This window comes from Aulonocara sp. 'chitande type north' Nkhata Bay, linkage group LG8, assembly GCF_057382095.1.
Source record: "Aulonocara sp. 'chitande type north' Nkhata Bay isolate Kocher_YH1m ecotype deep benthic linkage group LG8, A_spYH_male_GT1.1, whole genome shotgun sequence".
Taxonomy (NCBI): Eukaryota; Metazoa; Chordata; class Actinopteri; order Cichliformes; family Cichlidae; genus Aulonocara; species Aulonocara sp. 'chitande type north' Nkhata Bay.
In genome coordinates, this window is record NC_141351.1 from 6,544,416 (window position 1) to 6,688,228 (window position 143,813).

At 42.2% G+C, this 143,813-nt stretch overlaps 5 protein-coding genes, 1 long non-coding RNA gene and 1 other non-coding gene across 9 annotated transcripts; 5 read left to right on the plus strand and 2 right to left on the minus strand.

Moving 5' to 3' along the window:
- The first annotated feature begins 13,026 nt into the window (after window positions 1-13,026).
- On the plus strand, window positions 13,027-27,030 carry ercc4 (excision repair cross-complementation group 4). Its single transcript, XM_086303001.1, has 10 exons — window positions 13,027-13,323; window positions 14,886-15,066; window positions 21,718-21,913; window positions 22,025-22,232; window positions 22,798-22,978; window positions 23,090-23,221; window positions 23,337-23,441; window positions 24,701-25,367; window positions 25,459-25,571; window positions 25,686-27,030. The coding sequence occupies exons 1-10, from the start codon at window positions 13,147-13,149 to the stop codon at window positions 26,423-26,425; spliced, it is 2,700 nt and encodes an 899-aa protein (XP_086159127.1). The 5' UTR covers window positions 13,027-13,146; the 3' UTR covers window positions 26,426-27,030.
- Window positions 27,031-27,340: 310 nt separating this feature from the next.
- On the plus strand, window positions 27,341-55,963 carry mrtfba (myocardin related transcription factor Ba). Of its 2 annotated transcripts, none has more exons than XM_086303002.1 (17): window positions 27,341-27,530; window positions 37,749-37,830; window positions 39,294-39,531; window positions 44,946-45,011; window positions 45,137-45,192; window positions 45,292-45,367; window positions 45,576-45,737; window positions 45,847-46,010; window positions 46,100-46,228; window positions 46,787-47,034; window positions 47,620-47,791; window positions 48,881-49,888; window positions 50,071-50,178; window positions 50,281-50,430; window positions 50,523-50,657; window positions 50,832-50,892; window positions 52,040-55,963. In XM_086303002.1, exons 3-17 carry the CDS (start codon window positions 39,369-39,371, stop codon window positions 52,531-52,533), a joined length of 3,192 nt encoding a protein of 1,063 aa, XP_086159128.1. In that variant the 5' UTR covers window positions 27,341-27,530; window positions 37,749-37,830; window positions 39,294-39,368; the 3' UTR covers window positions 52,534-55,963. The 2 variants fall into 2 exon arrangements, with proteins under 2 accessions (XP_086159128.1, XP_086159129.1); XM_086303003.1 differs by lacking the exon at window positions 27,341-27,530 and adding an exon at window positions 27,648-27,676.
- A 1,475-nt stretch (window positions 55,964-57,438) lies between these two features.
- On the plus strand, window positions 57,439-58,563 carry LOC147322961 (uncharacterized). The gene is made up of 3 exons (XR_015130828.1): window positions 57,439-57,541; window positions 57,740-57,827; window positions 58,529-58,563. It is a non-coding gene; the product is annotated as an uncharacterized LOC147322961 (long non-coding RNA).
- A 1,466-nt stretch (window positions 58,564-60,029) lies between these two features.
- LOC147322962 (uncharacterized) lies at window positions 60,030-65,689 on the minus strand. Its single transcript, XM_086304733.1, has 6 exons — window positions 65,634-65,689; window positions 65,061-65,525; window positions 64,642-64,770; window positions 62,478-62,678; window positions 62,094-62,220; window positions 60,030-61,944 (listed from the first exon to the last, which is right to left on the minus strand). The coding sequence occupies exons 2-6, from the start codon at window positions 65,350-65,352 to the stop codon at window positions 61,836-61,838; spliced, it is 858 nt and encodes a 285-aa protein (XP_086160859.1). The 5' UTR covers window positions 65,353-65,525; window positions 65,634-65,689; the 3' UTR covers window positions 60,030-61,835.
- trnai-uau (transfer RNA isoleucine (anticodon UAU)) lies at window positions 64,221-64,314 on the plus strand. Its single transcript has 2 exons — window positions 64,221-64,258; window positions 64,279-64,314. It is a non-coding gene; the product is annotated as a tRNA-Ile (tRNA).
- An 18,345-nt stretch (window positions 65,690-84,034) lies between the features above and the next one.
- ubald1a (UBA-like domain containing 1a) lies at window positions 84,035-105,578 on the minus strand. Its single transcript, XM_086303004.1, has 3 exons — window positions 105,128-105,578; window positions 104,432-104,491; window positions 84,035-86,406 (listed from the first exon to the last, which is right to left on the minus strand). Exons 1-3 carry the CDS (start codon window positions 105,233-105,235, stop codon window positions 86,083-86,085), a joined length of 492 nt encoding a protein of 163 aa, XP_086159130.1. The 5' UTR covers window positions 105,236-105,578; the 3' UTR covers window positions 84,035-86,082.
- A 3,977-nt stretch (window positions 105,579-109,555) lies between these two features.
- foxj1b (forkhead box J1b) lies at window positions 109,556-113,343 on the plus strand. 2 transcript variants are annotated; one of them, XM_086304736.1, is made up of 3 exons: window positions 109,556-109,832; window positions 110,026-110,668; window positions 111,331-113,343. In XM_086304736.1, exons 1-3 carry the CDS (start codon window positions 109,693-109,695, stop codon window positions 112,237-112,239), a joined length of 1,692 nt encoding a protein of 563 aa, XP_086160862.1. In that variant the 5' UTR covers window positions 109,556-109,692; the 3' UTR covers window positions 112,240-113,343. The 2 variants fall into 2 exon arrangements, with proteins under 2 accessions (XP_086160862.1, XP_086160861.1); XM_086304735.1 differs by having other exon boundaries at window positions 109,715-109,832; window positions 110,006-110,668.
- The last annotated feature ends 30,470 nt before the right edge of the window (window positions 113,344-143,813 follow it).

The window sequence follows — 143,813 nt, forward strand, 5'->3', positions numbered from 1 at the left end:
CTCTTATATTTGCTATTTTGTTGGCAATTTATATTAAATCACCAAGGACAAATGTCTGAAAGACAAATGTGTCTGAAAGACTTCAAAGTAGCTAGTCCATCAATCAAAGTGACCACATTAATGCTATTTGGATAATCTGTTTAAAACACTATATCAGTCATTACTTGTTATTATGTTTTTATGATGATAATTCATCACTTGTAACTTTGCTTGAAATCAACAAGCTTATGAATTTGACATGAATCCACTGTGAGCTGTGTAAAAGTAATTGCTTAAGGACTCTTTATAACACCTTGATGGCCAAAGCAAATGTCCATATGTTTGTATTCAATTCAGTTTAATTCAGTTCTATTTATATAGTGCCAATTCATAACAGCAGTCACATCAAAGCACTTTATGTTGTAAGCCAAAGAGACCACAGTATTATAAAGAAGCCCAACAATCACATGACTCCCTATAAGTGGTCTATCTGATATCCCCATGTAGCTGTTGGTCCTGCATCATCATCATGTTTATCCAGGATCAACATTGCAATTTATCAGTCACATTGTTCTGATGTCATACAGTCCCAATTAAAAGTTTAAGACCAATGAAAACTCAAATAATCCTATTTTGCATTGTTGGCTCAGCTGTAAAACAACCTGTTACAGTTTAAGCGTTGTTTTCAATAAATTGCATGTTTTGTCTCACTCCCAATTCTTCTTGTTGCACGTTGAAGCTCTACTTGGAACCTTGTTAAGATCCAACCATGCAAAACAGGATTTTTTGCCATTTTTCAAGTGGTCTTAAACTTTTGATCGGGACTGTATCTTTGAAATGTGGAGGAACAAGAAAAAAAGGATTAAAATGTTTCTATAAAATGCTCTTCTAGAACAAATTGAAAGCATTTCAGGTTTGTTCTTTATTAATTTATACAATATCATAACTATATTACCAAGTTAAGTTTCCTGTTTGTCAGATTTACATTACTGAGGTTTGATAGTGATAGCTTTTAATAGCATCAGCTAACTTTTTGGCTAATGCTAACTGAATGCTCGGACAACATGATTGGTCAGTTGGAATATTGATCCTGGAACATTGTTATGATGGAACAACACAGGAGAGAAATTTTTACCCTATGAGCAAGGACTTGGTGAAAGTGGGAAGGAAGAGCTCTCTGTTAACAGGAAGAAACCTCTGATTGAACCATGCTGAAAGAGGAGTGGCCACCTGCCAAGACCAGCTGGAGTTAGGGTAAAAGAAGAGAGGAAAGAGAAATACAGAGAGTGAAAAAGATGAGTGAAGGAGAAATGCTCAGTGCATCAGTAGAGCATCCTATTACAATGAAATCTTTGTTGGGAAACTTTGATCCTGAAGTTCATCTGGGTTTTACTTTGATATGTGCCATCCACAACAACAAGCAGTTTCAGTGTTGTAGTTGATCTGTGCACACGTGCATGCAAGCGTGTGTTGTTTTCCATTTTAAACGATGCCTCTAGATCCCTCTGTGTTTACGGTGCTCATGGCGGTGATTGCATGCCTTTAACATGTTGCCATTTAAATTTAATCCATCCTTGTAATTACCGCTACCATAAGCAAAAATAGAGGCAGAGTGATTAAAACAAGAAAATCCAATCAAACATGCTTCTTATGACTGAACGTTCACTGATGAGGTGGCGGCTCCACACATAGGGATATAATACGGTAACAATTATCCTGTCAAATACACAAACACAGGTCTACGCGTATACACTGTTACACAGACACACCCCATACAAACAGCTGAACAATCAAACACACACAGATACATAAGCACTACAATACCAATTAATCCAGATATCTTTTCCCACACAGGATCTCCTTGGCTTTCATCCTCTTCTCAATTAGACTGAACTTCCTACTGTTATGTTAGTGTTTGGATTAAGAGGGATTATGGAGGAATGTTTGAAATCCTCCTTTGCCTTTGACTTACTGCATTGGACACTTGACAGCTATCTAGTTTTAATAAGTGTGTATTTCTGTGTGTTTTTTAAATAATTCACATATACATCTTTCCTAAATCTTCCCTGCATGGTAGCACCTCGACTGACACATTAAATACACTTCATCCACACCTTGCACCATACTGCAGCCCTTCTTTTTAGCTGAGATATATCCAAATGAGAATATATGTTTGGTTTTTTTTTTTAGATGTTTCTCATGTGAACTTTGTCCATAGTTTACCTCCTTTGAGACTCTAGAAATAGGTTTCAGTCTTGAAAATCCATATATATCTAAAGACATTTTCCCCATTATTTAGTTAGGCTTGGTGGCCTGAATTCAAATTAGACATACACTGCAGCTCTTTACATTACTGATAATGAGCAAGCCTGGTGGACTTCCAAAGTGATTTTGTGGATATGAATAAAAGATAAAGGTACCAATAAAATTAATAACTTCACTGGATGTTTGCCAGGGCATGCAGTTGACTCCCAATAGCTGTTAGTTTGCTATTCAAAAGGAAAGGAAAGCCACAAAGAAAAGCACAGGTGTTACAATTTACGAATGGCTTAAGTGCTAATAAACCTTGTGAGGCAGCTTGCACAATACTAGAGAAATAGTGTGTGCAAGTTAGATAAATGTATACCTATGCAGAACTTTTAAAGCCTTGAATTGGTATTTTGACTGTTTTGACCCTGTTGGATTCTTTTTTTAGACTAGGTATGACTGATCAAGCTAGAGAGTTATGATCTGAGGTTAGAAGTGACTAGCTAAGTAGTTCTCCAAAAGTTGATTCTGTTCATCTGGACGTAGCGTTTTGTGGGAGAAACGTTTCGTCACTCATCCAAATGACTTCTTCAGTCTCAGCTGACTGCAGTGTTCCCCAATCTTATAAATTTTGCATAATTTGCATAATTAAGATTAAGGAACTGCCCTCCCAGTCCATTGTTCCTTCAGTGGGCTGGTTTCAGTCATTATGCAAATATACTGTTTATAAGATTTGGGGAAACCTGCAGTCAGCTGAGACTGAAGAAGTCACTTGGATGAGTAACGAAACGTTTCTCCCACAAAACGCTACGTCCAGATGAACAGAATCAACTTTTGGAGATTTACTTTCCTGGATGATTGAGAATGCATCAAGACTAGCTAAGTAGGTTAGCAAGATGTATGCATAATTTATTCTGATTATAAATAGGATGATAATATTGTCTAGCAAAAACAAAGACCTATCAGTTGAACCTGTGAAGGAATGTTAATTGTTCTAGGATGCACAGTACTTGACCACCCAGTAACAGTTGTGATATGTGCCAGGTCCAGGCCACTTTACCAAGCCAAGTGGTAAGAAAATGCCTTTTGTCAGCCCTAGAGGATGCTGCATACTCCACCCCTAACTCTCATGCCTCTTCACTGGGGCAATCAAGGCAAGCAGTGCTTGCCCTCTGAAATCAAAAATGTGAAATCTAAAACATGAAGTAAAACCTACCACAGTCAAAGTTAGTTCATCTAGTCATCTCCTATTGTCTGCTTGCTTCCATTCAGTAATTTACTGCCATCTTGTGGCTGCAGTTACCCATTGTCTCTGGAAGCAGGCTTGACTTTACGTGACTTTGAGACACTGCAATCTATTGTTCACATTGATTTCTTTGGTGTGTCTATATATCTGTTAGCCTGCTTCACAATGGCTTCTAATGTGGAAACATTCCTCTTTGCGATCATAGGACTGCTTACAGAGATTTCACACAGTAGGAATAAATAGTCAGTATGTCTTCATTTGAAAGACTTTTTGACCATAGATCATAAAACACACTGTAAAACAAATTAATTTTGTTAATTTTGATTATACTTTGGTTTAACAAGGTCTAGTGTTGTATCTATACTGGCTCTAATTTATTAATTTACTGTACCTGTGTTGCTTTTTCTTCTTCTTGTAAATAGAAGTAGTGTGAGAGAGATCAGGTCCAATCTGAGGGTATATACACAGTTCTAATGAGAGGTATAATTAGGCAAAATGAAAACATACTTGAAATGAGTTTTCAGATGTGATCTTTTAATGATGATTTATGATCACTATCACTTGTCCACAGATAAAAAGAGAGACTAATTGGTTTCTGCTTTATATCAAGAAGACACAAAACATTCACAATTAAAACTTGCTCAAAATACCTCAAAAAGTTTGATAACCTCTGACTTGTGTATTCATCTCTCAACCACTATAAATGTTGTAAGGTGAAACCGAGTTCAGAATAATTTTCTTTGAGATGGATGCAGTTCACCTGTGTATAATGGGCATCAAAACACCTACAACTTTTTGTAAAGTCCAGCACATCAGCAGCATACTGATGAACATTTTCATCTAAGAAGGTGGCAGTTGTATTCAATTCATTTTGTGGAAGATGTGTATGTGAATGTGATGAGACGCTACAGACGATAAAGCACAGCATCTGTATGCAGGCAAATTGGCAGATACAATACATGACAATTTTACTGAAGTTGCTACAAAATTACTAAAGCCATTAAACCCAGATAGTGCATGTAGGCAATGATTTGATGTAAGCCGCAAATGGCCCACGTGTAAAATAGCAAATATGGTCTGAAACTCCCAAATATAATGGGGAGTGTTTTTAGCATGCAGTGCACTCTGCAATATATAATCTGGATGTCACCCTGAAGTGGCTCATGTGGTTATCAGTGATTTTTGCCCAATAATAACAAAACAAACATGGGCACCATTTGTCAGAGATGTGGCATAGTTGTTATATTTGAGTCACTTTTAGTTGACATGGGCGGCTAACCTTGACCAACCCATTGCCATTATTCCACATGGCGGGCGGACCGGATGAAAGTGTCTACTGTAAGTCAGCTATGAGTCAGCTATCTAGAAAAGTTATGAGACTATAAAATGCTTTTAGATGTATTTTGTTAACATAAGCAGTTATGCTTGGGTTTTTCATTCCACGCAAGCATCCTCCTAACTTCTACCTACTCCTCGCCATCACAGAATTTAGCTGTTCGCCTCTCCAGGAAATCACCGGTAGAGATCAAATTAGCCTTTGAGCTACCTTGATCTCTGCTTCTCTCCTTTGGTGCTTTTTGTTCTTCCTCACATCTCTATATCTCGCCCAGGAAGTGTAGCATTGGGTCCACTGGTCGATAACAGTCCCCGGATTTGTTGGGATTTAAGACTTTATTGGTTTATGGATGAGAGAAAACGTGAGTCCACATCAACATCAAACAGAATGGTAGGGGTGGGGATGGTTTGCACACAGAGTTAGCTTCCCAATCCGTAGTGAGTGAGATATGCTAATAAATCTTGAAAACTCTGTGTGTGAGTCCCTCTGCAAGTGTGGGTATTTCTGTGTTTGTGCATGCTCCTCAATCTCACAAGCACACAACCCCTTCTTCACTATATGTGTCTCATGTTCTCACCAAACAAGTCTCATGTGTTTCCTCCTTTGTCTCTCCCTCACACACACACACACAGAAGCTATTCCCTTCAATGCGTCATTGACATCCACTCCAGCCTGTAACGTGGCTCCCCTGTCACCTCCTGACACCATCCTCCAAACATCCAGTCTACCAGCCGCCTTGAATTATTAATCTAATATGCCTATTTGACAAATTCAGCAGTTTCACTTAGTTCAGCAAACATTAGAAGCAGGAAATTTTTGTTTATGTTTTCTGGCTTTTTAACTTCCTGTCCCTCATCCCTCAGCTCTCACGCTACATTCCATTCCTCTTTATCAGCCGCCGTCACAGTGATTTGCTAAAGTGGATGTGAAAGGCAGCAAGTCTTGTTCACGCTTCTTTCTTATACAAGCCATACATTTGCTTCAGTAATGTTGAACTTTCTTCTGCTTTTGTACTCTTGGACCAAGAGAGGAATGTGTTGGGGTTTTTCTGCTTCTCTGCTCTTATGTCTATTCCTATGTTGTTGTTGTTTTCAGTGATAATATATGCAAATTGCAACCCTGGAAAAAAAAACGTAGGTCACTCTGCTTCTGATAATCAGCTCCCAGCATTACATAAACAAAGAAATTGCTTTTGTGCATGTCATTACATTTGAGCATCACAGGAGCTGCTTGACTGGTGCTGCTTGACCCAACTCTGAGTGCCAAAATGCTCCTCCACCTCATCTATATTTCAGCGCACCGAGGGTGTTCTGTAATAATCCCAATTTGCAAGTATGCAGTGGCGCTACTCTGCTACTTCCAAGCACCATAATCTTTAGTCACATTCTGCTAAGGGGCTGGAGGGAACAAGGGTCATGACAGCTTGAAAGCCTATACTGTACATGCACAGTCTGCAGCAGCTATTGCCTGTGCTGCTGGAGTACTTTTATTTCCTCTAAAAGCTCAGCTTAGCCTTCACAATTTCTGAAGCCGTGACTGCTCTTATTGCTGAAAGACTTTCAGTGAGTCATGTTACCAATATTATACAAAATTTTACAAAAACCTTATTAATGGCCCCCAAAAATACGGACATTATTTTATGATTTTAATTTTTTTTAATTTTTTGTATTTTGCATTAACTGCAGGTGACTTAAACAGAATTCTTCTTACCATGTGTTCCCATGTATGTGGCTAAAGACTGGCCATAGGAACTTGTAGGTGTTTATGTGCTGTGAAAGCAAATTTTAATTTGTGTCTGCAGTTTCAGATTCAAGATACGATGATCATACCCATGCGTTATCCTCTACGAAGGAGTCCTCTTCACCAAAGAAGTGGTACTTCAAGTATCATCATGAAGTCAGGTTTCTAACAAATTAAAACTTACATAAACATGCTCATTTATTACCATTTTTATTAATATCAATGTATTTTCAGTTACTTATTACAGACATATTAGCTAAGCTAGCCAGGCTCTGTAAAAAGTAAATTACACTTACCATTGCTATTAACCCTGAGGCACACAGGCCTAGTGACTGGTCGGCAACCACCTGACTTTAGGAAAAATGTGTTTCCCCTTACTGGTTAGTGAGTGGTTGCCGGAAGTTGCTGGCTGTTGCCAAGTGAAATAAGTTGCAGAGAGGGTAAGATTAAGAGAGCCTTATCACTGAAGCATGTTTCAAAAGGCACCATTTTTACTTTAAAGTTGAACCGTCTCTATTCGCGGTTTGCGTGTGCTCTTCACAAGGTGACTACTGCTAAGTGTGAGTACAAGAAAAATAATTATTAGAATACAATGTGTTAAATTTGCTTAGATAAGAGGGTCCAGCAGTAGATAGGAGGAATAGGGAAGGATTTGTCTGTCTGTTTCAGTTGGTTTAGCTATAGGCCTAAGAACGTGTGTAATTGTTTAGAGGGAAAGGAATTTATGGACACTGTCATTAAAGGAGACAGGAAGCTACAGTTGGGGATTGCTGATGCTGATGCTTGAACCTTTAATAAAAACTCATAATTGTTATAAACTTACAAGTAGGTTTGCAGGAGACTCTCCACCTTATCTGTAAATGTAAGATGCATGCTTAACTGAAGATGAATGAAGATGAATAAAGGTTTTTGTGAAAATGACTACTGAGTCCGGTGCCGTCTCTGGATGCCCGAGGAATAAAAAGAACCGGGGCGAAACTGGTTTCATAACATAAGTGAGTGTTTGTAGACAAGTCACTGTCTTCAGTGCAAACTACAGGTGACTATGGCAATATGCTAGTGACCAAAGCAATTACATGGACATTTTCAGTACAACACCATATCCCCCTCCCAGACCAATCTCAACAAGCAACCTCCATCAACCACCTACAAACAAGTCAGGGAAAATCTATTTTTTTACCTAGCAACCAGTGGTTACAAGATGGTCAAAGACTGGTCTTTAGGCCAGCGTGACTGGGGCTTTAGCAATCAATTCCAGAGTGGAAACTGTCATCAACTTTCAGCAACCACTCATAGAGGGTTGGCCAATTTTCCCCAGCAACCGACAGCTTTTTAGACCTAAAGGGCTGGAGCCAAAGTAGGATGTTATACACTGGTTCAAGAAAAAAATCTGGTTATACAGAAATGTACAAAGCTGACCCTTTGACCTAAGGATTTCATGGTTTCAATCGCTAGTTCCCAGTCTTGCAGAATAAACCATATATACTATAAAAGCACAACATTTTCACAAGCATTGAGCTTTAGAGAAAGTGTCTGTGCTTTTGCCATTTTCCCAGCATTTCTGATATTTATGCTAAACTAAGCAGCTGCTGACTCTACCAGCATATTTATTGTAGAAATAATACAGCAATGAATTGCATTTCTTCAGAAACTGAGTGTGTGTCTGTTAACATCCGGAGGCTTTGAGTTTGGACCTTAGAGCCCTGTTGACTCTCAGCCCCCCCCCCCCCAATTTACCTAACCCTGCTGTTTCTGTCTGTCTTTCCCTAATGAGAGCTGCAAGAATGCATCAGGCCTTTAGCCGTTTTCTCTTCTCTTTCTGTTTTCTCTCTCTCTGTTTTGCCTCCTACACTGCAGGCAGGCAGGCAGGCAGGCAGTGTTAAATATCTCATCTTATTTTATCCTCTGGGCTGCCATCAATTTCAAGCTGTTCTCTTCTCATTTACATCGGTGCTACACCAAGTACGATATCAGGATTTGCATCAGCTATGAAACGTACCCTTTCATTCATATGGCTTAGTGCAAAGAGAGGCAGATGAACAGTTTTCAGCACAATCGTTCACATGTGCCAGCTGACCTGACATTCCATGCGTGGAAACATGCTCATTCCTCCAAACACATTTATGGATCACTGGATTTAATTCCATGTGGCATGAAACAGAAGTGACAGCTGAATCAATTATGTTGCATTTTTTTGTCTTTCTCTTTCTCAACCACACTGCCACAGCTGCCTGCTTCATGTGTTCATACTGACATTGAGCTGTGGATCGTCTCCCTAAAAGAGGCTGGACAAACATGAACGTTCTCACTCACTGATCAGAGGAGATAGACACGTCTTGGAAGATGTATTGCAAAAAAGATGTAGCGCAAAAGAAAGCGCTCCACTGCTCTCTATGGGCATTTTTGTGAAAGTGCAGTACTTCAATCTTCAGAGTATGGACAAACCAGTATCAATAATTTTGTGTTGTTTGGCTGCAATAGTGTAGTAGTACAGTTACCCTTGAACTGAAAGATTTCATTGTTTTAAGTTACCAGGGACTACTTTTGACAAGAGATGTAGCAGATCCTCTTTTTAATGTCTTATTTCCCCTTCAAGTTAAAGAAACTTGATCTAAAAATAACAATTTTTTTTTTTAAAGTTTTTTCAGCTGGGTTTTTTTTTTTAAGTTTCTTTGGTTGATTTTATCCCCCTTTCTTTTAGGCATTTTATATGATTAAAAATTCAAATAATGTCCCCTTACATTAACATTTCTAGGCAATGACCTCATTTAATTGGAGTCTGCATACTTTTCTTCTAATGCAGGATTCACTCTTCTTCACAAACATATTATGTTGTGCAAAAAACGTTGACTTGAATGTCGGGCAGTTTGTGTAATTGGAATAACTAGCTCATTAGCATGTGAAATAAAGATTCTACTGCAGTCAAAAGATCTCATTTATTTGAAAGACTGGTGATCAAAAAATGTAACACTATGCAATGTGGTGAATTAGCAAAAATACCTGCAAACCTATAAAACCAACATCAAAATTAAGTAAATGGTTAATAACACATTATGATGTAAATATGCAGCTAGCCTAGCTTCATTATTAGGTTTTTAAAACATTGAATTTATATACTTGATGCTGAATATAGCAGGCTACTGTTGGTATATTGTTGCCTACATTTATAAATACTATCAACATTCTTTTAAGTTCACATAATGTGCTGGCTAGAATTGATTAAGATTTTAATAAAAATACGTAAATTAACGAATACGCTACCAGTTAGCTTAGCAGCAAGCTAACAGGCAGTTGTTTGTAAGGCCCTGAGGCTATTATAGTTAGCTAAATACACTACTACTAGCTAACATTAACTATGCCGTTCAATTCAAGACACCATTGTAGTTAAACAATGAGAATGTTGCACTTTCAGTTTACCCATTGTGTCATACATTGATAATTTGTTATTCAATTTCACAGCTAGGTTGAAGGTCTACAGACTAAACTGCAATGTGAATGGAATTCAAATCCAAAATAATCCTAAGTAAAAATGTACACTCACTGGTCACTTTGATAGACATGGTTAAGATGACCTGCTAAAGTTCAAACTGAGCTTCAGAATGGAAAAGAAAGGTGATTTAAGTGGCTTTGAATGTGGCACGGTTGGTGGTGCAGGTGGGTTGATCTGCGCATTTCAGAAATCAATCTAGTGGGATTTTTACCACAAAAAAATTTCTGTGGTTCACAGAGAATTATCTGAAAAAGAGAAAATACCCACTGAGATCTGGGCTGAAATGTCTTGTTGATGTCAGAGGTCAGAGGTTCAAGCTGTGCCCTATTTAGCAGAGCATAGCAGCTCCGTCACTTTCAAATTTAAATGATGAAAAAACATGCAGAGTGTACTAGCTGGTGGAGGAGGCCGCCTACTGGCAATATGTCTAGGAGTGAAAACAACTGATGCGGGCCATTTAATAGGCTTCTAACATTCAAAACAGGTGCAAGAGCTCAGTTTCTGTTCAAAGCACAAACCTTCCCGGCAGCATTACTCTGTCCATGCAGCACAGGCTGAATGCTGTGTCCCCTTCTAGCACCAAAGATACCTGTGATGTTGGCTGGACTGCTGCAGCTCCCGATTTAATATTTTTCTCTCTCTACACAACATCTTCTTAGCCTTCAGTTTGAGAGAAATGTCAGCATTAGATTATATGTACAGACTACTAATAGACCTTGAGGTACAGACAGACTGTCATATACTTGCAGAGTGTGGTTTATGAATGGAATAGAAATTGTTACATTCACATCCAGTCTTGAGGAAAGGTTTTTAATAAGATTTTGGAAGTGTAATGATTCAATTCTATTAAACACAACAGCTTTGGTGGGGTTAGCAATAATGTAAGAGGTACTCTATACATGTAGCTATGGGTAAACTATGAAAAACATTAAATAATTATTTTCAAAAACCTGTAATTACACTTTTTCTGCATCTGTGATTAACTCTTTATTCTGCACGAACTCCAGACTTTTAGATAGTTGGCAGCAATGTCAATTTTTAAAGTAAACACTTTATTTTCTGCATTCTGGTGAAATTTGATGTGCAAATCTGTGTTTTTGTTTCACAGCTTGTGGCAGAAATATCCTTTTGTAAATACAAAATTCAGGCACAAGGTTAGAATTTCAAATGTAATCGCACATAATGCAGTAAGTTTTTCAGGCATACTGTTCTGCTTTCCAATATGCATTACTCTGAATTTATCGATTTAGCTGCTGAACCGACAAACACAGGACTGATGTACTGAGGCGCTCTTTTGTGTCTTTTGTTAGAGCAAGAAAACAGTTTCTATGCTGCGTATTTATTTAGAAGTCCTAATCATACTAGACAGCGGGTCTGTTTTCTAGTATGATTTTGAAGAATCACATACATATATGACTGTAGTAAATGGTAAATGGTAAATGGCCTGTATTTATATAGCGCTTTACTAGTCCCTAAGGACCCCAAAGCGCTTTACATATCCAGTCATCCACCCATTCACGCACACATTCACACACTGGTGATGGCAAGCTACATTGTAGCCACAGCCACCCTGGGGCGCACTGACAGAGGCGAGGCTGCCGGACACTGGCGCCACCGGGCCCTTTGACCACCACCAGTAGGCAACGGGTGAAGTGTCTTGCCCAAGGACACAACCTCCCAACTCTTGAGCCACGATCGCCCCACAGTGTACTGACTGATAACATATCGTACCTAAAGATGTGTCTACAAATTATTGAACAATTTCGGAATAACGGTGCACAACATAAAATAAAAAGACCTTGAATATCTCATCATTGACTGTACATAATATGTACAAAAGAGGACAAGAGAGAAGGCGAAACATTATTGTATGCCTGTGATCTTCAGGCTTATCAGTGTGCATCTCTGATAGTGCAGTGGTGCATTGGTGCCTGCGGAAGTGTCAAGACAATGCTATTATTATGATTTGAACCTATGTTTAAGTAGAATCAGTTTATATTCAGTAAAAAGTTGTTATTGGTGAAAATTTTGAGAAGCACTGACTAAGATCATATCACTCATCCTTTACTTACCAACACCATTAATACCATCCTTTAGTGAACGTGGGTTTTAATTAGTGCTTAGTTAATGTTTGCAACAGCTCTTTATCGTTCATTTATTCAAAATCTGAATATTGGAAGATATTCTGTTTCCTGATGGAAAAGACAGAGAGTTAACAAACATGTAAGTTTTCTGCTTAAGCTTATAAATAACTTAACCTTATCATTAATCAAATACAACAGAACAGAGGAGAAAGAAAGAAAAGACCTGCAGAGATAATTCACAACAACTCCCTCGGAGTAGGTACATCGCAGCGTGAAAATCAAGGTGGCTAAATTAAAGCCTGAAGTCTCACAGGTATAAATGAGTATGTCTCCCTGAGTATAGCGGTGGTTGGCTTAGTATTATCATGTGGGCAAAGATCCTTTTTGGTCCCCTCTGCCTTCTCCTTAACAGAGACATGAGAGCTGGCACAACAGAGCTTTTTAAAGCCCATCCACCAGGTTTTGTTATGTAAGCACATTGCAGCTCTGTGTATGTTAGTCGATTACAGGAATAATCAACCGCCAAATGCATTACAACTGCCACTAAAACAGCAATTGGTGATGACCAACACAAAAAAGCCAGACATTTTTTGCTTTATGTAGACTAATAAATAAGTTTAAATCTATGTGCTACATGTGCCAAACATCATGATATGTTTACCGAGAGCGAGAGAGAGTTATCCCTATAAAAACTTGCATTTAGACATGTAAATACTTTTGTGCAAATTGGTACTTAACTCTAAATCACACTGAGAGTCTCTCTGAACGGTCATCACTGCCTTTTTTATTGCATCACATTATCCTGATGATACCTGCTATAAACCTCCCTTTCACTAGATGGCGCTCTTGCCCGTAAACGTCACGCTTGCACTGACGTTTGTTTCCGCCTCACCGGAAATGCTGCTTCAAAACACTTCAATGGCTGTCTTGCAGTGACTTCGACCGCTTTGGGCAAATAGTTAGCTCTGAAAGTCGGGGATAATTTACTTACCTCCGCGCTTTGGGGACATTTTTAAGCTCAGACATGGCGGGGCCGCTGCTGGAGTTTGAGACCGAGATGTTCCTGAGTCTCTTCGGCAGTGACGGGCTGCTAGTAACGGCTGAAGGCTTGGGGATAGACCGAATCCTACTGCAGTTCTTGCGGGTTTACTCGGAACCGGGCAGCCTGGTTCTTCTGCTCAACACAACCACACCAGAACAGGTTAGGAGAGGCTGGATTAGCTAGAGGCACAGCTCATATGATTATCTCACACTTTACCCGGTGCGAGGTGATGTGCCCCAGCAAACTGACTTAACAGTGCCTTAACATAAACCATACATTTAAAAAAAAATAAAAAGAAAGAAAGTGTTAGAAGTTAGAATTTGGAAGGGGCCACTTTTTTTGTCCATAGACATGGTGGCTAAAATAGATGAAGATAAAAGAGATGTGCACCTGCTAACAATTTTGGCGCCATCTCGGTTTCATACATTATTTCAGATGAAATTGTTGATACATTTTTTGATATATAAAGAATTTATTATAGTTTATTATTTTCATCTGAAAGTTGTTATAGAATCCCCTCTGTGATGGAGCTCGTCTAAGAAAGATAATTTTAATAACAGTAACGTTAACTGCATGAGGAAGTCAGTAGTATCGTGCATGAGGACAGCGAGAAAGCAGTGAGATGTGAAAACCCCGTCTTTTTTATTGCAATGGTGATGGACAGATTGACAGATGAAGTCAGGCTGGAGTGTCTTTGGACATACGACATTACGATCTGTAGTGGGAGCAGGTGGAAGAAAGTCTGGAGAGGAGATGAAGTAAAGACAGAATATATGTGTGTGAATGAGAGGGAGACGGGTGTAGCAATGACGCTGCAAGGATTAGAGGTAGTGAATGTGGATGACTTTGAATACCTGGGGTTGACCATTTAAAGCAACTGATGGTGAAGCAGAGAGTGTCAGGGTGATTTGTGACAGAAGGATAACCGCAGGAGTGTCAGGGAGGGTATGCAAGGTGGTAGTCAGACCTGCTATGATTTGTGGTTTGGAGATGGGGCACTGACAAGAACACAGGAGGCCGAGCTAGAGGTGGCAGAGATGAAGATGCTCTGATTTTTATTGGGAGTGATGAAGATGGACAGGTTTCGAAATGAGTACTTCAGCAGTTTGGGTTAGAAATTTAGAAGGGAAAGGTTGAAAGAGTTTGGACATGTGCAGAGGAGTGGTTATACTGGACAAAAGATGTTGAATATAGAGCTGGAGGCAGGAGGAAAAGACGAAGACGTCAGAGGAGGTTCATGGGTGTAGTGAAGGAGGACATGGAGAGGGCTTGCGTGACAGAGGAGAATGTTGGGGATAGGGTGAGATGGAGGCACATGATCCTCCCGAAAAGGAACAGCTGAAACAGGAAGTATTGCATTTTAAAACACACAATTACAAAGTGGTTCAGTTGGTATAAAACCACACATTAAAGATAGAAGTGTAAATGTCCTTACATCAGTTACTACATAAACACTTGCATACACACATTAGAAGAACAGGAGCCAAAAATAATGGGTGAAAGACTAAGGAATAATTATTCTGTAAAAAACTTATTCAGCCAACCTGACAGGCTGAGGACTACAACCTCAGAAGCGTGATCGCCTCATTATTAAAATAAGAGTTAGAAGACCCTTTTCAGATAATCAGAGAGGCTGACCGCTGAGCTTTACCTCATGTTTGTGTGGAACATAGCGTACAGCTTTAACCAAAAGCTTGCTTCTTTTCATCCTGTCTTCTCAGGAATATTTCACAGAGCAGCTGCGAGTGGAGGGTGTGACCCACCTGCCCAGGACGGTGACCACTGATGTCCAGAGCACTGAGCGTTACAATGTTTACACCGAGGGAGGGGTGCTGTTTGTCACCAGCAGAATCCTGGTGGTGGACTTCCTCACGGACCGCATCCCTGCTCATCTAATAACAGGTCAGACTTGTACATAGCTAAATTCATATGAGAACATTTTATTCAGAATCAGAATCAGAATACTTTATTGATCCCTGGGGGAAATTATTTTTTGTTACAGTGCTCCATTTTAAACCAACATTAAGACAAGACAGACAATACGCTAACTAAGAATAGTACAATATATACATATATATACATACATACATACATAAGTCACTTATAAATAAATAGTTGGAAAAGAAACATGTGTAGCTGTAGCAGCAAACAGTGTGTTAAGTGGATGCGTTGTACAGGGAGATGGCCACAGGCAGGAATGATTTCCTGTGTCGTTCAGTGGTGCTTTTCGGTAATCTCAGTCTCTCACTGAACGAGCTCCTGTGACTGACCAGCATGTCATGGAGTGGGTGGGAGGTGTTATCCAACATTGTCTTTATCTTGGACAGCATCCGCCTCTCCGACACCACCTTGAGGGAGTCCAGCTCCATCCCCACAACATTGCTGGCCTTACGGATCAGTTTATTAAGTCTGTTGGCATCTGCGACCCTCAGCCTGCTCCCCCAGCATGCAACAGCATAGAGGATCGCACTGGCCACAACAGACTCATAGAAAATCCTCAGCATTTTCTGGCAGATGTTGAAGGACCTCAGTCGCCTCAAAAAATAGAGACGACTCTGGCCCTTCCTGTAAAGTGCTGTGGTGTTTTTAGCCCAGTCCAGTTTATTGTCAATGTGTACTCCAAGGTATTTATAGTCCTCCACAATGTCAACACTGACCCCCTGGATTGAAACAGGGGTCAAGTGTTTCCTGGTCTTCCTGAAGTCCACGATCAGTTCCTTGGTCTTTGCCACGTTGAGCTGCAGATGATTCTGCTCACACCACGTGACAAAGGAGTCGACCACAGCCCGGTACTCTGTCTCATCATCCCTGCTGATGCATCCAACCACCGCAGAGTCATCAGAAAACTTCTGAAGATGGCAGGTCTCTGTGCAGTGGCTGAAGTCTGTGGTGTAGAGGGTGAAGAGGAAGGGGGAGAGGACAGTCCCCTGTGGTGCCCCTGTGTTGCTAATCACCTTGTCAGACACACACTGTGGGAGACGTACATATTGTGGTCTTCCTGTCAGGTAATCAACAATCCAGGACACCAGAGAAGCATCCACCTGCATCGCTGCTAACTTATCACCCAGGAGGGTCGGCCTGATGGTGTTGAAAGCACTGGAAAAGTCAAAAAACATGACCCTCACAGTGCTCGCCGGCTGGTCCAGATGGGTGTAGACACGATTGAGCAGGTAGATGATGGCGTCCTCTGTTCCGAGACGAGGCTGATAAGCGAACTGAAGGGGATCCAGATGTGGTCTTACTATGGGTCGCAGCTGGTCCAGGATGAGCCTTTCCAGGGTCTTCATGATGTGGGAGGTCAGTGCCACGGGCCTGTAATCCTGGGGGCCACTGGGACGTGGCGTCTTTGGTACAGGGACGAGGCATGATGTCTTCCACATCACCGGGACCCTCTGCAGACTCAGACTCAGCATAAACAGTTTATGAAAGACTCCACACAGCTGGGGGGCACAGGTCTTGAGGACAAGGGGACTCACTCCGTCTGGTCCAGCAGACTTGCCTGAGTGAAGTCTCCTCATTTGTATCTCAACCTGGTATTGAGTGAAGGTGATGGGTGGGGGAGGGGTGTCAGGAATCTCACAGGAGGCAACATGTGAAGAGAGAGGCTGGCACAGTGGTGTGGCTCTGGATTCCAGGCTGACTACAGGTGAGGTTGTGGGGGTGGGAGCAGACACTGTGGTGTCGAATCTATTGAAAAACAGATTCAACTCGTCGGCTCTATTCTCACCTCCCTCAGCTCCCCTGCTGTTGGTTGGCCTGAATCCAGTGATGGTCTTCATGCCCCTCCACACCTCTCTCATGCTGTTCTGCTGGAGTTTCCACTCCAGCTTCCTCCTGTAATTGTCCTTAGCCTCTCTGATCTTGTCCTTTAGTAACACCTGGATCTTCCTCACCTCCTCTTTGTTGCCCCCTCTGAAAGCCCTCTTCTTGTTGTTGAGGAGGGCTTTGATGTCCTTAGTCACCCACGGCTTGTTATTTGGGTAACAATGAACAGTCTGAGCTGGAACAATGGAGTCGGTGCAGAAAGTTATGTAGCCTGTGATACACTCAGTAAGCCCATTGATGTCCTCGGCGTGAGGCTCACAGAGTGTTTCCCAGTCGGTCACCTCGAAACAGCCCTGTAGTTCCGCTATTGCCTCCTCTGACCACCTCCTAACAGTCCTGGTGGTCACAGGTTCCCTCCTCACAATTGGCACATAGCGGGGGGTGAGGTGAATCAGGTTATGATCTGACCTACCAAGTGGGGGGAGGGAGGAGGAGCTGTATGCATCCTTGACGTTAGCATACAGTAAGTCTAAAGTTTTCTCTCCCCTGGTGGGACAGTCCACATATTGTTTGAATGTTGGTAGTGTATTGTCCAGTGATACATGGTTGAAGTCACCCGAGATCACAATAAAGGCACTCGGGTGCTGAGTCTGTAGCCGAGCTATGGCAGAGTGGATAGTGTCACATGCAGCTGTGGGGTTAGCAGAGGGGGGAACATAGACAGCCACCAAGATGACGTGAGAGAATTCCCTGGGTAAATAATACGGCCTGAGTCCAACAGCACACAGTTCAGTGTCCGAGCAACAAATCCTTTCTTTGATTGTTATGTTGGCAGGGTTACACCACCGGTTGTTAACTAAAACAGCAATTCACAGCCGTATTTATCACTAGCAGTCCAAATTGGATTGCAATACTTGTTTGAGTACTTGTAGTTGCAACATATGGTTATGCATTTGAGTTATCAGTAAAATTCAGTGGCAGCATGTTGACTGAATGACATATAGTTAAACTAAACTCCTTCATGCAAAGGTTAGTCACTCCTAACAGCTAACTTTGGCCTTTCCCATGTAATGTTTTCTTGCATGCTGCTTTGTTACTTCGCAGCTGTTGCAGTCTTATGAGTTTCATGATGTCATTCAGCTCATTTGAGTTTCTTGCACTATTGTGGACTGCATTTGGCAACTGTAGTCTTGGTTCTGCTCCGCAGAGTCACTCTGAGCGGGTAGAGAATAGGCTGCAGTCTAAGGCTGGGAAGTTGGAGTCCATTCACAGGATGTGGAAGTTGGTGGACAGACAGCTGATGTCGTTATTGTGACGCAGTGTATTATTGTTATACTGTCAAGTATTTATAGTATTATTTCTTAACTGCTGAAAAAGTTTGAAAACATGCTCTGGCATACACATCCACCTCTTACTACTGCCACAGTTACAATCAATTTCTGTGGGAAAATAATAATAAGAGAAATATTTTATTTATCTCTATGTGGGTAAGTTATTGTGTTACAGTGCCGCAAATATGACAAAAACAACTTATCTCCAAAAAATAAATATGGCTCTTAAAGGGAAAAAAAATTACACTTAAAAATGAGTGCAGTTAAAGCGAACAGCTTAATCAGAAATCGAAATGTGATACAGTAAGGAGATTAAACAGGTGTTGTGGTTTAAGTAGATAAAGATTTTCTGTATCTGTCTTTATGGCAGATGTTAGAGAACACCTTCATCTACATCTGCATTTCACTATATCTACAGTCACTAGGATGACCTCTGTGTGAGCTAAAGGAGGAATCCAAACAGTGTTTTGATCTAAACTGGATTCAGACAACAACAACGATGTTGTTTGAATGATATGGATGCACTCCAGCAATGGATGACATCACTTTTCTATCACAACTTGTGCAGTCCCTTCACGTTTCTTCTTACCTGTCAGAGTCTCTACCTAAACCAGTGGTTCCCAAACTTTTTTTGCTGGGCCCCCCTTTGTTTTACAAGAAAAATGTTCAATGAGATGAATTGCAGAATGGCAGATAGAGACAAAATACTGTTACTGTTAATCTGACTATCTTCAGGTTTTACACGCTTACATAGACACAAGCCCGGAGGAGCGAACAAAATCTACCGCCTTGCCAGCAGCCGCCATCGAGCAACACAGGATATTGGCCAGGTCAAACACATCAAGGATGCCAACCATCAAACCCTCTGCGACCCGCCCGCCATCCTCAATCGCTGGAGCGAGTATTTCTCCGATATCTGCAACGTGGAGTTCCCTCACCAGCCAATCCACAGTGCCCCGCCCGTCCCAGGACCTGTCCCGCCAATCACCATCAAGGCAGTGGAAACAGCCGTTAAAAATATGAAGAATGGCAAAGCGACCGGACCAGACGACATACCAGCCGAAGTCTGGAAGCTGCTCGGGCGCCAAGGCGCCTTAGTCCTCGCCAGCCTGTTCAATAGCATCATCAGAGACGGGACCGTCCCAGCAGCCTGGTCAACCAGCATAACGGTGCCCATCTGGAAAGGGAAAGGCGATGTGGCTGAATGCTCTAACTACCGCCCGATCCGACTCCTAAGCCATACCATGAAGGTTTTCGAACGGATCATCGACGCCAGGATGCGAGAAATCGTCAACTTAACGCCCAACCAATGTGGCTTCATCAGGGGGCGTGGCACGACGGACGCCATCCATGCTGCCCGCCTGCTTTTGGAGAAGCACCGAGAGAAGTCCAAGACCATCCACATGGCCTTCCTCGACTTGGAAAAGGCATTTGACCGTGTCCCACACTCATCTGGCACTCCCTGCGATCACATGGAGTTCCTGAAGCCTACGTCAACTGGACAAAGCTCCTCTACCGACAAGTCACCAGCGTGGTCAGAAGCCCAGTGGGAACATCGCCGCCCTTTAACATCAATGTGGGCGTCCATCAAGGCTCGGCACTCTCCCCGCTGCTCTTCATCCTTTGCATGGACACTGCGACGGCGGATCTCCAGTCACCCCATCCCTGGACACTTCTCTACGCCGACGATGTCTTCCTGGCCGATGAATCGCGAATAGAACTGCAATACCAAACGCAGCAGTGGAAGACTCGCCTAGCTGACTTCGGCCTGAGGCTCAACACCAACAAGACCGAATACTTAGAGGCTGGCCCCCAGACCGACGGCACGATCAGCGTCGATGGAGAAGATCTGGCGAAAGTACCTCATTTCAAATACCTCGGATCGATGATCAGCAATGACGGCGATATCCTACTAGATGTACGAGCCAGGATCAACGCAGCGTGGATGAAATGGCGCCAAGTCACCGGCGTCCTGTGTGACCGAAGAATGCCCAATCGCCTCAAGTCAAAGATCTACAAGAGTGTAGTGCGCCCCGTCGCCCTCTATGGATCCGAGTGCTGGCCAGCCACCGCAAAGCACGAACAAGCCCTTCACACGATGGAAATGCGGATGCTGTGATGGTGCCTAGGCCTGACACGATGGGACCACGTCATGAACACCGACGTTAGAAAGAGGATGGGAATCGCGCCAATCACAGATAAGATGCAAGAAGCGAGGCTGCGGTGGTACGGACATGTGGTACGGCGCGATGAGAACTCAGTGGTGAGAACAGCACTGCGGCTCAGCCCCCAAGGACGTCGACCTAGAGGCAGACCAAAGCGGAGATGGATGGACCGAATCAAGGACGACGTGAAGAAGATCGAAGCCGATCTGACCGACGCCCTTGACCGACCCAAGTGGAGACGACTTTGCAGAAAAGCGGACCCTGCAACCGAGCGGGAAAAACGCTAGGAGGAAGACATAGACACAAGCAGTTGCTGTCCCTCCATTTAGAAAGGCAGAGGCGTCACGGTGTAATTATTTTATGTGTTGTTGTTTTTTTCCCTGTGTAATAATATTCAACATTGCTGTCAATACATTTTTCAAAAAATGCCTCTCTGTGCAAAATGGGTTTAAAAACATAAACAACTGTGGGGAAACAAATCGTGGCAGGATCAGCCTGATATTATTTGTATCCCGCTGTAACTTTACTGTATAAAGAGCTAACATCTCCAAAATGTCTGGAGTAGTTAGTCATTACAAGAAGTGTTTGTGAACTAAAAATCAAGAATGTGGGATACTGTTTGTCGGTGATTTGGAGAGCCCAGCGCTTGCTCCTGATGCAAGGGAAGCTAATTCTGTCGCAGAGATCTACCTCGGCACTTGTGCAGGTGAAGCCAAAGGGAAGATATGCTTCACCATGTTTTCTAGTATTTGGCTTGGAATGAAGTTGGTTTGGAAACATATTTGGCGATGCTTCATCTCCTGCTTTGCGTTTGTGTGGGAACCCCGTCAAAAACCTGTCAATGATGTTAGCATTCTTTTTTTTTTTTTTTTTTTCTTTTCATACCGCGCCCCCCCTGCAATGGCCCAGCATATCCAGGAAGTGAGAGCGGTAACAGCTCAATGCAATCCTGCTTAAAGTGCATCTAACTACACAGTCATTCAGCTCCCTCCCCCTCTGGTGAACCACTCATTTGCTGGAACAGCTCCAGCACTGAAACACTGTTGTTTGCTCTGTAGCTGCTCCAGGATTACAGGCCTCACTCAGTAGAACAGTCAGCTCCATTAGTTGGTCTGTGAAGAAAACCAACTTGGAAAACTTGACTTTAGCCATTTCAGTTTTGCATAAACCACAATGAGCACGAAAAATCAAACTTATCAGGTGACAAAGTCACAAAAAATCAAACAACTAACAGCCAGCTGATATATTATTCAGGCTCTACCTTCACTGTCTATTTGTTCCGCTCCCTTTAGGCATTCTGGTTTATCGTGCCCATAAAATCATTGAGTCATGCCAGGAGGCCTTCATCCTGCGACTGTTCAGACAAAAGAATAAGACAGGCTTCATTAAGGCCTTCACTGACAAGGCCACGGCTTTCTCCTCGGGCTTCTGCCAAGTGGAGCGTGTAATGAGAAACCTCTTTGTCAAGAAGCTCTACTTGTGGCCCAGGTACTGTCAAACTACTTCACTGTAGATGTTTTGTCTTGTGTATTTTGTTGTTGTAGTAACATTTATAATACTTCTTTTACTACTTTCTTTTTTTTTAACCTTTGCACTCAGGTTTCAAGCATCAGTGAACACAGCGCTGGACAGGCACAAACCAGAAGTGGTGGAGCTTCACGTGTCCTTAACTCCAGCTATGAGGGCCATCCAGAGCTCCATCCTGGACATCATGACCGCCTGTTTAAAGGAGCTGAAACGCTACAACCCCACTCTAGAGGCTGAGGACCTCTCACTGGAGAACACGCTGGGGAATTCTTTTGAAAAGGTTTCACAGTGTGTTACTAACATATACGACACATTTAAGCTGCCTTGACAAATTTTACCTCAGTGCGTGAAAACATTTTTGATGAAACTATTAAAGGAGGATTTTTTTGTTTTTTAAGAAGGCTTATGGTAATTGGACCGAGAAAAAAGCAGGTTGAGATGAGCCTCTTTAATTTGCATGTTAAATGTTATTACAGCGTTTATGAGAACCCAGTTTCTAAAAGAAAATTCAGGACACTGCAAAATGATTTGTAATCCATCTAAACCCTCTTAAATTTAAATTGAAAATAGTACAAATACAGTATGATCCCACAACTAATTAGGTCAATTGGCAACAGGTCAGTGGCATGATTGGATATGGAAAGAGCATCCGAGCGAGGCCGTGAGAGGTGAAGATGTTCACTGTTCTGTGAGGAACTGCGAGTTCTTTTATAATGAATGGTGCCGCGTGTGATGCTGAATAAGCTGGAGCACATCTGTGTGACTTCTCCTGCTAGAAGAGTTAGAAAAATACACCTCTGATTGTAGGTGAGTTCAATTGTATGCTTTGCCGTACTCCCATTCAGATTATCCGTCACTATCTGGACCCCTTGTGGCATCAGCTGGGAGCAAAGACCAAAGCACTGGTTCAGGATCTGAAGGTGCTGAGAGTCCTCCTGCTCTACCTAACCCAGTACGACTGCGTCACCTTCCTCAATCTCCTTGAGTCGTTGCACTCCAGCCAAAAGATCTTTGGCTCTAATTCGGGTAAACTACATTTATTTGACTGCCCTTAAATGCCAGATTGGAGGCCATTAAGAGTTTAAAATGTCTAAATTAATTGTAATTCTTTGCATTCAACCTCGCTCTTACCATCAGGTTGGCTCTTCCTGGACTCCAGTACATCCATGTTTGTGAACGCCAGGAGCAGAGTCTACCGTATTCCCGAGAGCAAAAAGAAACTTAAAGTGGGAGCAGAGGCAGAGAAACAGAAGCCATCCTCTGCCTCAGGTAACTGTGTAGTTGGCCAATCTCTGATACGGTGATATCAGAGTAGATATCCACAGAACTTGTCTGTGTATTCATGTTGGCATGACTAACTGCTCTGTCTGTGTGTGGGTTTCAGAGGTGAAGCGGGAGCTGGTGCTGGAGAGGAGCCCAAAGTGGGAGGCTCTGACTGAGGTCCTGGAGGAGATTGAGAGGGAGAACAAGAGCTCTCAGCATGAGCCAGGTTAGATCTCAGTGATGTTCAACTGTTACAATGTCATCATGAATGAGTCTGAAAATGATTTTCTATAATACGATCTGATTTTTATAAGTCATTTGTAAAGATCTAAAGATTTGTAAATTTTAGCTCACAGTTAAACTCCTCATTTGAAATCTAGACTGCCAAAAAAAGCAACACTTTGGAAACACATCAAAGCTCAATGGGGCAAAAAAATCATGCTCGAAATCTATACTGATACAGATTGGCTAATATGTTAAGAATGAAAGGATGCCATCGTTTGATGGAAATGTAAATTATCAGCCTACAGAGGGCTGAATTCAAACAAACCCTGAAAATCAAATGATGTTGCAGGCTAATGCAACTCAAAATAGTACTCAATAGTTTATATTGCCTCCACTTGCCAGTGGACCTGCCAATTCTGGTATTCTATGGCAAGTGCCAGGCAGTGACACGGAGCCCACTAAAGGGTGCCCTTAAGCTACATTTCGTAGCTCTGGCAGTTCTCCTCCTGTTTCTCCTTGCACAAAGGAGCAGATAATGGTCCTGCTGATGGGTTAAGGACCTTCTACGGCCCTGTCCAGCTCTCCTCCAGTAAGACTCCTGGAATCTCTTCCATGATCTTGAAACTGATTAACAACCCCCTCTGCTAATAAACTGAGCAGATCAATATCCCAGAAGTATAACTCACTCAGTGCTATATTAAAAAGTGTTCCTCTTATTTTTATTTATTTATTTATTTTTAGCAGCAAGAAAAGCATGAGCCACAGCTGGCATTTTACAAAGTCATCCTCGGGGTGGGCTGATTTGTCCTGCTTCACTGTGTTGTTGCTTTGAAGCTGCACAGTACTTGACAGTACACCTGTACACACTGAGGAAAAGTAGTCCACCAGAATTTGGGTCAATTGCAGAATATAGAGTAGGCCTCTTTATCCCCCGTGGACCCCCTGGCTTTCGAAGCAGGAAAATCTTTGGCCCCCGTGTTAGGATTCTGTGTGAGCTCACTTTAGGTGCACCAGTTCACGGCCTAAATATGCTTGGTGGTGTGGAAAGCACCTGTCAATATCCATATCTGTCATGTTATTTGTTATTTTATTATTACTTTAAATCAAAAAAGCTTCTCTTTTCATTGTCAATTTACATTAAAGTAGTTTTTAGTCTTTCAGGAGAATATTTTTTCCAAGTCCTTACATTTTTACATTACAATCTGACAATCTCTCTGTAAAGATCTATCTTTCTCTAACTGCCTTATGTTCCTCCCTCAGGTCGAGTCCTGATTTGTGCCAGTGACGACCGGACCTGTGCTCAGCTGCAGCAGTACATCAAGCACGGCTCTGACTGGCTGCTCAACCGGCTCTACCACCGCACGATTGGGAAACGGGACTCTGCTGCACTGGGCGCCTTAGAACTGGATTTGGAAAAAAAGGGAAAGGGTCCGGTCAGAAAAGGAACAAAGGGAAAGCAACCTGCGCAGAAAAAAAATGCAAAGACGACAAAAGGCAAAAGCAGACCGTCCTTGACTCTGACCCAGATGGTGGGGAAGGAGGAGACAGGCGAAGCGGCAGTCATGGGCAGCAGCGGAGATGAGGATGAACTGACGGATGAAGACGGAGGCGAGGAAGAGCAGCTCAAGCTAGACTTGCCATCAGATGCTTATTACGGCGTCCTGAAGGAACCACTGACTGTCATTCACCCGCTGAAAGGCTGCACCGATCCCCACAGCTTGACCCGGGTTCTCCATGAGGTGGAGCCCAGCTTTGTGGTGCTTTATGATGCCGAGCTGAGTTTTGTGCGCCAGCTTGAGATCTACAAAGCTAACCGGCCTGGAAAGCAACTTAGGGTGTACTTCCTCATCTATGGTGGCTCGACCGAAGAACAGAAGTACCTGACAGCTCTGTCTAAGGAAAAGAAGGCTTTTGAACACCTCATCAGGTCAGAGCTGTTTCTCTCCCGTTAGCCACGTTAGGTGTATTTTGTTGAGGGTCATTTGCTCACCATTTCTTGTATTTGTGTTCTTGTTTAGGGAAAAAGCTACTATGGTGATCCCAGAGGAGAGAGAAGGGCGAGAAGACACCAACCTAGACCTTGCTAGGAATCTAGATCCCGCCAATGCCACCACCAACACCCGCAAAGCAGGCAAGTCTCTGTTGTTATGCATTTTTGATTTTTCTCTCCTTTGTGTGCTAAATCGTCTTCACTATGAATTGGACCAGTTTGTGTTTTTATATCCGTTTTCTGTCCAATAACCAGGTGGCCAGGAGCAGCCCACAGAGCCCTCACGAGTCATTGTGGACATGCGCGAGTTCCGGAGTGAGCTGCCATCCTTGCTCCACCGTCGCGGACTGGACATCGAGCCGGTCACCCTTGAAGTTGGCGACTACATTCTGACGCCGGACGCATGTGTCGAGCGCAAAAGCGTCAGCGACCTGATCGGCTCGCTTCAGAGCGGCCGCCTCTACACCCAGTGCCTCTCGATGACCCGCTACTACAAGAAACCTGTGCTGCTCATCGAGTTTGACCCAGCTAAGCCATTTTCCCTAACGGCCCGCTCGGATTTCCGTCACGAGATTTCATCAAATGATGTTTCTTCAAAGCTCACCTTGCTTACGTTACACTTCCCCCGGCTACGTATACTGTGGTGCCCCTCCCCGCACGCCACAGCCGAGCTCTTCCTGGAACTAAAGCGAGGCCAGCCCGAACCTGACGCCGCAGCAGCTCAGGCGGTAACGGCCGAGTCAGACACTGTGGCTGAATCGGCAGACCTCTACAATCCTGGACCTTATGACTTCCTGATGAAAATGCCTGGGGTCAACACAAAAAACTACAGGGCTCTTATAAAAAACGCAGACAGCTTGGCCGACTTAGCCAAAATCAGCCAGGACAAGTTAGGGGAAATACTCGGAAACGCTAACAATGCCAAGCTGCTGTACGAGTTCCTGCATAATGTAGTTAATGTCCCTGCGCCCATACAGAAGACCAAACAGACATGACGAGCAGACTATATGGATATAGGAAGATTTTGCCACTGTGATTAAATTATTGCAGTAAGAGTATTTGACATATTCGGATACAAAATCAACTTTTTAAAAAATGCAGATGTTACGTTTAGATACACAGTTTTTGTGTGACTTTTATCGTTTTTCTGTTTTTATATTGTCGAAGAATAAAATCTGTCTTTTTATAATTAATAAAAAAAACTTATTTAACTTAAAAAATAAATAAAATGCACTTAATTTATTTTAAGCAAACCTTTAATGTGATTTTTTTCTTCCTTTGAGAGGAATGATAGAGTGAATTGTTAGTAATAACATACTGTTACAGTGGGGGATGCTCATATTTAATACAGCAAACATTTATTTAAAATGATATCAGTATATGTACAAGTAACCCCTCTATGCTAAATGCTGTTGGCTCTGTGTCATGTGAGTGATCAGAACTCGGGGACATGACTCTTTGAGCACAGATGCCCCACCCAATAGTTTATACACTTTCTGCTTGTGAGGGGCAGGAATCAGAATAAAGCTGGTTTTCCACGACAATGGGGCCATTCTAAATCATGTACAGTAATAATTATCTTGTGCCCATGACTTGTTTATTAAAAAAATATCACAATGTGCACTTCAGATCTGATTTCAGCTCTTCACAGTGCAGGTCTACACTGTGGAAAGTTATGCAACATATTCAAAACATACCAAAGGACTAAAGTCACGTTTTATGTTTGTTTCTTTTTCTTTTTGTTCGTTTTGCTCTTGTTGACATAGGTTTCCATTACGTATCCATTATATTGCAATCGTCTGTACTTTGAAGGAGAAATTCCGGTTTTTAAGGAGTGACCGTGCTGCCCAGTGAAGAGGACCACCCTTCTCCTCCCCTGCCGACCTCTCCCGAGCTTCCTGTCCGACAACTTCATTACGTCACTCTGCATCCGAACCTAGACCAGTCGCAGCCATTTTAGTCCGCGAAATAAACTTCAATCTCAGAGCTAGACGAATAAAAAAAAAACTGAATACTTAGCATAATTCCGTTGACGCAATTTGGATACCTCGTTGCAGACCACGGCTCGGATGGATTCGCTTTTCAAGTCGTCATATTTCGGTAAGAGCACAAACCCGGGGCGGCGCTGTCTTGTTTTTAGCATGTTAGCCCATGTTAGCTGGAGCGAGCTAACTGGAGAAAATGTTAGGAGGTTGTTGTTGAGGAGCATTCGTGATGTGCAGACCTAGACAGCAGAGCGTGGCTTGGTAAGGAAAGCATGGACAAGGCTCATTTGACTGTAACTTGATGTGTATTTATTCCCTTTCCTAGAAATGACAGTCATGAAAGCGCTTCATTATATTTTATGTTCGTCGCTGTCTGTAACTCACTCCCCTGTCAGATTTAAAGTAGTTATCCAGCCTTAGCTTAACCCACACCCACTCGCCTCTGCGATAACAGCCCAGCCGTCTCACTCAATAACACTCCCTCGGGAAAATCTATTATTGCTGCTTAAACAGACTAGCCTTTTGTGAGTATGGTGTTTGTGCAAGGTGTGTGTTTATTTCAGCCATTTCCTTCTAGCTAACTGCGGATACTGTCTGAATTGCAAGGCATGGCATACAGTGTGTTAGTGAGCCGACAGGCCAATTTCTCAAGTAATACTGTCGCAGTGTACTGAGTCTCCTGGCTTACTGAAACACCGGCATGTTCTCTTCCAGCCTTCCTAGTCTAATGAAGTGAAAAAACAAATAGAAGTAAAATAAAAATGTCTAGAGGTTGTGGTGCAGCAAATCCAAACAGCCTGTGTGTGAGTCATGCAGACTGGCAGGAAGCGTTTATTCAGAGGCGGCTCTGTCGAGTCAGCGTGTCACTGTAAAGTGTGAATTATTCACGTTATCTTAAACATTGTGCATATGGTTGCATGGGAACGGAAATATACGGAGGCTGTAGGTTATTTTTTCTGCCTTTTAGTGTAGGGTTAGTTTGCAACAGTACTGCGGTTTCCAGTATTGCGGTGCTTGTCATGCAAAATAGAACAGGCCAAAGAAGCAGCCCAATGCGCTGGGAAATTAGGGGCTTTTATAAATCCTCCGAGTCGCAGTTTTAATTTTGCTTAGGTGTCACCACACTGAAACTTTTAGTGTGGTTTACCTGGTCTGTTTGTACGGGTTCTTTCTTATTTCTCTTCTTCTTTTGAAGGGGATCTTTTGAGCAAAGTCCCCTAAGGCAGCCAGGAAGGAAACGACACCACATGTGTGTCTGTGGGAAACAAGAGCAGAGCAGCGACTGTGGCTGAATGAGGCAGGGTGATGACATAATTCCTGTCTTATCTTTGGTTAAAAGCAGACATTTTTGTCCTGCAAGACCTGGTCTATTGAAGGCTCAGAAATCTGCAGACTCAAACTGCTCAAAAGCGGCTCTCATGTACGCCCTACACATTGTTCTGTTGTTTGAGCTGAAGCTGAGCTGTGTTTCATACTGAAGAATAGCATGCTGTGACTTAAAAAAAAAAAGAGTACTTGATTTTCTTTTTGTTGCTGTGCCATGCCAAACAGGCATGTCCTAAACAGGACTACATGACATGGCAGTTCATCAGAGGGGATGTTCAGTCTGTGCGTTTTTCTATGAAGACAGTGTGGACACTAGGTCTCAGAATTTCAGTTATCTCAGGCTGTTTAAGAGAATGGGTGTGTGTGGCTGCCTTATCACTGGGATTCTCTACAGGGCTATTTGTAAGGTGGCCCATGACCTTCTCTTCAGACATGTTTGCAACGGCTGTGGGTACATATCTCTGTGGCTGCAGCGATGCCTGCAAAGCTATTGTGATTGTAAACCACTTTCCATTGCTTTTAATATTGTATAAATTGTTTTATTGTTTTACCTCTAGAATCCTGCTCTCTGCTTAAGAAATGTTGTCCTTTTTTTTTTCTATATAGGCCTTTTTCTCTCAAGACAATCAAGACACTTTTCCTGGTAAAATGCCATAAATTATGTCACCTGTATGGCACGAGTGTAGCCTGTTTTTTTTATTTTATTTTTTTATAAGGCAGTGAAAGAGAAAGAAGAGCCTAAGGCAGCAGGCACACCCACATTCTGTCATCAGCCTGGACACCTTTGTTGACTTGACTGATCTTCCTTTGTCACGCTGCAGATAATCGGACACAGATAAAACCTGAAGCCAGTGTTAGTTTAGTTAATCTTAAAATCCTCTGTGGCTCGTTTGGCTTTAGCTGAGAACACCGCACTGTGCTAACATCTCCAGTCAGCATTGATAATGTAGAGAAATGCCTCCGAATCACCATCTGAAATCTGTTTGACTTTTCAGAAGTCTCACCAGGAGGACGTTTATTTTTAGCTCTAGTTTAGCAAGCGCAATGATCTAAGGATGGCATAGTCATTCATAGTAGGGCTGGGCCATATTATACCGTTCACGGTAATACCGGTATAATGTTAGGCAACGATAGGAAAATGAAATATCGCGATAGAATATGAGTAAAACGCGCATGCGCAGTGCCTTTGTTTTCATACGCACATGGCCGATTGTTGAGTGAAACAGATGAACCAGAATTGGTTTGTAAAAATGGTGCAACTTCCGTGATGTGGAACTGGTTTGGTGTTTGTCCGTCAGATACACGACAAAGCACATTTTTTTGCAGAACATGCAAGCGGCCGTCGTTATTGTCATATTTGTCGGACTAAGATGCTCTTAAATCTGGGAGTAATCTGGGTCCTAAACTCCGTATGCTTCAGGTCAAACGAACACTGCAGCATCACTGAGAGTTAAAAACTGTCTAAATTCTTTCATCTTTAATAAAACAATCAGCATTGCTGCTTTACCAGGTGTAATTATGAAGTTTAACTTCCAGGCATCCATGAAAACAGAATTTATTACATTTAACGGAGTTAGAAGTTAGCAGGAAGCTAGCGGAAGTTAGCTCGCTAGTTTCGCTAGTTACCTAAGCATGATATAGCATGTTCTGACTGAGAGATTTCTGAAAAAATTCAAACTTACAGCTCTGCTATCACTTCCAACATAAATGAAGACAGGAAACTAAACAGCAGTGACGTTTGTAGGGTTACTGAAGTTGGGCTAGTTGGTATATAATGATGTGCTACGTGATCGCTAGCGACACAGCTATATTAGCATAACATAAACAGTGAAGCTGGAGGACGAACACTAACACTTTTCCTAGAGCTGGGCGATATGAGATTTTTTCATATCACGATATGTTTTTTTCATTTCAGGCGATAACGATATCTATCACGATATAAGCCAAATAACTATATTTGTAAGATTTAAATGTGCCGTTGCTCACAAGTAAAATGTGAAATAATCAGCAGCTTGTTTTTATTTAAATATTTATTTCCCATAATAAGTTCAACAGGGTAGATGTACTTAAGGAACATGAGACTTTTTCAGATAAATAAAGGCAAATATTGCAAACTACACAAAAGGCAGCCGCTAAAGCGTTTAAGTTTCAAAATAGAACAAACGAAACAGACTAAATTGTCAATTCCACTTAGAAACAAAATATTAATTCTAAAAATAAATCTTAGTTTGTTTTACAGAAGAACAGACAAAACTGACTAACTTTTGTCAATATCAAATAAACTGAGAACTAAAAGGAAATTCTCAATCTCTCCTTATTGTATAGCTTAGCTTTTCAAACAGTTACTTTAGTCTGACAAAAGCCGAATGACGAATTGGCGCTTCCAGTCAGAGACTGAGGCTACGTCCACACGTACACGGGTATTTTTGAAAACTGAGATTTTCCGTTTTCGTTTTAAAAAATAATCCCGTCCACACATAAAGGCAGAAATGAAGGAAAACACTGCTATGAACATGCCAAAGCAGCAGGTGGCGCTAGATTCCTAACCGTGCAGAAATGTTGGCCAATCAGAAGTCTAGAAGCCTCGGTGGGAAAAAGTAAACAAAGCTGGGGCATAGAAGCAGAACTGAGTCGTATGTGTGGACGGACAGTAACTGTGTGTATATGTAAGCATTTAAACACTGCAGAGAGTAGAAGTTAGGGCTGCTCGATTATGGCAAAAATGATAATCACGATTATTTTCACTGAAATTGAGATCACGATTATTTGACGATATTTATTTAACCCTTTAAGACCTACTATAGAACCAAGTCCACCAGAGCTTATATTATTTTTTTTACATGCTGTAGTGCCATTTGTGGGAGCATTTCAAGTTGCTATACATCAATACAACTGTTATAGCCCATATTTTAATAATATGTATGCATTAAGTCCATAGTAATTACATAAATTGCAAAAAAGTGCAATAAACTACAAAAAAAATTGAAAATCGCTTTTGTTTTGTTTACATATATTTCTACTTGGAGAAATTTAAGAGGTTTATCCCTCAAAACTTTAAATACAATAAAGTTGCAAAAAATAGTTTCCCACCACAGGAAATTTATTTTGAGTGTCTTCATAGTTTTATTTTGGAGATACAGCAATTTTTATATACTGCAGGAAAAACAAAAAACAATCCTATGATGCAAATTTGCAAAGAAAACAGCATGTGCATAATTTCACTGTGGGAAGTGTTACGAACAGCTGATAGGAACGGCGAAGCGTGTTTCTGGAATATTATGTTTTTGTTCCTGCAAGCGCTTTTTATGCAATTTTTGCAAAGCTATATGTGGAACGAAACCGTGACCGAGGACAAGCTGATGGCATAAGATGTAAGTACAACTCCTCCGGTTTCATATGCAAAACAAATTATTGCGCTAGCTTACGCGGTTCAGGTTCTACAGGGATTTAAAAATAGTTACGCAAAACGGAACGTGCGGCTCTGACCGGCTTTAAAGGGTTAACAATGACTTTAAAAAAATAATATAAAATAGTGTGCAACACCACTGAAGTTTTTTTTTTTTTTAAACTCTCTTTTCAACCAACGGCAGTCACTCTCCAAATAACTTCTGCTTAGCTTTCCGAGCTTCCCTCGGGTCCTCTTAATCAGCGGTCTCCAACCTTTTTTGCGCCACGGACCGGTTTATGCCCGACAATATTTTCACGGACCGGCCTTTAAGGTGTCGCGGATAAATGAGGGAGGGGCTAATAATCGGCTCAGTCATTTTTAATGATCGTTGAAAGCCCAGATCGTAATCGTGATTAAAATTCGATTAATTGAGCAGCCCTAGTAGAAGTAACAGTAACAGTATTCATTTCACCGAAACAATAACGTGGCGCACAGTGTGACGCATGCACCAGTTTATTGTATTTCCAGACTTGCTTTCGGCACAATTTACAGTGCACGCTACTCTGTTTTTTGTCAGACTTGAAATAGCCAAAATACCTTCACACTACGGAACTTCTATGGCTCTTCCGTTCGACAATCTCTCCGGCGTTGGAACCATCATCTGTTTTCTCTTCGGTCACGCTCATTTCCTCCATTATGCGCTGGCTCCATTACCCGCTGGCTGCTTCCCAAACAAACACGTGCGGCTTGGCACTTGCGCTGTACGTAACAAGTCACGCGACGTGACGCTGCGGCTGTGATTGGTTCGGCTCTGCGCTACTGAATTTGGATCGGCTGACCCTTTTTTTTTTTTTTTTTTTCTTTTTTTTTTAAGAGGACAAGAGCGGCGAGGTCTATCGCGATAGCTTAATTTCTCTATCGAGTAAAAGTTATATCGCGATACATGTCGTTATCGTTCTATCGCCCAGCTCTAACTTTTCCACTTATAAAAGTTAACGTTAAGGTTCCTGATAGTTAGAGACAAATGCAATCGCATGGCAGGATGCTGTAAACGGACCAAACTTCAGTCAGGAGAACAACTGAGATAATCCATCCACAATACGAGGTTAGTCATTAATATACTGCAACAACATGGGAATAGAGCAGCTGCAGAGAATTCAACATTAATGAATCAATGGTACAGAAGTGGCGGAAGCAAGAAGAATGAGTTTAATAAAGTTTGATTTATCTGACTGCTTTGTTTCGCTTAATGTGCCTTATAATCCCGTGCACCTTATGGTCCGAAAAATGCGTACTGCACACTGCAGTTTAATGTTGCAAAGCACCTCTTTTTAACTTCAGTGGATATTATACATGGTTATGCTCAGGATATGTCAGCCCATTTCTACTGGAAATGCCTTTTGGTTAAACTTTCAGCAAGGAATTTGCATTTGCACTGTTACATTTTTATAAAGCTTTAATGTACATAAAAACCAGCTTCTTGTTTAAGTGAAAATAAATGGAAGGTTGTATTTTGCGCTAGTAATGTTGTGGAGTTGTATTTTGTCTCGCATCAATTATATCGTCAGTTATATCGTTATCGCAAATTTTCAAATATATATCGTGATAAATATTTTTGGCCATATCGCCCTGCTCTAATTCATAGGCTGTTATTTCCATGGTACCTCGGCTGAGCTCCAAATACTTTGAAAACCCCTTTCGCTGTCTTCATCCCTACCTATGCAAATACTTAAAGTTAACTTGACTGTGTTCGTCGTCATCGCCCTGTACAGGCATTTTTTTTTTTTTTTAATTTTGTCGTTGAAAGGGAAATTCCTCAAAATAAGACATTGTAACTAGAGCAGGGCGATATGGCCAAAAATATTTATCACGATATATATTTGAAAATTTGCGATAACGATATAACCGACGATATAATTGATGCGAGACAAAATACAACTCCACAACATTACTAGCGCAAAAAGACAACCTTCCATTTATTTTCACTTAAACAAGAAGCTGGTTTTTATGTACATTAAAGCTTTATAAAAATGTAACAGTGCAAATGCAAATTCCTTGCTGAAAGTTTAACCAAAAGGCATTTCCAGTAGAAATGGGCTGACATATCCTGAGCATAACCATGTATAATATCCACTGAAGTTAAAAAGAGGTGCTTTGCAACATTAAACTGCAGTGTGCAGTACACATTTTTCGGACCATAAGGTGCACAGGATTATAAGGCACATTAAGCGAAACAAAGCAGTCAGATAAATCAAACTTTATTAAACTCATTCTTCTTGCTTCCTCCACTTCTGTAACATTGATTCATTAATGTTGAATTCTCTGCAGCTGCTCTATTCCCATGTTGTTGCAGTATATTAATGACTAACCTTGTATTGTGGATGGATTATCTCAGTTGTTCTCCTGACTGAAGTTTGGTCCGTTTACAGCATCCAGCCATGCGATTGCATTTGTCTCTAACCATGAAGAACCTTCACATTAACTTTTATAAGTGGAAAAGTGTTAGTGTTCGTCCTCCAGCTTCACTGCTTATGTTATGCTAACATAGCTGTGTCGCTAGCGATCACGTAGCACATCATTATATACCAGCTAGCCCAACTTCAGTAACCCTACAAACGTCACTGCTGTTTAGTTTCCTGTCTTCATTTATGTTGGAAGTGATAGCAGAGCTGTACGTTTGATTTTTTTTCAGAAATCTCTCAGTCAGAACATGCTATATCATGCTTAGGTAACTAGCGAAACTAGCGAGCTAACTTCCGCTAGCTTCCTGCTAACTTCTAACTCCGTTAAATGTAATAACTTTTGCTTTCATGGATGCCTGGAAGTTAAACTTTATAGTTACACCTGGTAAAGCAGCAATGCTGATCGTTTTATTAAAGATGAAAGAATTTAGACAGTTTTTAACTCTAAGTGATGCTGCAGTGTTGTTTGACCTGAAGCATACGGAGCTTAGGACCCAGATTACTCCCAGATTTAAGAGCATCTTAGTCCGACAAATACGACAATAACAACGGCCGCTTGCATGTTCTGCAAAAAAATGTGCTTTGTTGTGTATCTGACGGACAAACACCAAACCAGTTCCACATCACTGAAGTTGCACCATTTTTACAAACCAATTCTGGTTCATCTGTTTCACTCAACGACCGGCCATGTGCGTATGAAAACAAAGGCACTGCGCATGCGCGTTTTACTCCCATTCTATCGCGATATTTCATTTTCCTATCGTTGCCTAACATTATACCGGTATTATCGTGAACGGTATAATATGGCCCAGCCCTAATTGTAACAATAATTGTATCTGAACTGGTTTGAAATGGATGTTTGCACATGTGCGCCGCAGCCCTGAACGTTCGTAAATACTGCATAATGGTGCTGCGTGTGAGAAGAGAAAAATCTGATGCAGGCAAATCAACCATTAAATGGTCTTTGTCCAAAACAAATGCAAAGTTAAAGTACACGTGAGCACGGCAGTGGTAGTTGTTCGGTGAATTCCCGCCTGCTCATGTCTTACCCGGGCAGCTCCCTCCTGTACTTGTCTTGAGGTGACCATCTCGTGTTGTGCGCTACATATGAAGACGACAGCAGTCGGTGTGCTAACCCGGTTCTTGCATCATTGTTCAGAATTCCCGTGTGAAAAGTGTTTATCTTTTCAGCCACTGCCATCTGTAAATATCAACGAGCCTAGCATTAACTCAAACTGATGTATTGTACATTCGTAGTCTGTACAGTGTTTGTGCAGGATCCAAAGAAGAGCTTTGAGTGTCCTTCAAGAAGCCTGGAGAACTGTTCCTGGAAAAAGAGAGTTCGGCCTGTGGAGTAGAACAAATATTGACTTTCAAGCTCACTGGAATTTTAAAAATAGTTTTAGCCTCCTATAATCTATTTCCATGTGTGTTTGCATACATTTCAATTTGTTACTGCACCCATTTCCCATTTTCCTATCATGATATAGAGAAGTGAGGCGTTGCTCAAGATCTTATTTTGCACATTACAGTAGAGAAAACTGGATGACAAATGTGTGCTGACAGGGAAGCGAAGGGTGTCCTTGTTTATGTGTTTGTGATTGCACCGAACAGTGGTCTGTGTCTGTAACACGCCCACGGGCAGAATCATAAACAGTAAAATATACATGCAGCTTCTGCATCTGGAAGGTGAAGCCAGTCGTGCGGCACATCTATTACCTGTGTGAATGAGTAGCGACCGCTCACTCGCTAATGTTAAGCACCCTTTTGTTTCTAGAGGTGTGTTTGTGCGCATTACCCTTTGATGAGGAATGTGCGGCTTGTTGCCTCGTGCCATTAAAAGAACAGAGGGCACAGCAACATGCTGCGCCTGCCGTCTGGATCTGCTCTTTGATTCTGCGAGGGGGACCACCGATGTTTATCCCACAAAACCTCTTCAGCTGCGACAGTTGTTGGGCCCTTCCTCTCTCTTTCACTTCCCCCTTTCTCGCACTCACTTGTTCGCTCAACATGTACTCGCACATGTCACGGAGGTCTGGCTGCTGGAATGCTGCACTGCTGTTCTCTCCTGCCGTTCACTCTTGTGATACGAAATCCATCTAGCTTCATTTTTATAGTCTGACCGATGTGAGTTTTTGAAGTGAAGTTGTTGAACAGGCTAAAATATGCTAAACTGCATTTGTTACTGCTGTTAGGGAGGAACCCGCATCAACAAGATAACTGGCAATCTTACTGTAATGCACAAACGTGATGTGGCACACAGGTGCTTAAAGGTTGTTGTATTAAGATCTTGTCATACTGCTTAGCAGCCACACAGCAATAGGCTAAAATAACCAACTTTTAGCATTTATGCACGTAGAATACCTTTTTATAAAAGCTTCATTTTCACTGCACAAACACTCCATACAGAAGCACGGGTATGTACATGGGCATGCAGTATGAGAAATGTGGCACAAGGCCATTATCTTTCCAGAGTGTCAGTGAATTGATGCATGAGTCTTATCCTAATTAAGTTATCTACTTTGCACACATCTCAGAGAGGATTAAAAGCTTCTTTGTGTGGCTGATTGATTCCTTTTCTCTGCCTCATGCTGCAGTATGATGCTGCACTACAGCTGCAGTTTCTGTTGTCTTTGTATAGACGATCATAGTGTGCATGTTTTCCGTGCAACCTTTGAACGTGATTTTTCAGACCCAGATGAAGCTTTGAGTGTCGGCCGCATCCATTGCGGCATTTTGAAGTGGTGCTTACTACTTTTATTCGCCGCACCTTTTAAAGCAGCATCACAGTGGCACCATGTTTTGCAGATCGGATTTCTCATTAGGTTCAAGTAGTTGTTTCTCAGTGTGGTTTCTCTTGCCCCTCTATTATGTTAAACTCTGGTTTGGTGGTCTGAAAACACGCTAATATTCAGCCACCGCTTTTCAGAAATAAAGGAAAATAAAGCTTACTGCTTTTTTTCTTCTTCTTTAAATGTAACAGCCATTATGACTAGACAGAAACAGAAGAGACTTTTAGTGAAACAGGCTTAGCACTGAATGTGGTGTAGGATTATACACTGACTGTCCAGTGTCACTGAGTCATCTGAAAAAAAGGAAAACATGCTGCACTTGTGAGTTTCATTCTCATGATGTTTGTTTTTCTCTCTCCTTCCAGATTCGACTCAATGGCTTAGTGTGACTCTTCACAGCAACTAGCCAAGACTTCTTTCTCCGTCCCTTGTCTGCTGCTTCCTCAGGTAGGAATGGTCCCATCAACAGCTCATATACAGTTACCACCCAAGGCGATGGTTTTCTTTGCATCGGCGTCCCAGCTGTGTGCCAGCAAGCTAACAGACAAACTGCATTTGTTTTAACATAGTGTGGGAACAAGCATCCATCCATCCATTTTTCTTGATCACTTCTCTATTTCAAGGCTGTTTTTGTTTACGTGGCAGTTTTTGCGTTTAAGTCTGGTCTTTTGGACAGACTGGAGGGATAACCGGTCCAGGAGTGTGTCGTCCATCCAGAGGATGAGACTCACTGGAAATGCACTGGAGTATGTCGCCCTGTTGCTTTTTGTTCCAAAGTACTTGGTAATTTAAATTGCAAACTTAAAAAAGTAGGCTTGTGTCTCTCTTTAGACGCATGCACCCTTCTTAGAAAATGTCTGACCTCTACAGTCACTGTGTGAAACACTGTTTCTGCAGTTTTACCACAGAAAGCCATTGAGGTTACACTGCTGAACTTCAAGGCCCGAATTGTCGCTGAACCAGGTTGTTTTAATAGCACATAATCATCATATAAGAGGCAGTGAGTGGTGATGGATTAGAAACCAAAGTTTTGGCGACTGGGGTGAATTTTGTAGTGGTTGCAGCAGTTAACATGGACCAACTGAGAATAAATGTCAAGTTAACTGGCAATGACTCCCCTGTTAGTACTTAATGCCAGATTAATGGAGCTGCAGACTCTTGATGTTGGTCTGTGAAACTGGCACAGATCTTAAAGGAAAACAGTGTAGTGGAGCGCTGCGAGAGCAGAGACTTATAAATGAAAACTGATTTCAAGTCCAAGCATTTGTTGCATGTCTTATGGTGCTGCAGACTCTGTGGTCTGTGTGATGCCTTTGACACTTGAGGGGAGAAAAGAAAGATGCAATAGGAACAGGGTGCTTCTCAGCCAAAAGCAGCACATCAGGATGGTTATTAAAGAGTGCTTAGGTCCAGGAATGGATAGATTTGGGTGCTGCTGGAGAGCGATAAATGGCTCAGACCGAGCAGACTGTTGGGACGCCATGGATACTAAACTGTTTGTGTTGCTCCCCGAAATGTTTCCGTTCCCTCCGTTTGAAACCACCACAACGACGTCATGCTCCGGATTATGAAGCCTGTCGGAACAGAGAGAACATTCATGCACAAATTGGCGTTGTTTCTCTTGAGCAGCGGTTTGAAGTGATTATTCAGTATAATAGCCAACCCAGCTGGCTTAATGAATAATTTGGGCTGCGACTGAGCTGTTCCAGATGGCTGAAATGAAATGCCACCCTTAGCATTTCACCAGTTGGGTGAAGCAGTCATACCAACAGGATGATGATGCTCGTTATTCTGAATTAGCGTTATTTTCGAGGAGCCCACAAAGTATCGTTGAGTGACGCATTCCTCCTGTTGAGGAAGGATTTTAACTGATACTCCTCTTTCTCTTCTTTCCTGTTGCTCTTACACAGGTAGCAGGGAGACATTACACACAGGGACGGTGATCCGTTGGTTGCCTCAGAGCCTCCCCAACCTCCTGAGGCAGGATGGAGCCCCAGGCTTCCCAGAGGCAGTTAGGAGCAGAGGGGGATTGCGAGATGTCAAATCTACTGGTGCCCAGTCCCCAGAGCGAGGCTGTGACCCATGAGATGGAGGAGCTGTCGCTGCAGCCCACACAGAGCCTGCCTCCGCTCAGTGAACGCAAAAATGGTGAGGATACACTGCTGCCACACAACCTCCACAGTTCATCTCTGTTGGCTTCCCACACTTCCTGTCTCTGCTGCAGCACAAACTGAGTGACATTATTTAAAAAGCAGTGAAAAACGGAGAAAAGTGATATGTGTAAATCCCTCTTTCTGTGTTATTCTCTAAGGTGTTAGAGAATAACAAGCATTATTATCAGCTACATGCATACAGATAAAACACAGACAAAATAGTTTCGTAGATAAAATCAGCAGAAACCGTGTAAACTGAAGATGCCAAATACTGTATTTGAAGATTGCATGCGTTGATAGCGCACACACTGTCCAATAATGTAAATACAAAGATGTGCAGTCACTAACTGCCACTCTATTAGCCAATCACGCTTCAGTCCTCAACTCCTGATTCCTCCACCAGCTCTGCTTCTAAATCCTCACAGTGTCAGTGTTGTTTTGGCATCCACATGGGACTGAATATGACACTGATGGATGGCTATGCAAATACCAGGCTTTGGGAGCGGGTTCGGTTCACCGCCAGCTTCTAATCGTGGCTTAGACTGGCGTATGGAGACCAGTTAAGCCATTCAGTCCAGTCACTGCGGTATTGATCATGATTCCCAAGAAAATCTTAATTCGTCAGATGCAAGTCAACAAATGCTGCAGTGGGTTTTAATCAAAGCTGCTCCAGACTGGATTTAACACGTTCTGGGTGACTGTAGGATTTCGCAGGAGAAACGGCTTGACTGCGGAAAATTTCTGTGGAATGTCAACAGTAGTAGCACCCACTTATCATCTCGGCTTTTGTCATTTCCCCTCCAGTGAGAAAACATACCTCATACTTTCCACCCTCTGAGCCCTCCACAGCACTTTGCCAACCGCAGAGTCCCTCCTCTCATATTGGCTTTTATCATGCAGGTGTTAATCTGTCTGCCATCAGACGGCTCTGAGTCTTAAGCTGTGGCGAGCTCAGAGAGTCTGGAGGGAGAGGAGGAGAATTACAGCACCACTATCAGCAGGATGGAGTTTGGAGATTAAGGGTTTTGAGGTTGTTTTGACAAAGATTAGGAGTCTGAAAAGGAAGTAGCCTAAAAATTGAAGTTGGTAAGCAGAAGTTTATATGCAAACAAATAATAAGAATAAAACGAATCTCCACCAAGCTGTTGATTTTCTTTTTATGTTTGCAAATTGTGAGTTCTACCTATAATTAGCTTTGAGTAACTGACTTCTCTGAACAGGAAGTCCATCTCACTTGAGGTGTTTATTTTTGGAATTCGCGGTTTTAAGAAATGGACCAGAACGGGTGATAGACGCGTATCGCACGTGTTCTCTAGCCAAGTGTAGCGCTGGCTGATCTCTTGCAACTCACAAACTTTTCTGTCTCTGTTTGGATGTCACATGACAGGCTGACGTGCCTAAGCATGAGTAATACAGAAATGCACGACTGTTTCATGGCTGGATGGTCTGTCACGTGGGCAGCTCACAAGCCTCTCAGAAACAGGGTAACGGTGTGTTAATCAGTGTCAGATTTCAGGCCCTCTGCTGTGGAACCAGTTTGGATACAGGAAACAGACACCAGCTCTACTTTTTTTTGATAAAGCTTATAATTAGGCCTGTTTCGGGTGACTCTGAACCCTCCCTTAGTTGTTCTGAAAAAGGCCTGGGCTGCTGGGGACTTCCCATAATGCACTGAGTGTTTCTTCTCAAGTTACCTTTTCACACTCTGTGTTTATCAGTAGTTATTATTGATCTCCGGCTCTCTTCTAAGATGTGAAGTTTGTCCTGCCACCCTGTACAGGGTTTTGGTAGAAGAGATGGTGTGGACGTGTCTGACTGATTTTAATCGAGTATTTTATGAAATTATTGTTTATCAGACTGAGAGCAAGTAAAGAAATAAATACAGGCCACGTTTCCACAAATACAAATGACTTCTCTCTTTTAGGATCACATGTCGAAGCTTATATATAGATCATGTAAAATAGTTTGAAGCCCACAGGGAGGGAAACTTGTAAATAACTCATGAAAGAATGAAGTTACGTTGAAACCAAGCACATCATTGTTTTTCTTGTGACATTGCCAATAAGTTTGATGTGTCACATGACCCTCTTCCTATTGAAAAAAACAAAAGTTGTATCCAAGATGGCCGACTTCTAAACCACCCATCTTGAGGAGTTTGCCCCTCACATATACTAATGTGCCACAAACAGGACTTTAATATCACCAACCATTCCCATGTTATTACGTGTATCCATATAAATGGCCCACCCTGTATAATCTTTATTTATGATGAGTTTCATTAGGATGTTATCATTACTCATTTAATACTGTCCAAATAAATACACAGCGGTGGTTAGGAGTGCTTTTGACAAACTGCTGAGCTCACCAGCAACACTTTCCATTTCAGCGTCATATTAAGCAGCTGTCAGGGTGTTTGCTAATGTGCGCCTCTGCCAGCGGCTGTGTAATCTCCCTACTGTTAAATTTATTAACAACTGTGAGCAATTAATTGTCTCAGGACAGCTCACACTAACTCAAAGACACTCCGAGCAGGCTGCACTGTTACACAGCCACAAAGGACCAAAGTGCTATACAGAATAATACACGAAAGACGTAAAACGAGAAGGACAATAGAACAAAAGTAAAATTAAAACATCTCACAAGGTGTCAAAGGTGGGTTTAAAAAACTATTGAGAGGAGGCCCGTCTAATGTGCAAAGGCAAATTGTTCCACATTTTAGGAGCTGCAGCTGGGAAGCAATCAGTATGCCTGATTCATACAGAATACTGGAACTTAGCAGAGACTCTGTGATAAAGACCTTATCTTTTACTCCACCCTGGTTGTCTCCACTTCCTCCGTACTCTGAAACACTTGCACTGTCCAGCATTCAAATATTTTAACAGTAACCATGCTGTTTTTTTCCTGTCTCATTTCTCCTTATCTCACAAGTTTGCTTTCAGTGTCTGATTGCTGCAGATTGTTATTAGGAAAACTTTAAAGAAGGGCTTAAAATCAAAAGGTGTCCTGAGTTGTAAACGTTTAAGTAGTTATCTTTTAATTTCTTTTAGTTTAGCAAATCTGAGCAGAGAGGCTGCACTGAAGGCGCAGGCAAAGCAAACGCTTTACAAAGGCAGTCAAACCTGCTGTGTCTCCAAAGTGTTTTTTCGTTAGTCTGCTTACACATAATCTCTAATATATATTGTGTGTGGTACTGGTACTGGTTTAACAACACTCATTTCTTTTACTTCCTTATTTCTGTGTGAGCGCATAAACGCCTCATTCATATCCACAGTTTCCCTTCACACTGCTGAGGTCACAGGTCATCGTGTGTTTGTCAGTCTGAGCGCCGTTTCCCGGAGGAATTCGGGGACGTTGTTTACTGGAAGTCTTAACTGAATCACCTTAAGCATACATGTCTCCACCGAAACCTGGCTCGCAGTGTTTACAGAGCGCAGCGAGAGTCCACGTTACTGATTTTTTTTTTTTCTTTTTTTGAATCGGCAATTATTTCTGTAAATTTTTGACCGGAGCTGCGTTGCCTTTAATACCAGTTTCGTCTGTAAAATGGGCATCAGTTATGAAAGCGATTGGCGGTAAACAGATGGGAAAGACAAAATATTGGTGAGGCAGCTGTTTCCTGTTGTGTTGTAGGAGTTTGTATTTCACAGTAATTTTGACGTGTCCCTTCCTGTGAATACAGAAGTAACTGTACTTGTGCCCGGTGCTTAATCTGTGGGCATTTGCAACTCCCACTCAGTGTATACGTCCCTGTGTGACTGTCTCTTAATGAAATCCCATTAAAGCTGTGTGCTGGTGTTTCTGAGAGAAGCGGTTTCTGCTGAGCATGCAGTTGTTGCTGCCTTTTTACGTTCAGTGTCTTGCAGCGCTGAGTCAGCAACTGCTTTGAAACTCTAAGAAACAGTGCAGTCTGGTGTAGGGTTCCAACTAAACGTTATTTTTAAGACCGGCTAATCTGCAAATTTTCTTCAATTAGTCGACGATTATCTCAATAACTCTAATCTCTGCTCCCTTTGGGCAAACCTCCTGTTCCAGGCTCCACCTGCTGAAGTCTGCCCACCTGTGAAATCACCCTGTTGTCTCGTCTCACAGCAAATTCAAATAATGACCCAGGAAACATGAATTTTAAAATAATCAGCTGTGTTTTTAACATTGCTCGATAAAAATGAAATGGCTAATATTTTTATTTAATACAAATTAAAGTCCTCATAGTATTTAAACAAAAAATAATGTGCAGATAGGAAAGTAAAAATGGCTGCTGCCCATAAGCTCAAATAAAGCTTCCAATTCAATCAAAAAGATTTTATTTTCTAGTCCAAAATAACAAGTTTCCAAAGTTTACAGATGATTAATTGGACGTGCTCTGGAGTGAGGCCTGCTCTTATCTTTGAGACGATGTTCCCAGCTGCTGATAACAATGCTCTCTGTCGTGACTTCAGCCATTTGAGAGGTGCAGATTCTTTTCGAGTGCCCCTGTTTAATGCTTTACTATCATATTTCACTCATTAGCTAACAAAACTGACTCGTGTTGGCTTAGCAAACATTCTGAGAAGCTTCCTACAGGTAAGCTAACATAAACATTACTGTACAAACAGCAGCATAAACGAGGTATCAACGCTGCGCGCTCTAAAACTGCGCCGTTCAGTGATGACATCACAGCCCCAGTATGCGGCATTTAAATGCTTGTAATGAAGCAGCATCAATGCTTTGCACTCTGCATTTAACTTTGTTTTCTGTGCTTTTACATGGGGGGGGAAACCAAACTTTTATTTTTTATTTTTAACATTTTCTTCCATCCTCCTGTTTCGCGCTCCGTTCTTCTTCATTAGTGTTGAGTGCAGTCTTAGCAGGCGATATAGGTGATACTGCTCCTGTAGTGTATTGCAGTTACAAAAACACTTTTACGTCTTATGATGTGTCGACGATACAGACGAGGCAAACAAACTCATCTCAAATTGGTTTCAGTGAAATGCCTCCCATCCCTCAGCAGCGACTGTTACAGTCACGATTTGAGTCTTACCAGGCAGATTTGAGGAGTGAAGTAACAAAACAATAACAGGGTTTTAGGTTCAATCGCCTAAAACGGCAGAATTCTAATACCTGGGAGAGACTCGCCACACTAGCGTGCACCTCTTTGTTTAACCCCGTTTGTAAAGATGTGATCAGCTGCAGAGCATTTAGCGTGAAAGTCTGCACAGTCATCCTAAACATGAAAATATACGTAACGTCAGCACGATGAGTACACTATGAGTTGCATTAGTGAGACATTTTTCTCGTCATCTTTTGGGTTTTCTGTGTTTGTCTTCCCTATTTTATTTCCTCGCTTTCGTAGTTCTCATTAAGCATCAAGCAAGGTTTCTCATCTTTTTCTCTACATAGCAGTTAAATTTGCTTTTCCATGTTTGCTTTCAGTGCTGCAGCTGAGACTCCAGCAGAGGCGAACCCGGGAGCAGCTGGTGGACCAGGGCATTATGCCACGTGAGTAACTGCAACAGCTATTGTGGCGTGGGTGGGAAATAATAACAAAGTGGTACCCTGGTTCATACTGATAACTCAGGAGACATTTAAAAAAATAAAGTAGATGAAAATGTTTTGTATTGCAGCTTTGAAGAGTCCGGCAGCTTTCCACGGGCAGATTCGCAGCTTGGAGAGAGCCCGGGTAAGTTTATGGGGAAAAAACTACATAAATGTAAACTTGAGTTGTTAGTAACAGTAAAATTTAAGTAATTAACTGATCTGTGTCTGCCTTCCTCTCCAGACTGAGAATTTTCTCAAACATAAGATCCGCAGTCGTCCAGAAAGAGCAGAGCTGGTCAGGATGCACATCCTGCAAGGTTCTAATAATTGCCTATTTCACAATGCACAAACTTCTTTTTTTTAACAATGCTTTAAGTATTGTTTCCTGTGGTGCTTTAAAGTGTTGAAATAGAAAGACTGATGTCATATTTAAGCAAGAAAGGATGTATTTTTAACTTGATGTTAGAGCATTTAGCTGATTTGATTTATGACTGATTGTATAACAATTTTTATTGTCGTCCCCAGAGACCGGAGCAGAACCTTCACTACAGGCCACTCAGATGAAACTGAAGAGAGCCCGACTAGCAGACAACCTCAACGAGAAGATCGCCCAGCGACCAGGCCCAATGGAGCTGGTGGAGAAAAACATTTTGCCGGTGGATTCCAGTGTTAAACAAGCCATCATCGGTGAGAACACATGATTTTAGTTTACGTTTAAATTCATCGGTACAAAAAGATGTCTTTGTTTGATCCTTTGAATAATGATAAAAGATTTGTAATTTTTACTATCTTTCAGTGGGCCAGGTGAATTATCCAAAGGTTCTTGAGGAAGACAGCAACGACGCTTTGTCCCCGGAGCAACCGGCCAGCCAGGAGTCCCAGAGCTCTGCACCCTCACCGGTGGAGAGCAGAGCACCAGAGACGCCCTCTCCAGTAGCACTGCCCAGCACCATCCTGCAGGTCAGCTGGAGGCCCAGACTGTTGTTATTTAACGACAGTGACATTGGAGGTTTTAAGTGTGTCCCCCTCCACCCATTATTTCTTTGCAGCCCGTCCCAAAAACAGACTTCATGAAAGTAATCGCCACCAATGAGCCGCCTGCCAGCCACCCAGCTGTCACCCTCACTCATCCAGTCGCTACAGTTGTACCTCCAAAACCAGCCCCAACACTGGTGAAAGTAAGCACAACGCATCTGTTTCCATTTTCTGCTTTTCTAAGATAAGATAAGAGATAAGATAGAACTTTATTAATCCCTCGGGTGGGTTCCTCTGGGAAATTCGATTTCCAAAAAAAGCACAGCAACGACCGAAGTTACAGTTACAGAATTGTTATATATATATATATACACACACACACACACACACACACACACACACACACACACACACACACACACACACACACACACACACACACACACACATATATATATAAATACAGAAACAAATATAAATAAAATATACAAAGGGGATAAATAGAATAAATAGGAATAAAAAATAAAAATACAAGTGAATTGCACATTTCAAGTATTGAGTCTATTGCACTGTTGACTATTTACAAAAAGTATTGCACAAGGTATTGCACAGTGAGGTGAAGAGGCACTACAGCTTAGTTGTTCCCCCCTCCTTTGTCCTCCTGTTTCCCCTCCCTCTCCCCTCCAGAGAGGAGGGGAGAGACTGTTGTTGAGTTTAACACATGTTAATACTTTTTCCCTCCACGTTTGCTTCCACCAAAGCAAAGTCAGCAGAAAGCTCCCTCAGAGAAGAGTCGCAGTAAGAAGGGCAAGGAGCCGAAGCCGAGGGTGAAAAAGCTTAAGTACCACCAGTATGTTCCCCCAGACCAGAAGCAGGAGGCCAGCGAAGCACCCATGGACTCCTCATACGCCCGGTTACTGCAGCAACAGCAGCTGTTTCTCCAGCTGCAGATCCTCAGCCAGCAGCAGCAGCATTACAACTACCAAACTATATTACCAGCACCGCTCAAGTACGTGTGCAAAGCAAATTACAAATACTAGCCCCGCCCCCCCCCCCGTGTTAACATTGAAACCAGTGTTATTCTGCAGTTTTATTTCTACCTGTACTTCAGACGGGTTTCTTTCTATTTTTGTGTTTCTAAACTAGTTTGGCTTGCTTGACATTTGATTTTTAATTATGAAACAAAGCCAAATATTGTTGTTTTCAACAACACAGAGGGGCAGAGCGCCAATAACAGGCTTGTGCCTAATCATATTGATAACTAACAGGATGTTGATGAACCAGCTGCTGTTTTCGTGAAAGTCCTGGCAGCAGCGGTGTAGCAAAGCTGTCTTTGAAATCGCTGTTGGCCTGTGATTTGGTTGACTGGTGTTGTTAGTGAGGCAAGAGGAACAGGATGGATGGACTGTTTGAACCCATTTCCTCTCCTTGTTTTCTTCTTTCTGCCTTTCTTCTCTCTATAACAACACCGTCCCTCTCTCCCACCTCCACTTCCTCTTTTTTTGTTTCATATTCCTGTAATTCAGAAAGGATTTCCTTAAAAAAACAATCACCTCATCTTTGTTTGTCTTTTCCCCTCCCCCCTCTGCTGCAGACCTGTGGCAGAGGGTCAGAATAACGGTGGGAGTACACTGCCAACTTCTATTGTGGTGTCTTTGCCCACTGCACCTCCCCCTGCTGCTCTGCCTTCAGCAATGGCCCGGCCAAACAACTCGCTGTCCAACCGCAAACCCGGTGTCCTGCCTGCCAACCTGGAAGAGATGAAGGTATTTGTTCAAAATCACATTCCCAGGCACTTTGGAAATTTCTGTTTAACTGACCCAGAGAAAAATAACATAGACAAAAGTACTGGATGACTACTCCTTAATCTTTGAATTCTTTTTTTTTTTTCAGTCCCATTGCTGCAGGTGTCACCTAGCTATGCATTTAGCCTTTATAGATGTTTGTGAAAAAACTGGGCCTTCTAAAGAACTGACTGAATTGAAGTGTTTTGCTATAATAAGATGCAACCCTGCAACAAGCCACAAAGTGTCAGACCATGTAAAGTTACAGAGCAGATGTAAAAGTCTGGCTTGTTTGGCAGAGGAAGTCCTAGCCTCCTCTGGCATTAACATCAGCACAAAAACGGTGCACCGTGAGCTTCCTGACACAGGTTTGCTTGGCAGCTCCTGTGGGTGCGATCTTTGTTGAATCGTTAAAAACTTAACATCATGTAAAGTTGCAGAGTGCCGATGCACAAAGTGTGTAAAGTTGTGCTCTGCTGACTCAGTAACTACAGCGTTCCAAACATTAACATCAGCACAAAAACTGTACACTGCAGTTTCACAGCTCCTGTAGATGTCCGTGCCACAGTACTTACGTCTGTAGGAAAGACTCTGTGCTGAAGTGTGGTATTTGCTTTATTACAGTGTTATTAGAGAAGATTAATGGCACTATGTTGCCTGCGCACTAAATCAGAAACTCCAACCTGAAGCAGCGTGTCTTCGCACAAAGCCTGAAAACTGCAGCACGTATGAAGTCAGGCGTTTGTGGCTGGTATTTGTTGGTTTTATGATGGCTCATCATGAGTCATACAAGATATGATGTGCTTTAGACGTGCTGTTTGGTGGATTGTTGTCCCTTTAAGCACAGCCAACATGTTTCCACATTTTTCCGCGTCTTAATGCAAAGCCAACCATCTGCTGTCTCCAGCTACAAATTTAACAAACACACATAAATTATGTTAATCTTTTTTTCTCTTCTAATTCTTGGCAATAAAATGAGCACATTTCCAAAGAGAGTGAACTGCTCCTGTAAAAATAGACTACTAAAGTCTAAAATCTGATGCTGACGTGATCCTCCTTTTGTCTTCCCAGGTGGCCGAGCTGAAACTAGAGCTGAAGCTTCGTGGCCTCCCAGTGTCGGGAACAAAGACGGATCTGATAGAAAGACTGAAGCCTTTCCAGGACAATCCCAGCACCACTGCTGCTGCCAGCATCCCCACTCCTGCCACTACTACCCTATCTGCCATCCCCATGGAGGTTACCACAACTACCACACCTGCTGTAGTCCCAGTCCAGCAGGTGGCTCCAGAGAGCATGAGCTCTACGCCGCCTGTCTCACCTGTTCCTTTTGATCTCTCCGCCCTCCAGCAGGATGTAGGGATGTCTGAAATTCAAATGCTGACCTCGTTAGGGCCACAGTCCTCACAGTCTTTCAAAGTCCCAGAGGAAAAGGACAGAAGGCTCCACGAGAAGGAGCGGCAGATAGAAGAGCTGATGAGGAAGCTGGAGCAGGAGCAGAAGCTGGTGGAGGTGCTGAAGATGCAACTGGAAGTGGAGAAGAGAGGTCAGGGTGACTCTGCCTCTATGTCCCCCAAGATCGCTCCAGGAGCTGCTGTGAACTCTGTTCCTCCTGTCCTCAACTCTAACCTGGTGAAAGTCGAAGGTGCAGTCCTGTCAAATTGTTCATCGACTGCTGCTATCCCAAGCTCAATCCTGGGTTCACAGGCACTCTCAGCACCCGTGGCAGGATTGGTGAAGTTGGAGGATGTGACCGTTTCTTCTGGCAAGCCGCTGCAGACCCAAACCAAGCTCATCACACAAATCCAGGCCCCAGGTCAGCCTCAAGTAACCAGCAGCCCACAGCTCCTCTCGCAGTCCCAGAAAAGTCCCAAACTCCGAGCCCAGCCACAGTCCCAGCCCACACCCCCCAGCCTGCAGCAGTTCTTCATCAGCCACTCGGGTGGTGTTTCCCAGGTGTTGGGTCAGCCTCGGACTTTGTTGACAGCAACTGGCCAAGCTGGAACACAGATCCTCCTTCCAGTGTCACTGCCCAACAACGCTGCTGCAATCCAGCTGCCAAGCACCACCGTCAGCCTGCAGGTGAGTGAGCCAGTGGCGTAGCATGGCAGAGGGTGTCACAGAGTAAGTGCGTGTTGATCTACTATAAACTCATCTTGGCATTATTAATGATAATCTTAATATAAAACCTAGAAAGAACCATCTCGACTCATCCTCTGTAAAGTTGAGGTCTTAAGGTCTCGCATGTCTTTCCTCTGCACTAGCCTGTTCTCCAGGCCACAGTCTCAAACCCAGGCCTGGTCCATTCCTCAGTCCCTCAGCTGCAGACCACCAAGGTGGAGATGGCACCCAGCCAGCAGCCGCTGCTACAAGTGAGTCACGTCTCATTAGTAGTTCCAGTTAGCTCTACACAAAAGCCTCAAAGACCTGTGATGCACAGAGGTCTGATGTCAGACTCTCTCATGTCTTGGCAGACTCTGACTATGTGCAATAACACTGCTGGCTTGGAGAACCAGAGTAGACCTGAGATGAATCCCCAGTGCTTTTTGAGAAGCTCCCCAGAGAATAAGCTCTCTCCACGAGCATCACCCAACCATCAAATCTCCAACGGGCCCCTCAATAAGGTGTCTGTCAGGAATTCAGCATTTTTCTGAACTTAACTCTTCAGATCTTCACATATTTCTCTGATTTGATCTTTTCTCTGTCATCTTTGCAGCCTTCCTCTCCTCAGCCCACCTTCATCTTCCAGCCCACCTCCCTGGTTCCCCAGCCTCCTAAGACCAGAGAGCCTCCCCGCTATGAGGAGGCCATCAAACAGAGCCGCAGTCTTCACATCAACAACGTTTCACAGGTTAGATGAAAACAAGCCACAGCTGACACACACACTACTGAAACTGATGTGTGCAGAGTACAGAGAAGCATAAAAAACGTAGGCGTATACTTCCAGTTTTTCCAGCCTTGAGCAGCTTTTTCGTTTTTGGTTACAAAGCGTCGAGTCTCTTAACGTCCTTAAATGTCTTTTCAGGTTCCCACAGCAACCAGCCAGCAAATGGACGACCTGTTTGACATCCTTATAGAGAGCGGAGGTAAGTTGGTGCACACTGACGGTGCAAAGAAAAACGTTCTGTTCAGTGTGAAGAAGTTTAAAAAGCCCCAAGTGTCAGAGAAACGGTGAATAAGCTGCTGTGTGGGCAGATTCGAGCTGATTGTGGCTGATCTGATATCAGCCTTTTGGATATTATGTATAACAGAGACCACGTACCGTGTAAACTGCAGACTGCCAAAAGGGGTTACTTTTACTCAAGTAATTTGGAAATGTGAATTTGACTTTTTCTGCATTGATGAGTCATAAAATGCTCCGATCGTCCTCACACTGCCGACTAATAAAAAGCGAGAGACTCTGAATTCACCATGACAGGGACTTCTATAAAAGCTTCTAGGAGTTGTTTTTAAGGTTAATGAGACGAGATTAGAAGGGACCTTCGTGGAGGCTTTCCTCCTTTAAAAATAAACCTCCTCAATAAATTAGAGATGCACATCCCTAAAAACCCACTTCACAAAGCACCACTGCTATTCTGCTTGTGAGTGACACACAATCTTGAAAGAAGTGAAGAAGAACCTAAAGAGAGCACTAACGCAGCCACACCCACCTCCATAACTTCTCTGAAATCTTTGTTGGCGTGTCCAACTAAAAACTCTGTACAAGTGTTCAAAGCTGACAACTCCAGAACAAAGTTGTGTGACATGTGAGAGTCACATGTTACTCTTTTAACTGTGAAGCGCTCGTTTTCAGAGGGGCAAAGGCTCGGTGCTGCTTTGCTACATGAGTGTGTGGATGCCTTGTGAGCATTAAAGGAACAAATCATTTAAAACTGTAATTTGAGGGAGAGGATCAGGGAAAGAGTCTGTATCCTGAAGCTTAGGAGAGATTGACTGATGCAATAAGACGATAACTTAAAGCACACGAGCTGATCAATGATCAAAGAAGGAAACTCATCCTTTGAAATGGCTGTTTTTTTTTTCAGCAAGTTATTGACCCATAAGTAAGCCTCATAACTGGCTTAAAGGATGTGATTTATTTCTACAGCCTGAACTCTTTTTAAAAACCGATACGATCTAAGATCACTTTATAAATGAGTTCTTTTTTTAGATCCACTGTGGACAAACTAACATGTTTAAATATGTCAGTTTTTAATCTCCATCCTTATTTGATCTTTGTTTTCCCGCCTGCAGAAATCACTCCATTTATCCATCAGAACTCACCGGTGTCTCACCCCAAGACTCTCCCTGTCACAGCCAGCATCACCACCCTTCCAGTCAACACCGTCCTGTCCAGACCGCCCCCGCAGGTCCAGGTAGCCCCTCCTTCCATGCTTGTGAACCCGTGCTTGCCCGGTCTATCGTCCCTGGCCACAGACAATCAGCTGGAAGCCTTTCTAGAGGGGACGCTGGCCGAGACGCCGTCTGCGTCAGACCCTCGCACGCAGGGCCTGATGGAGGAGCTGCAGGCCCAGCTCATGGACCAGCAGCCCTTCTCACCCATGGACACGTCAGAGCTGTCTTTCTGCGATTCCTCCTCGTCCTCACTCAACATGGGCCTGTCAGACCCGGCCCTGGACAACATGGAGTGGCTGGACCTCACCATGCCGCCGGGTCCTGGCGGGATGCTGACACCACTGGGGATCCCAACGGACTTCCTGGATACACATGACCTGCACTGGGACTGATGGAGGCTTTGATGATGAAGATGGAGAAGTGTGAAAGATGGATGGATGGATGAAGGGAAAGCTTCAGAGATTTTAAATAAAAAAAGAATAGTAATAATAATACATAAAAGGAGAAAACATGGCCTTTAAGTGCCATACCACTCTTACCAGTACATCCATACCATCTGTAATATTCCCACTACTCTAGAGGAAGAGAGGCTGATCCGAGCAGAACTACAAGCAGGAGTTTGCACAGCTTTAGGAGAGAGTCCCGTAACGGCTCGGCGGCCTGGAAAGCGTCCGCCGAAAGGTGACTGCGGTCACGCTGCGCTGCAATAAAGGGATTTTTAATCAGAATAGACTTTTTAGTGTCTGATGTCATGATTTTAGCAATCATAAACAGAGCCAAATGCTAAATGGAAGAACAGACTGTTTGTAAATAGTTTAAACCACACTAAGAAAACTGAGCTGAGGGGATCATTTCTAGTAGAGGAAAACGGCATCTGTTTTACTCATCGTGATAGATCAACGTGTCAGACAGTTCCTGAAGGTCTGATATGAATTACACTCGTGAGTGCTGTCACATGCTAGGTTAGAAAAGCTGGTGATTACAACATGACTGGAGGCTCAGACTAAAGTAAAAGGAGACTCGAGTCTCTATAACGACGCACCCGATGCTAAGCCCGGGGTTATACACTCAGCTAGCTGCCAGACTGAGGTGTGAAGGAATGTCTGAATGAAGTCGAGCCTCTGTTCGCACTGGTCCGTGATTTGTTTGTAACAGATGTGACTGTTTTCTCCTGACCTATCGTTGACTCCCATCAGTCAAGCTGATCAACCAATGACTCTAAAGAACAACACGACGATGAGAGGAGGCGGCGGCGGCTCCTCCCGTCGACGTGAGAGCTATGCACTAAAGAGGCGCACAAATCTGACGACGCACCTCGCTGACCTCAGAACAAGGAAATGTGAACACTGCATATCCAAGGCGATCGTCACGACTGTGACATAAGATCACGTTGCCACTGGCTGCGCAGATACTGCAGTTGTCCAAGTCGCGAATTGTGAATGTACTTTTAAAAAGTGGGACTTAACTCTAAAAAAAAGTTGGCAGCTTTTTTTTTTCCTTCTTCTTCTGATTAGCGAAACAGGAAAGGGAACAAGTATCAATTTGCAGACACACATCTGTAATAGGTGTGCTGCCAGTTATCGGAAGATGTCTTTGAGCTTTAAATCTGGGTGTCCCGCAGTATGCCTGCACTTTGTGTGTGTGAGACAGGAGAGGAAATTGCTCTAGTTTTTAAAAAAGAGATGGGTTGCTTTGGTTCACAAGCCTTTTCAATACGGGATCGACTGCTCATTGGAGGAATCGGAATACTCTAAAATCATACTCCGCTGGTTTAAGGGCGATACATCAGCTGCTGTGGCTTGTAGACAAAGTCAGTTTCCGGGCAGTGTGTGAGAGAAGCATGCCCCTCTGTGTGTGTGTGTGTGTGTGTGTGTGTGTGTGTGTGTGTGTGTGTGTGTGTGTGTGTGACTGTGTTTGTTTGTCTTTGTCTTTCCGTCTCTTGCATGTACAGCCGTGTCTCCGTGTGCATGATCGTACTCGTGTTTAGTCTATGGCTGCTTCAAACTCTGCTGCCGCCCTGAAGTTGTCTAAAGGAATTTGCAAAACATCTCCCAACTCCAATCATTTGCAACCTGCTTTGAATATTCCAAATTTGTCTCTTTGTAAGGCTCCCGATGACTGTTTTACTGTTTTTTTTTTTTTCTTGTATCTGTGTCGTTCATTCGGAGTAAAGTTTTTAAAAAAAGAGAAACGTAGACACCTTTACAGTGTGATGCACAGCAGGAAGTAGTCAGTGAAGGCTGCCTTTTAATTGAAGGCATCAAAGTTCACTCACCTGAATATTAATTCTTTGTATTTGTTTATGTTTTTGGGACAGATGCAGTGTAACTGTGTGGGACTTTTTTATATTTTAAGACTTTTTTTAATGTTCTTTTTATATCAGTCAGTGAAATCACGTTTACATTTTAACCACTTTATCCTGTTATTATGGTCGCAGGCAGTAGAGGGCGATGTTTCACTTCTCTTGTGGCTTCACGGCACATCTTCAACAGCAGCTGTTGATACTTCAGGGTAACAGAAACAGGGGAAAAAACTAGCAAATTAGGCAAAAATGTTTAGATTTCTTCTTTTTTTTGCCTGTAAAAGCAGTGATGTGGAGGCCCGAGCGGACTCTCTTCCTGCTGCGGTCCCACATTGTATCACCTGATCAGGCCAGGACTCGCAGATGTGCTCGGATCCCAAACGAAAAGCGAAACGCCAAATGCTGCACACACTTCCTTCTCAGCTTCTGCTGCGTCGTCTTTCAGCTTGTTTTAACAAACTCTCGTCAATCCCACGCTCCTTCAGAGACGAGCTCGTATTCTCGTTTACCTCTGCTTCGTGGAGCGCACTGCGACGAGTAAAACGTACGGTGAAAGTCACTGGCTGATTCATGTTCAACGCGTTTTTCCTCCTTCTGATTGTCAGCGTTAAAGGCTGTCACGTTCGATACGTTGTTGCCAAAAAGGCAGTGAAACATTATATTTCTCACTCTCATTTTTTTATCTTTTGTATCTCTTTTCTCTTTGTAGAATTAAAGTAAAAGATTCAACATTTAATCTTGTTTTATGTGTATATTTTTGTTTTTCTAAGACAAAATCTTTCATATCAGATAAACATAAATCTCTTTGCTGGAGTAAATCCACACGTTTGTGATGCGACGCAACTCCCAGCTCGCTATTGTGGCTGCTGACTGGCCCAGGCAAGGACAGCTAAAAGCAATAATAGCTGCTCTCCCTCGACATATGCTGTACTGTGTGTCAGATCCTGCCTTGATTTTATTCGTGTAAGAGCCTTTACTACAGAGTAATACAGTTCAGACGCACTTCATTACCCGCGAGGGGGAGGGAGGGGTGTGTGTCAGGATTGAAATAACTCATTTTTCTCGTGGAAGAATTCCTGCAGGTTTTCTGAACATTGCTGTTTGCTTGTTAGACTTCAGCTGCCTGCTCCTGCTCTCTTTATTCACCTGCACTGTTTATCATCCTGTGAACACTGTATATTTGTTGGTGGAACAAAGCTCTGTGGAGGATATTTAATTTACAAATGAGGCACTGAGAGGCTCCATCCTCAATCGCAGATTGACGCTGAAAGGTTAAAAACTAAGGCTTCGCATTGTTAGTAGTTCCAGTCCCCTCTCTTTATCGCCGCCTCCCATGCCATGCCTCTTGTTGTTTGTAACGCCATATGTTTTGCACATTGTGTACATATTTATATAGATGTAATGCATATTTTTATACATGTGTAACATCCATGGGCTCTCTATTTTGTAAATACTCAAAAAGATGTATATAAGTACTGTATGCTTTTATGTGTCAATAAAGATTTGGTGTACTGTGAAAACCTTTTGGTCCATATTGAGATTTGGTCCATATTGAGATTTGTCGACATTATCTGAACTATTTGACTCTACATCACATCCCAAAGATGGTCTGTTGGACTGAGATCTGCTGACTGTGAAGGCCGTTTGAGGACAGTAACCTCTGTCATGTTTACAGAGCCTGTTTGAGCTTTGTGACATTTAAATGACGTCATTGCATTTTACCCAGAGAAATGACGCTCAATGGATATTTTCTCTGTATTGAAAAATATTTTGTCTGTGAACACTAATGATGGTTGTGTGGGGAAAATCCCAGCTCGTCAGCAGTTTGTCAGATACTCAGATCAGCCTGTCTGGCACCAACAACTACGTCACACTCATTTACCTTACTAACTCATTCTGGTGCTCAGGTTAAACTTCAGCAGTTTTTTTCCCCCCCAAATGTCTGTTTGGCTAAATCAGGGGTCGGCGACCTTTCTGATGATGAGTGCCATCTAAACTTTCCTCAGAAGTCAATGTGCCATATGATTGCATTAGCAATAACGCTCTATATTAACAGTTACACACTATATAGAACTTTATAGAATTATATTTGTTTGCAGATGTTGGCAGTTATCAGCGAATAGTTATCAGCTATTTTGAAACAAACAAAAAAAAGACACTTTTTATCCATAACAGCAAATGAACTGTACAACAGAAAATGCAAATGCTATTTATGGTCTCCTCACAACAATGATAAGAAAAATAAACTGAGCCAATATGGCATGTTTGTTAATACACTCTGATCTCTGGTCTCCCACTCAGAGACACAAGTCTCCGAGTGTCCAGCATTCAGACGGCTACCTGAGGACACTCATGTGAGAGAAAATCTGCTCACACAGATATGTAGAGCCAACTACTGTCAATAAGGCCTCTGCAGTGTTCTGAAGACAGTTAAACTTGTCAGGTAGTGATGTCCATCAGGTGAAAATACAAGCTCCATGAACACGCACAGCTATGCACCAGCTGCGTCTGTAGTTCTGCAAACTTTGACCCCCACAGACTCGAGCTTTTCAGTTCAATCAGCTGCATTTCGATGTCCTCTGTGTCCAGCCAGTTAATGCGAGACAAACCCAGCTGCTCATTAAAGCTTTCTGGTTTGATCAGAAAATAAAACATTGGTCCATACATCTGAAAGTCCCGAAAATGCATTCTGTCTCGAGTCTACAGATGTATCCGTGTATTTCCGTGGTGCTGATGCTGCGCTGAGCGGACAGCTCCTGAAACTTTTGAAGTGTCGGAATCAGGGGCGGAGCGTGGGGGTGGCTTACTGGGCTTAAGCCCGGGTAGTTTTGTCAGAAGCCCGGGGTCTTTTGGAGTGTAATTTTTTCATAGTTAGATGCCTGGCTGACAACTGTATAAAAGAAAAAGTACACACAATATTCGAAGCACATAGTGCACACTGTGGGAATTTACGACTGTGCGTGAATCCCCCCTGATATTGGTATGATCCGAGCTCAGGCACTAAGCGACTGAGCGAGGGGGCGGGGCAGCTGCTGCCTGTGAGTGCGCTGTTGGAGAAACGGAGCCAGCCATACTAAGGAGAGCTTAAGTTTGACCAGGTACCAAAGCAAATCATTCGTACCGTACAAATAATGTAAATATGACGGTGCATCACGAAAGATTGATATCAAACTGATCGCTTGACCAATATTACGTTACTTGCTCTTCAAGTGAATCAACAAATGGCGAAATGAAAAGCTGAACAAATGCTATTTTTTTAGAGTCTTAGCTTACCTGTGTTTATTTCATATTTTCAGTTCTTACCCTCCCCGACTAAATCGGTTTCAGTTATGTACTGAAATATAAGAATGGACATTAGAGGGTTCTTTCAAAGAAAAAACTCAGGTAAATGTTATTTTATATATTATGTTTTGTATGTTGTTCAGTATTTTTCTATGCAAAACAAGAGGGATTTCAGTACACAGCAGTATATTCACAGTTGAAACCAGATATTTACACTTTAGGGAGAAAACACAAAACATTTTTACTGTACAACATCAATTTAGAGTAAACTTTTAGATAAATATTGAAAATATCTTTTGAATTCGTTAAATGTCAGAATAAAGAGAGACAGAGCTGTCTATTTTTATCACTTTGATCAAATTTAGGAGTACATGTACACTAAGTTTGTTAATTAATAAGAAACTCCAGACGTTTCTGTTCTGAGCTGAAGAAGCTTCTGATAGGTTTGTAGAGTCCATGTGACTAAGTTGGTGGCACACCTGTGGATGCATATAAGGTAAAACACAGAGCCTGTTTCTGTGACATGGGAAAATCAAGAGATGTCAACCAAAACACCAGGAAGACAACTGTGGAGCTCCATAAGTGTGGCTCAATGTTGAATACAATTTGGTGCCATTTGCAATTAAGAAATACAGATAGTTTCTCTCTTTACTCTTAAAGTTAACAAATATGTTTTTTATATTTATCAATCTAAAAAAATAAACATTTAGTCTGATTTGATGTTACAATTAAAAAAGTGTTTGTGTTTTGATCTGAAGAGTTTGTAAATATCTGGTTTCAACTGTATATTTGATGATTGTCAGCACAAAGAGGGAGAGAGAGGAACAGAGAGGGAGAGAGAGGAACAGAGAGGGAGGAACAGAGAGGGAGAGAGAGGAGCAGAGAGGGAGATGGAGAATGAGGACAGAACAGAGATGAACAAGAGCAGGTGAGACACACATGTTAGTCAAATGGTTGTTTACCAAAAGTATCATCGTATCATAGGTCCTCATGTATCTCGTACCTAGTGTTTCTTTTTAGGTTTGCTATTTTTCAAATTCTACATTTATTAAGTTATACAGGCTTGTTTGCACAACAAGGCTAAATAATTATATAAACTTTTCTCAATCTAAATAGTGTACTTTGGTAGAATTAAAAAAATAAGTGTAGTGCAGGTCTATGATGATTTTTAGTGCTACTATCATCTAGTTCTGATTGTGGTTCTGTCTTGGTTAAGTCCTAAGTAGTCCTGATTTTGAACTGTTGTAGTCCTGTTTTAATTTTATTTTTAGCCAATTACAAGTTGAATCTGGTAGTTGGGGTTATTAGCTAAGATAGCGTCATCAAGAAGTGGCACAACTAATGTGTCTATGCGAGGTGATTTGTGATGTGCATCGCTGGCCCGGAGATGTTCAGTAAGAACATCTCCTGGTTTCATCCTCATGTTTCCCTCTCACCACATATCCAAACCAATATCATGACCAGCAGCTTTACAGCTGTAGAAGAGGCAGCTGTGCAGCAAAGACACAGAGTAACTCCAGCTTTGTGTCTTTTTCATTGTAGCTGAAGTCCGGGACAAACTGTGTTTCTTTTCACCTAAATACGAAACGCGTAATATTTTCTCTGAATACGAGACGATTCCGTTTTTTAAGGGGTGGTTGGCAACTCTACTAACCTTATGAATAAAATAAAGTTCACTATCAGTAACATCAAAGCACCCACCCAGCTGTATATAAACTCCATCATGCTAGCTAGCACGCAGTACAAGTTATACACCTAAACTTGGTTTATATCTGACCCAGATAGACTGCAGGTCATAACTTCTTACCTGAAGTTCAGTTCACCTGATACTCCTCCTCCTGCCTCCCCTTTCCCTCATCCACCTGCTGGCCTCTGTGGAAGCTCCGCCATAGCCACCACCAAACAACTGAGTCATTTTTACACATCTGCCAGCACCTGGTCAATCCTCCACCTTTCATTGTTTATACTGTTACAGAAATTAAAAAAAATAAAAAATCATCGGGCACATATGGTCGTGCCATCAGTTAACCCTTTGCGTGCCCAGAGTTGCCGACCCCTGGGCTAAATGAATTGGGTTTCTGCAATGTGATTGGCCGATTAAATCTCCTATATCTTAACAAGCAGTTGAACAGGTGTATCAAAGTGGATGATTTCAAAGTGCATTTGTTTGCATCAAGAGTAACAATTATGAACACACACACGGATGGTCAGCTTCATCAATATACAGTATTGTATATAGTGTCGTCAATAAAAAGTATTTTTACTTCCTGATATTATTATTTTTTGTATATTTCTCACAATTCATGCTCCAGATCATAAAAACAGATTTTAATATTCAAGGAAGATAACCCAACTATATAGAAAGTTCAGTTTTTAGAAGATTATTTAATTTATTAAGGTATAAAAAGTTATCCAAACCTTCCTGGCCCTGTGTGAAAAAGTATTACCTCTAAACCTAATGACTGGTTGTGCCACCCTTGGCACCAAGAACTGCAGTAAAGCATTTGTAATCACTAGTAATGAATCTTTCACATCGCTGTGGAGGAATTTTGGCCCACTCTTCTTTGAACAGTTGTTGTTATTCAGCCATATTTGAACATTTTTGAACATTAATGTCCTCTTTATGATCTGTACAAAGTCTGTCAGTTGGATTTGAGTCCTTACTAGTAATTGGAGCCATTCAGAGGTGGACTTACTGGTTTATTTACGATTGTCCTGCTGCATAAACCAAGTCTGCTTAGGCTTCAGGGCACAAACTAATGGAGGGATATTCTCCTGGGAGCAGAATTCATGGTTCCGTCACTTACAGCAAGTCATCCAGGTCCCAAAGCAGCAAAGCAGCCCCGGACCATCACACAACACCTCCATGTTTGACTGTTGGTTTGGTGTTTTATGAAATGCCGTGATGGTTTTGCGTCAGATGTAATGGGACTCCAATCCTGTCTCATCAAGCCAGAGAATTTTTCATCAAAAGTCGTGGGGATCATCAAAACATTTGATGAAGCCTTTTGCCCCCCGTTTTGCTCAGCAGTGGATTCCATTTTTCAATCATGAACCTCCTTGGAAGGTTCACCACTTTTCCAGTGGTGATCCAGTGTAGCGATCCATCCATCCATTCGCTTTTGCTTATCCTTTTCAGGGTCGCTGGGGGTGCTGGAGCCTATCCCAGCTGTCATAGGGCAGCCACCGTGCTGCCCTCCAGTGTAGCTAGACAAACTGAAATCAGCTAAAAATGTAGTTAATTTATGATTTAAAAACTGGGGGGCAATCAGTTTTTCACATTGTGCCAGCCTGGTTGGGTTAGCCCTTTTCCCTTTTTGAATGAAATCATAAAAAAATTGCATTTTGTAATTATTCTGGTTATTTTTGACTACTATTAAAATTTACTTGTGTGACAAATATGTGTAAAAAGAAAAGAAATCAGAGAAAATACTTTTTCACAATAAAAGAGGGTTCTTCCTCCCTACTATCACCAAGTGCCTGGTGTAATAGGAGATCATTCAGTCACTGAGTTGGAGTGATTATCTCATAGCAAACAGCATTTTGTGAAGCTGTTGTGGCACTGCGTGAATCATTTGCATCTGTACAGAACTGTATGTACAACAAATACACTTCATCAAGGAAACCGGTCAGATAATTGATCAAAAAATAGCAGCATGAAGATCTTGATCCTAGATTTGAGTTTGCTCAAAGTTATTTCTGGCTAAGAGGAACAAACATGTAGCCGTCAAACTGTTGAAGGGAGTAATATTTGAATACCACTATTTGCATCTGCTTACTGGAAGATAGAATAAGCAGATAACATACATCCTTTAGCTATATCTCACTGAATTATGAGCAGATTTTCAGAGGGAGAGGAACTATTTACAGCAGCTCTGCTATCCTGAGCCTTTGGACAGTACAGATGTAGCATCAATGCCAAAAAAAAGTTCTAAAGTTCTCCAGGTGTTGTGCACAGTCCCATATTATTCCAGCTCGCAGGTCAAAGTTTGACAGCAATACTGCAGGGCAGCAAAGGCTGTTTGGACCCAAGCAGCTCCAAGACGCAGGAAAAGTCTCTCAAGTGCAGGAAGTGAGGATTGTATTGTTGTTACTCCAGTAATCTTGTTGTCAGAATGGCTTGAAGGTGTGTATTGTGGACTGACAGTGTGGACACTGGTGAAGAACGTCCTTGAAGTTTTTCATGCAGAAAGGGATTATACAGCAGCCGCCAACACAGCTGTTAGAAAGAGAAGGAAAGGTCACAGATCATTCTGAGGCGACTGTTTTTGGTGCTATTAGTTAGTGCTACAGTGTGCCTTGTATCATGTGCATGCGTTCTTAATGAATGAATTTTTTGACATCATCCTGGTCAGGTAGAAGACGTACCCTAACATGGAGCACAAGCAGCACGCTAACCAAGTTGTCTCGCCCACTTTCCTTTGGGTTTGTGTGATGATGAGCTCTTTGCAGGTCGGACACTGGGTGAGCCCGGCGTCTCTGCACAGAGTTTCAACTTTGAAAGAGACAAAAAGAGAGAAAAACTGGAATGAGCTTAATTAAAAACCAAAAACAGCCCCCTGGTTTTATTCAAATGCAGGTGTCGGCGTGTTCATACAGTACAGCTAGTAAACAGATGCATTCAGTATACAAGGAAATATTTCATTGCAGCAATATCTGTCCAAAAAGTTACACAATATTCAAAGAAAGAGGGAACCATGTGTCGACATATATAAACACTAGTTTGTGTCGTAGAGGAAAAGTGTAACACACCTGGAGCGATGTCATCTTCTGGTGTTTCTATTGGTATTTCAGGTTCAGTTTCTACAGGTTCTACAGGTTCTACAGGTTCTACAGGTTCTTCAGGGTCTTCGGGTTCTATGCTCTCCTCCTGGGTCACCTCTGCAGGCGGCAGCGTGTAGATCCCTCCCCAGGGTGTTTCATTTTTATAAAAACTGGGGTCTGCTTGATGAACTTGGTGATTAAAAAAGAATAAAACAAAAGCAGTTCAAACTTTAGCTTTAAATGGGCCATGTTTAAAAGAAAATCTCATTCTGTCTATTTCACTTCAGCCATGAACGCATTACTCTATGAAGCCCCTCCCCTAAAATGCCATTATCTCCGTTTCAGATTACCTTTACATCACTTTCACTGATTATTTTAATATGTTTAACATGAAAATCTGACAGTGTATCATTATATATTAAACACAGACGGACACAAAAAGGGAAAAGAATATTATTTTCTTCATAAACTGGTAACAGTATGAAAGTTTTCATACTTTCAAATCCATTCAATTTAGTTTTGTTTATATGCCTCAAGTCGCTTTACATTGTAAGGTAAAGATCCTAAAATAACACAAAGAAAATAATCATATGACCCTCTATGAGCAGGAACTTTGATGAAAGTGGGAAGAAAAAACTCCCTTTTAAGAGGAAGAAACGTCCAGCAGAACCAGGCTTGGGGAGGGGCAGTCGTTTCTAAAGGGACAGTTTAATCCAACATTTTTCATCTGTGGTTTTCAGTACTAATTATACATCCGTGTGCCTCTCGCTTCCTGTGAGTTACCCAATTTTGAAGATATAAATATGTAAGGAATTCTGAATATACTGTGCAAAAGTCTTGAGCCACCGCTAATTTCTTTATATTTTGCAAAATGGGAAATTAAAGCAATGATTTACTGAAACATGCAAATAACCATGTATATGAGGCAAAAACAGAGTATGGCGAGCTCATTTTAATGAGCTTGAAAGTCAGTCTTTGGCATGAGTGCCTTTATTCTTCAGCACAACCTTCTTCTAAGCAGCTTTCATTTCATTTTTTTAAGTAGTCTTCAGGAATAGTCCTCCAGGTTTCTTGAAGGAAATTCAAAGCTCTTCTTTGTTCTGTTTTCTGTCAAGATGATCCTAAGCTGCTTCAATAATATTTATGATGACTTCAAAGATTCATCACTCCAAAACACCCAATAGCTTTCATTTCCAGTCCAGTCCTTGTGTAATTTGCCATATCTCAGCCTTTTCTCCCTGTTTCTCTTCTTTTTCTGATCAAGTGAAGGGTCAAATCTATCTCTCAGGCTCAAATTCTTTTCTGTTTCTTCCAGTTACCGTTCATTTCCTGTGGATAGTTTTTACCCATGCCACATCTTCTTTTGTCGAAGACATCTCCAGTTGTTTCAAATCTTTTAAATGCGCACTGCACACCAAAAGAGATAGCCCAAGCTTTTTGTTATTTTCTGCAGATTCAAGTAAAGTAATAGGAATGACTTATGTACTAGTAACAAAGTCCCTAAAGATCCTGTTTTGAATTGGTTCTGTACTAAGTTGTCTGTTATAGTTAGGTGTCTTTTTATACTTGAATGTTTGATGTGTTAGTATTAAGTGACTTCTTTCTTATAGAAATGGTCAAATAAAAAGAACTGGGCTAAAAATGAATGAAAAAGCAGCCAATGTCCAAAGAAAAGCGTTGAAAGACCTTCAGAAAGCCATCAAGTCTATACCTCAAGAAAAGCTTACAGGGGCTCCAGTGGCGCAATCGGTCAGCGTGCGGTACTTATAAGACAGTAACCTGCAGAGTGATGCCGAGGTTGTGAGTTCGAGCCTCACCTGGAGCACAAACTTATGACAGGCAAAGGTTGTTGTGATTTTGTGCAAATAACATTGGATTTAAAAAAAATTGCTGAAGGCCGCCTCCCAAAAAAGTTGATTCTGTTCATCTGGAACGAATGTTTTCACTGGGAGGGACGTTTTGTCAGTCATCCAAGTGAGAAAACGTTTCCCAGCCTTATAAACAGTACATTTGCATAATGACTGAAAGTGGCAAGCAACAGGCTTTGGTGTCAGTTTCTTGATCATTAATATTCAAATTTGATTTCAGGGTGCTTTAAATAAAAAACAAAAACAAAAAAGGTGAGATGAGAAAGTGTGGAAATTAAGCGTACCTCCGTTTTCTGTGGGTGTGGCAGTCTCTTCCTCTTTCGACAGCTCCTCTTTTTTAAGCAGCAGCACATTCAGCTCTTTCTGAATGGTCTCCAGCTCGTCTTCGCTGTCATCGTCATCCTCGATGTTTGCTGATGACATCACACAAAGTACCCCAAAGGTTAAACTGACGCACAGTAAGCTGCTTGGTCCATTAACTCAGTGATTACTGCATTAGATTGCTTGTTTTATGAGCTAACACAAGTCACAGAATCGGCTGTAAGTTACAGCCACACTAGTTTTAGATTCTTAGCTTTTTGTGTATGAAGTAAAGTTGCTGTTTAAGTCAACTGCTGATGAATATATGTCAACATGCACCCTAACAATGGTTTCCTTTTATAGGAACAACCACCAACTGTCGGGTTTTTTTAATCTGACTCACTTTGCTTTGGAGCCCTGTCCATCTTTTGCTCTGACTTTTTGGTAAATTCCCTCATCTTCTGCAGGAGGAAACGGCGGTTCTGAAGCTGCTGAATGCGGAACTCAATGACAGCCAGCGGTGGAGGGCCGCTTCTCGTCTGCATTGTCTCCTGACTAGATTCAGGTTGGGGATCAGGGTCAGCTTCGTCCTGCTGCTCCTCCTCTGGCTTTTGCATCTCGCCTGCGTCTGGCTCCATGTTTGGAAGCTCCTCTAAATTCTGATCAGACACCATGTCCAGGATTTGATTCTCCATCCTGGGACAGAGATCTGAATATATAGTCCTCAAACCGATGGAGGTGTAAAAACAAAAGAAAATCCACAGAGAACGCAGCTCAAACCCACGATCCTAATCCAAATTCAAGCCAGCCTGTGGCAAGGTTAGGTTCCAGACTTCCCCTTCTGGTTTTTCTCAGAGATCGGGGAGAGCTGCTTGAAGACAAACATTTCTTCTGTAAAAAGAATTAGTCCACCTTCTGAATGTTTCAAAAAAAGACTCATCAGATGGAAATATTTTCATCATCTGTCCATTCTCACCTCAGAGGGCTCATAGCAGCTTTGCACAAACGTCAGCATGGCTGATAGCTCCGCTGAAATGAAGTAAACAGTGTGCACAAACAAATGAGGATCCAAACGTCCGTAATCCATGCAAATGCCACTAGCTTGGAGCATGTGCAGGTCATATGCTGAAAGGAAAAGTGTGATCATAAGAGATGTTAGAAGATGGAAACAGAGGCTAAAAGCAATGGCTTGCTGGAACTATTCCAGCTAAGCACTGTTCCTCCACATTACTGGAAAACTAAGCGTTTAAATGCAATGCACTGAAGTTGGAAGGTATATTTACCTGCCCCAAAAGTCAGGGTTCCATTTGCTGCATCCCCAGAGTGCTTTAATATGTGTTTATTTTAAACTTTAGGCTTTCTTTGAATAAATGTAAATAAAGTTTACTTATCATAATTTTACTGAAGTAAATATGAAAATAATCTCATTAAAAGATTTGCTTTTGTTATCACATACAAAACGCATTATAACAGACCTGTGTGTGGCAATTTAAGAGTTCTTTCAATTCAATTCTGGTTTTTACAGCGCTAAAACACCCAAGGAAGTTTAAATATTGTAAGGTAAAGACTCTACAATAATACAGAGAAAACTCCAACAATCAAAAGCTCTCCTATGAGCAAGCATTTGGCGACAGTGGGAAGGAAAAACTGCCTTTTAACAGGAAGGAACCTGTACATCATCTCAACATAGCAGCAGATCAGCTATAATCTGGTGGACAGTTCAGTTATCAAGCCTGTGGCAAAGGCTCAGTTGTTTTGTAGTAAAGCAGATAAGACGAGAAACATGCACAACATTTTTCAGTTTCATTTTTCTGTAAGCCACGAAAATAGCACAATTCAGTACTGACATAAAAAACAATAAACAAGCAAACACAAAAACACTCACACTCCATATACGTGCACAGAAAGCAAACTGGTAATGGAGTTGCTTTTGCATTAAAATTTGAAATTCATATAACCTCTCCCTTAGTGTATAGAATCAGCACAGGATATCACAATATCAGATCTTTGACTGCATGTCTGTTCTTATCGGTTTCTTTTTGAGCTTTTGCTACTTTTGCTATCTTCATCCTGCTCTCTCTCCTTCTCACCCTCTCTATCCTCCTCTCTCGGGCTTCATGCTGTTACCAAAATGTAAATGTGACAGTGAAACAGAATTTACAACCCAATAAAAGGGCTGAATTACATCATTTTATGATACTATTCTAAGTAAATATAGGCTTCCACTGGCCATTGATCGTTAACATCCTTCTGACTAGCTCTGGAGTCCTGTTGTGCTGTAAACAAATGATGAAGCCCAGTTCGAGCAGGAACTCATTATGAGGTGTACTTTATTACATTAGGTATGTAATAAAGTTGGCTAGTCATTCATATGTAAATTAGGTTGTTACCTGGGAATTCTGGAGGGAGGGGAGTGGGGGTGTGTGGATGAGGGGGGTGGGCGAGCTGCTAAAAGCTGTGAACTTCCTTTTGTGTTTCATCTTGATGCATTCTCAATCATCCAGGGAAATAAATCTCCAAAAGTCACCAACTTGGAGTGTTTCAGTTTGCCATCTTAGGGAGAAATCAACACACATGGGTGTATGTCCTTTGTTGCTGAGATTTATTGATAAAAACAGTACAAAAAACCAACCATTTGTACACATATTTACAAATGGCCTGCTGAGTGGTGCACGGAGCATGTTCATTGGTTCATGGACCTCCCTGAACTAATGGCATTTATTGCAATTGTCATCTTGCGGGGGGTTAACAGGGTTCCATCTCTAAATGACTGCTGGTCAGCAAACCTGGGAAACCCACAGATAATTGGAACTATGGCACGAAACCGCTTCCAAGACATCATGCAACACCTACGCTTTGATGACAAGTCCACCCACAGTGATCGAGCAAAGACTGATAAGTTCGCTGTTCATCAACGGTGATATGTAGACCAGGGTTGTAGCACGTGATGCAGTTGGTGACAAATGATCCCCACACACTGGAAATTGCAGCGAACTCCACCCACCGAATCACTCCATGTAAGCACTCTAGTAAGGTTAAAAGGTTAAAGCCATAAAGGGTTTTCTCATAAACCTTCTCCATGATCTCATTTTCACTTCCCGCTTTGCGGTGGGATAAGGCGTCATCATTTACTTGTTTTTCTTAGTTGACACTCGGGAAGCTATTTGGGTCACCAGGCTTTGCCTGAATAAACAGCAACACACAACAATACATTATATTACTTACCAAATGATGGAGCTCATCCTCTGAATGTTGTTCTATGATTTGACCACTAGATGTCAGGATAGAACAAGGAGCTGGACAGGCTCACAGAGGATTAAGTCTTTAGTTTACAGCTTGACGTCACTGGTTCGGCACTTGCCTCCACCTCCTCTTTCATTTCACAGGACCTTTATGCACAGTGTTTCCTTTTTCTTCTTTCATTTGGTCAGACTTACCTTTTATCCACTTTACACACACGCACTTACCTACCTTCTCAATTGACTTTTTGCTCTGTGTGTGCATGTGTGTGTAAGGGAGATACACACAGATCAAGTAACAGTAAAGCGTGTGTGAGCACCACCTGTCAGGGTATTAGTCATCCAGAGAAGGATACACAGACTCATTGATGGTTAATGAGCTTCATTATACAACAACCAAAACTCCTCATGTGTCACTTGACAGTCGTGTTGCAGTCAAAGCGCAAATGTTAAATAATTGGACCCTAAATGCTTCAAAGTAGGTCTTTCAGGTATTATCTGGAGATGAAAGCATCTCCTGCCAGGTCTTAAACATGAGCAGCTAGCTATTGGTCACAGCGGACCATTTAGGTGCTAAAAAGCGAAATAATTTTCTCAAAACTGGAGACCAAAAATAGACCTAAAAATGAGTGACTTTCATGCCAAACTAATTTCCAGATTCTCATCTTTGCTACTCCAACTTTCTGTTTCAACAAATGTTCATGGCTTGCCTGGTATCAGTCAGAATGGCCTGCTTTTTGCACTCTCTTTCCATTTTAACTCTCACACTGTCTCCACTCTAATGCATTACTATGGAGCAGAGGCTAGTCACGATTTGTCAATAGCTAATCAGTAGAAACCCAGGGGCAACCTTTGGAGCTTAACGATGAAGCCAACACGAGTTCCTCTAGGAACTGCAGTTCCTCAAGGTCCCACAGGAAGCTGGCTCCAAAAGGAAATCAGTCTGCCATGTTAAATCAGGTTACAGCAATACAAAGGATATTTTTTGTTTAAAAAAAAACAAGAAAAAAACCCATTTTGTCCACTACAGGCACTTTCCCTTCTTCTATATATATTGTAAGAAATCATCCTTGAGATAAGAGCCACCACCATATTGACTGACAGGTTTTCCAATGCAGGCAGCTGATCAGTGCTAGTAATGCATTAGCTTTGTGCACTGATCAGCTTGTTATCCTGCCCCCAAGTGTCCAAATAAAAATGGATTACTGCAAATCTAAAAAACAAAACAAACAAACAAAGATTCAGTTTGACAAAAGGACAATCACGACAGCTACGGAGTAAGCGGCAGGTATTTATTTCCAAAGTAGCATGGCTTAAATGTTTCAAAGCAGCAAGAGTATAGTAAAGAACACTATAATTAGTAAAAGGCTCAACACAGACATTAGCAAGAAAAACCAGAGTAACTCTTTCCATAGTGCTAGAACAGTCCTCTGTAATTACCGGCCCTGGCAGAGGACTGTTGCATAACAGACAGACAGAGGTGGCACATAAATCAACTTAAACTATCACTGTAATAACACTGTGGTAGTTCAAAGCAGTTAAACAGGACAGTATATATATATATATATATATATATGTGTGTGTGTGTGTGTGTGTCAGCTGTGCCATCATTGTATTGTAATGGAGATTATTGTAGCAAACACTTTATCCTTTAGTATTCAGTGTGATGGACTGGCCTGCTCCCTCCCAGAGGACGTCACTGAGGATGACGTAGAGTTGCTTAGAGGGTTGCGTCATGCCTGGATTAGTGTGTGTGTGTGTGTATTTCTGTACTTATGAAGACCAAAACAAAGCTTCCTAGAAAAAAAAAGACCCAGAAACTATTTGCCATCATTTCCTATTATAGCAGGAGTGAGTCAATGTGCGGATGTTCCTCTTCTCTTTGTCTGAATGAAAAACCATGCTAAGAACCGTTTCCTGTGCAGCAGCTCGCAGCTGGACTCTCACACTGACTAATGGGAAGAGAATTTGAATACACACGCTCTCACGGTCACAGCAGTTGGTTCTCATCACGGTCTTGAGCATGCTGACTGAAGGCGAGTGGCAGCAATGATGTCACAAAAATGGGCCATCAGTCACCCACCAGCCCCCACCTTTTCTTTTTGGGAGGTTGGTGGCAGACAGGCGAGATCTCTGCAACACTCAGATGAAGGAGGTGCGGTGTGTTTGTGTAAAGTAAGTGAGGGAGGAGAGAAATATAAAGGGATGTGAGAGGAGGGTGAAAATGAGGGAGGAAAGACAGAGAGAGAGAGACAGAGAGAAAGGAGGGCATGAGAGAGGGTGTCAGGCACGCTGCCAGCCATGCAGGTCTGATGTGAAAAACGATGTCTGCGGCTGCAGCGACAGGCGAGCGAGGATGGATCCTGTTCTGCATCGAAGACACTATATCACAGACACGCAACTTATGCTCACACTCATAGCGCCGCTGTAAATCGTCTGGTGGAACGAGAGGGTTGCGTAACAAGGCATCTCTCCAAATCTATGTGCGGCATCCCTCAGCAGTGACGTTCAGAGATTAAAACCATGCAGCACCTCATTGTTATAGCTCGAACATATAACAGCGGCGATAAATCTCTGTAACAAATCACAAGCTTTGGTTACCACGCTGTCCCGCCCTCAGACGTCACCCCCCACCCCGAGGTGGATTGACTTGTCTACACATCTGCAGTCAGTTGTGTGCAAATGGCCCGCAGACGCTGTTAAACAAGACAAATATCTCATTTTAACATGAAAGCATGGCTGACATGTTGGATTTGAGATGTGCAATGAACATGGACATTCAACAGTTCTAAGTAGATGCTTCCACTTGGTTGCAGTAGGAAAGATAAAAAAGAGTAAGAAGTATTTTGTGGGATCTGTTCATCTGGTGTATCTGAAAGGATAAGGCTGGATTATATGATATGAGGAGTGACAGTGTCGGTCTATTGGTTGGTTAGCCTTAGTGTCCGGCGGCCTCGCCTCTGTCAGTGCGCCCCAGTGTGGCTGTGGCTACAATGTAGCTTGCCATCACCAGTGTGTGAATGTGTGTGTGAATGGGTGGATGATAGGTTGTGTAAAGCGCTTTGGGGTCCTTAGGGACTAGTAAAGCGCTATACAAATACAGGCCATACAGCCCATTTAGCTTTTCTCTAGATCCATGATGAGTTCCACATTTACCATGAACTTAAACTTCAAATTTAATGTGTTCTCCTGAAGATAAACCTTGAATAATTTGGTGATCTTGCTATTTAGCACAGTCACCAAATCAACAGTTTAATTGATCTAGTGCAGCGGTCTCCAACCTTTTTTGCGCCACGGACCGGTTTATGCCCGACAGTATTTTCACGGACCGGCCTTTAAGGTGTCGCGGATAAATACAACAAAATAAAACTAGTACCGGTACCGAAAAAAATAAGATTTATTCATAACACACGTGAAAAGACCCAGGAAAACCGAGTTAACGATAAAAACGATAACAAATTAACGCTGAAAACCGATAAAAACCCTGAAAACCATACATTTCACACCTGAGCCTCAACTCTCGCAGCCCGGTACCAAACGACTCACGGACCGGTACCGGTCTGAGGCCCGGGGGTTGGGGACCGCTGATCTAGTGTTTTGGTAACAGGGGCAGGGCTAAAGGGGGGAGCTAGGGAGGCACTGGCCCACTCTGACATTTGATTATGGGCCATAATTTACCACGACTTTGGCATCACATCTTATACTTCATTGTACCCTCTATGCCTGCTGTGGCCTTTTAAAAACATTCTGGAAACAATAGCTGGACCCTCTCTTAAAAATTGCACATTAGCAATTTTCAGGGTACTATTTGCTAGCCAAGGCCCTGGTCACACAGGCTGGGAACCACCAGTCGTTAGGGGAAAAGCTGGTTGGCAAGTGGTTACAAGAAGTTGCTAGCTTGGTGAAATTGGTCACAAAGCTGTACCAAAAACCTCCTTGTGACTACTTTGGTTGCTAGCTTGTTGCCATGTTCACCCATAGCTGGAATCTAAGACTGCAACCTCTCGCTACCACTCGTAATTGAAATTGCAATGCAGACTTGAAACAGAAAGCATTTGCTTAAAAATTAAAGTGAAGTAAAAGTTGCACATTTTGAAACATGCTGCTTTTATCTAGACTAGGCTAGCATCGTTATGGTGGCTACAAAATACGCAATGTCAATGAAACTCACAACAATGACAAATAAAATAACAGTTAAGCTAAACCAAATTAAGCTAGCATTAACTTTGAAGCAAATAATTAAGGCAACTACCTGAAAAAGAGGCGGGGCCACAGGTAACGCATTTTAAATGTGGACAGCCCTTAAGCCGCACGCAGCTATTATTAGCTGATTAGCAAAGGTTTTGAGATAAACTAGCCAATCAGCTCAGGTTTTCTCAGCTCTTTAGCGGAAATAATAATGATGCATCGTGAGTGAATAACTCTGATGTAAATATGTTTCATCATTTCTGAACTTCTGACAGCTTTAAATGAGGCAGAGGAGCACTGCCGTAAGACCAGCTTGGGTCTGGTCTTACGGCAAGTTTTCAAAAATGTTTTAGGAATTAACTTTGTAGAAATTTAAAAAAAGGACTCTTAATAATGCATTTATTCTCATTTTACTGCTGTTATGTGACAAGTCTTGCTACATATATATAAACATGTAATTGCTGGTGATATTACTCCAGTCTGTATGTATATATACCTGATTTGCTGTCTGTCTGTTTGCACCCTCTTTAACTTTGATGTATGCTGTCTGTGTTGGCTTGTTGCAATGGCCTGATTCACCAGAGAAATCATTAAAGTTTCATCTGATCTAATCGAACCCCTGCTGTCACCACAGAGCTCCCTCACAGTCAAGATAAAATAAAAGCACTGCAGAGTCATTGAGCAAGGACTGTAACAGAAAATCGTATTGGAAAAGCTCAAATTCAGTTGTATGTTTCACACAACCGCGAAACAGATGTGTGGCACTGCAGGTTACAAGTGACATTCACTCTTTTACGTGTGAAAACCTTCTGGCTGCGATATCCTGCAGCGTAACAACTGGCTAATTCACCTTTTAAATGAGGTTTATGACTTGTTTCCATCCTCTTGTGTCTTCAAAATGTCTCCCTCCACATTTATTGGTCTCTGCCCGTCTGTGAAGGAGTCAAAGAAGAATGAGTGTCCACCACATGCAAGGAATGACAGTGGAGGTGATTTCTAGGGAAGTGAAAAAGAAAGAAAGAAACTGAAAGGAACACTTTAATACACAGCCCTGTTGTAAAGCTGGCACGTTGAGGTGTGGCGTCCGCTTGCATGGACAGATTGTACATCATGTTACTTCATGTTTTTTCTCCAACTACAACCGCACAACACCGGAACTGAAACAGCACATGTCCATGTCTGTCTCTTCCCCTGGCGGTCAGGGCTCTGGTGTTATTCCCACACATGCTCACGTGTGAGCACAAAGAACTTCCCCTGCTTCCATTCTAAGTGTAATGTATTGTTTTAGTGCTCATGTGTGTGCGCGCGTGTGTGTGTGTGTGTGTGTGTGTGTGTGTGTGTGTGTGTGTGTGTGTGTGTGTGGCTGCTAATTCTGGTGCTTATGCATCCAGCCAGGCAGCACTGATACAACACTGAGAGCAGGGATAAAGCCGGCTTTGTGTCCAACTCAGGATCTCGGGCACAGAGTGGCTGAAATGGCACGGAGCCATTGTCACAGGTTCATTGCGGTCATATACACAGAGACAGAGAGAGAGCTGGCGACACTAGTGCTGGTTGAAACCATAGATATTAAAGGTGCAATTGCAACACTGTTTGAGACAATTACTATAAATAAATACAACCATCATTTGACTTAATGGCTTTTTTAAAAAACATGTTACTGCAACTGTTTGCAGAGGAAATATGAAAGATTGTGTGATAAAGCACAAAGAGTGCTGTTCTTCAAGTGAGACTGTTGCCTACTGACGCACAAGGACAAAACAGATCCGATTTTATACTGTACGCCAAATATGGAATATGGAGTTGATATTTAATTGTTGCTAAAGTAGCTCCTCAGTGTTCTCCAGCTAGCTGCTAACTTTGCCATTTGGTGATGGGGTGTGTGTTTATTGGAGGTTTTTGGCAGAAAACGGCTGCGTGCTGCATCTGGAAACAGGGCCGATGAGAGATTTTTGGCAGCAGGAAAACGGTAACACTGCAGGCTACATAACCAGAACTATGAGCTGACACAAAGTTACTAAAACTGTTAATGCTTATTGCAGCTTTTTACTTTGGTATCGAGTGCACTTTGGTAGGAGGACCCATGATAGTGTATAAAAAAACCCTCTTTCAATAAGTTTTCCATCTTAAAGAAAGATTTCTACAAACAATTGCAAGCAAGAGTGCACTAAAATGCAAAAGTGTCCTCAAGGCAGACTTGAAAAGGAGACAGTGAGAACAACAACACATAAGAGACCTTTGAGAAGTCTTTGTGCATGTCTCTGGTAATTAAATGTAGAGGTGGGTAGATAGTAGGGGTGCAACGATACACAAAATTCACGGTTCGGTTCGGTTCGATACTTTGGTGTCACGGTTCGATATTTTTTCGATACAAAAAAATGTTCAAGCATTTTTAATTTGTCATTTATTAAAATTATAAATATATATTTTAACTCAAAAGTACAGTTTTTAAATTTAACCCTAACCCTTGTGCGTGTTTTTTATTTTGACAGCGAATGCGCACCTGCGGACCACTTATGTGCAGCCCTGGTTATTTAGCTCGTCATATTGCAGCCACAGAAATTCTTTTGTCCATGAAACCATAAAGCTGCACTTTCTTTTTGCCTTATAGTCTGATTTGTCATAACTTCTCCGTTTTGTGGTAAGCTTTTCTTTGGCTGTCACTTCTTCACCCTGACCTGTCTTATTTGGCTCAGCAGAACTGAAATGCTTTTACACGCACTCACATAAGCTCAGCGATTCTCTGCGCGATCAACCTCTCACATGTTTAAGCTGCGGGAGATTTCACTTGTCATGTTTGCATAGTAAGCTAACGATTGATAAGACGATGTCAGAGGAATTGGTGCACAAATTATCATCACTCACAGATCAGTGCTGTCGCTCTCTATACACAGTTCGCACGATTGCAAAGTGAAAGCAAAAAAACAAGCGCAAATTCAAACGCGACTTCAATATGTCACATATTGACAGTGGCTCACCGATGCCAATGACATAATTACCCAGCTACATTTCTGAAAGAATGCAAAAGCATTGACATATATTTTTCCTTCCTACAATAGCCCGACGGGCAGGGAAGAGATAGATTTTGGTAGCCCGACTGAAAAAATCGCTAGCCCCAGGACGTCGGGCTAGCGATATTGCAAGCCCTGTATCTGATTGAGGAATCACTCATCTTTGGAAAAGAGAGTTTATTACAGAGAAATGGCTCTTTCCAAAATAAAAGCTATACTATCCGCTTCTTCTGGGCTATATTCTCAGCAGCATAAGGAGAATCATGTGCTAACAGCTGTCTAAATGACTCGGCTAAAGTTAGTAGCATGCTTGCTTTTTTTTGTCTGCTTCCACTTGTCTTTGCACTAGGATGATGTCGGCGTAAACGTGCAGTCATATTCATCGTGTTCCCACTAGTGCTTTCAGGTTAATCTCGTTGAAATGACCTTAACGCCACAACACGGCAAATCTCCGTTAACGAGCTACCGCCGATCGCTCCGTGCATGGGGCTAGACGGCCAACACGTTAACGAGCTAACTGCGCTAACACACTAGTTCACACCAATGTAACTGAGCATTGCATGGCACATCCAACATACTGTTTTACTTTAGTCCATGACTCGCTTACCTTCAGGGTCATACGTCACATGAAAACCAAAATAATTCCAAACGCCAGATCTGAATGAGAGTGGGGGAGGTCCATGTTAAAAGGAGAGCTTAACTTCTGTCTCGCTAGCTTGCCCTGCGCTCTTCCTTCTGATGCTGTCTGTGTTGAGCGCTCAGTGGATCTGCGCTGGACAGTGCAGCCTAGGCGGAGTAGTCGAACACAGATTCACTGAGCGCTCAACACAGACAGCATCTTCAGAAGGAAAATTGATAAAATAAATTACAAATGTTGTATTGTTCGATACATATGCGTACCGAACCGAAAGCACTGTATCGAACGGTTCAATATCGATACGAATATCGTTGCACCCCTAGTAGATAGATCCAAGTATCAACTGTATCAATACCAAGACTGGTATAAAGCATTCAAGAGCTACATTTAAAGAAGTATGGAATACAATTTCAAATTAAATTAATTCATTTTCAAAATATAAGATTACATTTCAATTTAGTGACTATCATTTTCAAACCAATCCGTTCTTTAAGTCTGACGTCATTAGCCATGTCTGGGCCCAAACTCTGCTGCAGGTCCCAAAGTCAAACGATCACTGCAGCATTACTGAGAGTTGAAAAACTGTCTAAAATTCTTTCATCTGTAATAAAATGATCAGTGTGGCTGCTCTACAAGGTGTAACAATTAAGTAAAACATCCATGCATCCATGAAAACAGAAATTATGGAATTTATGGGGTTAGAAGTTAGCAGGGAGCTAGCTCGCTAGTTTCCATCATAACTTTTAAAAAAGTTAACGTGACGTAACGTTAACGGGTTCCCGATGGTTAAGGACAAATGCAATCGCATGGCAGGATTCTTTAAACGGACCAAACTTCAGTGAGGAGAACAACTGCAAAATAAGGTTAGTCATTAATATACTGCTGCACGGGCTGGGCTGTAGTTACATCGTAAGGTTTTAAAAACTGAGCTTTAAGATGAATAGCGGTAATAGAAACCGAGACAAGCCGACAGTGATCACTGACTGTTTTTAGGGGCGTGTGGAGATTAAGTAGAACAAGATACAAAGTATTAAAACATGTTAAAAACACAGCAGCCTTATTAAATGCAGAGTCATTCTTCACGTCATGACTTAAAGACTGGATACATTGGATTTCAAATTACGCTAATTCAAATTCAGTTTTAGAAGCTTTTATTCAAGTTGATATTTATGGATTGTCACTATTGATTTTATAAGCATAAGCAAACTAGTTTAAATATCTAAATTTGTTCATGGAGGAAGGCCTTTGAGGCCACGAGGACAGCCCAGATGAAGCCCATATCTGCAGTTTTCTCCACACCAGTAGCCAGCCACTGACTTTGGCTACTTTAACTCAACCATACAGCCACCTAGATGTTGCCAGATGTCACGTTGTGACATTTGTGCCATTTCTGGCCAGCAGCCCAGTCCTTGGGGTCACTCATGTCCAGCCCAGCCTGTGACTTGTAGACCACATGTGCAGCTTCACAGAACACTGGCCAGAGCCATAACTGCTGAAAGCGGGCCAGACACCGTGTGGGCAGGGTAGCCACAGTTACCATATTTGCTATAGCTGTGTAACTTTGTAGCAGTATCTCAATGTGTTAGTAAGTTTTAGTAGGAGGCTTCAAGGTGACTTCTAAATACTGTAATACCGGAGCGAATGCTATTTTTCTTAGAGAACAAAGACGACAGGCTGAGTGATCACTGTGGCAACATCAAGACACAGATGCTCATTTTTTCCAAGTCATTTCTATCGGTGCTGAACTGTGACTGCTGCCAACCAGACAGCATGATGCATTGCTCCTGCAGTGGATCTATGAGCCTTCTTGTTTGTTTTTATCTCTCAAGCTATCACCCTATACCCCTTCGATTTACTTTTTTCAGTATTCCTTTGTTTTTAGTTCCCTTTTTGGAGAGAACACCACCAGTAGGTATGAAATATTTTTCTCATTCTGAACTTTCTTCACCCAGTTTTTGTTAGACACTGTGTATTCACTCTGTATGTATCCTGTGTGTGTGTCACCTTTCCCCCACTTCCTGCTGCAGTTCGTCCAGTGTTGAGCTGGAGCCTCCACCTGTAGGGAGAACAGGGGATGGTGAGGTGCCAGGTTACAAATGCACCCAATGTCACTCTGTTCATTCTTCTCCCCTGCCCTCCTCCACAGACTGCACAGTGTCCTCTGCCTTCCCCATGTCTGCATACCTCACAGGCATCCTGCCCATTTCTATATCTCTAATCTTTTAACAGTATACCTAATACATGATATATGACACAATATGAGCTTAAAATACATGATTACTTTGTAAAAGTCGTGATTCACCGCTCACATTATGCTTCTAAGGAGCCAGACTTTCTCATCATTTTTTAAAGTGGTCTTAAAGCAATAGCTCTCCAGGCTTTTTACAGAGTGGCTCCTTTTTCAGGTGAGTCCTTGAACATGACCTTTTTAAGCCACCTACTTGCAACACGTCACTAAAACACAACACCAAAGATAACACAGTTTGACGGGCATAAAAGAATAGTTTTGCAACAACAAGGTGACTTTGATTCAGACCATTATGAATGCGTACAGCAGAGGTCAGGATGGAGGTACAACAGTGAGTGTCTCCAGCTATCTCTAAAACAAGGTGGAGGCTCTGTCATGGTGTAGACAGCATTTCAGCCAGTTGTGTTCAGGATCTTATCAAAACAGATGGAATAATAAATAGAGGAAAGTACCATTAGACTTTGATCCACCACGCAATACCATCTGGAAAACATCTGACTGGCAGCCACTTCGTTTTGTCAGCATGACAATGATCACACATTGCCAAACAGTAAAAGCATATGTGGATAGAAAAACACAATGGAACATGGTCAGTCATGGATTGGCCTCCCCAGAGCCAGTATTTCAACATCATAGAAGCAGTGTGGTATCAGAACCAAAAGTCATCCAAGAAGAGCTTTGAATGTCCTTCAAGAAGTCTGAAGAACTATTTCTGAGGACTACTTAAAAATGGTTAGAAAGCTGCCTAAGAGAGATCAGGCTGTGCTGAAGAATAAAGGGAGTCAGCGTTCAGCAATAATCATTATTTAACTTTTACTTTATTATCGATTATCTTAATCAAGCAGCCTTTAACATTCTAATTAGCTGAATCTGCCATTGGCACCCTTCATATCAATTACAACGTAACTACTTCTGACTCAGCAGTGATAAATGGTATTTGTCCACATGACTCAAATTAGCCGGCAAAGACTTAAACAATTCCAAAAGCCGCTTCTCTGTTCCTTTTCGCAATGGCAAACACAAGGGCGCTGTCAGAGAACGCCGGATCGCTAAACGGTACGAGGTCATCTTCAAAAACCTCGGTATTTGAATTATTAAGAAGTTTGTAACTAACTTGCAACTGCCGAGAACCCCACCTAGAGACGGAGGAAGAGGAAAATAGAATAGAGAATACTTCAAAGGTTGGTTTGAACAGTGGAAAACCACTACCTAAGACACCCAGGGAGCTGAGGTCTGACCTGGAAGAGTCTGGTGTGCTGATTGCAACACTTACAATATGAAGCATGCTGAACCAAGAAGGGTTTTATAAGAAACAAAAGACACAAAATAAGGAACAATCAATCTTCGATTACTCAGACAAACCACAGTTCTTCTGGGCAAATGTTCCGTGGATGCCACAAACCAAAAGAAAGCTTAAAGCAATTTATCTACTGTGAAATGAAGCTTAGAAGGAGAGGAACACCTTAGACTGTTAACACATTTTAGCATGTCTAAACAAGGCTGATTTGCTGTCTCTTGAGCTCCACCACTGAGGTCTTGAAATTGGAGGATTAGCAGGAGGTTTTAGACCAAGATTTATTACCCAGTGTACACATCTGACACACAAAAACACCTGTGGAAACAGAAACAAAACCCGTTTCTGTTTAGGCTCACTGCTTCTCACATACAAAATTCCTTATAAAACATTCACAAAGCTGATCTTAAACACCTTGTTGCATTTACTGCAATGACCAGGAGAAGCTACTCAAGTCTAGCCTCAATTAATTTACAGAAAATAGACAAACCAATAAATTTACCAACAGCAAAATCTTAATTTCCTTCCAGCAGCGTGGTAATATGGTGATGTTTGCACATGAGACAAGACAGGTGCTGGTGGTGTGCCATCTGTGTTACTGTGTTTAGTCCACAACATTCAGTGACCCAGAAAACAGCAGCCTGCTGTGTGTATGAAAGACAGATAAAACGAACTGTGCTGTATTACTCTGTTATGCTAACAAGAGGTAATGTGCATATACTCAAGGGCATAGGTTTCCTTTGAGCAAGTTGAGGGGGGATTTGTGGCTCCTCCTTCCAGGCTGGGTCGCCTCCAGAATCTTTTTCATAGGGGTGGCCACATGTGGGCCACTAAACGCATTGGGCGGCACACCACAAAAACAGAATGTCCACCTTTATTATGCTGTTGTCAAATATAGGTTACGTGAGAAATATGGCAAAAAAGAGAAATGAAAGAATTTTATGCCTAGTTAATGTCCTACAATTAAAGTTGATATCTCTGAAAACAGATACATATGAAAAAGTTCCAGGAAGTCACAACCACTGCTTAAATGATTCTCAGCAGAGCTGAGCAGACGCAGGATTCATTCTCACAGAATGAAGTTAATTTTAAGAGCAAACTTGTTCAGGAAAGACAAATAAGTATGAGATCATGTAAGAATGGGAACTGTTGCCTGTCTCTATGTCGGCCCTGAGAAGCACCAATAATCTGTTCAGGGATTGGCACTAGCTCTACTGCAACCTTATTACATTATTACCAACAAAGGGCAGTCTTCCCAGAGGGGGCCACTGTGGCGAGTGCCCCCACAGGCCCCCCCTTGGAGGCTCCCCTGTTCCCAGGAAATTTATTTATGTATCTGTGTTTAATATTTGCAGACATGATTTACATCTTTTGTGTATGTTCGTGTTTACTGGTGTCCAGGCCTAACTGTCAGACACTGAAGTGTAGACAATGCTTGCAACTTTTGCTTTTTAAATGTGCAAGTAAGTTATCAACCAATGGATTTAAAGAGCTGTGCATGAAATGTGTAAGTGGGCTTTGCAAAAAGTCAATCAGCATTTCACACTTTTTAAGATACACCTTTACCATTTCCAGCCAGGCGCTGCTAATCAAATACGCTTGATTAACTGACCATCAGTTTGCTGGCCTGGAGCATCCGTGTGTGTTTGTTAACACAGTGTCACAGGGGTGGGTATCCAAGCAAGACCCATTGTGCAATGCTCAGAGCAGTTGCACAAAGCCTAAGGGCTATATCTAAGAATCTACAGGTCTCAGTTAGCATGTTAAATGTTAAAGTACAATTAGAAAAAGACTGAACAAGTATGGTTTGTTTAAAAAGGTTGCCAGGAAAAAGTTTTTTCTCTCTGAAAAGAACATGGCAGCATGGTTTAGCTTTGCACAGTTGCATCTTACACAACTGCAAGACTTCTGGAACAATGTCCTGTGGACAGAATCGACCAAAATAGAGATGTTTGGCCATAATACACAGCTCCATATTTGGAGGAAAAAACAAACAAATGCAGGATATCAGCACAAACACTTACTGCCAAGCACAGCGGTGCAGGGGTGATAATTTGGGCTTGTTTTGCAGCCACAGGGACTGGGCACCTCGCAGCCACGGAGTCAAACGTCAACTCCTCTGTATGCAAGAGTATCGTAGAGGAAGGCACAGACGCTTTACCGGAAAAACAGAAAATATCTACATCGGCGCTTGCTTCGGTTGCTTCCTACATCATAGATAAATTGGTGTGGTTTTGTTTCAGTTTTAAAACCACACCAACCAGACGATATTTTCCATGATACTGATGTTTAAAGTTGGTTATACAAAGAAAACAAACGATTTGTGACACTTGGTGGTTGTGAAATTGATATTGTTTAAGTCATTTTAAAATGTTATGTTTTTTAGGAGGCAAATAAAGAACATAAAATATCAACCCGCCCTCATTTTATCACGATTGTCACGTACAATTGCCACATTAAATATACTAGCAATTAAATATACTAAAGTTTCTGTACATTAAAAAAAGGAGCTGATTCTAAGGTTGTCAGGTTGGAAATAGAATAAATAATAATATAAAAAAATAAAAAGATAGAACTCTATTGCTATGACATATCTTTAAAAAGATAAATATAGCTCCTGCTGTGGTGGCAAGAATAAAATGCATTGTATTGTGCAGTTTGTTTGGGGGTAAACAGAAGAAGAACCGGGTACTTGGCATGAGCAGCTAAACAGTAACCACAATTGTTTTGTGGAAAAACACTGGCTAAAGATCCCACTGAACTACAAAGGTACATGTAAACCGAGCAAAGCCCCGTCTGAACAGATAGCCGTTCATTTATGACATGATGGTTATAGTGGCCTCACACCCTCATGTTTTGTGTTACACAGGGCGATTCTGTGCTGCTGTTGGACAGAGTGTGTTTATTGCCATGTTTATTACTGTTCCCAGCCCGATACCAAGTTGCTGACACTCATGCAAGCTCATGTGACCCTCTCAGAAAGCCTGGCACAGACAGTCAGCATGGAGGAATCTTTCAAATCCAGCAGAGGAGGCAAATCAGGAGGTGAAGTAAGGACACGGAGGCCTCCCTGACCCCTCGTTTACCACCACCAACACCACTATACCACTGGCATGCGTGGGTGTGTGGTGTTTACGTATGGCCGATTGCGTGTGTGTGGACAGCTGGTATTTGTTTGTGTTTACATCCACAGAGCTGTGGATTGAAGGAGGTGAAGACAGCGAAGGGGCGGCTTTCAAAAGCTTTCCTTTCCCCTTCTCTCCGTTTTAGCTTTCATCTCCTGCCCGTTCATGTTTCGCTGCAGTGTCAGGCAGATTGTTTAGCTGTCACATAGAGAGAAAGACAGACAGAGGAGCAGAAAATGAGGTTTGTAGAACATGATTGTGTAGTCTGGCTGGGCGACTGTATTAAATCCAGCTGACTGAGAAGTAGCCAAGTGTGAGATTATGATGCATCCATCTTCTTACTGTCATTATTTAACACACAATCACACACACACAAACAGGGACTGACAAGTTATACAAGAGGCCTGAATTACAAAGATGGATTTCATCTTGTCCAAGTTTTCTGTACTACAACGATGGCTCACTTTTTCCCCACTGTATAGATCGCCATAGTAACAAGATTCCAGATTAGAGGTCAACAGATACAAATTAATTGCCTGCTGACCAATCAGTTCTTTAGAAAGTAACGTCAGTATTGCCGAGGGTTCCTCTGACCTATGTTTGAGAATAGCAGGAGGGTCTAAAGCAGGAGTGTCAAACATGAAGCCTTGGGGTCCTGAATCGGCCCAGTGAAGACTGGACAGCTTTGAAAATGTTAAGGAGTGCAGTTTGTTAGTGTATTTTCCTAAATCTTTCCTAAACCCCCCCCCACAGCCATTCATACCACATCATTACTAATTACTAAGTAATTAACTAACAGATTAACACTTAAATGAAAGAAAGTTTTCTGTTTATATTCTTCCTGGTTTCACTGGTCACTTAAGATATGCGGCCCATGATGTAAAATGACTCATCTCTGATCTAAAATGTTTAAGTAGCATTTATAATGTCAGCGATGGAGTCTTAGACAACTTGTTTTTCCCATGATGGGCTACAAATGGTCAGTGCTCTACAAACAAGGATAGAAAATCCAGAGTGCTTAAATTGCACACTTATAACACAGAGAGCTTTTCCTCTCTCACACACACTCCTGCTGCTGCTTTGTCTGTTACTACAAGTCTGTATTATGCACGTAACCCTTGTCATATTTTAAATGATTCTCATAGTTTTACCCCCTAATGGAAGACGAGCTGCTCTGCTGACAATTTTATTTGTATAGCACCAAATTACAATATCAGTAGCTTAAAGGCGCTTTGTATTTTAAGGTACAGACCCTACAATAATACAGAGAAAACACCAGCAATCAGAGGACCATCCCCCATGAGCAAGCACTAGGCGAGTGGGAAGGAAAAACTCCCTTTTAACAGGAAAGCACCAGCAGAAACAGGCCTGAGGAGGCGCGGCCATCTTTCATGACAGTAGATTTATCTGTGGTTGTGATTGGTCAAATGCTTCTAGTGCCTTCTAGTGCATAGCAACACACACTGGAAACCCTGGGTTAACTTACTGAGTTGACGTCCAGCTTCCTCCGACCGCTTATCCTGATCACTGATGTTAGGCTAAGTAAATCCAGATATCCTGGTTATGCTGAATACTTAACAGGCCTCAGGTCCATTTCTCTCAGCTTTCATGCACACATAAGTAAACCATCCCAAATAGGTTGACATACAATATTTATTTAGGTTCACAAAAATGATAAGTTAATTATCAGGTAGTCCACAAATATTGTGGGAATGGTCTCATACAGTCATACAAGGGGCAGGGGGGAACATACATGAGAAACCATTTAGGAACAGGCCCACCCAGAAACGCTCTGATATTACCAAATAAAGTATGAAGCATGGAGAAAGGATGAACTTAAAAATTGGTTTAGTCTACGAAAAAAAAATGGAAGTTGGTTACTTTTTTTCATTATTATAGCCATTATTTTCCAAATGAGTTTTTTTAAGCCTTTAAAAACACAAGTCCCTCAGCTATTCAAAATATTTCTTCTTACTTATCTTTAATGAATGTAAAAAATAATCCGAAAAAAAAAGAAAAAGGGGCAGACCCTGCATTTAAAATATTGCCGTATATCAGGGTCATCCCTGAAGTGTCCCCCTCAGCAGTATCAATGGACCGAAACTGGTCAAAACTAGAAACCTAAATATTGTAAAAACCCCTCCACAGTACAGTATCTGAGGGTATGTATATATATTTATATATACTGTATATCTCAAAGTAGTCTGTAGTGTCCCCATATTGCCCGTGGTGGGCTTCCTGACGCTGTCTCACACCCATTTCGTTTTCCTCCTCGCATCTAAGACCTTTGTCCAATTCTGCCTTTACAGCAAGACATCTATTGCATTTCAGTTACCTTTGGGAATCCCACCGTCACCTTTCCGTCCACCCCTCTCCCCGAAACATGTCTCGACCTCATGTATGTTTGCTACAAAAGATGTTACACATTATGAACACATCATGCAAAGTGGCAATTCGGTTTACAAAGATGGAGTAGTCATGTGTGTGTGTTTGTTTTAAATCTGTAGCCATTTTAGCTGCATTTGATTCAACCACCCTCCCCCAAAAAAGAAAAATCTACCTGAAATCCCACCCATTTCTGAAGCCACCTCTCCCTTTACCCATTAACAAAACATAACAATCAGCATTAGAAACGATATTAAACCATGATTTTTTTTTTCCTTTTGTACTAACCAGAATCTCCAGGAAAAAAAGGGAAAAACCCCAAAACAAAACAAATGTATACAGTGGACAGTTGGGCGTCTGAGTCCAGGTCTTAAATCTGTGTCTGGAAAAGCCATTGTAGCGAGGATCAGTGAGCATAAACCAGAGCGGCTGCTGCCTTTAAGAAGAAAACCTTTTAAAAACATGTCCTGCGGCAGCGGTGGCAACAGTTGGTTTAAGAAGAATCCCTGATTGGCTGAAAGAAGTCAGGTGACCACCAGGTGAGGTAAGAGAAGTCCCACCTTCACGATGGGGATGATAGTATGGAGGTGTTTCCTCTAAAAGCCTAAAGTGTGTGTGTGTGTACATTTCTGATTACAAACTGAACATCTGCTCACATGCGTCCACGCTCACACTCAAGTGCGTGATGGTTTCTGAGTCAATCTAAAAAAAACTAAAAAAAACAACTGCATCGCACGTCCCGTCTCCTCATGCAGCAAAGACTGTTGCGGAAACACAAACACCAGTGGCTGAAAAACACCGGCAGAAAAGATAAAAAAAAAGAAGAAGAAACTAAATGAAAAACTGATGTTTGCTGCCTCGAATGTCCTTGAACTGCACATAGATTCCTTGGGCGTGACGATTTTTTTTTTTTTCCATTTCTCATTTTTTAGTTCAATAATATTTCTTTTATCTATGCATTTACTTAGGAAAAACTAACAAAGATCTCAGTTGCTCTCTTATTACTATGTGTGCGTATCTTTTTTTTATTCTTTTTTTTCTGTATTGACGTTTGCATTGGTTTTCTCCTCTTCAAATTGTCCACGTTGAGTTTTTCTTGGTTTGCGTAGAATCTGTCTCTTTCAATATCATCAGTTTTTTTTGTTTTGTTTTGTTTTTTGGGAGGTGGGGGGAAATCCCAAACCCACTTCTAGCCATTTACCCCCCTCCCCCCCTTCCCACATTCATTTCCCGTTTCCCTCCCCTCTCCAACATGGGAGTGTGGGGGGGGGGGCGGGCTCTTCAGTCCCATGCGGCCTTCATCTCTCTGCCTCCATTGCTACACTAGCCTTCTGCTCTGCGCCCGTATGCGGGTTCACTCCCGTCGGCCAGGCTGGGCAGGGCTGTGTGGGGGGCTGCCCCTGAGTCCAGAGTCCCTGTGGAGGCTGCGGCACATTAGGTACATTTGATGAGACCCCCCAGCCGCCAACCTGGTGGGGTGGAGGTGAGGTGGCCATGGCGGCGGCCATGGGGCTTCCGCCACTGCCGCTGTTGAAGCTCTCGGAGGCCTTCAGCCGGGAGAACATAGTCAACGCGTCAGGGAAGTTGGGGGGCGTCGCTGGTGTGTTGGCTGGGGTGCACATCTGAGGATGAAGAGGGAAAAAACACAACAACAATCAATGCAGGAGTCCAAAACAGGAGTACACACATCCTCACAGAGCTGTTGTGGTTTATTAATAAATGACATTTCAGGCAGAAACCAACTGGATGGGGGGTGGGGCAGCAAACGAATTTTATTTATAAGGGGGTAACACGTCAGAAAAAAAAAAAAAAATAACAATCACACTGCACTGCAATACAATAACCTGTGAGACATCATGTTATTTGTGGAACTGACATTATCACTAAAAGGCTAAAGCAGGAATGATATATGTAGTCTCTGCACTGTGGTGTCAGTTTATATGTGAATTTTCACTGTTACTGAACTTTAATATCTCCATTTATTTCTTGTGCAGTCACTTATTTCCCAGCTCTCAGTTCCTCTGTATTTACTGCAAATCAGTAAACGTGGCATTCATTTGATAGGTGTCACACACACAAAAAAACAAAAAACAGAAGTCATCAGTAAAGTCACATTGTGCCTTCAGGTTTTATGATTTTTCAAATTGGGTTCCAGTGCATCAGTAACTGAATTGCAGGAGAATTTCAACATTGCTTTATCACCCTGTCACACTGCAAAACTGTATAATAACTGTATAACGTATAACCAACTGCAAGCAAGGACAAACTGTCCTGGCATTAGTAGCAGACCTCAAAAGTTAATAAATCATTCAGTTAAACAGCAGATAATATATTATTGTAATACTGTTAGTTAACAGTTTTGATTATTTCAAGGCAACAGCCAGAGAAAGCACCACTCCAACCTCTCACGTGTAAATCTGTGCTTCTCTTCTTTGAAACACAACATCACTACTTTCTAATGTTCTACACTTAATGACTGAATATAGTAAAGAACAAAAACAACAAACAAACTGCAGTTTAGTCTGCTGAGAGAGTGACACAATTTGAGTTGTGACACTATAACTTGTGCTTTAGTATTAACACTACTTCCAGTGTTTCCACAAGTGTCTAATGATTTCTTCTACAAAACTCTGCCAAAGGAGGACCAGAGAGAGGCTTTCCCTTTCATATTATAACTGAACTCGTGTACCCAGTTCGCTGTACACCAGTGCAGCTGTGGTGCAGAAAAATGTAGCTGCACATGCCAGTTATAGTTTAAAAAAATAATAAAAATAAGCCCTATTCCATAAATGTACATAAGAAGTGGCCTTTAACAGCACTTAAAGGCAGTTATTCCTCCAAGAGAGGCAGACTGTTTTACATAACTGAAAGGGAATTTAGGGGGAATCCCAGCCACTCGCTGCTTCTTGCCGAGGGTCCTAATGATAACATAACGGCCTGCTGTTTAGGTCCACTTCCTGTTTCATCTCTAGAAGGGCCTCCAATTTGATTTAGCAGACCAAATAAACTTGGTTAGGTTGCTGATCTTGCTTTGTGGACGCATACAAAAAAAAGCATACAAGTGCACATGATGTTCTCATTTTGAACTCTGTGTGTTTATTACTTCATGATTCACAGGTCAAAATTATCGTTATTCATCTTATACCAGGCCCCAGTGCAGGCCTTTCAGTTCTTCCGCTGTCTGAAAAGAACAATCTCCATTTCCCTTTATGGCAACTTGCTTCTGATAGGTTGCCCCTCACAAACTACAGGTTTAAACCAGGGGTCCCCGATCCCAGTCCACGAGGGCCGGTGTCCCTGCAGGTTTTAGATGTGTCCTTGAATGGATAAATTACCTTCTCAACATGTCTTGAAGTTCTCCAGAGGCCTGGTAATGAACTACTCATATGATTCAGGTGTGTTGACCCAGGTGAGATCTAAAACCAGCAGGGACACCGGCCCTCGTGGACTGGGATTGGGGACCCCTGGTTTAAACAGTAGATTAAAGGGGTTACTGTGATCAGACTGTGTGCCTGAGAAGACCATTTTAAGAATATCTTCTCTATCTGATGTCACACAGACTCAACAGGTGGGAAAAAAGTCAGAGCTTAGAGCAGACCTGAGCTTTTGGCTCACAGTAATCAGCATGCATATAACTAGGAGATGAGGTCTTTTTTTAGTTATTGTTAATGTCTTAAAAGCTTTACTTAAATACCCCACTTGAACCTGTAAAAGCATTTACAGGTGCTAATAAAAACTACAATATACCTTTATATAAACCTTTATATAAAAGACACACACAGTCTACCTGACTTTATTATACTCCTGAGCTCTGACCCTCCTCTGTGTCAGCACTGTTATTGTTTTAGTGACACAAGAGCTGTTTCAGTGGCCACCCAGAGTGTGCGCACACTCACACACACTACACCCATGTGCCAACCAGCTTGCAGTTACCAGGCCATGTAAACAACATGTTTGGCAGATCAAAAATAGAAAGCCTTTATCATCCTCGCTAACGCAGCTTCTCGCGTACTGCTTCATGACCTGCTTCCTACTCACTGTCCCAGCCTCAGTTTATGACCGGAAAAACAACAACCTACTGTTCCTCGGGAGAAGCAGAGGTGGAGCCCTGTTTAGGCAGGAGCGTCGCCACCTAAAAATAAGAGCCAGGGCTGGGAGGGCAGGGCGAGCATCTGCTTGACTAAATAACCCTAAATCATCGTGCCTGAACAATGGAAGAAAACAGCTTGGCAACACAGAGGAGCGGCATTATATAACACCGGATTTATTTAAGTATGACTGAGCTGGGATGGGCATCTCGAGGAAAATTACTGTTTGATATATGCTAGGAACTGACCACTCTTCAAATTAACCAGCTTTATAAAAACATCTTTCGTTCCCTTTTTCATTCTTCATGGTGTTACTGGAACTTTGAATACAAACTTCCAGTTTTCCCATAATCATCCTCCAAGCCTTTTTCCCCCCTTAACACTTACAAACAAAATATCCAACATTTTTGGCTCTTTCATATTTAACTGGAAGTTGTTTTAGAAGTTTCCCAGAATGTAGAGTCACAGGCTCCATGAATCAGCTATGAGGAATAACAGCTGCAGTGACACATGGATATCAGACAAAACAAAAATGCTAACAAGACAAAGGTGGGAAAAAAATGTTTTCCTTGCTGATGACCAGAACTCAGGGCAGCTTGTGGTATCTAATCAGCCCTGAGCTCCACCACCCAGGATGTGCAGACTGTGACACATAGTCTTGGCACACAAACAGCCATCATAGGGAAAAGTAAAAGAAAACAGTGACAGGAACACCATTATTCCCCTTGGGACTGTAATCAAACCACCTTGCCCCCTAAAAGTGCTGTAGCTTGCAGGTTAGTCCTGTGAATGTGCAGGTTCCAGGCCGGGACGGGCCAACCTGAGCATGAGGTTCTCTGAGAGGCAAACCGCTATGAAAGGTGAGTGCGTCCACTGTGCCGACAGGAAACGCTGGCTCATGTCTCCGAGGCCGCTTCCTGCAGTAAAAAGACACCCTGGAATGCTGAAGTGACCTCTGTGATCCTTCCTGTGCTACCGGGATTTCTTAAGCCTCACGGTGAGCGTGTGAACTCAGGTAAAAAACAATGCCTCCTTTTCCTTCTTCTCAGGAATGAAAAATGAGGATTAAAATGCTGACACGTGACCTTTGCGCTTGTCTGCTGAGACCATTGCAACTGACTCACTCATCCATAAACACACACATAAGCAGGTACAAATATACACCTGCAGTTAGCAATGCGACAATACATTTCACCAGCTATAAACAGAAAGCCTCAAACATCGCGCGTCGTCCTTGCAGGAGACCTTGGACATAGACGATATCGACCCACAGGCATGGGGATCTGCTTCAAAATCACAGCAGCTGTCTTCTCTGCCAGGATGTCTCAGTTTGGATCTGATGGATTATTAAACACCTTCACACTTACAAAAGCTTCAGCAGCGCCCAGACCTGTCAGTGTCACTACTGCTACAGTGGAACACACAATCACCCATCTATATACACACACAGAAGTCTTCCATACCAAATTTGGGATATACCATATGATATTAGCACAGCTAGGCTTTGTTTTGTCTCCAGACAACAAGTGGTATGCTTTATGTGTAGAGCATTAGAGTGGGGAGAAAAAAGAAAACATCAGACCTGCCACCTGCAGAGGTAAACTCTCACACATCCTACAGAGATTAAAGGCATGGCTCGGGTGAAGCGTACTGAGGCAACAGATTAATGTGTGTTTTCTCTTCAAGTGTATTAAGTAGCAGATTAACTCAAGGACAGACTAACACTGCAAGACCTGCTGAGACCGGAGTCTTTAGGCCAGGGTTCAAATCCAGCTGGTCCTTGAACAAGCAACGGGCGCACACAGTAAGCATATGCTAAGTTAAAAATGCAACAAAAGGTGAATAAATGTAACTAAAAAAATCCATACACCTCTGATTTCCATGAATATGGTTATAAACTAATCTATACAACCTTTTAGGCCTTTTGACCTGTGGCTCATATGACATACATCTGCAGAGATCCCATTAAATGCAATTTTTTCCTTCTCACTGTTGCCAAATGCAATGGAGTCATCTGATTGTTGGATTTTCTCTGTGTTATTGTAGTGTCTTAACTTACAAACTTAAATACCTTGTGATAGGTGATTGTTGTTGCGGTTTGGCAGTATATAAACAAAACTAAACTGAATCAAATAACTGTTTTTCTCTTGTTAGAGAGACAAAAAAACTAAACTAAAAAACAACCCCTATCTATGGATGAATGAAATCTCTTGGTAAGTTCCACAACAGCAAAGGTGGCAGATAATAAGGTAATGGTAAATAAAATATTATAATTTTATAATTATAATTTTATGCATTTCTTTGCATTTCTTGGTGATTATTAAAATGAAAATTAATTAAGATGAGATGCAAGTATAACTGCACAGGTTAACACAGTCACCTGATATTAAAAAGGAAAAAAAAAATCCCTGGTTTGAAACTGTGACGAAACACAACCCAGCGTAATCCCAATGCTGGTTCCAAGCCCGGATAAACAGGAGCGTTCCATCATAAAGGGCATCCAGTGCCAAATCAAATGTGTGGATCATTTCTTGCGCTAACCCCTTGGAAAATTAGGGAGCGGCCGAAAGTGTCTTTTCTTTGTGAAGGAGCTGCTTGCACATGTGCAAACAGCTTGCACAGTTGCTCTTGTGCTTTTCAGGCAACAGTCATTGTACAACAATTTAACATTTAAGTGAGACCGCACAGGGGGTGCGTGTTGTCACACACATGTTGACATAAAATGTGTCTGCATGGGAGGTTTGCAGTTGTGTCATGCGCATTTAAGTAAAGTAGGATGGGAATCATTCGAGTATTCGAATGGCTCAGTTAGGGATAGTAATACTTGTTAGATATCTAAGAATATGAGATACTTAACTTAGTTCTATGAGGTAAACTTGCTAAGATAAGTGAAACTACTTGAATGGGTTAAGAAGCTAGGGGGGAAAAAAATCAGTAACCCAAAATAAAAAGAGTAAAATACTAGCTTATATTCCTGCAAGTCGAATCTGTTCAGACAGCCAATGTTTCGAAACAGAAGCACATGTTACTGCTGCATTAAAGCGACAACCTTCAAGACAGCAGACTGTGTGTTTAAGTGAAAGTAGCAGCATAAGAAGTGCTACAGCACAGAGGTCTGGCTATTGGTAGCAGATATACAGATGGAGAGACGGGGAGGAATAACAGACAGCGAGAAGCAGTTTGTGTTCAAAACAGAGCCAACAGAAAGAGGTTGCCATGGGGACGGTTGTTATGAGGAAGCAGTACAGATCTCCCGTTGATGGGACGGGACTGAGGCAGACTCTGTGGTCACAGCAGCCCGGCCTCGTCCACTCTCGCTCTCTTCAAGACCGTTTGAGGAGAAACGTATGGCTTACTGGCAGCGATCGCTCGAAAGACGCCTGGGCTGAGCCTGCGCTGGAGCTACGTAAACCTCCTCATTTTGTGCATGTGTGTGTCCACAAACACAGATGAGCTGAAGTTATTTCCAGTCTAACCAAAGACATTCCTCAGAAATATCAAGTGTGTGCGTGTGTCTGAGTGCCATGCAGGCAGGCTGAAAGCTAGGACATGCTTATCCTCTTTCAAAGCTGTGCTCAGGGTCTGGTTACATTTTGCAAGTGGCGACCCTAACCGACCACCTCCATGTAACATTAACCTTTTACACTTACACACATACACACACGCACAGCCCCTTTTCAGCCTCTCTGGATTTTTCCGCCCAGCCGACTGATTTTAAGCCAAATTCTGCAACGGATGAAACGTCATCCGTTTGTTTCCATTAATCTAACCGAGGCAAACAAACACTCCTTTGATGAGACAATGTCTCATATTCATGTACAGCAAATAATACTCGTCTATTTCCTTCAAACATGAACATACACGTACAGAGTAGAGCTGGGCGATATGAGATTTTTTCATATCACGATATGTTTTTTTCATTTCAGGCGATAACGATATCTATCACGATATAAGCCAAATAACTATATTTGTAAGATTTAAATGTGCCGTTGCTCACAAGTAAAATGTGAAATAATCAGCAGCTTGTTTTTATTTAAATATTTATTTCCCATAATAAGTTCAACAGGGTAGATGTACTTAAGGAACATGAGACTTTTTCAGATAAATAAAGGCAAATATTGCAAACTACACAAAAGGCAGCCGCTAAAGCGTTTAAGTTTCAAAATAGAACAAACGAAACAGACTAAATTGTCAATTCCACTTAGAAACAAAATATTAATTCTAAAAATAAATCTTAGTTTGTTTTACAGAAGAACAGACAAAACTGACTAACTTTTGTCAATATCAAATAAACTGAGAACTAAAAGGAAATTCTCAATCTCTCCTTGTTGTATAGCTGAGCTTTTCAAACAGTTTTAACAGTTACTTTAGTCTGACAAAAGCCGAATGACGAATTAGCGCTTCCAGTCAGAGACTGAGGCTACGTCCACACGTACACGGGTATTTTTGAAAACGGAGATTTTCAGTTTTCGTTTTAAAAAAATAATCCCGTCCACACATAAAGGCAGAAATGAAGGAAAACGCTGCTATGAACATGCCAAAGCAGCAGGTGGCGCTAGATTCCTAACCGTGCAGAAATGTTGGCCAATCAGAAGTCTAGAAGCCTCGGTGGGAAAAAGTAAACAAAGCTGGGGCATAGAAGCAGAACCGAGTCGTATGTGTGGACGGACAGTAACTGTGTGTATATGTAAGCATTTAAACACTGCAGAGAGTAGAATTAACAGTAACAGTATTGTAGAAATTCATTTCACCGAAACCATAACGTGGCGCACAGTGTGACGCATGCACCAGTTTATTGTATTTCCAGACTTGCTTTCGGCACAATTTACAGTGCACGCTACTCTGTTTTTTGTCAGACTTGAAATAGCCGAAATACCTTCACACTACGGAACTTCTATGGCTCTTCCGTTCGACAATCTCTCCGGCATTGGAACCATCATCTGTTTTCTCTTCGGTCACGCTCGGTTGATTTTTCTAGTCGGCACACTCATTTCCTCCATTACGCGCTGGCTCCATTACCCGCTGGCTGCTTCCCAAACAAACACACGTGCGGCTTGGCACTTGTGCTGTACGTAACAAGTCACGCGACGTGACGCTGCGGCTGTGATTGGTTCGGCTCTGCGCTACTTAGTTTGGATTGGCTGACCTTTTTTTTAATTTTTATTTTTTTATTTTAAGAGGACAAGAGCGGCGAGGTCTATCGCGATAGCTTAATTTCTCTATCGAGTAAAAGTTATATCGCGATACATATCGTTATCGTTCTATCGCCCAGCTCTAGTACAGAGACATCTAAACATGGAAGAAACCAAATTAAAGCCTGCGCAAACACACCGCCCGACAGCAACACATGACATGTAATCCTAGTTTCTTTTTCTCCATGGTTTTCCACTGAAGTGAATATTAGTGCAAGTCTATGACATATCCGTTTTCTCTCACCTCTTTTTCTCTCACTTCCTTCTTCCCGTCTCCCTTCTGTCTACGACCTGTTGGATACACTTCACGCATTCTATGTCAGCCCTCGCAGCAAACTCAGCTGTGAGATCTGAGAGACACACGAATAGTGAGAGCTGACGTGCAAATCCTCTCTGCTCAAATCCTCTTTGCCATATATATGTGAACGCACAGTTCTAACCTAAAAACAAATTACTTCTGAGTGCATCACGTCCAAAAATGAATTTTTAAAATCAGCTTTTTGTTTCAGATAACTTCTTACATTTTTAGATAATTAGGATTTATGAATGTATCTGTTGCACATTAATATTTACAGCAAGTGTTCAGTTTCATAGTCAAAAAATGTTATATCACGTCAAGTCTGAGGGCTATTTTGAAAGCTGACAACAGTATCTTAATGAGGGCAGTGAAGTGGATTGATTCCTATGGCACAGCCTAAACTGTACCCTCTAAAAGGGTGAGAAGCTCAGACAGTTGGAGTTAGCTTGAAGTGGAGTCACTGCTCCTTTGTAGCATGAAAAGAAGTCAAATTAAGTGATTCAGACATCTACTTGTAATGGCTCCTGGGAGTGGGAGGGGGCACTAGGGTAGACTGGAGACTCGATCTCCAGCGAGTCTCTTTTTGCAAGCCACACTGAGCTGAAAGGCGGTGTAGCACTGGTTCACGTGTGGCTGCACCAAGGAAAACAGCACAAGGACTTCCATCTCCAGCTACAGTCTAAGATGGTGGAGTTCATCTGCATGCTGAGAAACTCAATGGAGAGACAGCTGACTCCACTAAAGTGTAATTTAGCTGTCACCAAGTTTTTTGGCTTAAACTTGCAGAGGAGCACCTTAAACTGTATTGCTTGTCAATTCATTTAATAATGCACACATGCATGTCTGCATACTGTACTGTAATAGCAGCTAATCCTTAGGAAACACCGAGTCAAAATATATCTACAAACATTGAGACAAAGGTACGCTAAATTTAACTTCCTTTACAAATGATCCCAAACACTTGTGTAGGATTCCTTGGATCATTTTGGCATTCCTTTCCTTACGACAGGCTATTCCTGCATGCTCCTATCAGACTCATGTTTAGGAGCATCTTATTCAGGGTCCATGGGTTTGGCTGTTTGTCTTCAAACAATGCCATTATAAAAAAGGTGCTTAGCCTTAATTCAACTGTTTCACAGCTTCCAGTTACAGATTGTGGCGAGAATAAGGCACGGCGGGACCACGGAGTATCATTCAAAGCCATCTTTATTCACATCTCACCACAACAATTTCCAAACCCCTCAGTCCCCGTGTTTTTAACTAGGCGGGCGTGATTAAGGATGCCGTGCAGGTGCGTCCGCCCTCCCTGCACGGCACCGCAGACCACGCCCCACCACATACCCCCATCGCCCGATTGAGGCCGGGGAGCCATCCGGCCGAACCTACTCCCCCACCGCCAGTGGGAGAGAGAATCAGCCCGGACAGCTGGCACCCCCAGGCCCCGGCCAAGCGACGGGGAGGTGTGAGTTCAGGCGGCCGCCCGCGAATCCAGCGGCGCAGGCAAAGCTGGTTCGGAAGTCGGACACGTGACAGGTGCACCCGGCACGGCCGGCACAAGTGTGAGCCCCAGCTCACAGGTGGCTGGGCAGAGGTGTGGCGTGTACTGGCCTCTGGTGGTGGTGAGGCCGGTCTGGCGAGCACAGCGATCTCAAGCGTGGCGCACGCCTCGCTCGCCAGTTCCACTCGAGCAAGCTCCCCTGGCACTGGGACCTCCAGCTCCTTGCGCGGCCCCTCCGTCACCGCTGTCGCTCCCTGCTGGAGCAGCCCATAGCGCGACTCCTCCGTCACTACTGCTCCCTCCGCCGCCACTCCCGGCTCGAGCAGCCCCTCGTGCAGCTCCTCTTTCTCCAACCGGCGCAGACCCTCGCGCACCTCGTCTGCCGCCTCCGGTTGGAGCGGCTCATCCACCACTCCCGGCAGGAGCAGCCCTTCACCTGGCTGTTCCCCCTCCTCCGGCAGGCGCAGATCCCCGCGCGCCTCGTCTGCCACCTCCGGCTGCTGAGGTGCCTCACGCGGCTCCTCCACCGCTTCCCTGTCCTCGAGACACACCTGTGGGGGTGGCGCCCAGGCCCAGAGCAGCGCCGCCAGCTCCCCAATCCTTTCCAGGTGGCGCTCAGACTGGTCCTGCAGCTCTTCCTGCTGGCGTCGCACCTCCGCCGCCTGCTCCCGCTGGGCGGCCGCCATTTCGGCCTCCCTCTGGGCCAGCTCCTCCATTCCCTGGCTCCGATATGGACCCGCCGTGCTGCCTCCTGGGTTTCGGCACCAATGTGGCGAGAATAAGGCACGGCGGGACCACGGAGTATCATTCAAAGCCATCTTTATTCACATCTCACCACAACAATTTCCAAACCCCTGAGTCCCCGTGTTTTTAACTAGGCGGGCGTGATTAAGGATGCCGTGCAGGTGCGTCCGCCCTCCCTGCACGGCACCGCAGACCACGCCCCACCACACAGATCTTAAATGTGCTCTTCTGGATCTGCAGAAAAGAAAACAGCAGGATGTGCATGAGTGCTCTAAGGCGCTGGATGTGTGGGAAGATGTGCGATTCCCAGCAACACCAGGTCAGGACTAGTCTTAGGTTTATTTACATTACACAAGTTTGGAGAAGTGTGTATGCTTTGTGAAACATTCGCTTTAATTGTATTGTGTTTGTTTGGACTTGTAAGGGAAAAAATGCCGCTTTAAACTACACAGATCTGTGTCCGTTCGTGAGGAACACTGCAGCACTGTGAGAGACCACGCACACTACTGCAAAAGAGGATGGATATTAATCTCTGACATGAAGTATTTATAACTTGAAAGCCAAGAACAACAACATGACATGAAATGCCTCCTTAATTTATTAAACTGCTGGCAGAGTGTGGAGACTGGGAGCTGGAATTAGTGTTGACTATAGCATGCTTTTAAAACACGGGGTAACCTCAACATGACGACAGTTTAACAAAAGTATGCCCAATTTAAAACAAAAAACAACAACAGCAAAAATTAAAAAATAAAATAAAATCACTGTTTTTAAGTTCATTTAATTACTGATGTTCGACACCAGATTTACTTGTAATTTGACATTGCAAACCATAAACACAAACAGATGGATCAACATAAATCTTGAAGAGAAATTATAGAGAGGAAGAAATGGCTAAAAGGCTAATGGCAGCAGGAGGAGCTCTGGCAAGACAAAGCTGAAACAAAATGGAAAGGAGGGCAGACAGAAAAAAGCAGAAAACGCTGAATAGCCCATTGCTGCATTAAGAGTACATGATTCTGCCTGCCTGCCTTTTAAATGTTTAAATAGGGAGTGTTCTTATGTGTGAGCCATTACTGTTTTTTGTTTTGAAGCTGCAGCTCAGTAGTTAGGTCCCAGTGCCGTTATTATGAAGAAGAAAAATGAATAAACGGGCATTTCATTTTAAAATCAGCTTCTTCTGGTTCTGATGCTAAATCAGTAAATATAAAATAGCTGCTTTGTTCATGTTTGTAGAAATGCTAATGAGGATTTTATGTTAATTGAAAAGCCGTGTGATTAAAACTGCTATTTAACAAACATGCAGGCTGCCTGTTTAAACAGAGGATGTGACCATTTAGACACAATAGTCTTTATGAAACCAAGGACAGCACAAAAACGGTTTGCTTGTCACACCTGACACATTTATAATACTCCTACAAATGCTTCTCAAAGTTCAGGTATCGCTTGCACCTAGTGGAGAAACTCCAAACAACTGGATTTCCATTCATCCATTTGCTAACTCAAAGAAACTGTAGATTCTTTTAGTATTCGAGGTCTGACATCCTATCGACACTATCGCAGTAAACTAAACCAGGCGAGGCAGCTTCTCTCTGTTTTTATCATCCCAGCGCACAGCTTACCAACAATGAGGTGACAGTTGGGGTTTCTGGGAGTGGCTGGACGTCAGATCTGGCCGTTTTTTTTGCTGAACTAAATAAAGGAAGCAAAACAGGTGCCGCTGAACGTTTCAAGTGACCATCGCCTCCCCTCAGTTTCTAGCAGCTGAGTCCCGCTGACTCTTTGAACATATGCATGTGAGCTAATACTGTACACACACTCGCACAGAGCTCTGTCTGGAATGTGCTCCAGAGAAATTCCGTTGATCATTAGCTCGGATGTTCTGTTTTGGTGTGCATGTGTTATGACGCTGTTAAATAAGGAAGGAGAATGAGAAAGAGAAACAAAGAAGTGAGAAGCAATGAAAGTCAGATAACAGCAACAGAAATACAAATACGGGAGAACTGGGAGTGTGACCAGCTGCACACACTGTGCCCCTTACAACAGGCTAACAATAGGTGTTCAGTGGAACTCATATCTAGAAAAAGGAGTTTGGCAAGGAAACAATTAGGCCAAAGGTCATCGTGACAGAGAACCAATCACAGGTGCACTCGGATTCAGCCTGCCTAAAAGACACCCTTCTTAAAGCTGTGCATACTCAGATACATCACAATTAGCTTTTGTTTTACCTCAAAAACACACATGTCAGATCTTTGTTATCAGTATTGATGCAAACCAATAACGCCAACTACAAGTGTAAAAAAGACATTATCAGTATGCTGAAGTTAAAAGCCTTTGTACATATTAAGACACAAAAAAAATGCTCAATGTTCAAATGTTCAAAGTGTTGGCTCCATACAAAACACAAAGTGTATCTTCCATCCAAAATTCCTGTTCACAATACTACCAAAAAAATAATGCATTAAATTATTGCAAATCAAGTATCATCAAAATTTGTTAACTTTTCAATTAAATCCAAGACTGCTAGCTAGCAAAAGAGATCAGAGACTGGTGATGAGTTCAAGGTCAGGAATGCGAGTCGGGAAAGCAGGAAAGGGATGGATATGGCCCGGAAAGAACCCCGCTGGAATAGCAGGACTAAGTACCAGCGATACATGGCTGAGAATCAGCTGACCGCAGCCTGATTGCAGTGCTGCAGCCACCTGAGCAAAACAGGGCAGACACAATGTGGCAACACTGCCTTCATTCAACACACAAGGGTGCTATGTGCTGCTTGTGTTTTCTGAGCCATATGCCTAACTTGTGTGTGTGTGTGTGTGTGTGTGTGTGTGTACCCTGTGACTCTTAGAAACAGTGAAACCCAATCTAACTCGACCGCTCATAAACACATCTGGTCCTCACAACCATCCCACATGGATTCCCATTCCCTGAGTCCCTTGAGCCAAAGTTCCTGTGTCTTTGGGTGTGTGTAGCTGCATGCATGTCTTTCTGTGTGTGTTTGTGGGTCTGTGTGTGTGGTAAGGGTTCTGGGAAGTTGTTCTCCTGGAAACATGCAGGGCAACATGCTGGAGCATGCAGAGCACAGGCCAAGCCTCTTCTGATGTGGTTAGGTGCTTGGCATGGCTATGTGAGAGACACACACACACACACACACACACACACACACACACACACACACACACACACACACACACGTTAACAACATTAGCAGATCTAGACACGATTAACTCTGCAATCTGAGACACTGATGCATGCACACCCATGGGATTACATAGCATGAACACATGACATCACAAAACGCTGTGAGAAAACAAACTGGATTTAAAATTAATGCACTTCTGTAAGTAATGTCTGTAACAGGACAGAGGACACTCTGTTTTGATTGTGACGGAGACACAAAGCAGCTTTGTGTTAACTCTGTTATTGTATCTTCCACCCAAATACCTGGCATTGCCATGCCATTTCCTCATTTCAGCCCAAAGCTAAACACCCAGCGTTGCTCGTTTTCATTCATTCCTCACTGGCATTAAAGAGACAGTCCAAGCATCCTTGATTAACTTTGGTTAGCCTTTCCTGATGAGCGGATACAGGTTGAGATACTGAGAGGGAGAGAAATGGAAGTAGACAGTCGTCCATGTTGTCACACAGTGATTTATGGAGGTAATTATACCTCTGCTCTTCTGCATGAGCACACCGCACACTTCTCAGGAATTAGCTCTTACATGGATGAGGAAAAGTTGGGATTTCGAAAAAAATCTTGTTTTTAAAGCCACACCCAGACACCGAAAACCCACTGTTTGTAGTTACAAAAAAAAAAAAAAAAACCCACCTCAAACACACAATCACACACAGAACCTTCCTCTTTTCTCCTGCTGAGTGTTCATATTGCTGGGAAACAGCCTTTAAACAACCTCACACCTACTTTTATCACTGCCCAGCAGTGCTCTAGACTGTTTTTCTACATCACTGCACGCAGCCAGTCTGCGCTGAACGTTGCCCTTCATAAAATCGGTTCCATCCACCTCACGCGTGATGCTTGCAACAAAAGGCAACAATAAAAATGTGATCATTCAAACTATATAGCACATTGTTTTGGACTGCATCGTGTTGCCAGTATGTAAGCCAGGATGAGTTGGTCTTAGGAGCAGAATTATTCAAAGGCCTTTAAAATCATGTTTTGAAGGTTACTTTGTTTGTATTTAACCATTACACTCAGAAACAATCGGAAAGAGACAAGGCCCGATCCACAGGACATGAACAGGGGACAGTCACAAAGGACGTGACTTTAGATGTGTTCAAAGGGGAAAAGGGAGGGTGAAATATTTCCTGAGGACCTTTTTTTTTTTTTTTTTTTAATCCTGACCTACTAAGGCAACATGGTTTTTAACACCACAGCCCTGACTTCATTCAATAGGACCTCAGTAGACTTCCTTTAACAGCAGTGAGTGACAAAAAACATACTCATATAAACCAGGCTCTGTGGCTTAGTTAGTTTGCGCTGGGCTTAGTCACATGATGGGGGTCACATGTGGAAGTCATCCTGTTGGGCTACTTCCTCATCTGTGGTCACATGAGTATTCATTCACTTTATTGTGGCTGTATGTGTGTTTGTGCATGCCCTACATTGAGAAATATTAATCATGGAAAACAGTGATACTAGTGTGAACACACAGCATCAGTGTTTGCCCTACAAAGACACACAAAGAACCACACCGTCTAGACAACATTAATCAGAAAACATGATGACTGAATTGATGATGAGGTTTTCGCAGACTTGCTCGTGTACATTTTTCCCATGAAATCATTTGTTTTGTTTTTTTCAAACAAATGACTAATCATTTTCTGTTAATTACAGTCATGAGACAAGACAATGAAAAGGGTGAGGATTTACTGACCGCTGATGTGGCAGATTTTTAACAGGACAAACGATACAGTAAATGAGAAATAGCTCAAAATTTTAAACCTTCAATTAATTTTTATAAAATCCCTGGAAAAATAAGCTCAGAACGGCTCTTAAATACATATGAAACGGGCAGAGGTGCTACAGAATTTGCATAATATTTGATATGAGGAATTAGCATCAAAACAGCCTGCAGCAACAGACGTACAACCCAGAAAACACACGTTCCAAGTGTGAATGAAACGAAACGATATGTTGTTGTAGGGCTGCTGAAAAGAGGATGGTTATAAAACAGGAAATACAGAATCATTTCTAGAACTGTTGTGTGTTGGATCTGTAAAAAAGCCAACATAGTGAGCCGTGCACACTGAGCACCAGGAGCAGTTGCTACGGTCAATGTGAAAGGGTCCATTTTGGGTTAGTGCAAGCATTGCATCCTGCAGGAATGTAATGTGGTTGCAGTGTTTGTATGTACAGTGTGTGTGCGCTTGGAGGAGAAATCTGGGAGTAGACTGGGAGGAGGTTACACAAAACAGAGCAGATTAGGCTGTGATTAGGCCATGTGAAGTAGGTGCAAGCTTTGATGACTTCATTCAAAAACACAAAAATGAATGGACAATCTGGTGCAGATAGCATCCACATGTGGTTGTGTACTCTGTGAGTCATGCAGCAACGTATGTAGAAACAAACAGGAGGTAAATGCATGTCTGTGCAGAAATTGCAGCTCTTTAACATGATACACCAACACCCAGGCCCTCCTGTGAGTCAGTAAAAGAAAATTATAATGACAAGAGCTTTAGCCAACTCCTCCAGCATTCACAGCATTACATAAGATTGTACTGGTGAGTGGACCCAGTAACCCCACTATTTGATATGGGCTATAACCCTCTGACAGAAGGCACAAATGATTCATTACCAAAGCGCAGATAAACAAAAATCAGGCTCAAGCTAGCTTATAAATCCTTATCGGCCAGCACTTTGTTTAGAGATAATACACATGTTCTTAAACAACAGCACTTTTGAACTTGAGGTGATTTCAATTTCAGGACGCCAAATTTAGATAGGAACATGATTCGCCAAACCTTACTCTGGCTCACACATTGTCTTTGGGACTTTAACCCCCCTCAAAAAACAAACAAACAACCCCCAAACAAAAACCCACAAAGGCACAAATCAGTTCACCGAATGGCATCTGTAAACCAACTGATCTATGTGGCGTCCTAGTGTTGCTCCGCTGCCAACAAACCCATGCCTGTGCGTGGGTTAAAGGCTTCAGTTTGTATTGCGACACAAAAAAAACGACCGTATTTAAAACACAAATCTGGCTGAAGAGAGACAGCATGGCAGAGAGAGTGTGTGCTGGAGTTAGGAGTGAGAGCAAAGTGGATTAGGTGTGTATACCAACGAACGCTGTGGCACGATAAGCTGCAGCAAGGTTGGACACGCTGCCCTGCTGTAGTACTGTTGTGACTCACACAAAAACACCCACACTTGTGCATGCACAAAATACAAATCTGTGTATGAAAAAAGTGTGCGAGCGCAAATAGATATGCAAAAGGAAAAAAAGAGGAACGTGAACCTGTGATTATGCAAGATCACATCCATAACAACAACACAATAGACACACAGGTGAGCCGCATTCTGACTTTCCTCATCCGGTCTCTGCAGCATGCTCAGCTCCCGTTTGGCACACAGCACAGGGCAGCTCTTGGCAAAGTGTTTACTCGCAAATTAAAGTGAGACATTTCATGAGCTAAATGGAAGCCTGAGATGCTCTTATTGAGTGATCAGATGATAAAGGAGGCCTGTCGTGCTCTCTTACGAAAATGCTGATTTACTTAAAAACAAAAAGAAGAAAAAAGACTGCGATCAATGTGAACACGTACCACCCAAAAGCACAGAAATGCACACGAGCGCACACTAAAACACAATGCAATAAAAAAAATATCAAATCCTCTTTTTTTCTTTTATCCCTCCTCCATATACTTGAGGCTAAAACGATCAGCAGTTTAATGACTTTGAGAGAATGCGAAAACATAATGGCGGACAATTTTGTCCAAAATAAATAACATAAAAACAATACTCTCGCGTTTACGTCAGGCTCTTCCAGCTGCCATGCACTGCAGCTGAAAACAAAGGCATGTGTGCTGCCAAAGTGCACTGCTGCAAAGAGCCCAAATACTGCTCATGTTTCATAATATTCAACCCCTGTGTGTGTGTGTGTGTGTGTGTGTGTGTGTGTGTGTGTGTGTGTGTGTGTGTGTGTGTGTGTGTGTGTGCGCGTGCGTCTGTGTATACAGAGTCTCCTACAGCACAAACGCCTTCCTGTTAACTGTGCTCTGATTCGTCTCCCCCGTAACGTGCACTGTGTTGGAGGGGGGAGCAGCTACAACGCAATGAGACAAAAACGGGTGAATTACTGACGGCAAATGCAGCAGCAGCACGAGGGTCTATTTGAGAGAGGCAGCTGTCTTCCTGGAAAGAGGTTTTTTTTTTCCTCTTCTCGCTTACTCAGAAACAGAGGCCCTTCCTTCCGTTATGCAGTCCAGCTAATACAATGAAAAATGAGGTGTTTTTTTAATCCAACATTCAACATTCTTCCTCCTTTGTGTACACACACAATCTCTCTTCCTCTCTCTCTTCTGCTTTGTGTGTGTAGCTGCTGCATGCCTGCTAGTGTGTTTATTTCTGGAAGCTCACAACATGGCCGACATGTGCTTTGTTATTGTTAGTACAACATCATATCTCTAGGCCTATAAGGGCTGTTCCCCTGCCCCCATCCCACCCAAAACAAGCAGAGCAGGTAGCCTTAAAGAGACACCAGCCTAAACAACATTCTGTGTCTAAAGAGAAGAAGGAAGGGTATGTATTTAGAAGAACTAGATTGTCATCAACCCCCTCCTCCTCTTCATCCTCCTCACACTCACCATTTGATGATGATGGCCATATGGAATATTTGTTTCTTGAAAAAAGGCACTGAGGGCAGTCTAAAACGAAACACAGAAAACAAATGACATTTTTTAACCAGCAGCCAGAAGCAAGAAACACAGCTACCGGGCAATTTCTGCTGTAATGCGCGTTTTTATGACACAATACAACGAGCGTGTTGTGAAGAGAAAAAAGAAAAGTACAGCTTGATCTATGGCCGACTGAGCGCAGACTATAATGTACCAAAGTAGTCCTTTGTAGGCTAGTCGATACAACACGGCGGTCATCTTTATTGCGTAATAGTACTCTAGCCTCGCCTGTTCACTGCTGTCATGTATCGGATTATAGTATTTAATCTAGAGTGAGGTCTAATTGGATAGCTGTACTGCGTTACTGTGTACTCTCAACGGATTTACTTCAGCTAAAGCACAGATAGCTCTACTTTAAATACAGCCAAAGTTATAGCATGAAAGTAGCCACATTAAAAAAGAGGGAGGGGGTAACACTAGCGCTTTGTTTAGTTTTAAAAAGCTTAAAAGACATAAAAAATTAAAAAATAAATATGGGTAAGGGTATGCAGACACGCTTAAATGAAAGCTAGCAGTGGGTGAGACGTAAACATTAGCCGTGTGGCTGCTAACGTTAAGCCGCTCGAGCTTTATTTTCTTTTCTGGCTCCCCCCCACACTCCTTTACCTCGAACTGCCAATGTGCCGCTTGCAAAAGCTGCTTCGCTTGGTCTGCCGCACAACCCGCCGTCAGGACGAACTGGTTAATCATGACTTGATGTTTGAGTTCATCCATTTTCGACGAAGCCCGTGTCCTACTCGCGGCGGCTGGCTCTGAAGCAGACTTTCGACCGTTTTTTCCTCTTTCTTCACTCGAGTTGTATTCCGTTCCCTCTGCCTCAGTCGTCCACCATTACAGCCGGTTGAGCAAACACAAATATTTACTGTAGGAGCGGTAGTGGAAGGAACCAGACTTGATTGACAAAAGCACGCAGCCAATCACGTGAGAGCACCGCCGGTGGGACTTGTATGCCGCAAGGGAAGGGTCTCGTTTCGGCGTGTGTTTATCCGGCTGCTTCCGGTTAATTTTGACACCTACGCGCACATTAAACGAAAACAGTTCACATTTGTAAAAAGGTTTGAAAACACGGCACACCCACAGTGCGAAATTCGTCGCGAACGGGGGTTAACCTCACACCGCAGGAATCTCAGAAAGGGTTTGTTTTGGACTACAAATCCCGTGAGCACGCGCTTTGTTTGTAAAGTTCCAGAAGGCGAGGCTTTTTGTGAATGACGGCCGCTCTCGTCCAATTCCCAGGCTCGCTGTGTCGCTACCTCGCCAAATATGGTAAACAAATCCACCATCGCCAATTACATCGCTCCGAGTTAAATTCGGGACAGTCGACAGCCGTGGGTGAATAGCGTCGTGTCTTCTCTGGGCAGTTTCTCACAAAACTACCTCTCACTTTTGTGTGTTTGTGTGTGTGTGTCATATCAGTGCCGCAGCGTATCAGTGCGGACTGCGGCGGTACTACAGCCTTTCGCATCCTCATTTCTCCTTTGTTGAAAAAACAGTCTCTGTTTACATTGATGGGTTGCAGGGCAAATTCCCCTTTTTTCCCTTTCACTTGCCCAAGGACTTGCCAACAGGTTAGTTAATCGGTAGCATTTCATTATTTTTAGTAAACAGGACACTGTGTTTTGTTTTGTTTTTTAAATCCACATGTAGTTATTCAGTAGATATCCGTTACCACAATAATGAGGGTATAATTTCAAATCTCTAAACAAATGAAATTAATATGAAATAATGTGAGAACGCAGTCGAGTCCTGGTTTCTGTGACAATGAATAAACAATAGATTATTAGGGTAGTTACACTGGGCCGATTAAATGACTGGAAACACTCCCGTCTGGTTTGCGCTCAGCATTTAAGTCAAAGGCAATAAATGAGCAACTACGTGGGCGGATTAGAGTGTGCAAAGGCAGCATACTTCTAAAACATCGGATTTAGTGCAGACTGTGTGTAAAACAAGCTTTCGGATATCACACACGGCGCTTGGAATTGTGGGTAAGTGTAAACTGTAAGGGCAGCACGGTGCCTCACAGTAAGAAGGTCCTGAGCTCAATTCCACCATCAAGCGGGGTCTTTCTGTGTGGAGTTTGCATGTTCTCTCCCCAGCTTCCTCTCACAGTCCAAAGAATTGGAAACTCTAAATTGCCCAAAGAGAGTGAATGTGAGTACATATGGTTGTCTGTGTATATGTGTTAGCCCTGCTGCGACAGACTGGCGACCTGTCCACGGTGTACCCTGCCTCTCGCACTAAGACAGCTGGCATAGGCTCCAGCGCCCCCCACGGACCTGAAAAACGATAAGCGGAAGCGAATGGATGGATGTAAACTGTAAACATTTGTTTGTAGCAGCTGTGGCTGTTTGATGGAGCAAAGAGTGGAAACAGAGACACCTTCTGGTCAAAGGAAGTTTTAAAAAAAGAAACTGAAGTTAAAGTACAGCTACAGTACTGAGATCCTTTGTTATCATTTCTAAATATTTTTATCCTTAGATTGTTTGTGTGATTCACACATGAAAATGATCCTTATTTATATTATGCTGGGCAGTGCAGTGATGCAGCACTTCTGTCTGTCCACTGTCTGAAACTGGAAGTTTTAGCATGGCATAGATTAAATGGGTAGAAAACTGACTATTACTGACTATTTAAAGCTTAAGCCATGTTTAATATGTGTATATGTAGACTTATGTTCCATACTACTACAGGACATAAGAAGATGGACAACAGGTCCTCTTTAAGGATACAGGAAGACCTGCAGTGTTAAAAACAAAATGTTGGTAATGTTAGGTTGTTGAGTCAAAGTGGGGGACTTCAGTTCAGGGAATTACTGAACTCAGCACACATCTCAGCCCTTGAGATGTGTGCTTTGGTTCTGCTGAGGGACAGTGGGAATCCTGGCAACAATAAGGACAGCTGTACAAACATTTCCCTGTCTCACCAGCAAGCCCTTTGTCAAGATCCTAAATAAACCTGAAACATTATAGAAATCAGGCTTCCTTGAAGAGATGTGACACCTGGCCTACATGCACAGGCTCTACAAGCTTTGTAGAGCCTGAAGGGCTTGCTGGTGCTAGCTCTTGTCGGCCTCTGGACTCCAAATGTTCAAGCTTCACGCAGATGTGTTGCTAAAGTAAGTCAGAGGAGGAGGAGGAAGAGATTTAGCTAGCTCTGCATACTGTTGAAAATATTCCCAGGATTTAAGGAAAATCATTAATGCATGCAGGCCACAGCAGTGGTAAAATTGCCTCTGTTGACCATTAATCATGCAATATGCCATTAATGATGTAACATGCAAGGTTTAATTACAGTTTTTTTTCCCTCACATTCCCAGGTACTTGCATCCAATGTTTCAAGAGAAAGATACGTTGCCAACCCTGTCCCAGTCTTTCACACATTTTGCAAAACAGTTTTGCATGATACTCCGTGAGCCTGTGACAATAAAAAAGGGGAAGAAAAGTGTACCCCAACAGAAAGTGATCAGTGCTTGCTTTCTTCCATTCATTCTACCTGTATTTGGTTTGTAGGTGCAATGCAGAATTGGTCCACGGGGAGGCAGTGCTTCCTCATGATTCAAATATGCTCTTCTGCATACAGTTGAAAAACATTGGTCTCTAATGTTTTTTAACCTGCGCAGAATGTGACTACAGCACACACACACACACACACATATTTTAAAATATTCACAGTGTGTGTGAAAGCGCTATGCACCTTACTCTAAACATATGCATGCATAAAATGATACAGTAATCAATGAATATCACTTTAGGCTTTACAGATCTAGGTTTATACTGCCACTTGATTAAAGTATTAAAATATTTTGTGCATATTTTGCAGAACCTTTTAGAAATAATTTTAAACTCCCTGGAGGGCAAAACAAAACCTGCAGAAAAACAACCATCCATTCATTTTTTCTGTCTGATGAGAGTCCAGTGAATACTCTGAACCTGTGGTGATGCATCACTGAGCAGAACACCAGAAAACAAACAGTGGCAATTGACAGATACACATATCAATAGTATCGATATTAACACGGTATTGGATCGATACTAGCATGATACCTTGTTTCTATCCACTAAATTCAGTATGCAGCCCACTGAACTGCGTTAAATAAAATATTTTTTTCTTTTTCTTGGGGGAAGGTTTGAAAAAGTATACCTCAAACATGCACTATGAGAAATGTCTGATCCTTTTTATGCTGTAATATCTATTTGATTTATAGTCCACATCACAATTAAACAACAGAAGCTGACCCAAACTGCTTCTATATTTACATTTTAGATATCCAAAAAACCTAGTTTCAAAATACACGAAGAGCTAAAAGGTGTGTTTTGTTGTATTAACAAATTATTGTGGAAAGTAAAACTCACAGTCATTTAATGGTGCTTAAAATGTACTCAGAATTTGAAAAACTGATTATGATTCATCTGGCAAGTCATGCAGCACCGCTCTCCCGTAGGTAAGCTGCCATCGGTTAGAAGTATCGGTATCTGTATTGCAATATTTGCTCTGTATTTACTCGACATGTTGATCGATATCAACATTTCCAGTAACACACATCAGGTTAAAGCCAGATTAAACAGTGTCCTTTTCAAACTTGACAGCACCACAGTATCAGCTGTAATTTAAAAAGCTACGTGAAGCGTGAGCTTATCAGTTAACTGCTGCTTTCTTTGCAGGTGCAAACTGCGCGCGGGACCTGTGGCGCGCCTCTTTCAGCGCCGGCGGGGATGCTGTGTGTGAGGCGCGCGCAGGAGGTGGAGGTGGGGGGTGTCACAGTTTTAGCCTGCTTCCTAGAATAAAGACAAACAGGAAACCACTAAACTGACCTTATTGCACCGCAGCCTGCGTGCACCAACCCCACTCGTGTTCTGACAGTCATTGCTGGGGACGTCTTTAGAGGGAGAGGGAGAGAGAGAGACCTGAAGTAAAGGCGAGAAGCCATGATATACAGCCAACCAATCAGAAATCTCTCCCCGAGACCGCATTTAAAGGGATAGTGAGCAGTCCCTGGAGATTTTACGGAGACTTATTTCACAACCGCTACACCTCCTCACGTCTTTGACCTCCCTCCACACTCCAGTAGTGCCGAGCGGTCGAATCGGTAGCATGGATCTGTCCTAAGTGCCGCCTCTCTTCTGTATGTTTTGTTTTTTTTTGCCTCCATGTGAGCTTGCCTCAGCTGCTGGATGCTCTTCGCCCCCACCCTCCCCGCCGCACTTGTTGCGCAGAGAGTGGATGCGCCGCTGAGTCCTTGGAGAGGAGAGGCAGGGACTCACTGCAACAGGTGCACACACGGAGCATCTCCTCCAGCGAGGCTACATCGCAGGTAGGTCAAACGGGCATCTTTAGCACATTTATTGATCGCATTCTGAGTGTTATGCTCGCAAATATCTAATTGCTGATTATCCATTCGACACCTTTACGCGAGGCACGGTTTGATCCGTTTATCTGACCGTGTTTGCGCTCTTTTCCTTTACTTTTCCTCTCGCCTTGAGACAGCGCTGAACTTTAAATGCCAGTTTTAAGGAGCCTCTGACAGTCTTCAGCCTCTGCCGCGTGTACAAAGCCAGGATGCCGGTGTTGACGAGCCCCGACATCGCCAACAAGTTTAAGGAGAGATGGCTGGCGGCTTACCCGGAAGATCACGTCTCTGGGTCTGAGTCTGCCCCCCTTGACGACAGCCTCACCAGCCTCCACTGGCTCCAGAATTTCTCCATCCTCAGCGCAGACCCGGAGCGTCCCAGCGGCGCGGGACTCGAGTGTCCGTCCTCGCAGCAGCACCTCTTCATCAAACGCCTCGCCTTCCCCGGACCGGGCACCGACTCTCCTTCCAGCCCCCCAGCCGGGGACACCGCCGCAACCGGGATGCCTCTGTATCTCGGGAGCCCCGTCACCTCTGGCAGCGACTCCACCGCGGCGGCTCCGCGGTTTCCCTGCGGCGCGCACCCCACGCCCGCCTACCCGCAGATCCCGATTCAGCCGAGCCCGCCGGTGGAGATCGACTACAAAACCAACCCCAAAGTCAAGCCGCCCTATTCCTACGCCTCTCTCATCTGCATGGCCATGCAGGCCAGCAAGCAGCCCAAAGTGACTCTGTCCACCATTTATAACTGGATCACGGAGAATTTCTGCTACTACAGACACGCGGAGCCCAGCTGGCAGGTAACAGAGACCGGATAACTCTTCTTCTATTATTTATGAATCTGCTAAATGGTGGAGTGAGGGAGAGAAGGGCCAGCAATTTGACTTCAGTGTCACCACCATACACGGCATATTCAGGCCACAGGAGATCAGACGAGGCCTTTGTTTTATCAGTGTGTGTGGGGGGAACTTAAATTATAATAATTGAAAACCTCAGACCCCCCTTCTCTGTCTCTTTGCAGGATTAGTGTCTCATTTCTGCCTTTGATGAGTTCCATGACAAGTGTTTTTAATCCATCTGAAATTTCCATCCTCCTAGACAGTGCTCTTCGCAGGGTTTTTGTCTGAAGGGAACGGTGATGGGGTGGAGAAAGCACTCCAATCTGTGTGTGTGTGTGCGTGCGTGTTAATGAGGGCTCCTGAGAGAGATGGCAGCTAAGCACAGCTGATCATGTTTGAAATGCACAGAACTGCCTGTTACTAGAAAGCCTCATTAGGTACATTTGCTTCCCCATACAAACAACAACAATGCCCACCCCCGCCGCCCCACCTCCCCAACACCCACCTGCCCATCTCCCTCTCAAAGTGGCATGTTCAGTTTTTTTTGCATGACTGACTTAAATTTGCTCAAAGCCGGTGGGGTCCATGCTAAATCACGTTGTGTTCCTGTGTGTGTGTTACAGAACTCGATTCGTCACAACCTGTCCCTCAACAAGTGTTTCAAGAAGGTCCCCAGACAGAAGGACGAGCCAGGAAAGGGAGGCTTCTGGCAGATTGATCCTCAGTATGCTGACATGTTTGTCAATGGCATCTTCAAGCGCAGGAGGATGTCTGCCAACCACTACAGCAGCGGCAGCGGAACCAACAGCGGTGCCCACAGGCAGAGCAAACTAGTTCAGAGTTACCACGCCAGCCAAAACGGCTGCCCCTACCAGGGCGCGGGAGGCAAACGGAAGCACCTGCCCTCAAAAAACAGCAACAGTAAGGTTATGAGGGCCACGGAGTCCCCTCTGCTAGCCACAGAGGCCAACAAGGCAGACGTCCTGAGAGGGGACTTTGACCTGTCCTCCGTGTTTGACGACGTCCTCGGCGGTAGCTGCAGCACCTTCGAAGATCTGGACATCAACACGGCGCTGAGCTCCCTGGGCTGCGAGATGGAGCTCGCTGGGCCGGGCAGGCAGGGGAGATGGTGTGGAGGAGTGGACGTTATGGGTCAGAGCCAGCACATGAACCTTCATCACCAATCCTATGGCTACATGGACCTAAGCGCTGCTTCCATGGAGTGTACGGTCAGCATGGGAGAGCTCCACGTGCCTCACGCACATCCGCAGCCACAGCAGCAGCAGCTGGACCCAGATCGCTTGCTCCAGAGCCACCACCAACACCACCACCACCATCAGCTGCAGCTGCAGCATTTCGACGGGCCCTCCATCCTCTTCCCGGAGCAGCCAGAAGAAGCGATGCTGCAAACATGGGAGGAGATAAAAGAGGAGGCACAGGCTATTCCGCTGACTCTGGATCAGGGCTTCAGCCTGTGCGAGGGCTTCTTCACAGAGATGCAGCCATGGGAACGAGTGGAGAGCTACCTGTGACCTTTGACCCTAACCACACTGACTTCTATTTGATATTTTGGTGTTTTTTGTTTTGTTTTTTTACATTCAATGACCTCTCTGATTGCTGGTCCATGTGGTCTGTATTATCTTTAAGGATAAAAGTTAGAGCTACAGCCCCATTTTACAATCATATCCCATCCCTCAGTTCTACTGCAGTGCACTCTGCATTTTTAATTTGTCACTTTTTCTTCCCTTAAAAAGACTTTAAAGCTTGTTGGATGATTATTGATCATTACCTGGCATAGACTTCCATTGTCTTCCCTGTCAGTTTACAGGGAGCAGCATGCAGCATGACGGAGCACTGATACTCAAACAATAAGAGAACTGACAAAAAGAACAGAAAGACTTTTACGTACCAAATTCAATTTTCAGATGTACTCATATCACAGCGTAGAAGGAATAGAAGGAGGAAGGATAATGAAGAAGAGACAAATGCTCACCCTTTAAATTGGATTTGGTGGAGGTTGAATACAAGGATGAGCGTTGAACCCGGCCGGACTGCAGCTTCTCGTCCCTCTGAGCTTATTGAGAAAGCACTGTCACTACAGGACTGACATACTGGATTCTATTGTGCTACATTAGCATTAACTCTTTTTTTAACTAACATGCAGTGAAATCAGCCATTCATCTCAATTGTTCATGTTGTGTGATAATGTAGGATGAAGGAGCAAAAATGGAGACAGAAGGAAAAAAAAAATCGTTGTAAGAGATTAGAACTCATTCATTTAAGATGCTGTTATATAGTCAATTTAATATATATATATCTATATATACATATAGATATATAAGTATATAGCATGAAGCTAGGCAAGATCATTTGCCATTTGTCTACAGTTATGTATTGCAATGCTAAAACCGGAGCAGTTGGTGGGTCATGAAATGGGACATTATGCACTTTGATAGGCAGCAGTTCTTAGGAAAGAAAGACAGCTTATGTTCAAGATGTTTAGTTTAAATTTTTTACGATATTAAAGTCATACTTTCGAACATTTACTGACCACATGATTAAAACAATGCACATGTGTTGCAAATGAACTCGACACTGCAATAAGTCAAACTGGCAAGCGTTTGTTTGTTGTTCTCTTTTCCTTCATATATATATATATATATATATATATATATATATATATATAGGGATTTTTTATAAAACAATATTCCGCCAAATTTGTTGATATGCAGCTTATTGGAGTTTCTGTGACGATTAACCCTTCCCACCACTACCGGGCCGTCTCTGTTATTAAAAAGCAGCCAAGCCGCCATTTTTGAAAGGCTGCCAAGCACATACGGCGAAGAGGCCGCCTACCACCAGGATTAAAATGGATGTAGCATTTGTTGTGCTTCAGTTCTGTTGCGCCACATTTGGCAGAGTTGCAGCTGAGATTGTTTTAAGGAGCAGATTTAATAACATCAGTGTCACTGGCATTGTTAGAACGCTGGTGTTTGCTTTCTAATGTACTTTTTTTTTTTTTTTTAAATCAGGTGGGAACGAGCACATTGTGCTGACGATTTGAAAATCAGTCTTTAGCCTGATGATAGAGGCCTATGGACTCCCTGTACTTCTGAATTTTTCCCAAGTGTCTCGTCTCTGTTGTGCCCTCACAGCACATGGATCTTGTGTGAGAGGATTTGGAGCTAACTTGGAGTTTTCTCAGAGTTCTGTTTTCGATCACAGGGTGATGGATTCTTTTGACCTTATTGATTACATTAGTGTAGGTTTTACTTTTCTTTAATTTGTGAGGTTTGTTTAAAAGAAATCCGATCAGAAATCTTGGAGGAGGGTTTAGGGACAGATGCATAAATTCATCAGTTAATGGCCAGACTTTCTTATTGTATCATTATGGTGGGTGACATGACCTCTTTAATCTTACCATGTTATTTCATTTGTACCTTTTTTAAGCTGTTTGAAAATGCAATCATGCCTTAATGCAATAAATGGTGTCAATTAAAGAAATCATCCTTTACTTGAAATATCTTAAAACACCAACACGTGGCGGTGAGCAACATAGCAGGGTGGTCAGGATTATTGTTTGAGTTAGAGTTGTGTGTGTGTGTGTGTGTGTGTGTGTGTGTGTGTGTGTGTGTGTGTGTGTGTGTGTGTGTGTGTGTGTGCAATCAACAGATAAAAGGTCTATCAGGGTTTATCATTAATCAGTCCAGACAGGCCTGCACTTGCCTGGCATTTGAAACATACCCGGGTAGATATAATAGCATGAACACCTGTACAGCAAACATAAGATAATAGCTCATTCTACCTTTAGACTGGCACAACCTTTTTTCACATAATATTCATTTTGCTGAGTAGCTAATGGCACTGCGGTTTTAACTCTAAATGAGGTTGAAGAGGATATAAATTAATCATTATCATAGCAAAACCTTCTGGGAGGAAGCTGCCAGTAACCCATGAAGCTGACCATGTTTTGCATGTAGTTTTGAGTCTTTGCTTGCTTTTTTTCAGTATGCAACAATCAAGCCAAACTCTGCAGTGTGGTCATTGGATGAACAGGGGTCAAGCTCTATCTTACAATCTAGGAACTATTGGTCATGTTATTGAAATGCAAAGAAACCCGAACAGACCAAAAAAATAGCTAATATGTTTGGTCATAAAGTGGGAAATGATCAGTTTTATGAACAAAAACTATGATGACATCCCCATAAATATAAAAAGTATGTTTATATCATTGCACTCACTGCAGAGAAGCACCTCGCTAGTCCCTGTTTGGTCCCCCTTTGCCTTCAGAACTGTTTTAATTGTTCATCGATTGAACAAGGTGCTGGAAACATTTCTCAGAGGTTTTATTCCTCATTGACATAAGTTCCACCACATACCAAAGGTGCTCTAATGGATTGAGATCTGCTGACTGTGGAGGACATTTGAGTACAGCGAACTCTTTGTCAAGTTCAAAGAACCAGTCTGAGGTCATAAAGCAATGGACATGGTCAACAACAATATTCAGTTAGGTTGCAGCATTTACAAGTTAGTACTAAGAGGCCTAACGTGTGCCAAGAAAATAAGCTCCCACAGCACTGCACTACCGCCACCAGTCTGAACCACTGATACAAGGTAGGAGAGATCCATGCTTTCATGTTGTTTACACCATATTTTCAATCTACCATAATCGACTCATCAGACCAGGTAACATAATTTCCAATCATCTGTTGTCCAATTTTGGTGCGCCAGTTCTAATTGTAGCCCAAGTTTCCTCATCTTAGCTGAGTGTAGCCCATCTGCTTCAAGGTTTGACATGTTTGGAGATGTTCTTCCGTCTACTCTGTTTGTAGCAAGTGGTTATTTGAGTTACTGCTGCCTTACTGTCAGCTTGAAGCAGTCCGGCCATTTCCCTTTGACCTCTGGCATCAATAAAGCATTTTTGCACACAGAACTGCCGCTCACTGGACATTTACACTTTTTTGGACCATCCTGTGTAAATCCTAGAGATGGTTGATCAGCTGACACCAACAACCAAGTCACATTCAAAGTTACTTAAATCACCTTTATTTATCATTCTGATTCTTGACCATGTGTACGTGCCTAAACATATTGAGTTCCTACCATGTGATTGGCCTTTGAGTGCATGAACTTCTGCATATTATCTTCCTGTCTTATTCTATGTTACGCATTCCCCTTAACTGTACAGTAAGGGTCTATGAATAAGGCTCAACAGTGTGTTCTTTGCAGTATAAGCAACATACTGGAACAGCTGTGGTATTAAAAATTTCACCATTAGAATATAATCCAGTGCTGGTGCTGATGAGGTTGGAGGTATTACCATCACCTACAGCCACCCATTCTTCTTAAGTTCCACAGCCACAGCGTGTCCACAGCATATTTCTTGTTGCTGGTCTGTCACTGGTGGAATTTCCATAATCCAGTTGCCCAGGTAACCCTCAATTGTATCTATTACCCTGTCAGATGTCAATCAGCAGTATCCCTCCCTGTCATTGTGGCAGTCACTTCAATTGCTTGCCTCAAAGATGAGAAAACTTTAACACAGGACAAGCGTTCTTCAAATTGCCAGCAGTTAAATGTCATTGACAGTCTGTGGTCTCGAGCTGCCATGTTGCTGTGAATAACTTCCTGTATGGATACCCATTAAAATGTGGTTAACTGGGAAATAAGCCAACCCAGAGCTCTGGAGTCTCTACTGAACAGCTCTGCTCTGTAGAGGATTGCAGAATGCCCACTTTAATAAAGAAACGACTACTTCAGTTCTAAAGGAGACGCTCGTATAGATCCTGCTGCTGTCTGATGGTGCAGATGTTTGATCATCTCAGCGCAAAGAATACCTAGCTCTTATTTAAGTCAAGATACAGGTTAGGTAGATGCTTATGGATCAGTTTTATTGCTAAAAATAAAGAAACCTCATGCTGCGAACAGATATAATCGATTCATCCTTTATAACCTTTTTGTTTTTATTCCATAAAGTAGAGACTTTAAGGCTTCTTCTGATTTTGCTTAGACTTTGAAGTTAAAACTGGGTGTCTTGTGCTAAAAGCATGCGTTAGCATTTGACCTGGGCTACATGCTAACTTGGGATTGCTAATACAGCCATAATGACTGCTCAACATGATACACTGAGCAAAGCATGCTAAATATAAATCAAGTATCGGGCCAAGTGAAAAAGAAATTAACCTGCTAGTGAAACAAGATGAGAATTTAGCTGATCTGGAGTCAGCGTTTAGACGCTTTATAAATGCATTTAAAAAATAGTACTGATGAGGCTAAGTTTTTCAAACCCTGGAGGCCTGAAATTAGGAATGATCTGTAGGTGCTGGACAACTTTGAGGACTCTCAATGCATAAGAGCTCAAAAGGTTTAAAAAACGATAAGTCACTGGCATGCTATGCAAAGTACAGTGATTGCATCTGTGTTTGTGGCAAGTTCACAGTCTTTGCAGCTAATTAAATGTGTTGATTGTGGGTTTCAGGGTCAAATTAGTGTAATGAGAGGACAAACAACAATTCTCTAATCAACACTTTTGTCAACTCCAAATGATTATGGAAATTAAATATATTGTACTGTTACAAAGCATTCTAATGTGCAATTTTGTGCACACACAATTAAGAAAGCCTCATGTTAAAATTCCTAGATATGCATATATATCTTCGAATCAATATGCATCTATTTTATGGGATTTGTATTATATATGATATACATTATTGTATAGTGGCAATAGTGTTGTGAAAATAAGAACTACAGAAGGAGACAGTAGGAGCGTCACATTTATAAAGTCAAGCCTGTTGAAAACTACACGGCCCATTCTCCCCAGAAAGAGATGTGTCTGTAGCAGTTAGAAAAAGCCCTCATAACTTAGCTCCACATCTCATTTCAACCTTTTCCAGGATTTTGTTTGAATGCCCTGTATGAAAATGTGCTTTTCCACCTCAAATCTCTTTTTAATTGAAATTGCTGGAGTAAAAGGCGAAAACGGGCTTATCTCCATCCCTCTGGCTCACGGCTCCCAATAGCGACAGGTCATGTGTGGAGATCTCCAGGAATGGGTGGAATAACTCGGATTCCTTAAAACAGCGGGGACTACGGCCAGATTTAAGGCTGAGGCTGTGACCGGTGACCACCCCGCATTTGAGAAAATCACCTCAGCTGATCGACATGCAGCTACTATGAGAGTCAAAGGCAAGTTTATACCAATAAAATCTCTGCCTGAAAGCAGGAGGGGAAAGATCAGTGTCACTTTCACAGTGAAGTGGAAAAAGCCATCCATTGTGCTCAATCCTATGTGTGTGTGTGTGTGCAAATGTGTGAATTCACATTTGGCTCTGTTTGTCTGCGACCCTGTGCACATGTCGGTGTGTGTCGTTACATTATACGCCTGCAATGTTTGTGTTGGTCCACGGGCTTCTTTGTCTGTACTCCTGGTGATGTGTGTGCTGCCCGCTGGGAGTGTGTGTACACGGCTGCGATTGGAGCCCCGTGGTGGCCCAGATAACACTATCTCTGTGGAGCCAGAGCCCCGTGGTTCTATTCAGCGTGGAGGATGAGAGGCTGGGACTGCCCAGCATGCGGACCTGCTGAAAGGAGAAGGAACAAGTCGTGCTGTCACTGTAGGCTAACCTGGCTTATAATGCTTTATAACCTCTTCTTTGGTGCCCCTCTGGGAGGCTGTGCATAGGTCTGAGTGTGCCTATGTGTGTGTGTGTGTGTGTGTGTGTGCGCTTGTGGGCCCATGGAGAAGGGCAAAGGTAGGGAACAGACACAAGATGAGGGTGTAGTCAGTGTTTTATTGCCTTCATGACACCCTCTGGACAGCTTCTGATTAGAGTCAGGCATAAACGGGGTCAGCCAGCTTTGCTGAAGAGCACTCCTCCTAGCTTGACATAGACAGTGGGTTCAACTCCCCGCTCATTGTGCAAAACCACACGGTTATTCTTTATATGGAAGGGAAAGCAGACAGAAGACACATGATGGGGGTCCCTAATTAGATGCTTCATTGTGCCACAAAGCAAAAACCAACAGTGGGAAAGTCTTACGGCTGCTTTATAGCCCCTGAGGAACCCCTGTGCACGAGTGATTACACGTACGGATAAGAGAAGGAGCTCACTGATAAAATAAATGTCCTCACTGTGCACTGAAGCACATGCATTCATAGAAGATCTTCATTAGGATTCTCCTTCACCTCTCTGACCTGGCGGGAAATTGTAATCCGTCCCTGGTTTCCAAGGCCATCACGTATTGATAAGGGGAAAAAAAGACTTGGGGTGATATTCAGTGGTCTGGCCATCTGTTAATGCCTCTCCAGCCTGGCTTGACACAAGAGGAGGGGCTTAGGGAGGAAATACACCTAAATAATCTTTCCAAAAGGCTGTTGTTTATGCATGAAATGCTAATAAGGGTTCCATTTAGATTGCCTGATCCATTTTGAAAGGAAGTACGGATGGTAAATTAGAATAAAAGGGCTGAGGTGTAACACGGGTAAGTGGAGGGGGGGGGTTCTTTTATTGAAAAAGATTATCAAGGACTCACCCAAATGCATAATTGAGCAGCGTCCAAATGGTCATGTTTATATACAATAAGATGAGAATCATTACTCCAAGTGCTAGATTTTTTTAAAAACGCATTTTCCCTCAATGAAAGCTTTATTGTTGTAGTTTTTCCAGAGGAGTCTTTAGTCCCTCGAAAATGAAGACTGGATCTCGTATTTCCACACGTCTGTCCAGAACCCCCCCCCCCCCCCCCCCCCCAGATGTTGTTTAGTTTTGATGTGCTAATTTTTATTCATTCAGGGCATAATGTGAAAAAAAGGCAAATGAGTGCAATTGCAACAGTAACGCACAGATGGCAATCATGAAAACATATAAAAACATATGTATTCTTGAAGGCCAAAGAGGCTCTTATAATATCAGGGATGCTTGGGGCTTAAGTCACATCAGATGTGTCCCATTCTCTTTTCCACCGCCTTTTTCTCTCCTCTGTTTCTATGATCATCCACTCTCAACTAGTCATTCGCTGCAGGAGCATTTTTTTAACCATTTTCATTACTTCTGTTATGCTTTTCAGAGTGCCTTAACCTTGGAGGCCTTAGATTTCTCTTTACTCTGTTATCCTTGACTTTCTTTCAGCAACAGTGTTGCTAAGAATGAGTGAGGTCGAACTTGAGAAAAACGCAGACTGTACAGTATGCCCGCCACACCGCATACCGCACATCTTCAGAGGCTCTATCAGCAAATTAGGCCCGATATGGATGCGACTCCAGTGTAGTGCTGCAACTGTATTCCCATTTGGAAGATTATCATTGTTAAGCAGCCCAACATCAATAACAATGTTAACAAAATGCACGTGATGTGCATGCATGGATTCATATTACTCTTTTTTTAATGACAGAGTGACCTCGAAAGAAATGTATTTTAATGAAGGTTTATTAAATGCCTGCACCACTTCTGTTTATGGAGACTCCTTTGCGACGTGTAACTCTTTTGTATAACTAAGAAAATGAAGCTTTGAAGCAGGTGGTGAGTGTTGTAGTTCACGTCTAACAATGTTCTTTTTCTAAACCTAATCAGGTAGTTTTGGTGCCTGAAGACGCAAATTAAGTGTAAAAGTAGCAACAAAGAAAAGTGACCTACAGCACCTTCTCCTGTCTCCTAATGCAGACTGTGCTGCCATGCTTTCGGTAGAAGGATCAGGTAGAGGGCCATCTCTCTGGTACCCTTCATTTATTCTCCACTTGTCCAGCTACTTCAAATTTGGTAAAAATGGAACAATATTCACCTGCTCCAAGTTTTCTTGTCTTTATGCTTGGCTAACAAGCAACCAGCAATAGCCTTGCACACAATGAACTGATATAAAAATAGTATAGCTCCTCAGCTGTCACCCTTTGCTTTAAAAAATGAAGGCATAATATTAAGTTTATTTTACAAAATTCTTTTTTCTTTATAAGGACTTTTTTTGTGCAAATTCATTCCAGGCCCTGTAGTGATTTAACCAACGATATATGACTTTTTTTTAGCAGTGTTTGTGGGTAATGTACTAAAAAGTAACACATTTACTACTTGAGTAACATGCTGCACTAGATATAAAATTTATATAATCTGTTGTTATCATTTTCTTTCCCTTCCTGACACACAGCTATGTTTTAGCGTCAGCACGCGGGAACCTCAGCTAGCAAGATGGTAGAAAGAGCAAAACTGTGCTGTGAAAGTATTCACTTTATATTGAATGCACTTCATATTGAAAAAAAAAAATCCCAAACGTGCTCCAGACATGATCAAGGACACCTGGTATTTAACAGAGCAGCTTCAAAACACAAAGCGCTATCATTTCTCTAGCCCAAAAACAGCTAGCTGTTAGCGTTGCTATAGCTGTGCTACGAGGCTGGAGTGGATGCTACCAATATCAAGCTGTAGAGTAAACCTGCCCTCTGAAAACTATACCCAACATGCACAGGGAACTGCAAGTAGATAATGAGGTAATGCAAGAGCAGAAACAGTGTTTGTTAATAAAAAATTAATGGTGATAGTCATCAAGTATTTTTTTCTTTGAGCAGAGCCTTGCTGGACTCGGTGTCCAACTCCAGGCCTCAAGGGCCAGTGTCCTGCAGGTTTTAGATATTACCCTGGGTCAGCACACCTGAATCAAATGGTTACTTCATTTAGCCATTCAGCTAATTTAGCAAATTAAATAAGCTGTGTTGGATCAAGGACACATCTAAAACCTGCAGGACACCAGCCTTTGAGGCCTGGAGGTGGACACCCCTGATCTAGTATCCTGACACTTACTGCATATTAAAAGTATTATCATAAAAGTTCTTATTTTTAATCTTTTCATCAAACAATCTGCAAAATGTCAGTGAGTGCATTTCCAAAGATCTTGTATTATTCCTTTGTTACATACAGCTGCTTTAAAAGAAAAAAAAGGGAGAACAGAGCCAAGTTATTAAGGCAGCAATAAAAGTGCCAAGTAACATTTTTCTGGAGTTCCTTAAAGAACAAATGCACTCACATTTATGTTTACAATATATTCACAATGGAATAATAAAGAAATCTGTGGTTCAGCATATATGTCTGTTGCTTTATGTGTGTGCATCTTGGCATCCAGCACATGGTCAGAGAAAGACATTCTTGTCCCGTGCCTTCGGTCTCTGTGGTCGCAGGGAGCAGCCGTTTGTCCCACAGGCAGACAGGAGGAGGGCGCACAACTGCCCCCCACAAACACAATTATACACCCAGACTTAGGCCAGTCACACAGATACAACTGCATGAACCCTCACAAGGTCCAACAATCGTGCCCACACACAGAGGGCTAGCCAGAGGGCAGCGTGTCAGGAGGCTGAGCGTGGACGAGAGCGTAGAAAACGAGCCAGGACGGTCCTGGAGCTGTGCCACTCACACAGCATCAGTATCGGTGCCAAGAAGCAGAGCAGAAAACAAGTCTGGACCAATCTCCTCAATGTGACCTGCTGCTCTGCCAGGTTCTCAGCCAGAAAAACTGCTGGTTAGATCGTTGTGGAGCTCACAAAAAGTTTTTGGAGGTACTGTTCTGACCAGAAAGTTCTTCCTCCAGAAACTGTTTCTGACAGTGGCCCTGAGAGGTCAAATTTACTGCACCTTAAAAAAAACAGCAGGCAAAAGAAAAATGCTGAAAAAGTCGAATATTTGCTGCATTTGAAAAGAAATGCAGCAGAAAGCTCACTCTTTTTTTCTAGTTCCTTTGTGTTGGTGTTTTCTCAAGTTACAGTGCATTTGATCTCTCAGGACCACCGTAGTATCTCAATTCCATATATTTTAAAGGTTAAAAAAAAAAGGGAAGTCAAATTATTTATGCTGTGAGCCATCCATTAAGCCTTGGACGTGGTGAAAAGTGTTACTCATTCATCATCATTTTTTAAAATACTTTTTTAAAACCTTCTCCCACAACTTTCTCCCGCTTACATGGAAACAATGGAACTGAAGGTTATGAAGACATTCTAAGAAGCTAAGACATAAAGATAAGACAGACAAAAGGCACTGGATATGTGTTTGCACTTACCTGTGTGTAAATGAGAAAAACCACACTTGCATGCAGGTGTACGTGTGAGCGTGGGTGTGTGTGGGCGGGCACACGTGTGTGTGTGTGTGTGTGTATCCATCCACCCCCTCCTACTATCCAGGATATCTCAAAGCCACTAGACAGCCTCCACCACCTTCTCCTCCAGTCACACAGTTTTTCCATTCTTCACCCTTCGTCCCTGTGCTGCTGTTGAGGGCTCTTATTTGATTAGCTGCGATTTGCTTTGTGAAGCAGTGAAGCATTTGGCTCAGCCAGGGGAGCCGCACACACACACACTCTGACAGACACATGCGTGGGTTCTCAGACAAAACACAAAGACACACACAGGGCACACAAGTGTATTTCGCATCTAGATTACCCCAACCATGTCTCCATCCTTGAATCGCATATCAGAGGATTTAAAAGCTAACTTACATCACAAGTAGTTATATCACATAGCACAGCTCTTTGTCTCAGGATATGAATGACAAAAAAAAAAGAAACAGGCATCTCCAAACCTGTGAGGAGATGCGAGGGTCATAGCCATGACTAAACGGTTTCTTTAATGCTGACTCACCAGCATCTGTTTACATGACTTCATGCCGCGAGCTCAAGAAATTACCTCTGATTGTATAGGAATGACAGTAGAGTGACACTCTATCTACCAGGCCTTAGTTGCACTAACAGTAAACCCGTCAATAATGAATGTGAGGTCACTGTGTTAGCGAGGGTGTGTTAGTTTGAGAAGTGTGTGAAAAAGATGCACGCAAATACAGGTTGTCATTGTCTCAATATCAGGCTCCCTGTGCCAGCAGAACATGTCAGATGTTGGGTCACCATACGCAGCAAGAACAGTTCTAATGATGGGTAGCGCTTGAGTCTGCTGCAGGCAGGTATTTTGTTTGGTTTTCCAATTGTGCACGTTGTGGAAGCATTTGGTGTCTTTCTCTGCACATTATAGACTGTATATAAAAGACAAATCTATGATTAATGAAATCTAGTTGTAGGGCCAGGAGCTGAACATTTTTGCCTTCATCATCTTGTTGTTTTTTAAGCTGAATGTGATGAGGAAGGGGTGGATCTGGGAAAAACAAAACAACAACAACAGCAAAAAACTGAGGGATACTTTTATCTTGACAGCAGTTTATAAATCACTACGCAAAACCCTGCTTTATGGCCTCTGTTGTCATGGTTCTGGGTCTGTGGCCCAGAGTTTTGGGAATATTTAGTAGTTTTCTCATTTGTTATCCTTATATTATGGTTCTGTGTATTGTTGTCATTCAGGCTTTTGTTATAATGTGGTTAAGTTTGTGTTCCAGGTTTTGGGTCTTATAGTTGTCATTCTGCTGTGCTCTGTATTTGTATTTCCTGATCTTAGTTTTGTTAATTAGGCTTTAGATCACTGGTATCATCCTACTTTTGTTCCTGTCCCTCTGTCAAGCCCATGTGTCTGAGGCTCGGTGTGTGTTACTTCCTGTTTTGCTTTGATAGTCTCCTGCCTCATGTGTATCGTGTTCAGTTTTGCTTCCCTTGTCTTGTTAACCTCGATTTATGTCATCTGTGTTTCCACCTGTGACCTGCTCCCTCTTTATCCCGTGTGTGAGTATATTATCTGAGTTTCCCTTTGTTCTTTGTTGTGTCATCCATCTATTTGTGTGCTCAGGGTATCTGTGTTTCCTGAACTGAGTAGTTCTTTGTTTCAATAGAATTTGAGGGTTTTTTTGTATCTTGTGTTTTTGGTAGTGCATAGCAATAAAGCTGTTTTTGGACTTACCTTTGTGCTTCTTGAGTCCTGCGTTTGGGTCCTAACCTGCCTGCACGCAGCAGATTATGGCATCTTTTGACAAACAGGAACCATAATTTCAGAAGTGAACATCCTTTTGTAATTAGAAAGATGTGAAACCACTAACAAAGACAATAAACTCACTAGGAATGTGTTTACTGAGGTCACAGTACTGGGAGCTGAAGAGTCTTAGCAAAGAACAAATTTCATAATAGCTTAAATCTTTAACGATTTATTCCCATTTTATAACAGAATCTATGAAAAAATGCCAGCAATAACACAATTTGACAGACATAAAATAGTAATTTTGAACCAACAATCAAAGAGCTGTTAGCTGATATGGGGTGTCCTCAAAAAATCTGAGGAAACTGAACAAGTGAAAGACAAAAGAAGAAGTGGCAGTCCTAAAAAACTAATTCTCCAGCAGATCAAGAAGGATGGAATTATCAATACAGAAAACTACCATCAGATTTTGAGCTTCGTTTATCAGCATGTCAGTGATCTCAAACACACTGCCAAACACACAATTGATCACTACCAGTCATGGATTGGCCTCCCCAAAGCCTGGAGCTCAACATCATTGACGTGGTGTGGGATCATCTTAACTGACAATTGAACAAAAGGCAGACAACGTCCAAAGAAGTGCTTTGAATGTCCTTCAAGAAGCCAGGAGAACTCCTACTGAAGACTACTTAAAGACATGACAAGGAAGCTGCCTGAGAGAGTTCAGACTGTGTTCAAGAATAAAGGTGATCATACTGAATATTGACTTTCAAGCTCATTAGAATTGTGTGATCTCCATTTTGGCCGTATATACTGCATTTCCAGTGTTGGGGAATAATGGAATACATGTACCGCCGTTACGTATTTAAAATACAAAATATGAGTAACTGTATTCCGTTACAGTTACCGTTTAAAAAGGTGGTATTTAGAATACAGTTACTTTGTTGAAATAAAGGGATTACACGGCGGTCTTTTCCTGTTTCATATGTTCGGCTGTCCCCTCTCTATTTTTGGTAATTCCACGCCGGTGGAAACCCAAACAAAACACGCATTAAGAGGCTCTAATGTCTGTGTCTCAATCTCGTGGCCCATGTCACCCCTACTTGCAGCCCACATAATGACGTGAAGAAAGAGTTTTAAAAAAAATTAGTGTTCAAAAATTATTTAATATGAAGGCAATAGGCAGATTGTTACAGGCATAGCCCTAAAGAATGTAGCCTCATGGGCAGTGTAGCCCAACTGTAAGTAAGCTATTAAGACTCGACTGTACACTGTGTTCGTGTTTTCCTCCGAAACAATAAATGGTAAATGGCCTGTATTTGTATAGCGCTTTACTAGTCCCTGAGGACCCCAAAGTGCTTTACACATCCAGTCAGCCACACACTGCTGATGGTAAGCTACATTGTAGCCACAGCCACCCTGGGGCGCACTGACAGAGGCGAGGCTGCCGAACACTGGCACCACCGGGCCCTCTGACCACCACCAGTAGGCAACGGGTGAAGTGTCTTACCCAAGGACACAACGACCGAGACTGTCCAAGCCGGGGCTTGAACCGGCAACCTTCCGATTACAAGGTAAACTCCCAACTCTTGAGCCATGATCGCCTGTTCCTTTCCGTTGGAGCAGCCTTTCAACGCCTCTCTCTGTCTCTCGCTAGCAAAGTTGACCCAGACAACAAAGTAAAGCTAGTTTTCGACTATGAGCCGACAGGGAACCCAACGTATTAGCCAGAGTTCCCTTTACTAATAGTTTCTATACGAGATCGCTGCAAAAAGTGCAGCCTTACCTAATGTCCACCCTACTGTTACTCATTTTATATTAACATTTAAAAATCCAGTTGGTATTGGTATGGCGGCTAACCTTCAGTAATAGTAATAAGTCACACAGCAATAGTACATTCATGTAGTTGTAAAAAGCTTGATAATATATTAAGTAATCCAAAGTATTCCGAATACGTTACTCTCATTGAGTAACGTAACAGAATACGTTACAAAATACATTTTGGGGCATGTATTCTGTAATCTGTAGTGGAATACATTTTAGAAGCAACCTTCCCAACACCGTGCATTTCCATGTATGTTTTTATATATATATATAAATAAATTACTGACTCAATGATTTTGCACAATATTATATTTGTACAAAGACAGAAACATGATCAGATATATTCATAACCATCATTGAACCCAAGACTCGTATTACAAAAATCACTTTCAGGCAAAACTAGACCTGCGACTTACAAGACAGCCCATTATCCAAACATCCTACATCAGCAAATATGATTTTCCAGGAGAGGTGGATTGTTTTTCCTGTTTTTCTCTGTTAATTCCCATCTGTCATCCGTGTCTCCTGCAATGACAAGCACAAATTTCTCCTCACTTGGTTGTCTCTCACTCCACCCTTGCTGTTCTATCTCTCCCCATCTCCCACACCCCACACCCACCCGCCCTAAACCACGAGGGGTTAATTAAAACTGATTGGGTCCTTGGAGACCACACCTGCCTCTGACAGTAAGGCATCAGGCTCATATGATCCATGTGTGTTTGTGCGTGTGCATGACTCTGTGCGGATATGTGCTTAGCACATCATGTGCTCTGATACCTATCCCGCTAGAACACCAGGACAGCTTTCAGTGTGTGCGCGGGTTTATGTCATTAGATCTGTGTGTGGCCTTTAGTATTTCACTCTATATTTGCATTCTCTGTGGATAGATACATATACATTTTAATAGTGTGTCTCCCATCTTTTCAGAGACACTTAAGGATCTCATGCTTGATGGCTGATTAGACTCCGCTCAGTGGAACCAATGGCTGCTTTGCTTTAACTTCACACCTGTCTGTCACATAGAGAGACCCTGAAGAAGGGACATATATATGATTTAAACCTCCTATCATCATCTTTACCACTGCTGAGATTAGACACACAATATAAAGTATAATCAGCTCAAGAATCATTCTAGTTCATGTGGAAGCTGATAGGGCCAAAGCTTGCACATATGCATGTTAACAATGAAATGCATGAATGACAGAGTGATAAAGGCTGTCGTTTTGTAGGTGTGTGTATGTGTGTATATGTTCTGGCAAGGGATGTGTTTGTGTGTAGAGACAAGAACTAGTGTTGTATAACAGCACCTGGCAAGGGAGAATTGCAACAGGCACACACATACACATACACAGAGCTCCCGCTGCTAAGTTGGCAAGTAGAACAGTCAAATTAGCCACTGGAGAACAAAGCACAAGACCACCGCTGGGAAAAGGTAAAGGGAAAAAAAGTGGTAGAAGCCAGAGGAAGAAATAGAGAGGCTGAGATGGAGATGGAGCGAGAGGTGAAGAAAGAAGATGACAGAGAGGGGGAAGATGAGAAGCACAACTGGGAGTTGTATGTGAGTTGTAGAAAATAAAAGTAGGGAGCATGAGAAAGGAAGAGGAGGTAACTGAGAGACTTTATGTGCAAGGAGCTCGGGGGGTAGGAAAGGTTGTGTGGATGAACTGATGAATACAGCAATGTAATTGTATCTTAAGACAAGATGTAAAGTTCTATTAACTGAAGTAAGCCAAGGTTAGAACACGAAAGTGAATTAACTACAGTGACAGTGAAAAGGAAGAAATTCTTCATCTCAGTATACTAAAGTTTCAAACTGGGATTATATATTAGCATGTATCTATGGGAGTGATAAGGGTCATCTAACGGCTGGTAACATTTGAAGCAGGTTTGATGACTTGGTTCCAAATTTCCCCCATTGCTAACAACTCTAAACATGTGGCTGTGTATCAACAGATGAGAATTTAGAAGTCAGGTTTAGGTGGAATCTACCTCATAAATGGCCTGGATAAAACTTGGCCCACTTGGATTTTGCAGATCTTTATCTACTAAAGAAATTCAAATATGTTTAAGTTCCATTTATGCAAGCCAATCAGCTTTTGTCAAAATAGGTTTATTAGGGTTAATAGTTCATAGCTTAGAGTTTGGGGGTTTTCATTGAGTTTAGGTCCTTGTCACACAAGGGCTAGAGACTGGTTGGCAACCACCAGGCAACCACTGGTCACTTTGGAAAAATGAGTATTCCCAACCAGTTTCAAGTTATTGCTGGAGATCAGTGACAGTTGCTGTGAAATCAATTCCCAAAGCTCCAGCCATGCAAGCCTAGAGCCCGGACAATGACCTCCACCCCAGCCCTAGTTAACTACTGTTCACTAGACCGAAATGTTTATTTCCAGAAGGGAGGCTGCTCCTGACTCTAGGTGAAATTGGTTGCAAAAAGGTATACACCAAAAACCTCCTTGCAATTTTTTAGGTAATAATGCTGTAGCTTTCTGCAGTAATTTGCTACTATGAAGTGGAACATGCTCGATTTGGTTTGCTTCACACTAAAGTTCCGCCACAGCTAAGTGATTACTTAGTGTTCCCATGCATACTACAGATGACTGTGTCTATCTGCAAGTGACCAAAGCAATCGCCCACTGACCAACTTTACCTAGCAACAGCCAAGAACCTTTACCACTCACCACCAGTTAGGTCAATCTACATTTTACCTTACCAACTGAGGGGGGGCGCTCATTGTGTTGACCTAGACCTTACATAAAAAAAAGGTTCAGCTGACCTTCAGATAGACTCACATAACACTTTCTATGTCTTGTTTAAGGGCGTGGTGCTTAACCTCTAGAGGGCACAACACATGCGAGCAGGTCTATCTCATAACTTGGTGTATAGATTTGGAGAAAAAATACAAAATAAATTCCACAACTTAATCTTACTAAATTATCCAATCAGTGTAAACATTAAGAATAAGTGAGCCCAAAAAATATTGTTAACGCCTAAAATATTCGCATGGATTTTATGCATATGATGTGGAAAGTTGCCCACTCAGTTAATGGGCATCCTCTGCACACGGCCATAAACAATCAGAAGAGTCTGTTCAGTGACAGGTTGCTTCTCCCCAAGACAAGAACTAACAGACTTAAAAACTCCTTTGTCCCACACGCCATCAGACTGTTTAACTCCTCTCTGGAGCGGAGAGGGAGGGGAAACAGGAGGACAAAGGAGGGGGGAACAACTAAGCTGTAGTGCCTCTGCACCTCACTGTACAATACCTTGTGCAATACTTTTTGTAGATAGTCAACAGTGCAATAGACTCAATACTTGAAATGTGCAATTCACTTGTATTTTTATTTTTTTATTCCTATTTATTCTATTTATCCCCTTTGTATATTTTATTTATATTTGTCTCTGTATTTATATATGTGTGTGTGTGTGTGTGTGTGTGTGTGTGTGTATATATATATATAACAATTCTGTAACTGTAACTTCGGTCGTTGCTGTGCTTTTTTTGGAAGTCGAATTTCCCAGAGGAACCCACCCGAGGGATTAATAAAGTTCTATTTTATCTTATCTTATCTTAAAGGTTTAATAAAGAGTAGTTAAAGTAGGTTTAACCTATTGCAGATATTTTACATTTCAAACTGTCCCAATATGTGACTAGAGTTTGCCTAACTATGATAGTCACATAAGAATTGTTATCTAGACATCATTTGTCAAAATATTCTGTTTCATTAGGTTCGGTTATGGTAAACAATGAATCCATTGCAACATTCAGTGTTTTACTGCAAAATCACTATTTTCTGTTTTGGCAAATGCTGAATTGAATGTCACCAAAATATACACCAGTACACTTTTATCGTCTTGAAAGATGTCGGTTTTCTACATTTAAAAAAAGGACAAACAAAAAGTAGTTTTGATTACGTGATATCAAAACTAGTATCTTATTCAGGGTCACAAGTCCTCTTTGTCAACGATAGCAAGTTTTCAAGTTGTTATTGAAAATAATGGTGTAAGTATAATATCTAATCTATGCTTGGATTTCACTTATTGCCCCCAGCAGCTGTATTTTTGGTTAACCCTGTACCAAACACGTGTCAGTGCCAATTTCATTCCCAGTGCATCTAATACACTTCAAAAGTATAGCTGAAAACATCTGAGCAAGTAGATGTTGTGCCAAATATGTTGTTACATTTTAAAAGGTTTTCGACATGAGGCGGTCTAAGCTGCCTAATAGTGGCGTAATGATTGAAAACCTCCCAGTGGAACAGCTTTTAACTTTTGTTTTAATCTGACAAGTTTTCTTGCTTCGGATGTAGAAAACCTTTCATTTTTGGCATATGCTGCATATTGTTGACTATTTACCTTTTTAAAAAATGTCACTTAGAGAGCAACGTGTGCACAAACAAACTTAGTTTGCAAGATAAATTAATTTAATAATGTGGATAAAATGTCACGCCATAAAAAAAGGTTCAGCTGACCTTCAGATAGACTCACATAACACTTTCTGTGTCTGAAGAGATCTTGTTATGCTTCAAGGGTAGACAGTTCTCCCTCTGATGTCAAATAATAAACGACACAGCAGTCGTTGTAGTTAGGGACTGCACTGTGAAAAAGGGATTTGGTTTTACACTTTACACTTTGATTTATTTGAAAGGTAATGTCAGAAAATGCATGTTTCTGAAGGCTGAGCTGTTGTCTCACAAGTAAGCTGCATTTGAAAGCAACATGCCGACAGTCAGGGGTCACCAGATGTGAATGTAGAGGACAAAAGTTCTACTTGTGCCTCTTTAACACAACATAGAAGTCATACAAAGCCCAATGTGGTTCCATGAAAAGGACAAGGCCTCTGTTTTTCAGTTAGTATCAAAGCCTTTCATGCATGGTTACATTCTTTATATCAGTCCAATACACAAACACATAAATTCCATTTTCTATTTTTCCTCCGCATTATAATCGCAGTCCTTCACATTCATCGCTGAACCCTTGCTTGGTTGTGAGCCTCTACAAAAGTGTTTGGAACGAGGGCATCATGGCACTTGTGAACAGGCATCACAAAATTGGAAGTTCTTGCTTGCTGTGGGTAACTTTACATTAATGATAAATATAAATATTGAGTCTGAGGTATTTGTAGATTAGATTATACTCACGTTCACTGTTGTGCTGAGTTGCTGAGACTGACACAGATAAGTTAAAGTTACACTTAAGGACCAACTTAACATAACATAACCTGTAAACCCCTGCTAAGTAATTATTTACATTCTGTGTAAAACAGCTATGGGCAGTATAGCGAGTTTGTGGGGCTCCAGGAACCTGTCTCTTTTTCTGTACGTGCTAGCTTAGTAGCAGCAATTATAGCAACAGTTTGCTATTGTACTGCTTAGCTAAATTTAATTAGTTTTACTTCCCATTCTATTTTCTGTGTCGTTGTTTGCTCTATGTCATGATACTTGATGTTACCATGCAAGATCTGCGGATGGTTTTATAGCCATGACAACCTAAAAACACAAGGGTGCTAGCACAATAGGATTATCATGCTAAGGTTAGCTTATTGAAGTTTTGCAAACACATGATCGCTAACAACATGATGTGAACTTGCCCACTATTTTGGACGTGTGACAAGTAATTAAAGTCTCAATCACTCAATCTCAATCTCTGACCATTCGCAAACCATCTGGTGATAGGGAAAAGCATATTCCCTAATCAGTTGGTAAAAACCAGCTAGTTATTCCCTCGGTAGCTAGCATATTGCTATGGTCATAGTTTGAATGGAAGTGATGGACTTGCATACAAACACTTTCCAGCTACTCTCTGAGCTGTAGTGAAACTAAAAAGTGTGACACAACCTTGAAATGGGGACCGTTTGGTTGCCTTCAAATTAAATGTTGCACCTTTTGAAACATGCATTTACTACTGCTCGGGTTGTATTTATAAGAAAAACTACAGGCAACCATGGTAATCTGCAGCCAGCGGAATTGCCAAGAGGTTTTTGGTCCAGCACCTTCTTTACATCAGATTTCACTGAGCAAGAGCCAGCAACCCCCATGAACAACTGCAACCTAATCAATGAACGCACATTTTTCCATAGCAACCAGAGGCTGAATCACGTCAGATATAGTGGACAACCTCTCGTGCAAAGTGTGCTTGATATCACGTGACAAACATAAATACACGAACTTACATTCTTTTATTTGTTCACTGTGGTACATAATTCTTGTTAGTTTTTACTCTCTTTTCTGTGCTTCAAATGTTTTCCATTTGAAGTGCCTTGAGGCGACCGATGTGATTATTATATGAATAAAACTGAGTTAAAGAGTATTTCATGTCATACTTTGACATTAGAATTTTCACAGAACATTCACTTTCTCTGCCTGTCAACTATGGCATTGCTGGGTTTGCATTGACAATGCACACCCATGAATTTGGAGGCTGCAGCTTCTAAAGGAGGACTTTTTTATTTTATTTTTTTGGCTTTACCAACCTTTAAAACAACCAAATACAACACGTGTTGCTTGGCTTTAGTGACCAGAATTTGAGTTTTGATTTTTAGAAGCAGTTAGTTAGACGTAGGGCTGGGTATCGTCACTGATTTCTAGAATCGATTCAATTCCGATTCACAAGGTCCCGAATCGATTCGATCCACGATTCGATTTAATATATAATTTGTATGTGCATACAAATTGTGTATCATCCATGTTACAGAACACTTGTTACAACAATAATGAGAAAAACCTCTAAAGGACACTTAACTACCCAGTTCTGATATTTAACCGTAAGGTTCTTATACCACCCGTGGGTGATCTCTTTCAATCACAAGGCTGACTGGAATCACTCTCAGACAGATTTGAGAAGATTTGCAAATATTGCTGCCTAATTTAGAAATACAGACAGACTGTTAGCACATACTGAGTGAGTCTGCGCTGATGATCACAGCTCATGTCATGTTCCAACAGAGGACTCAGCTGTCTGACATCTGACTGTATTCTGGTAATGTTTATATATAAAAAATGAGGTTGGACACAACTGCAGTTTTGATGACTCATCACAGTTATTTACAATGTTGATGTAATTGCCAATTAGAACCCATTCAGTTGCAAAAACCGATAAACCAAACTGATTCTGCCAAAGTTGCTTTAAAGACAGCAACTGTCTGCAAGGGGCTGGTCCGTCTTCAAAGCAGCTAATTCAAAGGCAACAAGATCAGATTCATTGCGCCTAATCACGCCATGATCTCCAACCACTGTTTCCCCCTAGTGTGATGGTTTATTAAAGAGACTCGGTTCTGTCTTTTTACTATTTCGATACATGAACGCGCCCCCATATAATCTCTTGGACTAAAGCAGAAAAGGAGGATCAGGTAGGAGAGACAGGCATATTCTCTGTAATGAGTCGGGCTGAGCCTGAGCCAGATTTGGACCAGACCCACGGCAGCTTGGTCCAGCTAATTATGCAAGACTGCAGGCAGCTCTGGCAGACAGAGCGGGACGGCAAAAGAAGAGAAGCGATGAGGAAAATGAAAGAGAACGAAGGGAAACGAATGAAGAGAAGATAGAGACTAAGTAAGTGACATGTCTAGAGAAAGCAGATGAAAGACAGGGGGTACAGGCAGGACAAAGAAGGAAGGAGTGAAGGGGGTGACCGGCACAAAGAGAGGATGAGAGGGAGCGGGGGGAGGGATGCAGCAGAAAGGGGTGAGGTTTGTCCTTTGGTCGATGGTCAATTAGTGGTGGGGAGAGTAAAAGGCCACGGTGATCTGTGTGAGCGGCTGCAGAAAGCTCTCAGCTTGTTTACTCTTCTCCTGAGGGAGACAGCTGAAGAGACAACACCGAGGCCAGCGAACGTCATCAAGGGAAATATTAATGGGGAGAGAGATGAAAAGTTTCATGTATTTAAGCAGAAGAGAGAAACAAATCCATCCACTTTATATTTAGTGCAGATTCAGCTTTGTAAATATTGCAGTAAAAAAAACCCGAAATTACTACATTTGAATTCTGGAAGAAAAAAAGCTAGGAATGATCTTTTGGGAAGCATTTTAGGATGAACTGGGAATCACAGATTTTATGTAAGCAAATGTAAAACTTCTGGGAAGGTGTAGGACACTTGTTCCAGTTCCAGCATTTTCCCTTTCAGACTTTAGAGTCACACAGTAAAAAGAGAAAAGGGAGAAAAAAACAAAAGAGAAACCCCACTTTACTATTTTACTCTTACTGGGCCAGTTTACGCGTTCCTGGCCAATCTCTATTGAGTGCTGGCTGATGTGGGCAGACGTACCGTTTGCACCATCCTCTCTCCAAGCATTCCTCTGTTTGTCTGCACCTCCATTAAGGGCATGCAGTCTGGCCTTTCTGTGTTTGTGTGACTGGCCGGGCTTGGCTAGATGGCTGGCACAGGCCTGGGCGAAAGAGGTGCGTATGTGTGGGCGGAATGCTAACTCGGTTTTAATTGTTCAGTAGTATCAAAGCATGTAAAAGTGTGTGGGTGTGTAGGACTGTAGTCATGTTTGAGTCATGTTTGAGGACACCAAGGTAATTTTTCTTGAAAATCCCACCCTCCCTTCTCTTACTGGGTTGATTTTGGAAGCCCCTAGTCTACATTTAATGGATGAAGAAAGCCGATACAAATGAGGTAATGACAAGTAAACCCTCTGAAGCTTTTCGGGAAGAGATGAAAGCATGATGTCAGTAGGCTATAAAGAGGAAAAAAACAAAGAAAAAGAGATGTGATTGAGGATGATGGACTCAAAGAGAGGCTGTCACAAGGGGAGTCTTTGCTCTGGGTTTACACAAGAAGGAATTCATGTCATTCATATCTACCCCATAACTGTAAATATAATTAAATAAAACAAACAAGGGCGTCTTTTACTTTAAACACCCTAGATGAATACAAATGATGTGCAAATGCTGGAAATGTCCTAACCAGTAACAGAACGGCTGCAGGAGACTCGAGAAAATGTAGCACTTTTCATTTTCTTGATATCCTGCCTGAAAACAAAGGGAAGAGTGGGGAACATATTTTGTGAAAGCTCCAGTTTCTCTGCGACACCCCTTCTGTGCTTCCCTGTGATTAGGTTCAGAGCACATCACACGGGGGGGTGAGGGGCGTGAAATCATTTGTGGTTGTAATTATGGCCTCCCCTCTCCAGAGTAATCACGAGCTATTAAAAACCACCCAGAGCTCAGCCCCGCCACCCCAACAATACCAGTTAACGTCTAGGTTTCCTCTGGGAAGCTGGAAGAAGGAAGAGGAAACCTACCTTTAAAATGACGACAAATGTTAAGCGGTAGTAAAATTGCATTAAGATAGGAAAAAGATGCAGAATATATGACACATAAATGCATTGTTTTCCCTGCTATGGTGCGAGTTCCCAATTTAGACTCAGGTGGTGAAAAGTTTTTGCACCACAGGTTCCTGGGCCCAAAGTTGGAACCTTTTAAATCATTGGTTACATAAAAGAATAATGCATGAAATTCAATCACAGCATTTCTGTCCATCGTGAACTTCCAATACCTAAAGCTACAAAACATTTTAATAGGTTCTCAGGCCTGAAATGTACTCTGGCTTTCAAAATGATGGGTTTGTTATTGCAGTGGTAATGACACTAGAACAGTGGAAAATAGCAATCAAAGAAAAACAAAAATGTCAAAATGTGTGCTGCTCTAATGCAATGAAATGTCTGGTGAATTTAATACACTCCTTTAAGAAATCTTCATATAAAAATATAAGTGAAGGTGTCATTATATAAATGTATAAGAGTGCGGTGCTAAGAACAATGCTACTTTATATACTTCTGTATATAAAGTAGCATTGTTCCAAGGTTATTAAAGGGCAACATACATACAGAAATATATGAAAACAGTGTCATAAATTTGTGTATTTTTCGGTCTAACCTTGTATTGTTCAGCCAGGTTTAAAAAAACAAAAGTGAAACCTCACAACTTATATTATTTTTGTAAGTAATTCAATTCAATTCAATTCAGTTCAATTCAATTTTATTTATATAGTGCCAAATCACAACAAAAGTCGCCTCAAGGACTTCTAGACTCTAAATATGAGAATATATAAACAGAATACACACACATTTGTTTCATGTACGTTTACATTGACCCTGCTGGATCAGCTGGTGCTGTTTGTTTCTGCATGTTGCAAACAGGGAAATAGCAGAGTGCCCTCTGGTGGCTAAACTATGCAACGTCAATGCCTGTAACACAGTTGAAGGGTGTTTCTCCGGTCTCTCGTTTACACTATTCGTTTTAATTTATCCGCAGCTATAAATGCCAAAACCCATTAGCAAGTAACTAATATAAATAAAGTGGCTGACAGACAATGAATGATGCCCTCATTCACACCTACATCTGATTTAGAATCAGTAGTTAACCTAACAAGTACGCCTTCTTAGGTCTCGTATAGAGAGAACCCATGCAGATACTGGGAGAACAGCGTGGATTCAATCCTAGGATGTTCTTGCTGTGAAGTCAGAGTGCCAAACTCTGTATCATACTAATTATTAAAATATCAAAAATCTAAATGTTATGACTGACTAAAAACTATAAAGTATGTTAGCATGGGAATCCTCACTTTAACGACTTTTGAAAAAACAAAACAAAAACAAAAAACTAAAAAGCTAGAAAATAAATTCAAAATTTAGTCTATTTATTGAAAATTATGGGATGAAAATGCAAATAAGAAATCTGGACGTTATTAGGAAAGAGGATCATGTTTTCTCTCCCGCCTCTCTGACAGGTTCATGGGCTGTGTGCTGCCCTTCATAGCACCCTAGTTCAATAAACCTAATACCATTATCAGTGACAGTCAATTAAACATCTAAATGCCAATTTCTGAATGCTTTATGCTACGGCACAGAGGGCAATTGAAGATCGTTGGCCATTGACTGATTGGTCTGAATATGCTTTGGGGGAAATATTGAACTAGAGACACACTGAAAACATGCTTCATTTCTCTAGAAGTAACCTTTGTAATATCGCCTTCTTCTTCTTGCCCGTACATACGTTGCTTTTTTTCAATACAGCTGTCATTACGGGCTCATTTTGTGGATGAAAAAAAGGTCATTTTTCTGGTCTCGCCGCAGCGTGGTATGCAGAAAGTTTTGTCTCGCGAGGCGGCCCCACTGCCCGCAAAGACAGCACAAGTAAGAAAGGGCAGAACAAGACGAAGACGGATGAAAAGGTTGTATCATGTGTTTGCTTTATTGAGAGGGAACACTGGTGAAAATTTCTGTCACATTGTATTGACACAGCAGGGAGTGGGAGAAAGGAGAAGCAGAAGAGGGGCTGAGCGATACAGAGAGAAGAAACAGTGAGAAGGAGGAGTGTTTGTTCTCTTTTTCTTCCCTCCTCAGCCTCAGACTTTTCCCTCCCTTTTTGTCCATTTGATGGTGTATGTGCTTCTGTGTGTGTGTGTGTGTGTGTGTGTGTGTGTGTGTGTGTGTGTGTGTGTGTGTGTGTGTGTGTGTGTGTGTGTACACAGTCTCTGGCACACTTGAATCTTTTACTGATTACTTCGCACACGTCACGTCTTTCTGAAGGGCTTTTAACGCTGGAGGATTATCAGGCAGTCGGGCGCTTTTTAACCCTTTTTCTGCCCTCCCTGCTGCAAGCAGGCAGTTGATGAATGCTTCAATGACGTCCCCATTCCAAAAACTTTGACATGCACTATTTTCTAATCTTAACGACAAATTAATACACAGTTCTTAAGCAGCAGGGCGTCCTCATGTTACTCGACGCGGCTGTTATACACCCTGTTATTGTCCTCTCCTGTTCACAGTTCAAATAGGAATTGAAAATGTTGCATGAACAGAGAACTATCGAGCATCATTGGCACCAGCAGTCGTGCTTAATATATTGTTTTCAGTTGTTTTGATAAGATTTTTTGTGTCTATATACTGATTACACATTAGCAGCTCCTTTTTGCAATGCAGTGCAAAATCAAAGGCAAAAAGCCTGAAAACCCCCCAATAGATACATATTTAACGTTCAATCAAATGAAGATCATTTCATGTGTCTGAGATGAGACCTAACGCACAAATTTGTAAATTTGCACCTAATCGACAGCCTTGCAATTACTGGCACTGCAGATGTCATTCGTTGACTTCAGCTCGAGGACATTTTCGAGATCCTTCCTCCTAGAAATAATAGTGAAATCTTGAAGCCTGGATTTTTAAAGCTTTTGATTAAAGACGGAAGATTTGTCAAGTTTAGTGTGGGCGTAGGGGAGTAACCAAATTAAATACGGGAAACGAGACCTTTCTGCTTGCTCACATGTGTCATCTCTAAGGTGGTCGTGTGTTTTGTCTCCGCTCCCTCCTTCTCCTCCTCATGTTTTCCTCTGTTTTATGTGTGTGTCCTGCTCATCCTTTTCCATTCAAACCCCCGTTTACCATGACAATAGTTGCCTGCAGAGACCCTCTCCCATGTATAGCCCGACCACCGCTACTGGCAGGAGCCCATTCAATCCCATAACTCGACTCAGGCTATAAAGACCCTGGCAAGACCAACCAGGCCCCCCTGTAAATGGTCGAAACCACACTTGTTCTGTCTGTCGGCTATACTATCAGGGAAGGGAGGCAGGGTGGTAGAGCAATTGGGTTTAAATACTTGGCTTTGTCAGGGGTAAAAAGGAGGCGTTCAGCTTTATGTGCCCAACAGTATAGAGCTGCAGACTGAATGGACAGGAAAACTGTTAAGGACAAACTGTCAAGTGTTTACTTTGAAAAGGAGGAACAAAGGAAATAGTGTATGACCAGATTGTTTCAAGATGAGATGTGCTCATGTGAGCTTATGTGCTAATTTACTCTGAGAAACCTTAATTATGCTGTATAACAAGTACTGGGGTTACCTTTTTAACTATGTGACCTTTCACATCTAACTTGAAATGTCAGAGAAAGTCCAAAAATATTAGCTAATCTTGTTTTAAAGGATAAGCTAAGATTAGCTAAGATTAGCTAACTAGCTAAATGATGTCTACTTTTCATGTACACATTAATTTATCTTCTGACTTTCAGGGAAATTTGAACTCATTACCAACTTTTAAAGACAGTAAAGCGACAGATGGAGTTGCCATTTATAATAGTATATAACCATTTATTTGTTTTTGCTGAGTAAGGAAAATATGGACAAAAACTTGGTCCCTCAAGTCAGGTAAAAAGAGGCCTCAAAGCCCCCTCTTAATGAAGTTAAACAGCTACAATGCACACTAAAACATAATTTCTTTGTACCCTTTCATCAATTTAGACTCATTACAAACTTGCATATGACTACTGTATCCTTACGTTCTTTTGCTTACCATGTATACGTTTTTAAAAAAATATATACTATTATATTAGCATTGCCTAAAGTTTTACTTGCTTACTTACTATTCAAGATTTGTTGAAAACTATAATTTACTTACTGTTGCTTGGTGACTGCACCAAATTATTTGGTAGCTGCGGTGAGCAACTCCTTCAATCGCAGTTTGATTACATGAGTCACCTGTTGGAAGGCAACCTGGCTCTAAATGATCATGGCCAGAATGACTGCAGTCTCTCAGATTTACAAGGTTTGCAAATAATCACAGTCTAGTCTTTAAACACAAACTTGACTGCAACTTTTTTGCAACAATTTTTTTGCAGCAGGGAACTCTACTCAGCTGGTTGCTAACTGCTTGAATTCCTGTTGTATTCCTACATAAAAGCAATGAATCTCTGTGCATGTTTGCTGATTTTTCACATTTTGTGATCTTGTTGCCATTGTATTGCCATCTTGACCAGTATTACCACATATAGACGCATTACATAGTAATGTGTTGATGTAACATTTCAGTAAAACTTACCTTTTTGTTCCTGCACACCTGTAGCACAGTCGTGTGATTTCAGTTCCTGCACTGGGAAGAGGAAAATTGTGGGTTTTTGAAAAAAAAAATTTAAAACTCAAATAAATATTTTCCTGTCACGTTATCTTTTTAATTACACATTTGTCACTGTCTCACACTCACATCTATGCATTAGAGTCTAATGCATAGAATAATTACATTTGTCTAATGATTAGACAAATGTAAGTCTATTATTCTTATTTTTTAGGGGCTTGTATTACTGGGCACCATGGGTGAACGGCTAGTGTCAATGCTTTAGGTCATTTTTACAAATCTTTCCTAAAATGCTCTGAGCAAAATGAGTTACAGCTGCAGAAAAGAAGTCAATTCAAAATCCAGCTTGCCTTAAAAATGCAGCCTGACAGTCTAATATGAGGACGTTTGAAACTGTAATGTACCCACTGATTCTGGAGGTCATTCTGTTTTGTGCAGATGATTGCCAAATTATAAGAAACACAGTCATAAAATGTTGCCCGCTCTCCTTGGTGATACTTGGAGGTCATATGGGTTAGCAGGCAACTGTAGCCTCTTTAGCAGAAGCCATGTATGATTGCTCCCCATCTGAAGAGCTGCATTTGCTCCAAAATCAGTAATTTACTTGTGGGGCTTTTGCAAGGTCTCCATTTGATTGGGCAAGCTGTGTTTTGTGTGTGTGTGTGTGTGTGTGTGTGTGTGTGTGTGTGTGTGTGTGTGTGTGTATGTGTGTGTGTGTGTGTGTGTATATATGATTATGTGTGTGCATGCCTTAGACCTTGGGAGGGCTGGCTGTGCAAGTCCCAGCTTGCCCCAGCGATGCCACACAGCCTGTCAGAAATGAAAGATAATGGCAGCCTACAGCCGGGAAATGTACGATATACACCAGTAATTCTTATGAGAACAAATACACAGCCAGCTGTAACACAAAAGCTGTGATATATGAGCCAGCCACACTTACTGGCATTTTTTTTCCTGTTACAAATCTGGGATTATCTCTCTAGAGAGAGAAAGAGCTGAGAAAAGAAAGAACAAGGCACTTATCTGGAGGAAGAGTTGCATCCAACCGTTATTGACGCAGGTGACCCACAGTCAACAGATTGCAGTGTTTAAGATAAAACAGCTGACAAGTACTGCTTGTGTATCAGTGTGTGTGTGTTTGACTGTGTGTGTTCACTGACCTCACACAGCCAAACACCTATAAAGAAACAGAGCACAAATGCCTACAAATAAGCAATGAGAGGAAAGAGATTGTCATTGATTTTACCTTAATCCTTTTTAGAGGGACGACAGAAGTTGTTGCAGAAGTTGTGATCAATTGGAGGCACCAGGTCAGATGTGGAATTTTCCACCAATTTGACCCAGGAAGTGTCACTTTTGTCTCTAGACTGAATCCTCTGAGCTGTCAGAGGCCAGTTAGCCGATTACAAGATCCTGGTATACAGTAACAAAGTAACGAAGAATAAAATCAATCAATACTATAGCTCATCAATGTTAGAATTTTCAAGCAAGTGTCAGAAATACAAAGCAAGGGAGTTTTAAAGATTAAAGCAGCATGGCTGGTGATAGTGTTTGGTCTGAACTCATCTTATGGATGAGTTCATGAAGCTGTGCCAAAAATATTCATGAGATGCTGAATTGCCTGTCAAATTGTATCTCCGAAAGGAGAGGCTCTGATTTGTTGCTCTGTGGAGAGATAATGGGAGTAGATGAGGAATAAGAGCGATGGGATGTTAAGACATTTCAAGAACTAAAATTGGGATTGAGGTTGATTTGGATTGTGATCATCGGAAGCTGAATGCATTTTCTTTGCATAAATTTGTAACGGAGATAAACATACAGTATCTGATCCAGTTTTGTGGTCGTCCTGCTATAAAAAAAACAAAACAAAAACAAAAACCCAAAAACTGAAGTGAAGTTTTACATTAAAAAAAACAAATAATCTGCTGCTTAAAAGAAACTAAAATGGGTGAATACAACCAGAGGTGAAAAACGACATGATATTACATTGTGTCTTTATTAATGGAATAGAAACTGAGCCAAAAAGCATTTTATGTGATGTTATTAATCTGTCATGTGGCAAACGTTAAATCCTGCTACAGCATTTCAGTCAGGTTGAGGTCTGGACTTTGACTGGGTCATTTCAGCACCTTTATTCTTTTCTTTTTCCGCCACTCTGTAGTAGATTTACTGCTGAGCTTGGGACCATTGATCTGTTGTATGATCTAATTTCAACCAAGTTTTAGCTGTTGCACACATCGTCTCACATCAGACTGTAGAATATTTTCAGCATACAGAGTTCACGGTTGACTCAGTGACTCTAGGTGCTGTGGCTACAAATCATCGCTCCTTCACAGCTGATGTGACGTTTTTGTGCTGATGTGCTGTGGCTGTTCTTCACTGTGCATTATAATCGGAAATCTCCGCTTTGGTATTCTTAGTCCATTGTTCCAGAAGCCTTGTATTTCATTCGGGTGCAACTTTGCAAGCTTAAACCATGCTGCCATGTTCTCTTTTAAGAGGAGAAGCTTTCTCCTGGCAACCCTTCCAAACAAGTCCTACTTGTTTGGTCTTTTTCTAATTGTGCTGTTATCTTTAACATTTAACATACTAACTGAGGCCTGCAGAGCCTGAGATGTAGAGATGTAGCTCTTGGGTTTGTTGCAGTTTGACCATGGAGTGAAATTGCTTGGATGTCCATTTCTGGGAAGAATAGCATCAGTAGTTCAATAAGGATGTAATTTCTGTCAAATTTCATAAATGTAAGCTATACACTGCTAAAATTAGCCCTGTCTTATCCCCCCTGTGAAAACTTTATTTGTTGACTAGTAAATGACTTAATAAAAAAAAAATCATCATTCAAAAACTGCATTTTGTATTTACTCTGGTTATGTTTGATTAATATTAAAACTCGCTTGATGATCTGAAACATGTAAGTGTGACAAATATGCCAAAAATTAAGAAATCGGGAAGGGCATAGGATGTGAACAAGTGGCCTCAAGCCCAAGTGATGGACTGTGATGTGCTCAGTTCCTTCAAGTACCACAATCAAAAGAAGAACTGAGGACATGTCAGATGGTACAGATGGTTTTTTGCGCAGGTATGATGATGGCGTGCTTTGTGTGCAAAATGTTTGCAAAGCAGTCACTTAGAGAACGAAACAATTAAAATGCTCAAGTTTTGTTTGGATCAAGAATACCAGCGGCACTGGTTTTACTTTCACCACGTGTCCATATCCTTCACATATACTGAGTCGTAATGGCCCCATAACACCATCGTGACTGACTGGTAACAGCCAGCAGCTGCTCCTCAGTCCGGGCAGGTCCAGGCTTGCCTTGTTCAATGATTATTCCTGCTTGTCTTACACTGGACACAATGGCCCCTTCCTCTTAGCCTTGCACAGCTATTGACCCAGTGCTAACCAATTGGAACAGAACGAAACGAGCGGGGTAACCAAACCGTTTCATTAAGAACAATAAGAGAAGTGCGATGTGGGAGAGCCACATTCCTGATGTCTGTAATGACTGCGTATATTAGTGGAAATGTGACAGGCTGTTGCCATTCTTATTCACCTCACAGAACTACGCAGTGCTTTAGTGGCTACTTGGCACTGCCACATCATTCAAGCCTGCGACA

What these genes read in the sequence shown, in the direction of transcription:
- ercc4 (XM_086303001.1), top strand. Translation starts at nt 13,147, where the DNA reads ATGGCGGGGCCGCTGCTGGAGTTTGAGACCGAGATGTTCCTGAGTCTC. An exon ending in ACACAACCACACCAGAACAG is followed by an intron (nt 13,324 to 14,885) that starts GTTAGGAGAGGC and finishes CTGTCTTCTCAG; the next exon opens with GAATATTTCACAGAGCAGCT. An exon ending in GAAGCCATCCTCTGCCTCAG is followed by an intron (nt 23,222 to 23,336) that starts GTAACTGTGTAG and finishes TGTGGGTTTCAG; the next exon opens with AGGTGAAGCGGGAGCTGGTG.
- mrtfba (XM_086303002.1), top strand. Translation starts at nt 39,369, where the DNA reads ATGGAGCCCCAGGCTTCCCAGAGGCAGTTAGGAGCAGAGGGGGATTGC. An exon ending in CAGGATGCACATCCTGCAAG is followed by an intron (nt 45,368 to 45,575) that starts GTTCTAATAATT and finishes TGTCGTCCCCAG; the next exon opens with AGACCGGAGCAGAACCTTCA. An exon ending in ATATTACCAGCACCGCTCAA is followed by an intron (nt 47,035 to 47,619) that starts GTACGTGTGCAA and finishes CCTCTGCTGCAG; the next exon opens with ACCTGTGGCAGAGGGTCAGA.
- LOC147322962 (XM_086304733.1), bottom strand. Translation starts at nt 65,352, where the DNA reads ATGGAGAATCAAATCCTGGACATGGTGTCTGATCAGAATTTAGAGGAG. An exon ending in CACACCCACAGAAAACGGAG is followed by an intron (nt 62,679 to 64,641) that starts GTACGCTTAATT and finishes TTAATCACCAAG; the next exon opens with TTCATCAAGCAGACCCCAGT. An exon ending in AGAAGATGACATCGCTCCAG is followed by an intron (nt 62,221 to 62,477) that starts GTGTGTTACACT and finishes TCTCTTTCAAAG; the next exon opens with TTGAAACTCTGTGCAGAGAC.
- ubald1a (XM_086303004.1), bottom strand. Translation starts at nt 105,235, where the DNA reads ATGGATGAACTCAAACATCAAGTCATGATTAACCAGTTCGTCCTGACG. An exon ending in CGGCACATTGGCAGTTCGAG is followed by an intron (nt 104,492 to 105,127) that starts GTAAAGGAGTGT and finishes GTTTCGTTTTAG; the next exon opens with ACTGCCCTCAGTGCCTTTTT. An exon ending in ATGGCCATCATCATCAAATG is followed by an intron (nt 86,407 to 104,431) that starts GTGAGTGTGAGG and finishes CTTCATCCTCAG; the next exon opens with ATGTGCACCCCAGCCAACAC.
- foxj1b (XM_086304736.1), top strand. Translation starts at nt 109,693, where the DNA reads ATGCTCTTCGCCCCCACCCTCCCCGCCGCACTTGTTGCGCAGAGAGTG. An exon ending in CCAGCGAGGCTACATCGCAG is followed by an intron (nt 109,833 to 110,025) that starts GTAGGTCAAACG and finishes TTTAAATGCCAG; the next exon opens with TTTTAAGGAGCCTCTGACAG. An exon ending in ACGCGGAGCCCAGCTGGCAG is followed by an intron (nt 110,669 to 111,330) that starts GTAACAGAGACC and finishes TGTGTGTTACAG; the next exon opens with AACTCGATTCGTCACAACCT.